The sequence below is a fragment of the Neomonachus schauinslandi genome, chromosome 4, assembly GCF_002201575.2.
Source record: "Neomonachus schauinslandi chromosome 4, ASM220157v2, whole genome shotgun sequence".
NCBI lineage: Eukaryota > Metazoa > Chordata > Mammalia > Carnivora > Phocidae > Neomonachus > Neomonachus schauinslandi.
In genome coordinates this window covers 111,184,571-111,328,749 of record NC_058406.1, presented here as the reverse complement: position 1 = coordinate 111,328,749, position 144,179 = coordinate 111,184,571, and the positions used below count along the sequence as shown (strand labels likewise).

At 36.7% G+C, this 144,179-nt stretch overlaps 1 protein-coding gene across 4 annotated transcripts; it reads left to right on the top strand.

The window, feature by feature from the left end:
* The first annotated feature begins 34,782 nt into the window (after positions 1-34,782).
* On the top strand, positions 34,783-129,158 carry RB1CC1 (RB1 inducible coiled-coil 1). Of its 4 annotated transcripts, none has more exons than XM_021688576.2 (24): positions 34,783-34,980; positions 59,335-59,449; positions 60,786-60,907; positions 62,172-62,298; positions 62,471-62,641; positions 68,196-68,398; positions 69,745-70,171; positions 75,560-75,730; positions 85,028-85,212; positions 85,385-85,571; positions 85,656-85,737; positions 86,000-86,061; positions 87,687-87,790; positions 89,833-89,959; positions 90,043-91,943; positions 106,532-106,697; positions 109,292-109,400; positions 109,497-109,737; positions 116,722-116,776; positions 117,768-117,815; positions 120,723-120,781; positions 122,906-123,033; positions 126,255-126,325; positions 127,116-129,158. In XM_021688576.2, the coding sequence occupies exons 3-24, from the start codon at positions 60,837-60,839 to the stop codon at positions 127,191-127,193; spliced, it is 4,773 nt and encodes a 1,590-aa protein (XP_021544251.1). In that variant the 5' UTR covers positions 34,783-34,980; positions 59,335-59,449; positions 60,786-60,836; the 3' UTR covers positions 127,194-129,158. The 4 variants fall into 4 exon arrangements, with proteins under 4 accessions (XP_021544251.1, XP_021544249.1, XP_044770564.1 ...); XM_021688574.1 differs by having other exon boundaries at positions 122,906-123,042; XM_044914629.1 differs by lacking the exon at positions 34,783-34,980 and adding an exon at positions 35,305-35,512 and having other exon boundaries at positions 109,322-109,400.
* The last annotated feature ends 15,021 nt before the right edge of the window (positions 129,159-144,179 follow it).

The following is a 144,179-nucleotide window of genomic DNA, read 5'->3' as shown; positions in this document are numbered from 1 at the left end:
TCCTGGAGGGTTTAGTAAAGAGGACAGACTGAATTTTCTGCTCTGGGCCAGAGGTTTGGCTGTGGCCATTTTTGCTCTGATCCTCTGAAGAGGCGCAGAAAGCCCCCAGGAAAAAGAAGCCACGTAGAGGACCAGTTTTCACTGAGCCCTTCCCCATAACAGGGGGTGGGGCAACTCCACACAGGCAAGGTTGCCTGAGAAAAAGTGGGGCAGGCCCCTCCCCTAGAAGACAGGCTGGAAGAACAGGTGTACAACAATCCTATGGATCCCATAAGACTGTAAAATCCTAACACCAGGGGAAAATAGTATATTGAGCTCCAGGTGTGACGTCGTGACTTGTTTATTTTTCAGATAAAATTCTCCTTTTCTTTTTTTTTTCTGTTTTTTTTTTCTTTTCACCTTCTCCTTATTTCAACTAGATGTTTATTATGTCAACTTATATTTCACAGTCACTTTTTAACTTGTATTTTTTCACACCTATATTTTTTATAGATATATGCTGTATTTTAGTCCCTTTTCACTCTATTCAATTTTACCTTTATATATACATAAGCTTTACTTTTTTTGTAATTTGGGGATATAGTGTCCTCTAACACACAGACCAAAATACACCCAGGAACAATTAAAACACCCTGCTTTGTCCACACTGAGAGATGTCAGCCCTCCTCCCCCCTTTTTATTAATTTTTACATTTTTAAATTTTATTCTTGTGTTTCACTTTGGCTTTGTTTTTTGATGGTGGCTTCTGATCACTCCAGATTTTGCTAGCATGCATCTTGCTTGGGTCATGGTTGATATTTTGCACTCTGCTCATTCATTCAACCATCCCTTGACAAAATGACTAGGGGGAGGAACTCTCAACAAAGAAAAACAGAGACAATGTCCTCTGTCACAGAAATAATGGATATGGATATAAGCAAGATGTCACAGATAGAATTCAGGATAGCAATCTTAAAGTCAATAGCTAGGCTTGAACAAAGCATTAGTGACTATAGAATCTCTAAGCAGAAATGAGATCTAATCAGGCCAAACCAAAAAAATGCTATGAATGAGATGCAGTCTAAACTGGATATTCTAACAGCCAGGGTAAATGAGGAAGAAGAGAGAATCAGTGATCTAGAAGATAAGCTGATGGAAAGGAAATTGAGGAAAACAGAGATAGGTTGCTAGTAGTACATGAAAAAAGGATTGGAGAAATTAATGATGCCATGAAACATTCTAATGTCAGAATTATTGGGATCCCTGAGGGCGTGGAGGGAGGGGCTAGAAGGTATATTTGAGCAAATCATAGCTGAGAACTTCCCTAATCTGGGGAAGGAAACAAGCACTCAAATCTGAGAGGCTGAGAGGACACCTCCCAAAATCAATAAAAATAGATCAATACCCCATCCTATAATAGTGAAGCTTGCAAATTTTACAGCCAAAGAAACTATCTTGAGAATAGCCAAGGAGAAGAGGTTCCTTAATTATGGAGGAGGAACATCAGAATAAAATCAGACCTGCCCACAGAAACCTACCAAGTCAGAAAGGGCTGGCAAGATATATTCAGGGTACTAAATGAAAAGAACATGCAGCCAAGAATACTTTATCCAGCAAGGTTGTCATTCAGAATGGATGGAGAGTTAAAGAGCTTTCAGGATGGGCAGAAACTGAAAGAATATGTGACCACAAAGCCAGCCCTGCAAGAAATATTAAGGGGAATTCTGTAAGCAAGGAGAGACCCCAAGAGTCACATAGACTGGAAAGAAACAGAGAAAATCTACAAAAACAGGGACTTTACAGGTAATACAATGGCACTAAATTCATCTTTCAATAGTTACTCTGAATGTAATGGGCTGAATGCTCCCATGGAAAGATTGAATTTCAGATTAGATAAAAAAGCAGGATCCATCCATATGCTGTCGACAAGAGACTCATTTTGAACATAAAGATACCTCCAGATTGAAAGTGAGGTGATGGAGAACCATTTCCCATGCTAGTGGACCTCAAAAGAAAGCTGGCGTAACAATCCTCATATCAAGACAAATTATATATATATATATATTTTTTAACAATTCCGCTTCTAGGAATTTTCTTTCTTTTTTTTTTAAGATTTTATTTATTTATTTGACAGAGAGAGACACAGCAAGAGAGGGAACACAAGGAGGGGGAGTGGGAGAGGGAGAAGCAGGCTTCCTGCCAAGCAGGGAGCCCCATGAGGGGCTCGATCCCAGGACCCTGGGATCATGACCTGAGCTGAAGGCAGACGCTTAATGACTGAGCCACCCAGGCGCCCCAAGACAAATTATATTTTAAACCAAAATCATAGTAAGAGATGTAGAGGGACAGTACATACTTAAAGGGTCTATCCAACAAGAAGATCTAACAATTGTAGATATACCCCCAACATGGGAGCAACCAATTAATAATCAAAATAAAGAAACATTGATGATAATACACTAATAGTAGGAGACCTCAACACTCCACTCACAGCAATGGACAGAGCATCTAAGCAGAAGATCAACAAAGAAACAAGAGCTTTGAATGACACATTGGACCAGATGGACTTTGTAGATATATACAGAACATCCCACCCTAAAACAACAGAATACTCATTCTTCTTGAGTGCACATGGAACTTTCTCCAGAATAGACCGCATACTGGGTCACAAATCAGGTCTCAGCTGATACCAAAAGATTGAGATTATTCCCTGCCTATTTTCAGACCACAATGCTTTGAAACTGGAATTCAACCACAAGAGAAATTTGGAAGGAACTCAAACACTTGGAAGTTAAAGAGCATCCTGCTAAAGAATGATTGGTCAACCAGGAAATTAAAGAAGAACTTACACTTAAAAATTCATTGAAACAAATGAGAATGAAAACACATTGTTCCAAAACCTATGGGATACTGCAAAAGCCATCCTAAGAGGGAAATACATAGCCATCCAAGCCTCTCTCAAAAAATTAGAAAAATCCCAACTGCACAAGCTAATCTTACACCTAAAAGACCTGGAGAAAGAACAGCAAATAAAGCCTAAACCAAGCAGAAGAGAAATAATGAAGATTAGAGCAGAAATTAATGAAATAGAAACCAAAAGAACAGTTGAACATATCAACAAAACTAGGAGCTGGTTCTTTGAAAGAATTAATAAGATCAATAAACCTCTGGCCAGACTTACCAAAAGGAAAGGGAAAGGACCCAGATCAATAAAATCATGAATGAAAGAGGAGAGATCACAACCAACAACAAAGAAATACAAACATTTATAAGAACATATTATGAGCAAATATATGCCAACAATTTAGGCAATCTGGAAGAAATGGATGCATTCCTAAAGACATATAAACTATTAAAACTGAAACAGGAAGCAATAAAAAACCTGAACAGACCCATAACCAACAAGGAAATTGAAGCAGTAATCAAAGATCTCCCAACAAACAAGAGTCCAGGGCTGGAGGGCTTCCCAAGGGAATTCTACCAAACATTTAAAGAAGAAATAATACCTATTATACTGAAGCTGTTTCAAAAAAATTGAAATGGAAGGAAAATTTCCAAACTTGTTCTATGAGGCCAGCATTACCCTGATCCCAAAATCAGACAAAGACCTCATCAAAAAGGAGAATTAAAGACCAATATTCCTGATGAACATGGATTCCAAAAAACTCAACAAGATTCTAGTCAATAGGATCCAACAGTACATTAAAATGATTATTCACCATAACCAGGTGGGATTTATTCCTGGGATGCAAGGGTGGTTCAACATTTGCAAATCAACCAACATGATAGGTCACATTAACAGAAGAGATAAGAACCATATGATTCTCTCAATGGATGCAGAAAAAGCATTTGATAAAATACAGCATCCATTCCTGATTAAAACTCTTCAAAGTATAAGGATAGAGGGAATATACCTCAATATCATAAAAGCCATCTATGAAAAGCCCACAGCAAATATCATTCTCAATGGGGAAAAACTAAGAGCTCTTCCCTTAAGGTCAGGATCACAACAGGGATGTCCACTCTCACCACTTTTGTTCAACATAGTACTAGAAATCCTAGCTTCAGCAATCAGACAACAAAAATAAATAAAAGGTATTCAAATTGGCAAAGAAGAAGTCAAACTCTCTCTCTTCGCAGATGACATGATACTTTATGTGGAAAACCTAAAAGAATCCACCCCCAAATTACCAGAACTCCTACAGCAATTCAGCAACATGGCAGGATATAAAATCAATGCACAGAAATCAGTTGTTTTTCTATACACTAACAATATAATTGTAGAAAGGGAATTAGGGACTCTATTCCATTTACAATAGCACCAAAAACCATTAGATTCTTAGGAATAAACCTAACCAAAGAGGTAAAGGATCTATACTCTAGAAACTACGGAACACTATGAAAGAAACTGAGGAAGACACAAAGAGATGGATAAACATTCTATGCTCATGGATTGGAAGAATAAACATTGTTAAAATGTCTATGCTGCCCAGAGCAATCTACCCTTTCAATGCAATTCCTATCAAAATACCATCAACATTTTTCACAGAGCTGGAACAAACCTAAAAGTTGAATGGTACCCAAAAAGACCTTGAATCACCAGGGGAATGTTGACAAAGAAAACCAAAGCTGGGGGCATCACAATGTCTAACTTCAAGCTATACTACAAAGCTCTGATCACCAAGACAGCATGGTATTGGCACAAAAACAGACACATAGATCAATGCAACAGAATAGAAACCCCAGAAATGGGCCCTCAACTCTATGGTCAACTAATCTAAGACAAAGCAGGAAAGAATATCCAATGGAAAAAAAGACACTCTCTTCAGTAAACGGTGCTGGGAAAATTGGACAGCCACACACTGGAATGAAACTGGACCATTCTCTTACACCATACACAAAGATAAACTCAAAATGGATGAAAGACCTCAATGTGAGACAGGAATCCATCAAAGTCCTAGAGGATAACATAGGCAGCAACCTCTTTGACATCAGCCACAACAACTTCTTTCAAGACACATCTCTAAAGGCAAGTGAACAAAAGCAAAAATGAGCTTTTGGCATTTCATCAAGATAAAAAGCTTTTTCACAGCAAAGGAAACAGTCAACAAAACTAAGGGACAACTCATGGAATGTGAGAAGATATTTGCAAATGACATTACAGATAAAGGGCTGGTATCCAAGTTCTATAAAGAACTTCTCAAACTCAACACCCAAAAAACAAATAATCCAGTCAAGAAATGGGCAGAAGGCATGAACAGACACTTCTCCAAAGAAGACATACAAATGCTAATAGACACATGAAAAAATGTTCAACATCACTAGCCATCAGGGAAATACAAATCAAACCATAATGAGATACCACCTCACATAGTTAGAATGGCAAAAATTAACAAGACAGAAAACAATAGATGTTGGTGAGGATGTGGAGAAAGAGGAACCCTCCTACACTGTTGGCGGGAATGCAAGCTGGTGCAGCCACTCTGGAAAACAGTATAGAGGTTCCTCAAGATGTTAAAAATAGAGCTACCCTATGACCCAGCAATTGCACTACTAGGTATTTACCCCAAAGATACAGATATAGTGAAAAGAAGGGGCACATGCACCCCAGTGTTCATAGCAGCAATGTCTACAATAGCCAAACTGTTGAAGGAGTCAAGATGCCCTTCAACAGATGAATGAGTAAAGAAGATGTGGTTCATATACAACGGAATATTACTCAGCCATTAGAAAGGATGAATACCTGGGCACCTGGGTGGCTCAGATGGTTAAGCGTCTGCCTTTGGCTCAGGTCACGATCCCAGAGTCCTGGGATAGAGTCCCACATTGGGATCCCTGCCCCTTGGGGAGCCTGCTTCTCCCTCACCATGTTTCACTCATATGTGGAACATAAGGAATAGCGTGGAGGACCACAGGTGAAGGGAGGGAAAATTGAATGGGAAGAAATCAGTAAGGGAGACAAACGATGAGAGACTCTGGACTCTGGGAACCAAACTGAGGGTTACAGAATGGAACAGGGTGGTGGGATGGGGTAATTGGGTGATGGGCCTTAAGGAGGGCACATGTTGTGATGAGCACTTTCACATTAGTTGTGCTATACACAACTAATGAATCATTGAACACTACATCAAAAACTAATGATGCACTATATGTTGGCTAACTGGACATAAGAAAAAAAAACTAAAATAAATAAATAAATAGAGACAGAGATATGTTTGAACATATGATCTGAAGGAAAACATTAGAGCCAGGCTATGTGGAGATTTGGCTCCTTTCAAGGAAAGGTTTTATGTTGTCCTCGTTGGTCATGAATCCTACAACTGTCTCTTTATTGGATTTAAATCTCTAAAATAGCCCTAGGTCTAGTTCAGTTTTCTCCAAGCCTATTCCTAAGCAAAATGACCCTCTGTGAACATGAGGAAAGTTCTGTGACCTTCTGAATAGTATTAGAATACTGAAAACAATAGATGTTCAAGTTTAATTGTGTCATCACAAAGCTACCAGCTGGATAGGATTTTAGAAATCCTCTAACATAGTCTCTTCCTACCAAATGGAAATTTAGACAAAAATATGCTACATGCATCAAATTTAAGAATTCATCTTTCTTGATTTTAAATCTGGCTTTATCTACTGAACTATGTTATCATACCTAATTTTGATGGAAGAAAAGGAATTCCCAACTTTCTTGGAAGTATAATAGTTATTACTGATCTGATTGTGGCAGTGCTTCTAAGGAAGAGGTTTTTTTTTTCAGTTGAATGAAAATTGGACAATTTTTTTTTAAGGTATATTGTTATAATTGTTCTAATTTTTTCTTTTTTTTCTTTTTATTCTTATGTTAATCCCCATACATTACATCATTAGTTTTACATGTAGTGTTCCATGATTCATTGTTTGTGCATAACACCCAGTGCTCCATGAAGAATGTGCCCTCCTCAATACCCACGACCAGGCTAACCCATTCTCCCACCCCCCTCCCCTCTAGAACCCTCAGTTTTTCAGAGTCCATCGTCTCTCATGGTTCGTCTACCCCTCCGATTTCCCCCCCTTCACTCTTCCCCTCCTGCTACCTTCTTCTTCTTCTTTTTTCTTTCTTAACATATATTGCATTATTAGTTTCAGAGGTACAGATCTGAGATTCAACAGTCTTGCACAATTCACAGCACTTACCAGAGCACATACCCTCCCCAGTGTCTATCACCCAGTCACCCCATCCCTCCCACCCCACCCCCCACTCCAGCAACCCTCAGTTTGTTTCCTGCAATTAAGAATTCCTCATATCAGTGAGATCATATGATACATGTCTTTCTCTGTTTGACTTATTTCGCTCAACATAATACCCTCCAGTTCCATCCATGTCGTTGCAAATGGCAAGATCTCATTCCTTTTGATGGCTGCATAATATTCCATTGTGTATATATACCACTTCTTCTTTATCCATTCATATGTCGATGGACATCTTGGCTCTTTCCACAGTTTGGCTATTGTGGACATTGCTGCTATAAACATCGGGGTGCACGTACCCTTTCGGATCCCTACTTTTGTATCTTTGGGGTAGATACCGAGTAGTGCAATTGCTGGATCATACGGTAGCTCTATTTTCAACTTTTTGAGGAACCTCCATACAGTTTTCCAGAGTGGCTGCACCAGCTTGCATTCCCACCAACAGTGTAGGAGGGTTCCCCTTTCTCCGCATCCCCACCAATATCTGTTGTTTCCTGACTTGTTAATTTTAGCCATTCTGACTGGTGTGAGGTGGTATCTCATTGAGGTTTTGATTTGGATTTCCCTGATGCCGAGCGATGTTGAGCACTTTTTCATGTGTCTGTTGGCCATTTGGATGTCTTCTTTGGAAAAATATCTGTTCATGTCTTCTGCCCATTTCTTGATTGGATTCTTTGTTCTTTGGGTGCTGAGTTTGATGAGTTCTTTCTAGATTTTGGATACTAGCCCTTTATCTGACTTGTCATTTGCAAATATCTTCACCCATTCTGTCGGTTGTCTTTTGGTTTTGTTGACTGTTTCCTTTGCTTTGCAAAAGCTTTTTAACTTGATGAAGTCCCAATAGTTCATTTTTGCCCTTGCTTCCCTTGCCTTTGGTGATGTTTCTAGGAAGAAGTTGCTGCGGCTGAGGTCAAAGAGGTTGCTGCCTGTGTTCTCCTTTAGGATTTTGATGGACTCCTGTCTCACATTTAGGTCTTTCAACCATTTGGAGTCTATTTTTGTGTGTGGTGTAAGGAAATGATCCAGTTTCATTCTTCTGCATGTGGCTATCCAATTTTCCCGACACCATTTGTTGTAGAGACTGTCTTTTTTCCATTGGACATTCTTTCCTGCTTTGTCAAAGATGAGTTGACCGTAGAGTTGAGGGTCCATTTCTGGGCTCTCTATTCTGTTCCATTGATCTATGTGTCTGTTTTTGTGCCAGTAACATGCTGTCTTGATGATGACAGCTTTGTAATAGAGCTGGAAGTCCGGAATTGTGATGCCACCAGCTTTGCTTTTCTTTTTCAACATTCCTCTGGCTATTTGGTGTCTTTTCTGGTTCCATACAAATTTTAGGATTATTTGTTCCATTTCTTTGAAAAAAGTGGATGGTATTTTGATGGGGATTGAACTGATTGTGTAGATCGCTCTAGGTAGCATTGACATCTTCACAATATTTGTGCTTCCAATCCATGAGCATGGAATGTTTTTCCATTTCTTTGTGTCTTCCTCATTTTCTTTCATGAGTATTTTATAGTTTTCTGAGTACAGATCCTTTGTCTCCTTGGTTAGATTTATTCCTAGGTATCTTATGGTTTTCGATGCAATTGTAAATGGGATCAACTCCTTAATTTCTCTTTCTTCTGTCTTGTTGTTGGTGTATAGGAATGCCACTGACTTCTGTGCATTGATTTTATATCCTGCCATGTTACTGAATTCCTGTATGAGTTCTAGCAGTTTTGGGGTGGAGTCTTTTGGGTTTTCCACATAAAGTATCATATCATCTGCAAAGAGTGAGAGTTTGACTTCTTTGCCGATTTGGATGCCTTTGATTTCTTTTTGTTGTCTGATTGCTGTGGCTAGGACTTCCAATACTATGTTGAATAGCAGTGGTGATAGCGGACATCCCTGCCACGTTCCTGACCTTAGGGGGAAAGCTCTCAGTTTTTCCCCATTGAAAATGATATTCGCTGTAGGTTTTTCATAGATGGCTTTTATGATATTGAGGTATGTACCCTCTATGCCTATACTCTGAAGACTTTTGATCAAGAAAGGATGCTGTACTTTGTCAAAAGCTTTTTCTGCATCTATTGAGAAGATCATATGATTCTTGTTCTTTCTTTTGTTAATGTATTGTATCACATTGATTGATTTGCGGATGTTGAACCAACCTTGCAGCCCAGGGATAAATCCCACTTGGTCGTGGTGAATAATCCTTTTAATGTACTGTTGGATCCTATTGGCTAGTATTTTGGTGAGAATTTTTGCATCCATGTTCATCAGGGATATTGGTCTGTAATTCTCCTGTTTGATGGGGTCTTTGTCTGGTTTTGGGATCAAGGTAATGCTGGCCTCATAAAATGAGTTTGGAAGTTTTCCTTTCATTTCTATTTTTTGGAACAGTTTCAGAAGAATAGGTATTAATTCCTCTTGAAATGTTTGGTAGAATTCCCCTGCGAAGCCATCTGGCCCTGGGTTTTTGTTTTTTGGGAGATTTTTGATGACTCCTTCAATTTCCTTAGTGGTTATAGGTCTGTTCAGGTTTTCTATTTCTTCCTGGTTCAGTTTTGGTAGTTGATACATCTCTAGGAATGCATCCATTTCTTCCAGGTTATCTAATTTGCTGGCATAGAGTTGCTCATAGTATGTTGTATAATTGTTTGTATTTCTTTGGTGTTGGTTGTGATCTCTCCTCTTTCATTCATGATTTTGTTGATTTGGGTCATTTCTCTTCTTTTGGATAAGTCTGGCCAGGGGTTTATCAATCTTGTTAATTCTTTCAAAGAACCAGCTCCTACTTTCGTTGATCTGTTCTACTGTTCTTTTAGTTTCTATTTCATTGATTTCTGCTCTGATCTTTATTATTTCTCTTCTCCTGCTGGGTTTAGGCTTTATTTGCTGTTCTTTCTCCAGCTCCTTTAGTTGGAGGGTTAGGTTGTGTACTTGACACCTTCCTTGTTTCTTGAGAAAGGCTTGTATTGCTATATACTTTCCTCTTAGAACTGCCTTTGCTGCATCCCAAAGATTTAGAATAGTTGTGTTTTCATTTTCATTGGTTTCCATGTATTTTTTTAATTCTTCTTTAATTTCCTGGTTGACCCATTCATTCTTCAGTAGGATGCTCTTTAGCCTCCATGTATTTGAGTTCTTTCTGACTTTCCTCTTGTGATTGAGTTCTAGTTTCAAAGCATTATGGTCTGAAAATAGGCAGGGAATGATCCCAATCTTTTGGTACCGGTTGAGACCTGATTTATGACCTAGGATGTGATCTATTCTGGAGAATGTTCCATGGGCACTAGAGAAGAATGTGTATTCCGTTGCTTTGGGATGGAATGTTCTGAATATGTCTGTGAAGTCCATTTGGTCCAGTGTGTCATTTAAAGTCTTTATTTCCTTGTTGATCTTTTGCTTAGACGATCTGTCCATTTCAGTGAGGGGGGTGTAAAGTCCCCCACTATTATTGTATTGTTATCGATGTGTTTCTTTGCTTTTGTTATTAATTGCCTTATATAATTGGCTGCTCCCATGTTAGGGGCATAGATATTTACAATTGTTAGATCTTCTTGTTGGATAGACCCTTTAAGTAGGATATAATGTCCTTCCTCATCTCTTATTACAGTCTTTGGCTTAAAATCTAATTTGTCTGATATAAGGATTGCCACCCCAGCTTTCTTTTGGTGTCCATTAGCATGGTAAATGGTTTTCCACACCTCAATTTCAATCTGGGGGTGTCTTTGGTTCTAAAATGAGTCTCTTGCAGACAGCATATCGATGGGTCTTGTTTTTTAATCCAGTCTGATAGCCTGTGTCTTTTGATGGGGGCATTTAGCCCATTTACATTCAGGGTAACTATTGAAAGATAAGAATTTAGTGCCATTGTATTGCCTGTAAGGTGACTGTTACTGTATATTGTCTGTGTTCCTTTCTGGTCTATGTTGCTTTTAGGCTCTCTCTTGGCTTAGAGGACCCCTTACAATATCTCTTGTAGGGCTGGTTTTGTGTTTGCAAATTCCTTTAGTTTTTGTTTGTCCTGGAAGCTTTTTATCTCTCCTTCAATTTTCAATGACAGCCTAGCTGGATAGAGTATTCTTGGCTGCATATTTTTCTCATTTAGTGCTCTGAATATATCCTGCCAGTCCTTTCTGGCCTGCCAGGTCTCTGTGGATAGGTCTGTTGCCAATCTAATGTTTCTACCATTGTAGGTTACAGATCTCTTCTCCCGAGCTGCTTTCAGGATTTTCTCTTTGTCTATGAGACTCGTAAGTTTTACTATTAGATGTCGGGGTGTTGACCTATTTTTATTGATTTTGACAGGGGTTTTCTGTGCTTCCTGGATTTTCATGCCTGTTTCCTTCCCCAAATTAGGGAAGTTCTCTGCTATAATTTGCTCCATTATACCTTCTGCCCCTCTCTTTCTTCTTCTTCTGGGATCCCAATTATTCTAATGTTGTTTCGTCTTATGGTATCGCTTATCTCTCGAATTCTGCCCTCGTGATCCAGTAGTTGTTTATCTCTCTTTTTCTCAGCTTCTTTATTTTCCATCATTTGGTCTTCTATATTACTGATTCTCTCTTCTGACTCATTTATCCTAGCAGTTAGCGCCCCCATTTTTGATTGCACCTCATTAATAGCCTCTTTGATTTCTACTTGGTTAGATTTTAGTTCTTTTACTTCTCCAGAAAGGGTTTCTCTAATAACTTCCATATTTTTCAAGCCCAGCTAGTATCTTTAAAGTGATGATTCTGAACTCTAGATCTGACATCGTGCTAATGTCCATATTGAGTAGGTCCCTGGCAGTCGGTACTACCTCTTGTTCTTTTTGTTGAGGTGATTTTTTCTGTCTTGTCATTTTGTGCAGAGGAGAATAGATTAATGAGAGAACAAAATGCTAGCAGAGTAACCACGTCCCCAGAAAATATACTCTAAAGCAATCAGAAAAGACCTGAAACAGTGGAAAAAGAACCAGAAAGAGAGAGAAAAGAAAAAGAAAAAAAGAAAAAGAAAAAGATAAAGATAAAAACAAACAAAAACAAACAAAACAAAACAACAACAAAAAAAAACAGAATGTGATCAAATATGGCCAGGCTGGTAATAGATCAGTGCCACACACTAGATTTGGGGTGTATTTTGGTCTTTTAGAAGAAAGTGCTTCCCAAAATTTTAAAGAAAGAAAAACTTATATATGTACAAAAATAAGGGTTGATATGATGAAGGGATGGAATATGATTGTAAAGATGGAAATTATACAAAATTTTATAAAAGGAATTGATTAGAAGTTCTTTGAGAAAAGAAAGAAGAGGATTTAAAAAAAGAAAAAAGAAAAAAAAAGGGAGAGAATGTGATCAGGCAGGGGAGTAGAAAAAACCATATACTAGAGATTTAGGGTATATTTTAATCTGTTAGAAGAAACTATCTCAAAATTTTAAAGAGAGAACAACTTATATATATATGCCAAAAATATAGGTAACTACTATGAAGGGAGAGAATATGACTCTAAAAATGAAAAATAAAAATGTTTTTTAAAAAAAGGGATTGATAAGATGTTGGTTGAAAAAAGGAAAAAGAAAAATTCAAAAAAAAAAAGAAAAAAGAAAAAAAGACAGTTAAAAAAAATTAACTTTGAAAGAGTAAAGAATCATGGTAAAAAAGCCATGAATTCTATGTGCAGTATTCCCCTAGCGCTGGAGTTCTGCCGTTCTCATTGATCGTTAAACTTGGTCTTGGCTGGCTGTTCTCGCTGATCTTCTGGGGGAGGGGCCTGTTGCCGTGGTTTCCAAATGCCTTTGCCAGAGGCGGAATTGCCCCGCCCTTGCCCCCTCCCGGCTAAGTAATCTGCTCGGGTTTGCTCTCCGGGGCTTTTGTTCCCTGCGAGCTTTCCGTACAGCTTTGGAGGTGGAGAGTGAAAATGGCGGCCTCCCAATCTCTGCCCCAGAGGAGCCGAGAACTCGGGGCCCCGCTCCTCAGTGAGCCCCCAGAGAAAAGCCGTCAGTCACTCCCGTCTCCCCGGTCTCCGGCCGCACTCCGTGCTCACCCGGCCTGTGACCATGCGTTTCTATCTCTGGCACCCGACTCCGGGTGGAGTCTCCAAACCCAGCAGATCCCTGCAGTGCACACCTGCGCCGCTCCTCCTGGGGGAGGAAGGGGAGTCTCCCTGGATCTGCCGCTAGTTGGGTCCCTGCTGGAGGAGCAGGGGCCCAGCTGTGCCGCGGATCACGGCTTATGGCCACCCCGAGCTGGGAGCCCACGCCTTGGCTCCGTCTCTGCAGCCGGCTTCCCTGCTCCGTTACCTGGGAGCTCTGCCACAGTCAGGCACCCCTGGTCTTTCTGTGACCACGTGGGTCCTGAGATCACACTGTCCCGGAGGGTTCCACCCCCCGCTTAGCCACCAGAGTGACGTCCCTCAGCGGAGCAGACTTTTAAAAGTTCCGATTTTGTGCTCTGCGGCTCTATCACTTGCCAGAAGTGGCCGACGGAGGCCCCTCCCCTGCCGTCTATCCTCCCGAATATCGCCTCGGATTCACTTCTCCGCACGTCCTACCTTCCAGAAAGTGGTTGCTTTTCTGATGAGAGAGTTGTTGCTCTTCTTTTCTTCGATCTCCTGTTGAGTTTGTAGGTGTTCAGAATGGTTTGATCCCTATCCAGCTGAATTCCTGAGAGGAGATGAAATCCAGGTCTCCTACTCCTCCATCTTGCTCCGCTCCTTAAAATTGGACAATTAAAGATAATTCAAGGTAATATGGGCTGTTATGAAACCAGGGATTAACAACGAGCTCATCAATAAGCAAGTATTCAGATAAAAATCCTGTGATTAACATTAACTCAACAGGTCTAGATGTGTTTGACGGTTTCTAGCCTATAGTGACCCCTGGTGTTATTTTGAAAAACATGCAGTATGCTATTCATGTCTCTCATCTTTAAGACCATGTATTAAAATAGTTCCTACTGTGCCTGGGTCTCAGCAGTTAAGTGCCTGACTCTTGATTTCATCCCAGGTCATGATCTCAGGGTTGTGAGGTTAAGCCCACATCAGTGTCTGCACTGGGCATGGAGCCTGCTTAAGAGTCTATCTCTACCCCTACCCCCCCCCACCAAAAAAAGAAATAGTTCCTGCCAAGAGCGGGCAAACTCTATGAAACAGTTCATTCCCAATAGTCCATGAGGTAAAGAGCAAATTTCTCCAAGAAATTAGATTCTGTGCACTAAAAATACAAAAAAATAACATTAGGTAATACCTATACATGTTAATTTAAAAATTTACAATAAAACCACTTGGGAACTAAATTCATCTTATCAAATCTCAACCATTAAAGCAATTGGAAAAAGAAAAGTAATCATTGGAATTCAAACTTACCTATCCCCTAATTTAATAGAAGTCATTATTCAAAAAGATGCATATAAAGGATATCTTCCAAGTGTCTTAAAATCCATAATAATTCAGAATTATGTGTTCTCCCAAGAATAGCAAGTTTAAAAGATTTGTTGTCTAAATAATAATATGAGAGACAAAAACCTAGGTAACTCATTCTTTACATGGGAACATTTAATTCTGAACATGCTATTTTAATGAGAACGAAGTTTTCACCTCACATCCTTCATGGAACATGGTGTGATGAAAAAAGAGAGAACAAAGAGAGGGGGGAAAAATAAGAAGAAAGCAGGGAAGGAGAAAGAGAGAAGAAAGGAGGTAAGAAGGAAGAAGAGAGAAAACAGTATATATTAAATGGACTATTGCCTCCTGAGAGTTTGTGCTTAATGACCACTGAGTCCACTGGGCCTACTGTAATGCCTAACATACATTAGGTTGAAGAGGTGAAAGGTGTTGAAAGAAAAAAAATTATTCAGTGACACTTGTTAGAGGATGGTAAATCAGACTTTATTCAGGGGGACTGCTGTGATAGGTATAGGGATTACTATGGTGAGGTTTGCAATAGGGTAGAGAGTTTGGCCTCAACTCTGAATGCCACAAGGAAAAGTGGAAATGGATAGCAAATGAGTGGGGTGAGGGTCAGCATGTAGAAAATTACTAAGAAGAATCCTCAAGGATAAGGGGGGGTGCCTCTGGGTAAACTGATCTAGTGGCGTTCTTGCTGAAGCCAGGCCAGGATGGTCAGATATCATTTGAGGCATGCTAGAAAATGAGGAACCCAATCAGATATGGAGAGTGGTCAGGTATCAAGGATGGGCAATACTGGCTAAAATGACTCAGTAGGATTCCTGCTAAAATGGGACAATGCAGAGACAAACACAGAAGCCCAAAAGTTGAGGCCTAGTTGGGAAGACGATTCAGAGGAGTCTGACTAAAGTTTGGTCGAGGAGAGACTCTTTGTCAAAGTGTTGTCAAATATTGGCAATTTCGTTAACCTATCTAAAGTTGACTGATTAAAACTATGCAGAATATATATAAGTTAACATGTATATGTTCTGGCCCATATGTTTAGAATAGAGTGGGTGGGTGTAGTGCTCCTAGCAGGAATCTCTTTTAATTTGGCTTAACCATCAACTAGCCCTGAATGAGACCGTATATGTGGGAATCGTAAAGCTGTGTATTACCACAAAGTATTAGGCCACTATGCAGGTAGCACAGAGTCCCTGGAGAGACTAACTACACAGCTGATGGGAGCTGTGTGGTTAAGCTGATGTGTAAAGCTTATGGCCCAGCAATAAGGCAAAACATGCAAATAGGTCTGTGTTTTAAAATTGGAATCATAAGAACACTCCACAGCCCAAAAGCTTTTTACTAGTTACTCAGATGATTCCTAAAAATCTGTATTAGAACACAGGGTTTTTACTAAAAGTAAAAGAGAATGATATAAAATGCACATATTTTTACTAAAGTCTATGATTACACTTTTCTTAAGAGCCTGAAATTGAAGGATGGGGAAGAGGAACGAGAAGGTTAAGAAAAAGAAAAAAATAAAAACAAAAGCTGGGGGCAATAACAACTTTGTTACACATATTTCCTAAAATCTAGGCCTATGAAAAACACTACACAAGAAAGAAGCAAGAAAAAGGAGAGAACTAGTGCTGAGTTAGAGGGACCAAAAAGGCAAGTAAAAGGAGACCAAATGTGGCCAAACACCAACATACCCAAAGGCGAAAGAGCATAAAAAAGCACTCATGTGTTCTAGATAGTATTTCAGATGGTGGTTCCTCAGAGATAGAAATAATAGCAATGTTTTTTCACTACCTAAGACCTTTGGCTATATGGAACAACCTTGATTGTTCATAGGAGTTTATTCATGGCAATGTGGAGTAAAGGGAAGGAAAGAAAAAAATATTTTTTTTTTCACATAATAGTATGATTGTAAACTGTAGGAGCAAATGGATATAGAAACATTCCATATGATGGAATACTACAAATCATGTGCAGTATTTTCACCATAAGCATCTTTGAGGCAAGCATTTCCTCCGCAAACATTTGCACCACATAGCTGGCCATAAGGCAATTTTGCTGTAAGAGATAAAATCACACACACAAAAATAAAAGGACATTAAAAAGGACATATAAAATATGAAAAATGAACAAAATTAAAAAGATATCACAAAATACAAAATATTTGAATACACTTAAAATGTGTGTAGATTCATGGCAAAATTGCAAATAACTGATTTTATGGATTGTACCTAAGCACTTGTCTTCAAAGTCTTTTGTTCATAGTACTGTCAACCTAAAATTGTCAGGAAGCAATAATTAAGCAATAACATTTGTTTGGAGCGAAAGTCAAGGGTTTTTAAAAGAAAAAGGGAACACATATATGTTGCTTACAAAAGAATTTTTTGATTGGTGTTGGTGGCAGAAAGATAATCTTGATTGAATATAACTGGTGGCTAAGGCTGTCACAAAGCAAAATCTCTTACTGTAGCAAGTTGCAGGTGTCCAGGCTGAATCCTTGGAATATTTGCAGAGTGGTCCAGTTCAAAAGTTCATGGTCCCACTTCTAGGGACATGCATAAGGCCCATTTCCTTAATGTCCTCCTAGATCCATTTTAAAACTCCTTGTCACAAGTTAGCCCATTTTATTTCACCTCTCACAGTATTACACATTTTTTTTGCTTCTTGATTCATCTCCTTGTTCAGCATTACACTCTGTTCTCTTTTCACTAAAATTTCTTCCTTCATTGAGAGGTATCCATTTCCAAATACTAGGATGTGTATTTGTAACTGAGCTTAGTATTGCATTGTGAAAGGCTTCTACACTGTTTGTTATTGGCATATTGTCCCATGTCTATTGATAGATGTTCCCAAGTTCCATGGGAAATGTGGGTTCCAAACTCTGCACCACTGTGTAGATCATTATGAGGGCTGACACTTATATAAAAATGGGAACACTGCATCAATGGAGAAATGAAACCAAACTGTCATACCTGTTATTTTTTATCTTTTATAGCAAAATTGCCTTGCAGCCAATTTTATGCAGTGAAAATGTTCTTGGAAAAATGCTTGTGGCAAAGATGTCTATGGCAAAGATGCTTAGAGAAAGTACATAGAACCACTATAAAGGCATTAAAAGAAATTGAATAAAATCTGTCCAGTGATGTGTGTGTATGTGTGTGTGTGTGTGTAGATAGATAGATGATAGATAGATGATAGATGATAGATAGATAGATAGATAGATAGATAGATAGATAGATAGATAGATATAGAGAGATATGTATATAAAATGGGGAAGGAGACAAGTTCTCAGATAACTTCAGAAAGGCAGAGTAGAAGTTCCATAGAAGGTTTGTGGTTCCATGAAGGCTCAGAGAACAAAGAAATGACATGCAGTTGGGCAAGCCAGGAAAAAAGAATTTTGAAAAATTGATAGCCTATTGACAGGTGACCAGTGAAAATTCCGGGAAAAGTGATAGCCTGAGCAAGGCATAAAGCTGAAAGGGGGAAGACTGTATTTAGAGTGCATAATAACAGACCGTGTTCATTGAGTACTTATCACATGGTAGGTATTGTCTTTAACTCTTTACAAGTGTTATTTCACACTATGCTGACAAATACTGCTACGGTTTTCATTTTAGAGTTGAAGAAACAGAGTCACAGAGTAAGGTACTTTCTCCAGATCAGCCAGCCAGTAGGAAACACTGGCAGGATCCAAAGCCAGATTGAGTCCTTAGTATGTCCACAGTTCTCCCTCATGTAGGTCAGTATCTTCATTTGAAGGACATAAAAGGCCAACTAAGGACACTTTAAAAAAGAGTAGACAGTAAGGAATTACTTGGGCCAGATGAGAAATCATGAGATTAAAGTGGAAAGGCCACTACTGTCCAGCACTTTTAGGTAAAGTTCACCGAAAGTTCGGCACTGTGAGAAGTTACAATTCTTCATGTCTCTCCCCTCCAGAGAGGTGACCTGCCCCTCTAGGTGAGGTGAGGTGCTCTTCTCTTCCATCAGCTGTGTAGCCTGTTCAATAATATTCTTATTCCTCTTAATCTGGATTAAATAGCTAAAAGGAAGGAACCATTTCTTCCTCATTTTTATGATCCCTGGTAATGCCAACAAATATTTAATATGAATATATATGAAATGTTTTCATATGTCCTGGATATCTGATCACAACTTTCCCTTTAAAAATAGAAAATATTTCAAACAAACACAAAAGGATACTAACATAATGAACACCTAATCTATCCATTACCCACATTTAACACATCTTAACATATGACTATATGTATTTCAGATTTTTTTAAAGGTTTTATTATTTATTTGAGAGAGAGAGATAGAGTGAGAAGTAGCATGAGAGGGGAGAGGGTCAGAGGGAGAAGCTGGCTCCCCGCTGAGCCGGGAGCCCGATGCAGGACTTGATGATTCCGGGATAATGACCCGAGCCGAAGGCAGTCGCTCAACCAACTGAACATAACTGGTGGCACCCAGTATTTCAGAATATACCCAGGCACCCTGTATTTCAGATTTTTTGAGAAAAGAAACATTATATAACTGAAGCTCCCTGGGTCAGCCTCTCTTAGTCCAATTCTCTCCTCTCCTACCTCACCATCCTGATTGTGGTATATTTTCTTGCAATGTGTGTGTCTGTATTTTGATTATCTGTACATTATTTTCTATGTTTTAAGTTTTTTCCCCACTCAACATTATCTTTAAAAACATGCAATCATCTTTTCCTTTTATGATTAGATATGGTTCAAAATTCAAATGATTCAAAGGAGCATGCAGTGAAAAGATTCTTTCCCACAACGGTGCCCAAACACCCAGTTTCACTTCCCTGTTTCCTCTGTATTCTTTCAGACATGTTCTATGCATATTAAGCAAATACATAGATATTCCGGGGTTTGTTTGTTTTTTGGTGTTTTTGCTTGTTTGTTTTTTGTGGGTTTTTTTTGCTTAAAAGGTAGCATGCTGTTAACGCACCTATTTTTTCTTCATTCAACAATGCATCTTAGAGATAACTACATAAAATGTACAGAGATTCCTTATTCCTTTGTCCCAGGATGCATTGGGACGTCATTTATTTAACCTGTCCTCTATGAATGAATGACCCATCTTTTATTACAGCTAATAATATTGAAATAACTATTCTTCCTCAGATGTCAATTCCCATACATCAAGATATATCTATAGAATAAATTACAGTTGACACTCTTATGGTAATATTAATCATAATGGGTTGCTAATTGTCCTTCCTTGAGGTTGTAATATATGAAGTAAGTGCCCATTTTCTCACACCCTTTCCAATGCCACATATTATCAAATGTCTTTGTTTTTTACTTAAATATTATGTTTCTGAGACATCATAGTGGTACACCTAGCCATGGTTCATGCAGTTTTACTACTGGGTAGTATTCAGTTATATAAATTGAATATACTGCAAGTTACTTATCCACACACCCACTGATGGACAATTACATTTGTCTCATTGTCACTTTATCCTTGTTAGAGTGCTTGGTCCGTGATGTTTCTTTTTTTTTTTTTTTAAGACTTTTTATTTATTTGAGAGAAAGAGAATGAGAGAGAGAGAGAGCACATGAAGTGGGGGGGAGGGTAAGAGGGAGAAGCAGACTCCCTGCCAAGCAGGGAGCCCGACTCGGACTCGATCCTGGGACTTCAGGATCATGAGGACCTGAGCCGAAGACAGTCACTTAATCAACTGAGCCACTCATGTGCCCCGAAATGTTTCTTTCTTTTTTTTTTTTTGATTTTATTTATTTGAAAGAGAGAGCGAGAGTGCACTTGCATGAGAGAAAGCACGAAAGAGAGAGAGAGAAACAGAGGTGCAGAGGGAGAGGGAGAAGGGAGCAGGGAGCCCAATGTGGGGGGATCATGACCTGAGTGGAAGGCAGACGCTTAACTGACTGAGCCACTCAGGCATCTCCATGATAAATGTTTCTATAGTGAATGGATGAACTAATGAATCCATGAATAATAAGAAACTGATTGCAAGGCATGCTAAACATGCTGGAATGAACTGTGAGGGACTATAGTTGATATTTCCCACTATGAATAACAGTGTCCAAGGAAAGACATAGACAAGTAGTTGAAAACCCAGGGAAATCCAACCCCATCCTGTCATCATTTTAAGACCTTAGAGGTAAATGGGAGGGGTTCGGGAAGAATAGCCTTTTATTGCTTTTAAACCCTGGATTTTTTCAGTTTTCATGATTTGCGTTAATAGCCTCAATCACCACTTAGTCAAGGAAACAGTACACATCAAGGATAATTTTTTTTTTCTAGTTTTAAATGTAAACAGTACTTCATTAGTCATCTTTTGAATTGCAGAGATACACCCAGCTGGCTAAGGTCCACCACACCCTGTCTATATTTACTGAGTCAAGAATAAATCTGGCTAGGTTGCTTTGTTGTTAAAAGGACAAACCAATTATTTAAAGCTCAAGTTCAAGTTCATATATTCTGATGCCCCAGTTGATTTTCATATCATATCAAGGGCAGCTTCTATATAAGAACTTTATAACACTGACTAACCACCAATGGCAAGTTTTGGCATAGGACATTATTTAATATTTGGATACGTTGCATTTTATGGCTGGGGCAAAGAAGCATTTAATGTGATTAATTTTACTGAGGCCACGCTAAGAAATTTGTGATTCCCAAGGCAAAATGCCACACATACGTCCTCTTGATATTTAGCTTTCTGCCCTAGAAATATAATTCACTTAAAAGACGCCAATCTTGCTTCTTTCCCATCCTAACATTTAGATTAGGACTTTATCTTAATGATTCTACCTCGTATTATTATAACCTGTCTTTCAAATTAAAATTGTGTACTAAGCCTTTGCTAATAGAAACATTTTGAACAATTTTTTTTTTTTTTGAGCTGACTTCATGTTGACTAGGCAAGCCACAAACTTAATCCCTTATTCATTCAACAAGGGTTAATTAAATGCACACCAGCCTAGGCATCTACCAGAGATGCAAGTACTGAAGTCTAAAAAGGTTCCTTTTAAAATATGTGTATATTATAATAGTTCTACAATTTAAGACAATTGTCTTGCTGCAAAGTACACCAATGTCCTGGAAAGGAATTCTTACTAAATTAAGAACTAATAAAAGTGCACAAGTTTAAAATTACTAATTATATTACAATAGTCATGATATGGAAACCACCTAAGTGTCCACCAATGGATGAATGGTTAAAGAAAATGCAGTATATGGACACAATGGAATATTACTCTGCCATTTTTTAGGAATGAAATTTTGCCATTTGCAACAACATAGATGGACCCTGGGGGCATTATGCTAAATGAAACAAGTCAGACAGAGACAAGATATGTGATCTCACTTATATGTGGAATCTAAAAAACAAAAATAGTACACAAAATGCAAAAACAAAAAAAAATGAGTTCATAGCTAGAGGACAGATTGGTGGTTGCCAGAAGTGGTGGGTGGGAGAAATGGGTGAAGGGGGTCAAAAAGAACAAACTTCCAGTTATAAGTCATTGGAATGTAAGGTACAGCATGGTGACTAAGTTAATAATGGGTTTTGCATATCTGAAAGTTGCTAAGAGAGTAGATATTAAAAGTTCTCATCACAGAAAAGATTTCTGTGTGATCATGTAAGGTGACCGGTGTTAACTAGACTTATTGTGGTGATCATTTTGCAATGCACACAAATATCATTATGTTGTATGCCTGAAACTAATACAATGTTATATATCAGATATACCTGTTTTTAAGTTACTAATTGTATTATAAAAATAGTGTATCATTATATTATTTGGTTTTGAGAGAGCAATAACCAGCCCAAGACTGAGACAGTAAAAATTCTGCCAATATAAATTATTCATGCTATTTAGACTTTTAAATAAAATTTGAGGAAAAACTTAAACTTGAGCTTGTTTCCTCATATGTAAATGGCAGTTTGTTGTGTTAGATTAAATAAGGTATAAAGCACCTAGCATGATACCTCACATATGCTCAGTCAATTTTGTTAGCTACTTTCTCTTTCTCTGAAATCAGTGGTGTATCTAGCACATTTAACACTTGGTATACATCATTCTTAACACCTTCCTCTGAATGAGAAAGTTTTTATTAATCTTGAAATGAAATGAAATAATATGAGCCAGATAGAAATGTAAACATTGAAAAATATGCCATTAAAATTAACGAAGGGATGCCTGAGTGGCTCAGTCGGTAAAGCGTCTGCCTTCGGCTCAGGTCATGATCCCAGGACCCCGGGATCGTGACCTGAGCCGAAGGCAGACACTTAATGACTGAGCCACCCAGGCGCCCTGATTAAAAAAAATTTTAATGAAAAGTTGAAAAAATTATGATACAAAAGAGGAAAAAACAGAGTAATACTTTTCATTATAAATTTTTCTAAAAAAGGAAAAAGATAAAGGGTTTTTAAGGTTTAGAGAATAATCTGCACATAGAATGATAGAATTTACTCCATTTCTGTTTAGGTATTTTTACAATCATGGTACTATCATTGTATTTTTTGAGTCTACTTTTTAAAGGTAGGGCTTATAGCGTACCACAGGAGTTGGAGACATGAATTAACTTCCCCATAGAATACAACGTTTATTAAAAGATATTAAAAATTACTTATTTTTGAGGCTTACATATATGTTATTAAAATTTAATCAAAACCACAGCATTTAGTTAGAATTTACATCAGTGGTTCTCTGCCTTGGTGATTTTGCCTCTTGGGACATTTGTCAATATCTGGAGGCACTTTGGGTTTTTACAACTGTAAGTAAGACAGTGCTACTGAAATCAAGTGGGTAGGAGCCAGGGATGCAGCCAAACATGCCAAAGTGCACAGGACAGCCTCCCACAACAAAAAACTATCTGGCCTTAAATGACAAGATTGATAAACCCTACTTGGACTAACAAAAGATTTTTTAGGGAGCATTTTTTCATTGGCGTTAAGATTAATGGCACCTGGTGATAATAAAAGCAGACTGATGATAGTTCATTATTTATTGTTAAACAATTACGTAGACAAGCACTATCTTATTATGCCTGCACCCAGGGCTAACTATGACATTTTCATTAGATTCTCCTTTTAAAGGACTGCCACCTGAGGGTTAAATCAGACTTCTAAACACTTCAGTGATGGCTAAATGAACCAAGGTGATTTATGGGGCTATTTGTTCTCTGCTACTTATCTCATTAAATTTTTTAAAAATATAATTTTAAAATGTTAAGTTTTACTGAAATATAATTCACATACCAGATTGACCACTTCGAAGTGTACAGTGTGGTGGCTTTTCAGATATTCATAAGACTGTAAAATCACCACTATCTGATTTCAGAACATTTTCAACATTCCCAAAAGAAACTTCATGCCCATCAGCAGTCATATCCCATTGATCCCTTTTCCCCAGCTCCTGACAACCACTAATGTACTTTCTGTCTAGGAATTTGCCTATTCTGAACATTTTATATAAGCAGAATCATAGAGTATGTGGCTTTTTCTGATTAGATTCCTTTACTTAGCATATTTCCATGGTTCATCCATGCTGTGTCATGATTCAGCCCTCTTTCCTTTTTATTGCCAGATAATATTGGGTTGTATGTACAGGACACATTTGGTTTATCCATTCATCATTTGACATTTGGCATGCTTCCATGTTTTTTGGCTACTAAGAATGCCGCTATGAATATTTGTGACATTTTTCTGTGAACACAGGTTTTATTTATTTATTTATTTATTTTTAAAGGTTTAATTTATTTGACAGAGACACAGCAAGAGAGGGAACACAAGCAGGGGGAGTGGGAGAGGGAGAAGCAGGCTTCCCGCTGAGCAGGGAGCCCAATGCGGGGCTCAATCCCAGGACCCTGGGATCATGATCTGAGCCGAAGGCAGACGCTTAATGACTGAGCCACCCAGGCACTCCTGAACACAGGTTTTAGTGGAAATGCTGGGTCATATGGTAATTCTGCTTACTCTAAGGGATGGACATTTTTGCAGCATATATATTCTATTGCATGGATATGCCACATTTTGGTTATCCATTGATCAGTTGATGAACGTTAGGATTGTTTCCTTTAGCTGTTATGAATAATACAGTTTGAACATTTATGTATAAGTTTCTGTAGAGACATATGTTTTTATTTCTCTAGGAGTGGAATTGCTGGGCTGAGGTAACTGTTAACTCTTTTGAGGGACTGCCAATCTGGTTTCCAAAGGGACTGCACCGTTTTACAACTTCACCAGCAATATAGCAGAGTTCCAGTTTCTCCACATCCTTGTTATTATCTATCTTTGATTTTAGCCATCCTGAGGATGTGGAGTGGTATCTCATTGCGATTTTGATTTGCATTTCCATGGTGACTGAGATTGAGCATCTTTCCATGTGCTTATTGGCTTTTTTATATCTTTAGAGATGTCTGTTCAAATCTTAAGCCCAATTTAAAAAATGGGTTGTCTTTTTATTATTTTTAGAGTTCATTATATATTCTGAATACTCGATCTTTATGTGATAGGTAATTCACACTTTCTCACACTCTGTATTGTCTTTTCTGGGTGGTGTCTTTTGAAGCACAAAAACTTTTTTAATTTTGATTTTATCTATTGTGTGTGTGTGTGTGTTGCCTGTGTTTTCAGTGTCATATCTAAGAAACCATTGCCAAATCCAAGGTTACATTTACTCCTATGCTTTCTGTTTTTAGTTTTAGCTATTACATTTAGGTTTTCAATCCAGTTTAATTTTTGTATATGGTATGAGGTAGGAGCCCCCTCTTTTTTTCCTGTGGATATCCACTTGTCCCAATACCATTTCTTGAGGTTATTCCTCCATTGAAATGTCTTGGTACCCTTTTTTTTTAACTTCTTTATATTTATTTATTTGAGAGAGAGAGGGAGAGAGAGCATGAGCAGGGGGCAGCAGAGGGAAAGAGAGAAGGAAGCTCCCCGCTGAGCAGGGAGCCCAATGCGGGGCTCGATCCCAGGACCCTGAGATCATGACCTGAGCCGAAGGCAGACGCTTAAGTGACTGAGCCACCCAGGCGCCCTCTTGGTACCCTTTTTGAAAATCAATTAACTTTAAATTTATAGCATTGTATTTCTTGTGTTGAATCTGTGTTATCAATTTGGAAAGTATCGCCATCTCAATAAGTCTTTTGATTCACGAACATGGGATGTTTTCTTTAATTTCTTTCAACAATGTTTTGCAATTTTCAGTGTACACGTCTTGCTTTTCTTTGGTTAAATTTATTCCTATTATATTCTTTTAAAATGGATGCTATATAAATGAAATTTTCTCAGTTTCATTTGTTGAATTATTGCCAGTATACAGAAATAGTATAAAAATGTTTTTGTGTAGAAACTGAGTTTCATGAAACAGAAAAAAGAATATATTTCTTTAATCACTTAATATAGATTTTTGTTTCTTTTGAATCTGTACTATCCACTGTGTCGAAGACATACAAACTATGACTTCTTTTCAAAGGCTGGATGAACTTCCTTTCAGGAAACCTGTGATTCTCAGCTTATTTCTTGGTGATGTTGGATATTTTCAAAGACAACCTTCTTGAAACAGGAATGTAAAATGTTCTTGGGAGCCTTAAATATAGAAAGGAAAAGACGAGCATTTGCCACAACCATCTCTTTGATGTTTCCAGAACTTCAAAGGTATAAAGGAATGAAGGAGAGAAGGAAAGCAGGCAAAAAACTCATAATATGAATGTAAATAACAAGAAAGATATAAAATTAAGTAATTCTTTTATGTTTTAAATGTAACTAGATGTTTGTACTAAAATACATACAAACACTTTATTAATTTTAAGAACTGATGGAGTTGCATTTTTCAAGAAGTATGAGGAGCCATTGTTATTATTTGGGGACCATACAAAATGTTCAAAGTGCAGTATATTTTACATGCAATTTTCATTCTAACCTATAGAGTAATGTGAGAAAGCTAAAATAGGTATTGCGAACACCATTATAAAAGGAGGAAATTGAAATCATACATATTAAGTGATTTTCTAAATCCAAATAAGATCTCAGGTTTTCCAATTCCTATATGCAAACCTTATGATTTAGTTGTACAGAAACAATGTGCACAATTCCAAAAGAATTAAGGCACAATTGAGAATGACAAATTCAAAGTAATTGTTTGATAACAGTACAAAGACACAGAAAGTGCTGAGTAGATTAGGATTTATCTGTTGATTTCATTGAGAGAAGGTGGCAGCTATGGATTTAAAGGAGAAGGAGGACTTAGTAGGATTAAAAGGATCTTTATAGATTTAGTCTTTTGTTTTCCAAGGCCAAGTATGCATTAGAATTCCCTCTAAAGCTTATCTAAAAAGTGAGTCCTGGGCCTTGTCACTGTATAGTGTATTTGAATTCGGAGTGGAGAATTTTTTTAACACTCCACTCTTTTATACAATAAAATTAGTTTCAGTAACAATCATGAAACTAACAATAACAATGGCCAGAAGAGACAGTGAAATTTTTTTTAAATTTTATATGAATTCTATACCTGAAACTAATATTACTCTGTACACTAACTAGCTGGAATTTAAGTAAAAACTTGGGGAAAGAAAAGAGATTTCATGTGATCAAGGCAGTCAAAAATTAAAAGTTAAAAAAATAACAATATTACAGAAACAAAGGGGAAAAGAAAAACACTTTTCAATAGCTTTTATATCTTCCTAAGAGTTTTAACTTTGATCTTGTTAACAGATCAATACGGCATTTTATGTAAATAATTGTCTAGTAACTAAGAAGTTAGTGTTAATAAAACTGGCACATCAAAAGGTATCTTAGGTAACTACGAAATCACATTGCTGATATATTTCTTGATTTTTAAAAAAAATTTAAATGGAACAATGAGCAATTAAGGATAAATCCAATTTTAAAGATATTCTTTAAATTCTACAAAATATTTCACATGAACTAAATTTTGCATGTACCAAGTAGTTCCACAAAATGACACAATGAGATGACGGAATGGAGTTAAAAGCCCATGAACATCTTCCATTGAAGGGACAGAACAGTGACTGGAGGGGAGACTAAGTAGGTGCAGATGGGTTTGCAGACTTTATGGCAGAAGCGTGAACAAGTTTTTTCTCATAGCTTCTATTTCCTCAGTAATGTATGAGGTGAGATTATTTACCGAGAATGAGAGAATTGTAAAGGGGTATGGGTTAGGGATTTAAGAACAGTGCAAACAGTTTGACAGAGTAGAAGGCTGATCACTAGGGAAACAGCTCAGAGGCTGAGGCAGGATTGGACGCGAGGTTTCCAGTTGTCCAGTTCAGTGTTCCTCTTAATAAACCACATTGAATAGAAATGTAATGGGACAGATGATAGCTATACTTGTGGCAAACATAGCATAATATATGTACTTGCCAAATCACTAAGTTGTACACCTGAAACTAATCTAACACTGTGTGTCAATTATGTTCAAAATAAAAAAAAATAAATGAATACACCACACTGAAAAAGAATGCCTACCAGGAAAAGTGCTTTTGCATGTATGGACAGCAGGTAGGGTTAACTAAAAAGGATGATCTGAGGAAGTAATAGCCAAAAACAATGCTATAAATAAAATAAATGGACTTCAGCAAATTAGAAATCTTGAATTTTGTGTAATAAACAATATAGAACCACTTTAAGTTGAAAGAGTAAGGATACATTTTTAAGGACCTTGCAGTTTGGAAAATGCAGAAATATGTACACACAGAAAGGATACATCACCTATTATTTTTAGTTATTTAAAAAGCTTTGTTAGATTTTACTAACTTGTTTTTTTATCATTGATCTTGTGCATACATAAAAAGGAAAATATAAGTAAATATTATACAAGCAATATAACTAAATAAAATACATTGGTTTTTCCATACAATTCATCCTTTTCACCAGTAAAAGCATTGGCAACAGGTATTCCCTCTGAATCCATAATGAAGCAAGTCATGGTGCCAGACTCCTGTACTGGCTTTGCAATTCTTTGGATAGAGCATGCTTTGGACTGCCTTTCATTATGCTTGTCCAACATGTCTGATTCATCATCTTTCCCACCCTTCTCCACAAACTTTTGTGAAACTGACTCTTTGAAAAAAGTCAAATTATGTGAAAACTTGGGTTCAAAAGAATGCTCCACCATTGTTTTTAGGGTGGGTTTTTTTTTTTTCTAAGCTAGTTTTTTTTGATACCTTGAATAAACAGGAAATGAATGGCAGTTGGTTAACAAGACTGTAGGACGCTATCCATTGTTAAATGCACCCAGATTTCAGAAATGTTCAAATATGAAAAAAAAATAGTGCACCTTAAAAAGAGTATAGTTCTGTATATTTAACTTAGAATATTTTGTCATTAAATATTTTTCTAAAATACAATTTTAAAGACTACAATGCATTTTTTTTTTTAAAGATTTTATTTATTTATTTGAGAGAGAGAGAGTGAGAGAGAGAGTGCCAAGAGGGGGTAGGGTTAGAGGGAGAAGCAGACTCCCTGCCGAGCAGGGAGCCCGATGTGGGACTCGATCCCGGGACTCCGGGATCATGACCTGAGCCGAAGGCAGTCGCTTAACCAACTGAGCCACCCAGGCGCCCAATGCATTTCATTATATAGATGTACCAGGCTTTAGCCTGTGGTTCTGGGAAGGGAGTGACTTTGTCCCTTTGGGAACACTATAACATGTCTAGAGACATTTTTGGTTGTCATCCCTGGGGATGCCACCAGCATCTAGTGGGTAGAAGTTAGGAATGTTGTTAAACATCCTAAAATATAGAAGACAGCCCCCCATAACAAATTACCTGGCCCAAAATGCTAATAGTGCTGAGACTCTGTAGCCTACTGCTGGACTTAAAATTTTTTAATTCTCCCCCCTTCAGGAGTCCACCAAATTAAGGGACAGCATAGTATAGTGCTTAAGAATATAGTCTGTTGAATTGGCTGGGCTCATATATTAGCCATAACAGTTATTGGCTGAAGAACATTACCTAGAAGGAATTAGTAACTTAACTTCTCATTTCCTCATCTGTAAATATGGAGAAAATTAATAGAAACTGGATAGAGCTACAAAGACAAATAAAAAGGTTTATAAACTTAAAGCCCATGTCTGCATGTTTGTCATCTAAGATACACTCACTAGTATTGCACTGGCTTCAGTTAGGTTATTTTTTTTAATAAACATAATCACAAACTTGACTACAGACAGATATAGTCTAACTAGGAAGAACTGATGGAAAAATCAGAAGCAAAGAATCTCAAGGCTTGGGGCCTATGTCACTGAATCTAAGATCTTTAAAGCCACTGGAGTGTAGTAAAATCAATTTAGTGGGTCAAGACTAGCACTGGAACAAAAATAGAAAACATCAGAGTGAAAAAAAAAATATCCGAGTGCATCACAAGTATTTGTTTTCATAAAACATGGTTTCATTGATAGAGGCCTGTATGTACACACCAGGTCACAATGTTAAAACGTATATTTTAATGTGGGTCACAATAAAAGACCTTTGAAAGACACTGCCTCAAGTCCAACTACCATCTGATGTTTCAGTCTAATCTGTATCTGCAGAACTGATAAGGTTTTGTTTTAAGACAGTCCAGCTGCGGGCGCCTGGGTGGCTCAGTTGGTTAAGCGACTGCCTTCAGCTCAGGTCATGATCCTGGAGTCCCGGGATCGAGTCCCGCATCGGGCTCCCTGCTCGGCAGGGAGTCTGCTTCTCCCTCTGACCCTCCTCCCTCTCATGTTCTCTGTCTCTCATTCTCTCTGTCTCAAATAAATAAATTAAATCTTAAAAAAAAAAAAAAAAAAAAGACAGTCCAGCTGAGGAGAGCCTGGGTGGCTGTCGGTGGAGTGTTTGGTTTTGGCTCAGGTCATGATCTTGCGGTTGTGGGATGGAGCCCTGAGTCGGGCTCTGTGCGCCGTGCAGAGTCTATTTCAGATTCTCTCTCCCTTTCTTACTCACTCCCCCTTTTTCAAACAAATAAGTAAAATACTTAAAAAAAAAGGCAGTCCAGCTGTATCTTTGGACATTTTGTTAAAAAGCTCTTCAAGGTAACAAGAGACAAGAACTTCATGTGAAAAATGACTAAAAATATTTTGTCTCAATCTATTGCTTTAAATCTGTTTAAAAATTAAGCATGCTAGAAGTATTGTATGTCTTACAGCATTAGAAACAGTGTTGCTCACTAGCTCATCAAGCTCATCACTAGCTTTGAAGATAAACACTCATAAGTTTACTATCATCATTATCATTAATATGTGAGTACCAACAGACCAAGTAAGGCAGCTTTAACGTCTGTAAATAGTACTAAAAACATTAACTTCATAATCATAGTGCCAGAAGTCTCTAAGTAGTGCATGACCATGTTTTATACATCATTAGCTATGATCTTAAAAACAAAATCCAAAACTTTTTAAAAGGAGTTAACCTTTAAAAATGGCTAACTGATTCATTCTTTGAAAAAAGTCAAATTATGTTAATCGCAGTTGCTTGCTGTTTGAACATAACCTAAAAGAAAATGAGGGAATTGACACTAAGCTGAGAAATATCTAATGCATGCAGAATAAAATCCCAAATCAGGCAGGATTAACAAAATTGTGATTAAGCTGTAAACTGTGACCTCCCCAATATCTTGATGTATTCTGGATAAGGAATTAATGTCATTTAAACTTGTCACTACAGTGATTTTTGAATGGCCCCCTGTACAAGCCTTTGAGATATTTCAGAGCAGGAATTTTCCATAGTAACTTCCTAGTCAATCTTCAATATAAATATTTTAATTGCTAATTATGTGCCAAGCTCTCTAGAAAGTTCTAGGAACTTGAAAATTCATAATTCATAGTTCCTAAACCTAAGAGCTTCATAGACTTAGAGGAGAGACAAAAACTTATAGTTGTGTGGTGTGGAGCAGAGGTAGAAGGATGTGTGGATCACTATACTGCCCAGAAGTTAGAAGCTGGCTGATGTCCAAGCTGTTTTAAAAAATGACTTTGAAAAATGAACAAGGTGGAATGAACATTCCTGGAGGAGGAAACTCACATGTGTAAAGGGCAAAAGTGCCAGGAGATATAGCTGGAGAGATGGGTTGCTACATAATGGAGCGATTCTTAAGTTATGTTAAAAAATTTAAATTGTATCCAATATACAAAACAAAACCAATGAAGATGGTTAGGGAAGAGACATGATCAGATTGGTCTTGGATGGTGTAAATGATGGAGACTAGTTGAGGTGAGTCTAAGTATAAATTGAAGGCCTGAAAAAAAGTGTAGGGCATTGTCAACAAATGTTTGTATGCACATCACTGTACATCACATATTAGGAAAACGGTTCCTCTGTTAAAAAAGGACTTATATTTCAGCATGTTAGACAAATAGTAAAAGATATAATAATCTAGAGGAACTACAGGCATGTTAGGGAAGGACTCCCTGAGAAAGTGACACTGAGGGATGCCTGGGTGGCTCAGTTGGTTATGTGTCTGCCTTCGGCTCAGGTCATGATCTCAGGATCCTGGGATGGAGTCCCATCGGGCTCCTTGCTCAGGGAGGAGCCTGCTTCTTCCTCTGCCTGCTGTTCCCCCTCCTTGTGTGCTCTCTCTCTGATAGATGATAGATAGATAAGATAAAAGAAGGTGACACTAAAATGGAGACCTGAAGGAAAAATAGGATTTTAAAGATCTGAACTGAGTTGAAGTACCTCCGGTGTTTCTCTGTAGATTCTGTGTAATCCCTAAGTACTCCTAAAGAGAACCAGCTTCTTTTGCCCTAACTATAAATCTATTAAAAGACCTAAATGTTTATTAAATTAAAAAATAATCATGTAATGAGGACAAGATTAAGTCTCTCATGTCTTCTCCCATAGAGAATATTTGCATCATTTACGTTGTATTATAATTACTTGAGAATCTGGAAGAGAACCAAATGAAAGGACAGAGATTTAAGAGCAAAGAGGGAGATGCTGCAAACAGAAGGGAATTAAAGATTGAATAATTTAAAATATAAAATGCTTTAGAAAGTTCAAATAAAGTATCAGCACAGTCCATTTAGCACAATATTTTGGAGGTCCCTATTAACTTGTTTGCAATTTCAGTGAGAAAAGAACAGTAGGCGGAAATGAGGCTGCAGACTGTGGACTTCCTATCAAGAAGCTTAGTAGAGAAGTAATGCTGCATGAGGGATTTTTGTTGGTTTAATTTACTAAGGAAGGGAGAATACATTGGGTTTTCAAAATCCTCTGTAGGAAAGAAAACGCAACTTGTTGAAACTTATTACTATAGACATAAGCAGTATCAGTAACTTGTAATAGTATTTACTCCCGATACCTGCATATATATAACAAAGCTAATGTTAACATATTTATACTTACCACTAAGAAACAACACTGAATGCATATAAACTCTTGATCTCTGGAGAAGATGTAAACTTTTAAGGTATGAACCAATCACTTCTGATCATTACTTCCAACCTATGACTAAGAGAAGATGAGGACTGAAACTTTTTTTTCCAAAGAAAGAGGTCAGAGAGACAAATAACATTTAAAACATTTTATTATTTAATAGATTACCACCCACATAGTTCAGTGATGTTTTCACATTCTAATTGTATTTGTAATGATAAATGTAACTAAAGAGAAGTTTAAACAGCCCTATATTCTTTACAGGCCTAACAGTTTGTTTTGCTTACCAATTTTCTGGCAAAATCTCTCCACCACCTATTTTCTGTGTGCTGGTTACTATGCTGTGACTAATAAAATCAGCATCCTTCTTCTTCAGTCTTGCCTGTTCATACCTCCCCCCAAGGCATAAGAACAAGTTAGTCTCTTAATTTTCACTTCTCTGCTCTATCTTGCTGGGAGTATAAAACTGGAGCCTAAAAAAAAAAACTAAACAAGTGAAATGACTTGCCAAAGACAAGATTCTCTCTGGGATATGCAAGAGTGTAAAATTAAAAAGAAAGTGGTAAAAATAAGGTCTTCTCAAACATAACTTTCAGAAACAGGTGTGAAGGAAACTGAAAATCCCTAATGCTTACCAGTCGTTCAATGTTTTAAGTCAGTTTCCACGTGACAAATGAGGGATTGGAAATTTTGCTTCCTAATAGTATTTATTCTATTTTGGTGCTCTTGAAAACGGTAACAATACTCATTTTTTATGCAAACCCAACTCAAGAGCCCTCTGACATTGGTAGCACCTCTAAACTTTGACTCGTACCATATGTCTGGATATAAAAGGAATTTAAAGAGTATTATATAATTATTCTACGTGTAACTTCTGCTAACCACATTTTAATATTCAAAGCCTTGTGGCTTCAAGTCATCGCTTCTGAGCGTTCATCTTCAGAAATTCAGGATTCCACCGAAATTGTTTCCCGCCCATTAGAGTACTCATGCTAACCCACTCGAGAACAAACTCAGCATTTACAGGGCTGAAAATTGGTGGTCTTGCCGCTTACACCTTCATTCCAATCGACCAAACCTTAACTCTCTTGTCTCTCGGGCGTTTTCTTTGCCTTACCTGGTCTGCGGAAAAATTGTGCCGCCCCACACTTAACAGAGTTACCCGAGACACTTATCAGCCGCTCGCAGTCCCAGCGGTGGGGGTATGGTGGTGGTGGCAGTCTAGCCTGCCCCGCCGCACGGCCAGGTACGTCATCCTCTTACAGACCTTGGCCCAGTGTGCGGGCAGGCGACGAGGACACGGAACCTCAGTGGGCCCCGCTCCTCCGCGACAGGTTGAAAGAGGTAAGTTGTTTAACCTGGTGCTAATCCAAAATTCGGCGGGGTCGGCCCAACCCAGGCCAACTCGCTGTAGCAAGGAAGGTCAAGATCACCTTGGGGCAGTGAGCGCCCGGACTACAGCTTGCACAGCAACAGGCCGCCCCAGCGCTCTCCCCGGGTCACAAGAGGACAACCAACTCACAGGCCTGCCGACGGCGACTGTGGGCGGAGTCACCCCCCTGACCGGCTGCCTGCCGACTTCCGGACCTGCGCGCGCCTCTCCGCACCGCCCGGGCCACCGGGTGCACCCCTCCCCCCGCCCACCGTTTCCCGGCATGCTCCGCGTTGGAAGGGACGGAGTCGACAATAACAAACCCAACCGCGGCCGTGTCCGCGGCCCTGCCGAGCCCTCGGCGCTGCCTTGGGGTCCTCGAGTCGCTCCGGCCCCTCGGCTCTGACTGGCCGCGGCCCCCTGACCCCCGGCCCCCGACCCAGAGCCGAGGGGCCTGACAGCGACCCCGCTCCGCCCTGACCCCTCCCTCCCGCCTGGAGTTTGGGGCCGCGACCGGCACCTGGGACGCCGGCGGTTGTGTCGGTTGGCGGTGCCCGATGGGCGGTTGGTAGCCGCCGCCGAGGACAAGGCGGCGGCGGAAGATGGTACCAGGGGCTGCCAGCTCTGCTGCTGCCGCCGGCGAAGGAGGAGGTGCTGCCAGGTAAGTGCCGTCGCTGCCCGTGGCCCCTTCCCCCATCTGGCACCGGGGCCGCTCGGGGAGCCTGGGCACAGGGGGCCGGGGACGCCTGGGTCCCCACCGGGCGGAGCGCCGCCCGCTTGCAGGTGTGTGTGCCGGCGGGTCCGGCGCATCCGGCGCGGCAGGTGTTGCCCTGCGGCCGCCTCCCTGGCGCGACAGCCCCTGAGGAGACACGCGGTTTGAGTCGAAGCCCCACTGGGCTGCGGGAGGTGTGGGGCGGGCTCGCCCGGTGCAGGCCTACCTGCGGCTTCCTCGGCCGGGGCCGCCACGGTCCCTCCCTGTACGCGCCCCCGGCAGCCCCGGGTCGAATTTCGGGAGTGGCCGAGGGCGAGGGACGCCGAACCCACCGGGACGTGTCCTCCCTTGTCGTCACCGCTGCCAGGCTTAGCCTTAATGCTGTCTTTGACTTGAGAAACCGGGGAGTGGAATTGGGCCGAGGCCGAACGAAGCGCACAGCGGGAGGATCGGAGAGATGCCTTTGTCCCGATCCCGGTGTGCGAGGATCGGTATAAAGTTACTCCTAGGAATGACTCAGCCTCCGCCAGCCCCACCGATAGATTTGGGATGGGGTGTGTTTGCGGATTTCACAACTTCCTTAGTAGAAGCAGGACAACAACAGGAGAAATGGCAGCTTTTGAGGGGAATAGTTTCTTCCACCGCCTGGTGGATGTAGTATGTTTATTGTTTATGATTTCGTAATCTAGTCTTTTCCATCATGACTCTTTAAAGTGTGGTCATACCACGAAGTGGTGTGTGCCTGGATGCCGAGAAGACTAATGTGCTCACTGTTGGTAGAGTCTCATTACTACACAAGTCATTAAGCTAGATAACAATGTTTGCCTCAAGTTTACTATACATAGAGCAATGATTTGGGCCTTATGAAAATGTACTTGTCATTTTATTGTATAGTTTCTAGGTTTTTGTGTGTTGATGCTGATTGTTGGAGTTATCCGAAGGGTTGGAAAGTTAGCAATTTAGGAGGAGACGACTTTTAATATAGACAATTCTGGGTTTAATCAAGAATCACATTATTGTATTTCGATATTTGATACAAAGAGGGTCTTTCCCATTTTGATAAGATATTACTGTGGGAAGCGAAAGTACCATAAGGATTTTATTTTGGGGGTTATTTGGTTTGTAAGCTAGGGGTGAGAAGATGTGTTTGCTTTCTGTATTTAATGTTGTAATAGAATGTGGCCTAAATGAACACATTTTCTCAGTAACATTCCTGTTATGGTTTTTTTTAATTTTAGTGTTGTTTAAAGCCTAAATAGTTTTATAAAAGAGATGTTTTATGTTGGTGTTTTTGTTGATAAATATCTGTTGATGGAAATTAGATATGGATTCAGTCCACTTTTTAAAAGTAATTTTATTTAGTCGACTTTGAATCTTTTATGTTAGTCAAATTTAGGATTAATTACTGGCCTAGTTCTTCTGCTGTTGTTGGATGACAGGGAAGACGGTGAAGCAGTACTCTTGTCTCAGAAAAATTTTCTGGCCCTTGCTAACAAATACAAGTTCAGAATGGGTGGCAGATTGACTTTTAGCAAATCAAATTCATAAGGTCCAAAAGGGCAGAGGACACAAGACCTTTGTTTTTGAAAAGCCACACTTCTGAACCTAAGTTTTTATTATGTAAGCTTGAGAAGAGCTTTTATTTGGTTTCTGATTTTGAGACTGTCTTTTTTTTTTTTTTTGTAAAGATTTTTTATTTATTTATTTGACAGAGAGAGAGACACAGCGAGAGGGAACACAAGCAGGGGGAGTGGGAGAGGGAGAAGCAGGCTTCCCACGGAGCAGGGAGCCCGATGCGGGGCTCGATCCCAGGACCTGGAATCATGACCTGAGCCGAAGGCAGACACTTAACGACTGAGCCACCCAGGCGCCCCTGATTTTGAGACTGTCTTTAAATTTTCATGCATTCAGCAAATGTTTGAGCACCTGCTATATGCTTTAGTTTGCAGTTGTATGTAACTACAATTTTTTTTTTTAAACAGGAATATCTAGTAAAATGTTCTTGTTTGGATAATGCTATTTTCTAACCCATGTAAGCCTTTCGTTTGTAGTATAGATAATAGTGGCTGAAGAAACTCAAGTGAAAGGGGCACCTGGGTGGCTCAGTCGTTAAGCATCTGCCTTCAGCTCAGGTCATGATCCCAGGGTCGAGCCCTGCATCAGGCTCCCTGCTCAGCGGGAAGCTGCTTCTCCCTCTCCCACTCCTCCTGCTTGTGTTTCCTCTCTCGCTATCTCTCTCTCTCAAATAAATAAATAAAATGTTAAAAAAAAAAAAAAAAGAAACTCAAGTGAAAATCTAGCAGTCCCTTTCTACACACATTCATTCATACAGTTATTACTTACTTACAACAGACAAGTGAACCAGTTATTACAAGGAAGATAAGAATGTGTAAGAAATTGTTTTTGCTTTATAGGAAATTGGAGTCCTGTATAAATATAATTACACTATTGCATTATTACAACTTTGAAAGAAAGTTACGAAAGGGGATTTGGGTTTTTATGGAGTGTAGGGGGATATTTTTAGAAGCATGATCTGACATGGATAAGTCATTTCACTTTTAAGAGGATGGCCTAGTCACCTCAACAAATTTGGCTTGGGATTTATCATGTACCTACTTGCCCCTACTATGTGCCAGGCACTGGTCAAGAAATGCTGGGAATTTGGCAGTGAACATTCAAGAAAAATATGGAGTAAGAGATATATGCTAGGAAGGGGAAAAAAAAAAAAAACAGAAGGGAGGAGATGAGTATCAGGATTGGGGGGTTTAGATAAAGTGTCAAGGAAGTCCTCACTGGTAACTTTGGAATAAAGACCCAGGAGAAGTGAGGAGGCTAGCTGTGTGACTGGGACAAGAACATTCTTGACAGCACGAATAGTAAATGGGAAGGCTCTTGAGATAATTGGCATATACAAGAAAAAGTGAAAAGGTTACTGAGGGTGGACTAATAGAAATGAGCGGGCACTGAGAATGGTGATAGTGAGGGCTCTACAGAGACTCTGGGTTTTGTGGGTAAATAGTAAGGAGTCATGTACTGTAACCCTGCATGTGCAAAGGCACAGAGGTTTGTTCCAAGAAACCCAGCAAGGCTAGAAGGCAGCTTGTACCTACATTCATTTATGTTTTCAAGAAATGTTAAACCCCTACAACACACAGTTTTAGCTCCTGCAACATGAATAATGAATAAGAACTTTGTATGTCAGCTTTGTATATAAGATTGTAGGAAATTTTGAACTATGGGAAATTTTAAAGAAGATAAATTGTAATGCTGGCTGCTTTCAGACACTGTAATAGATATAATGCTAGAGAAGCAGATTGTAGATAGAGTGCTAGGTGGAAGATGTGTACTTACTGTTGTAGATAAAAGTATGTAAATTTTAATTACCACATTTCTGATTTGTTTATTATTGTGGGCCTAATAAACCTAATTGCCTGTAAGTAAACTTCTGTTGTGTGGTCCCTGAGAGAATGGCATTTCTTTCCATCCCTCAGTAAAGTTGAGGTCTTTTTAAATTACTTTTTCCTAGTATGTGAGTGCTTTCATGCACCCCTTCATTGGTTTGTTTCTTTCACAGCTGTTTAGTGAGTACCCTGAGGATTATGGAGTGACACCCCACCCTCCTTCCCTCTCCCATGATTTTGCTGTCTTTTGAATTCTCGAATTTTATTGGCTTGTAATTATGTTAAGGGATGAAAATAATTGTGACCCATTTCCATTTCTTTGTTACTGGTTTGGGACTATGCGCATTATTTTTTTCCCTCATATTCTACACATAATAATTGATCAGCAAGTATCCAAAAAAATCTGTTGAAATTTTAGTCAGATCAGTACCATACTTTTAATATACCCATGGTTGCTTTAGCCGTTATTCTGCAAATTCCAGTTGTGCACATCCTTTTTTTGATATTGCTGTATGTTTACATATAGTTTAATAGAATGAAGCTAATTCAGTATTTACTATATATAATTTTGATTTCATTTTTAAACTAGGTGACTATTATAAAATGAAGCATAGAACTATAACACTTTTGCTATAGACATAATTAGGTGAATCTTAACAGTTTAGAAAACCTGTGTTCACATTTAAAGGGAGTGCCATACCTATCAGATAAAGGGCTAGTATCCAAAATCTATAAAGAACTTATCAAACGCAACACCCAAAGAACAAATAATCAGTCAAGAAGTGGGCAGAAGACATGAACATTTTTCCAAAGAAGACATCCAAATGGCCAACAGACACATGAAAAAGTGCTCAACATTGCTTGGCATTAGGGAAATCCAAATCAAAACCTCAGTGAGATACCACATCACACCAGTCAGAATGGCTAAAATTAACAAGTCAGGAAATGACAGATGTTGGCAAGGATGTGGAGAAAGGGGAACCCTCCTACACTGTTGGTGGGAATGCAAGCTGGTGCAGCCACTCTGGAAAACAGTATGGAGGTTCCTCAAAAAGTTGAAAATAGAGCTACCATACGACCCAGCAATTGCACTACTGGGTATTTACCCCAAAGATACAAATGTAGGGATCTGAAAGGGTACATGCACCCCAATGTTTATAGCAGCAATGTCCACAATAGCCAAACTATGGAAAGAGCCCAGATGTCCATCAACAGATGAACGGATAAAGAAGATGTGGTGTACACACACACACACACACACACACACACACAGGAATATTATACAGCCATCAAAAAAAATATTCCCATTTGCAATGACGTGGCTGGAACTAGAGGGTATTATGCTAAGCGAAGTAAGTCAATCAGGGAAAGACATGTATCATATGATCTCACTGATACGAGGAATTCTTAATCTCAGGAAACAAACTGAGGGTTGCTGGAGTGGTGGAGTGTGGGAGGGATGGGGTGGCTGGGTGATAGACATTGGGGAGGGTATGTGCTATGGTGAGCCCTGTGAACTGTGTAAGAATGATGAATCACAGACCTGTACCTCTGAAACAAATAATACATTATATGTTAAAAAAAAAAAGATAGTAGGAAGGGAAAAATGAAGGGGGGGAAATCGGAGGGGGAGATGAACCATGAGAGGCTATGGACTCTGAGAAACAAACTGAGGGTTTTAGAGGGGAGGGGGGGTGAGGGGGGATGGGTTACCCAGGTGATGGGTATTAAAGAGGGCATGTTCTGCATGGAGCACTGGGTGTTATATGCAAACAGTGAATCATGGAATACTACATCAAAAACTAATGATGTATGGTGATTACATAACATAATAAAATAAAAAACAAAAACAAAGGGAGTGTCACAACTTGATCTTGCCATCCCTTAAAAATTATACCATGCACAGCCCTGGATATTATATTTCAAATGGATGTGGCTTCCATACTTGGTATAATTTGGAGGCAGGAGAGCCGTTTTCTAGCAGACTTGACTTAAATTCGTCTTAATGGCTTTTTTGAATTTCTGTTAAGCAGAAGTTATCAAATGACATAGCATATATGAGAAAACATGTTTAAATGCAATAATACTTACAAAGTGAATTAAATTTTTACGAATGAAACTAATTCAGAATGACAAATCTAATGATATTCTGTATTGGGACTTCTGTTTTTTAGATTGTTACTAATATTCCAAATTCAAGTTATCTGTAAGTCATGCATTTTACATAATTTTTATGAATGGCAGGACAGCAAAATGTGTAATACATCTATATGTATTGATGGAAGGATTCCCACATTATGTTATTCAGTTATAACAAGGTGTATAGCAATATGCATGATGCTTTCTCATTTTTGTAAAACCAAACTGTCCGTATATACACATACATTTTTTCTGTATAAACAGGGAAAAAACCTGAAGCCAAACTACTAAAAGTATTCCTGTTGTCTACATTCTTTGGGTGCTGTCTTATATGAAGTTGCTTGTCTAGTTGTAGCTTCATTTTGGAAGCTCTGAACTTTTATGGAAAAAGTTCTCTTCAGGGGAATGTTAGGAAAATGACTGACCTACTCTTCTTTTTCTCTTTTTCTTTTCCTCTTGGCAGAGAAAAAGGGTAAGATCAGATGGAAATAATCTGATTTGGAGGGTTTGAAGTCCAGTTTTTAGTCCCCTGGGTAACCTAGACGTTCTGTTTGTGGTAAACATTTTCATTGATGCAGCACACAGTGACCCCTCATTGAGGTCAAATTGCAATTTGCAGAATTACAAATCAGACAAAATTATTCCTAATTCTTGTTCTTTCTCTACAAAACTTTTGGTCCAACATATCTAGTTCATCCAAATTTTGTGAATTCTGCTAGACCTGAAAGCAACTTGTGGGGACTTGTAATCCCAGCACCTGGTCCAGTTTCTGGCTTATGTTGGATATTTAACAAATAGAGAATGAATAATGACTGAATGTGTTCAGTTTGGGAAGTCAGAAATTGAGGTTTTTCCCTTTGTTTTCCCCATAAGGAAGCTAGTTCTAAATTTTGAATAGTTGACAATAAACTGGAATAGCTGACCTAATCATTATGGTGGCAGTCTCTCAAAGAGGAAATTGTAAATTAATCTCCAATTGATAAATTGGATAGACAGTGTTTTTCACAGGTATGGGAGATAGGTTTATATCTCCTTCTCCCCCTCATTTATAGCTGATTGTATCCAAAGAGGATCCAGGTGGAACAAATGTCCTTTTATGATGTGAGATTTTTTTTTTGTATGATAATTCCTACTACCTTATATAGCTAGTAAGAGCTCTGTAAATGCAGAGGAATAAGAGTACTGTGGGCCACCTGTGGTTAGGGAAAACTTCCCAGAAGTGCTAATAGAACCATGTCTTTGGACCGTAGTTGGATGAGTAAAATTCATATTAGCAGAAATTGGAATTGAATTCGGCAGGGGTATATAAAGTGAGAGAATATAAGTTTCATGTACAGGAATACAGATATTTCTAGAAAGGTAAACTAGGGTGTAATTATGAAGTCCATGAATGTTGGAGTTTAAAGTTATAATCGCCACCATTTTTAGAGCTTTTATTGTAGTCCTTGCACAAAAGGAGTCTGAAATACACTGTGTAAAAGGTGTCATTTCAGTCTATGGATGGCAAACTGATGTGTACAGGTTATCTGAGCCTCATTGGGAGAGATGGGATTCATTCATATAGAGGTAAATCTTGCTTCAAAGTCTGCCCTTTTAATATTAATGTAGCTTTAAGCCAGAGTTGGCAAATTCACATTCTTAAAGGAGCAGATAGATAATGAAATTCAGTGAAACTGTGAGGTACTCTACTGAGGTGGCAGGAGAGATAGCTGCAAAGAAAAAAGCTACAGAGCATGGTAAGCCATTGATTTGTGTCCTCCTGTAGGCAACTGTGAGGCTCTAGGGAAGATTCTTGAGGGATGCAGCCTGATGACAGTGGTTGTAACTGATGCGAATGCTCAGGAAGACTTGGAGCAAGATGGAGACTTAAAGGCAGCGAGAATAGTTTCCAGGCTCTAAAATAAGGGTTATGTCACTGGAAAATAAAGTGTTGGATTCTAGAGGAAAAATGGATAGACTTTAGAAAAAACTAAAGTTCTGAAAAACAGGAGAATGATAGCTTTTTTGACAAAAGAAGTTAGGGAATAGTTTTAAAGGAAAAGCACTGAATTGAAGTGTGGATGTTTCAGGTTTGTGGTAACAACATGATTGCTAATGGGAGATATTTAGCATCAGCTGAGTGCTAGTCCTGTGCCTGGGGGCAGAGATCTGAGTTAAACAACAGTAACTGATGTTTGTATTGCCCTTCAGTTTGCATAGTTCATAGGTTTGTTACATTTTCACAACAACACTGTGAGATAGGGAGTTTCTTTTTGTAGTCAAAATAATTTTAAGTTTAGGAGTACCTATCTGGCTCAGTCTGTGGAGCGTGTGACTCCTGATCTTGGCGTGAGTTTGAGCCCCACGTTGGGTGTAGAGCTTACTTAAAAATAAAAAATCTTATAAAAAATAAAGTAAGTTTGATGAGGTTAGTCAGGGTCACACAGTCAATAGTGGGGATAGGACTTAAATATAGCTCTTCTGATTCCAAATCTCATGTTCTTTTAACAGTTCTGTTTTCCCTCTTACATGTATGTAAAGATAACAGTTGGAGAACTAAATATGAATGACCATGTAGGGAAGATGGTAGAGTCAGAAGGTATATCTACACTGTGATGGCAGAGTCGAGGCTAGAATGGGGGCAGCAGATGGGGGTCATTGTCTTGTTCTTTTAGTTGGACCAACTCTTCTAGGGCATTGTATTTCAGGTTCTTTATTTCTTTGTGATGCATAAAGTGTTGTGTTTTTTTCTTTTTCAAAATGGAAATAAGTATCTTTACCTCTGATTATAAATGTTATTTTTAAGGAGACCAGAGAAAAGTGAAAGTCCTGCATCCAGAAATAGCCATTGCAAAAAGATTGATGTTATATTCTTAATTGCAGTTAGTTAACGTAGTGTTATTAGTTTCAGGTGTACAATATAGTGATTCAGCAATTCCATATACCATGCAGTGCTCATCACGATAAGTGTATTCATTAATCCCCATCACCTATTTAACCCATCTCCCCAACTCCCACCCCTCTGGTAACTATCAGTTCTCTAGTTAAGTCATTTCTTGGTTCCCCCCCTTTTTTTCCCCCCTCTATCTTCATTTGTTTTGTTTCTTAAATTCCACATATGAGTGAAATCATATGGTATTTGTCCTTCTCTGACTTATTTCACTTAGCATTATACTCTCTGGCTCCATCCATGCCATTGCAAATGGGAAGATTTCATTCTTTTTCATGGCTGAATAATGTTCTTGCATGTGATGTGTGTGTGTGTGTGTGCGCGCGCGTGCGTGCACACCACATCTTTATCCTTTCATCAGTTGATGGACATGTGGGCTGCTTCCCTAATTTGGCTTTTGTAATAATGCTCCTGTAAACTTGGGGTGCATGCATCCCTTTGAATAACTTTTTATATTTTGGGGGTAAATACCCAGTAGTTCAATTGCTGAATCGTAGTTCTATTTTTAAATTTTGAGGAACTTCCATGCTGTTTTCCATAGTGGTTGCTCCAGTTTGCATTCCCACCAAACGTGCAGGAGTGTTCTTTTGTCTCCACATCCTCTTCAACACTTGTTTCTTGTGCTTTGGATTTTAGCCATTCTGACAGGTGGGAGGTATTATCTCATAGTGGTTTTGATTTGCATTTCTCTGATGGTAAGTGATGGTGAACATCTTTTCATGTGTCTCTTGGCCATCTGTGTGTCTTCTTTGGAGAAATGTCTGTTCATGTCTTCTGCCCATTTTTTATTTTATTTGTTTTTTGGGAGTTGAGTTTTATAAGTTCTTTATATATTTTGGATATTAACCCTTTATCATATATGTCATTTGCAAATATCTTCCATTCCATAAGTTGCCTTTTAGTTTTGTTGATTGTCTCCTTCACTGTGCAGAAGCTTTTTATTTTGATATAGTCCCAATAGTTTACTTTGCTTTTGTTTCCTTTGCTTCAGGAGACATATCTAGAAAAAGTTGCAATGGTCCAGACTTTTTTAATGCTTGAGTATACATGTACTCCCTCACCATTAGTTTTAATAAAATAACAGTAAAATCCACAAACAGAATCACATATACTGTAACTTGTTTTTCTTATTGAACAGTAAATATGTCACTAATCAGTATGTATAGAACTAACATTTTTAAATGTCTAAATAATGTCATATAGCTGCACCATAATTTATTTGACTGATCACGATTGATAGCTTTCTAATTTTTCATTGTTAAAAATAAAAAGTCATTGGATATATACCTTTGTACACTTGTCTGTTTATTTGCTTCCAGTATATTTTCAAAGGTAGAATTGCTGGTTTGTTCATTTTAATTTGCACAATTTAAATTTTGATACATATTGCCAATTAAATCTCATTGTAAGTTGTACCGATTTCTAGTCTTGTCAGCACTGTTCATTTCAGTCATTAGAAGTAACCTAAAGGGTAAAAGCTGATGGCATTTCTGATAAAGGTTTTTTCTGCATGCTATGGATTGCCATATGTTATAGTACTATTGCTTGAACAATTTATCCTTTCCCCCAATTTGAAATTCTGTTATTATTATTTATCTGCATTTGTGTATATGAAGATATATTTGTATCTGTTTCGTTCCATAAGTTATCTATTAATGGGCCAGAATCCCAGTTTTAATAACTGTTAGACTATATTTGACATGTTTTGATAAATGCTCTCTCTTTACAGGATCTCTGTCTCTCTCCCCATATATAGTTGCTTATGTATATACATACATAAGTATTTATAATGGTCACTTAATAGTTATTGTCTCAATGGATAGAAACTAAAGACATTGTTTAGGTAAAGAACCACATAATAATTTTAAGAAAATCTTATGTCATTATTGAGTTACTGACCTGTTGCTTTTAATTTTAAATTGGGTTAGCTTGCGTCATACTAAGTATGATTTCATTTCATAAAAAGTAATTTTATATAGAAAATGAACATTATGGCAAATTTTAGAAAATCTTGACTATTTGGTGAAAAGTAATACTGTGTTATGTACTAAGGCTGAAATTTTATGTCATAATGTTAATTTCTAATTCTTTCAGCAGCAGTTCACTTATATGGTGGCACTTCACCATTGCGTGTAAGAACTTTAGTTCTAGATCATTTAGATGCAATACACTTAGAAATTTGATAGATTTTATGTAAGTTAAGGGAAAATGTGCTTAATTAGAAATCCCAACTTTGTAAGTTGATAAAAAGGGTTAGCTCTTTTTAATGATTGATTTTTTTTCTAGGAAATTAGTGATTTGCTAAGCTCATTCTCTTAAATTTTAGCAAATGTGATCGAGGAGGGTAAATCATTGGTATCTAGCAGGAACTCAATTTTACATATCCTTTTTTGGGTATTTTTTGGAATGACACCTTTTTGTGAACTCTTGCCCATTCCTTCTCTATACAACTTTTGCATACCTCTGTAATATTATATGTATTGCATTGTAGTGTCATGTTCATTTTATGTGATTAAGCTCCTTGAAAGAAGATAGCATATACTTTCTTCTTTTTTTTAATCTTCAGAAACTCAGACATTAAATAAGTTAGAACTGAGTTTATTGTAAATCGATCTGCATTTTATAAAAATTTGGAGGAATTAGCCAGTATACCCTTTTTAATTTTTAGGTAAGGAAATGAGATTTGGTGAAATTAGAAGTAAAGATATGAATCTAGGACTAAAACCCAGATCTATTTGACTTCTGTTCCAGTATTTTTTCAGGATGAATTCTGTTCATTTTCAGGATGACCAAAGATGTGCTTGGTTACTAATGCCCCTTTTTGCTTTATGTTTTAACAGTTACATACCAAGGAGTGAATTCAGCTGTCTTGGACCATCTTATTTTGGTAGCAAGCATATAGGATATGTAAATTGTACATTCTTATGAAGTATTCCTGTGGATTCTCTTTGAGCCATTTTGTATTTCTGATTTCACAGTTGTGGTTCTTGCTCTAGTCCTTCTCCATAGCCTCGGCCTCATTTATTGACTGTCTAATGTCTTGGTAGTAGGTGTACAAGACACTGTGGTATCTTGAAGAGAGGTGTAAGGCATGGCCAAGTTTTCTGTAGCTATTTACAATACAGTTTGAGGAATGTAAGGCATTTGGCAGGTGGGGAAAAAATGTAGAGCAAGACATTTATTTATGTTCTGGATACAAACACTATTATTTTATTAGAAATTTGAAGTTGTGGGCTTGAAGTGTTTAAGGAAGATTGTTGGCAGCCAGTAGATTGGTGAAGATTTTACAACAGGATGTTGGTGACATCATGGTTACAAAATGGAGGCAATGAAATGACATGAGTAAAGGCACTAAAGACCAAGGCTTATTCATCTCTCATCAGGAGGTCATTTTAAATGGTATGGAGCCTCATGTAATGAAGCACAGAAAGGCAGTATTGGATTGTTTACTCCAAGGATTTAGACAAGTAGATGTATGAAGCATTTTTAGTTGGGGAGAAGTAAAGTGACATTAAAATAAGACCTCAGATTTTTTAGTTGGTAGTGTCTTCTAGGACTGATTTGAGTTGAAATCCACTGGGTAGAAGAAGGAGCTCAGTTAGGTTATTGTCAGAGCGTGGGTATGCAATAGTAAGCCCTGAATTAGATAGCTTAATTGGGAATAAGTGGGAAAGAGGAGTACACAGACCAAGGAGTCCTTATTCACATATGACATGTTAAACAAAGTTGATTACCATTGGTGAACCCAAAAAGGTCAGTAGGAGAAACACTTTGGAGATGTTTAAGGCAGAGATGATTATTATTATTTTTGTTTTTCTATTTTTTTTAAAGATTTTATTTATTTATTTTGACAGAGAGAGAGAGACAGCGAGAGAGGGAACACAAGCAGGGGGAGTGGGAGAGGGAGAAGCAGGCTTCCTGCCGAGCAGGGAGCCTGATGCGGGGCTCGATCCCAGGACCGTGGGATCATGACCTGAGCTGAAGGCAGACACTTAACGACTGAGCCACCCAGGCGTCCCTCTATTTTTTAATTAAAGAGTCTTGAAATACCTTGGCTCTAAGGAAACTACCAAAAGTTAGCTAGTTGGATGAGATCTCTCTCAATTAACTATTTGAACTCTGTTTTATTATTTATTTACGCAAGTAGTATTCTAAGAGTACTTTTGCTTGTGAGAGCCTATTCACTCAGTAGATGCTCTTGAATAGTTTCTGTTATGTTGCAAGAGTTACTGCCTATTCCTAGGTTAATATTTTGCAGTTTGTAATGTGCAGTTGGCATTGTGCTAAATATTAAGCTCTTGGCATAGATATTTTTAGTTGTTTTTCAAAATGCTTTATGAGACAGGTATTGTTAACATTCCCATTTTACACATTAGCAAATGAAATCTAGATGTGTAGTGATGAGAAGGTTTTTTAAACTCTACAAGTTTTTAGTTGATAATAAAGCCATGTGGTTCATGGATTGTCTAGAGAACATGTAATTCAATAAAATTTTATAACATTTAGATTATACAAAATTAGTCTTTATAGAAGTTTTATATTTCTTTTAATAAGAGAATTTAAAATATGAATATGTTTATTACCCATTTAGAGTATTTAATGATTTTTATAAACCATACTTTTCAGGTAGAATCTGAATCAGAACTTTTACTTACACAAAAATTCGTTTCTGTCACCCTATGTGCCCAGTATGTGAAATATGGAAAAAAATTAAATGTAGAATTAAAATCTTTCTTGAACCAAACAAATCTTGCTGTGAAACTATGATGTGATCACTTAAAAATCAGCAATCCAGGGTCGAAGTAACAGCTAAAGACAGAAGTAGATTTTTTAGAAAAGACTCCAGTGATTTAGGAGCTAAGGTACAGAAGAAAGAATTTAAGGTCAGGCAGGATCATGAGGAGATTTAGGTGATGGAAAAATGGTGATCTATGTGATATCCCTTTGTATCGAACAGGACAGAGTGCTCATGTAAGACTAATGGAACTCCAGGACATTTACTATTTATTTCACATCTGGCTTTTTGTTAACCTCATAAGATTGTACAGCCCTTCAAGACAGAGATTGAATTTTGTCTGTTTCCTTAAATAGATGGCTTGAGCCCTGTACATAAACTTTATCTTATAGAATCTTGAATAGGCAGGTATTTTCGGTATTCTCAAGGTCAGATTTCTTCTCCTTGCCGTGATAGTCCAGGAAAACTCTTAACTTGAAAGTAAATTTTATTTTTCATGTCTGTGGTCATTTTTGCTGAAAAATTAAAGGCTACGGTGTAGTTTGAGAAAAAGCTCTGCATATCCTTTATATTGTATATTGATTAGGTACTGGTATAAAATGCAAGTTTGATTTGTATATTTCTGTACATATGTGCTTACTTTTAGGAAGTTGTGATTTTCATTGTATTTGCAGTTGTTCACAAAGCCCCTATATATTACACATTATTTGTATATTCTCTTGTTCATGGGCTGGCTGCAAATATGATATGCTGAGATTTGATATATGCTGGGTCCAGACTTATTTAACAAGTTCACAGTTCTCTTTGAGAAATTATGAAAAATAAATTTTCTCAGCACTGTCTTACCAGAGTGAAAAGCTGCTTTCAGAAAGTGTTTCAATAACTTGCTGTTAACATGAGGAAATATGACCACTAGGTATGGGGGGAAATTAAAAAATTTTTGTCCAGTATGAATGATAGGAAGTGTGGGACACATAATTTCTAACATGCCTGTCACCCTTATATAGGCATTGTCAGGAGTTAGGTTTCAGAACAGACAGGGTTCTTTACAGCAGCCTTTTATAGAATGGACTTGCTTTTGTGAATAACTCCTAGCATTGCTCAAAAATGCAAAAACAAAAGCATATCCAAAATACAGAAGAACCAGGTTATTGAGCTAAGCTTTTAGCTATACTATTTTTCTTCTCTTGTAGGGGTGAGGAACCTCTGGAAGTGCTCTGTAAGTTTTATTTTGTTGTATTTTTATATTTACTTATTATGGAAGTTAACACAAAAAGGCAATGGAATATTGAGCCACATGTCCTGGGATGGAGCCCTGCATCAGGCTCCCTGCTCAGCGGGGAGTTTGCTTGTCCCTCCCCCCTCCCCGTTCTTGCTTGCTCACATGCACCCTCTCTCTCTCTTTCTCAAAAATAAATAAATAAATCTAAAAAAAAAAAGAAAAAGAAAAAGAATTTAAACCAGGGCCATTAAGCTCCTCCTATATAAAAGTCAGTTGTTTTTCCCTCACTTTAGGTCAGATTATAACCAGGAAGGTGATGTATTCTGGCAGCAGCTAATTGTTTTACTAAATTATTACTAATTCCATTACTAGAGGTACTTATTTTTACTGTTTCAGTGTATTTCTTTCTCATCTTTTTTCCTCTATTCTTTTTAAACATCTGTAATCATTGCATTATTGTTTTCACTCAACACTGTAAGCTTTGTTAAAAATTATTATATATCCTATTTTACTGTATAAGTAGATGAATGAGTGGCCAAGTATTTTTAACACTACTCACAAGTAGTAAAGTATTCTGTATATACTTCAACTATAAATTTTTTCTATAAGAAAATTTTTATGGTACAATTATTAGGTTAAGAGAAATGTATGTTTATGGAACATTTACTTATCTACCCATGAGCACCAATTGCTTTCCCAAGAAGGTCATAATTATTTATAGTAGATCCCCACCTATAATATATGAGTGTTGAATATGATTTGCAAAATACTTATGATAATTTTTGTACTATTTTGTGGAAATTTGCAAACATATACGAAAGTAGAGAGAATATATTTTTAAAAATTTTTATTTAATTCCAGTTAGTTGACATACAGTCTTAGTTTCAGGTGTACAGTATAGTGATTCAGTACTTCCATACATCACCTGGAGCTCATCAGGACAGGTGGTGCACTCCTTAATCCCTATCACCTATTTAACCCATCCCTCCACCCCCCCAACCATCCATTTTAGTAGCGAGAATAATGTGCTGAATCTAATCTGTCCATGCTATGTGCTTTAATAGTCACCAGTATTTTGCTGATTTTACCTGTCCTTCTGCCGTACTTACCTTCCCCCCCCCTTCCCCTTCTGCCTTCGTTTTTGCTAGACTGTTCTAAAACATCTCAAATATCATTTTACACATTAATTTTTCAGAATTCATTATTTCATAACTAAAATGCTATTATCATGCCCCAAAAGGAATAGTAATTCTAATACCTAATCCATCTTTAGATTTCCACACTTACTTCAAAAGTATGTTTTGTAGTAGTTTGATTCAGAATCCAAACATTACATTTGATTATTATGTCTCTTATATCTTCTTTAATAGGTAGAATTCTTCCTCTCTTTTTGAGGCCATTTGTTAAGCTAGGTCATTGTCCTATAGAATGTTTATTTCTGAATTTACCTGATTGTTTTTTTTTTCTCTACACCCGTATTACTTATAAACTGGTAACTGTAGGTAGATGTAGAAGTTTTATTAAATTTGGGTTTGTGTTTTTTTGGGGGGAGGTGGGCAAGAATATTTTATAGATAAGCTGCATACTTTCAGTTGAAACACAGAGACATGAGTTGGTAGCAGTGTGACAAGTGATCAGCATGTTCATGTTTGTCAACAAGCTTAATCTGTCACATTTCTTTTAATTATTTTAATGTCTGTTGATGTCTAGATCCATTATTTCATTGCGAAGTTGTCATCTTCCATATTCTGTCTGTAGTAATAGGTGGAGCTTTTCTGTAAAAAGTTATTTCTTCATTATATTGTTTATCCTGAAATATAATTCATGTAGGAAAGAGGATAAGTCCTTAAATCCTTTCCTTTTTTAGTTTCATAATAGGTTGCTACTCTAACTCACTGAGGGTTTGTTTCTTCCTTTTTTGATTGTTATGAACATAAATATTTACAGATTTTATACTATTTAAGTATTTGTAAGTATTCTTTCAATGCTCAGACTGCCCCATGTTAGTCATGAAAGCTCATTCAAGTTGAGTTTTTGCCCTTTTGACATGGTCTTATTAATTAGTCTTTGATAGCTTCTTTGCTTAATGGCACATCTTAATGTTCCAGGCTTATGTGATTGGTACATTTTTCTACTTAAGACCTTTGGAATCAGCCACTTCTCCAAAGGTTCCTTTTAGAAACCATAACGTGGGTGTACAGTGATTTTTAGAGTTAGATGTACAAAGATTCTAGAGTTAGATGGAACAATCTCCATAAGACAACTCTCACTTTGGATACCAGCCACCTGTTGGTGATGCCCAGGACCACCCTCACTTCAGATCCACTGACTACAAATTTGGGGTTCCTACAACCACCTTCAGGTTCGAGGATTCACTAGAATGGCTTACAGACCATGGGGGAAATGCTATACTTAATTATGATTTTTTTTTTATAGTGAAAGGTTACAAATTAAAATTAAAAGCAGACAAAGGAAGATATGCATAGAGTCTGGAAGGTTTTGAAATGCAGAGTTTCTGGTTGCCTTCTCCCATGGACTCATGGATAGGATTACTTCCTCTTAGCCAGAGTGTGTGACAGTACATAGAGTAATGCTAACTAGGGAAGCTTACCTGAGTCTTTGGTGTCTGGAGTTTTTATTGAGGTCCTATAATCTTTACATGGTAGCTGACCTTTAGTCTCTAGTTCTTTTTAGAGGTCCAACTAATGTCTTCAGTCTCCATTTCTTCTGGAGATGGAAACTGATACTGTGTGTCCTAAAGCCCCCATCATAAATCACATTGTTAGACTGTTCTAAAACCCCCAAACAAAGACACTCCTATCAAGCAGGACATTCCAGAGACCTCAGGTTCCCCTCCGCATAGCCAAGGGTAAAGTCCAGACCTCTCTTTGGATAAGGTTAATTCTTTCCTATACAAGGGAGATGGGTACTTAACTGTTCTAGGGTTGTCACTGCCTTTAATTCAGTGGGGCTGTGAAATACGTGTTTTAGGCAAAGAGAAAAATTTTTGTTCAAACTAACATCTCTAAAGTACTTTTTCTTTTTTTTTTACACTTTATCTCTTTTCTCTTAGATTGAAAGTCTAGGAATCTTAGACTGGAACTCTTGCTCATTTAAAAATAATGTCTTTTTCAGATTTGTATTTCTTTGATTACTGAAAAGGTTTCTTGTACTTTCCTCATTGGTTAACTATTTGGAATACTTTCTCATGCACTATGTATTGTGGATTTTTGTGATTTTCTTACTAATTCATAGGAACTCTTTTTTTTTTTTTTTTTTAAAGCTGTTTACCCTTAATCACTTGTTGTAACACTGTCCCACTTAACAGTTTTGAGGAGAAAGTCAGATCCTGTCTTTTGATATTTGGATTAAATGATGAAACAGGTAATGGAAAGATTCATCCTTTTTTGGATTTCTCCCTTTTCCCCTCCCCCATAAGTCAGAAAATGAGTAAATCCTGTGACCTATCCAGAACCCTGTCATCTGTTAGAAAGCTGGGAAATTGGGCCTGTCTCCTGGAGGGCTCGCCGTCTGCTGTTATCGTTTCCATGCAGTGTTACAGTTGCAGGCAGCACGTGCTCACCATTAGGCTTCCGTTCTTGACTGTTAGGTGCCTGGTGATAACCCAGGTATGTGCACGCTCACACTGAACTGGCTAGAGCTGCTCAAGCCTTAGAGCAGAAGCTGACAAACTTTCTGTAAAGGACCAGATAAGTATTTAGGCTTTGCTGGTTAAGAGGCAAGATCATGGCTATTAGGTAGGTGTTTACATAATAAGAGAAAAAACTTTTACCTTGCCCTGTCCCAAGTGTCCAGAATGGGCCATCCAGGGGGGTTGGCATGCTTTATGCTCAGTTGACATCAATTGGAGATTTTTTTTCTGGACACACAGGGACCACCTAAGGGATATGGGCCTGGCAGGCTGGGGAGAGAAGCCAACACAGTAAGTTTTACTTTCTGCCCAGAGACTCCAGATCCTGAGTTGTCTTTTCTTTCTGAAATTGTGGCTGGAGGCAGGTGACCTTCTGGGTTTCCCATTCCAAGACTGGTTTATTCCTTGCTGCCTGCAGAAGCTGTGGCATCCCTGACATGTCAGTGGCCCCCAGCGTGTACCCTGAGTAGCAGAATGCTGCCCTGGGAGCAGAGTGGGCCTCTGCAACTCCACTTGTCCCTTAGAACAGTACCTACACAGCCCAGGGGCTGCAGAGCAAAGGAGGCCACTTTCAGTATTTCACTCAGCCATATTTTTCTTTGCTACTATACGTAAGTTCTTCTGTATACATTTCTTTAGCTTGTGAAGTTTTCAGAGAATCCCCATGCAAAGATGACCCACAGTATGGAAGAATTTCCAGTCTTTGCCATGTGCAAGGAACCATGTTATCTACGTACCCAAGGGAATCTTGTTCTCCCATAACCTAGGACCACATCAGTTCTTGGAGGGCAACTAATTTTTCATTTGAACACCTTACCATGTCAAATTTTGAAGTGTTCTGCCATCCCACCCCCCTTACTTAATCTTAGAATTTTTTTTATATTGCATTTAAGAAAATGAAGACTTAAAAGTGGTAGAATTGGTGGGAGAAACAAGTACTGGGATTTCTAAAGGAACAGTAAAATGGCAAGTCATGGGATGTACTTACTACATGTGTTTAGTAGTACATTCATGTTCTTCCTTCCTTCCTGACCCAGCCATAGATTTGAACTCTGGTTGTTTTTGCTATATGGCTTTGAGAAATGATTGAACTTTTTTAGATCCACAGGTTTGTCACTTGATTGATGGAGATAATAGTAGCCTTTCTCACAGTAGAAATTGTGAGGATATGTAGCTGGTATGGCTTTTACTTCATGTTAACAATCAGTGGTTATTGTTAAGTCAACAATATCCGTATCTTTAAAGAATAAAACATAGAAAAGTGCAAGCATATATTTGGGAATTACTTTTAATTATAAATAATTGCATTTTTGTAGCTATTCTTTTTGGAAGTAGATAATCATGGAGTTTGTGTATAGGTTGCCCAGTAAGATGTACGCTTCATGAGAATAGGGAATTTTATCATATTATTTGTTCTTTTATGTCTGAAACTAAAAAAAAAAAAATGCTTAGGGCATACTAGATTCTCAGGTGAAATTTTTATTGAATAAATGTTGTAAACTGAGATGGGTTCGAACTTAACCTTTAGGCAAGTTGAGTAATCTCTGAATCTTTTCCCTAAACTCCAAGAAGAAACAGTAATAATATGGTTATCTTACATGTTATGAAAAATAAAGGAACTATTGCATATAATACTACTGAGCATAGTGACTGACATATAATGAATCACTCAGTGGTACTGATGATTATTCTTTGTGTCATATACTTGGGACAGGTGAAATAAATATGAGCATTTTGTGGCCATGGAAGCCATTAGCCTGTGTTTCTTTGTGTGTTTTTGTTTTGTTTTGTTTTTGCTATTCCCTTTTATTTTTTACTTTATGTTTCTGGTTTTGTTTTTCAATTTCAATTTCAGTATACTTAACATAGTGTTACTAGTTTCAGGTATTTAATACTCAGCAATTCAACGCATTACTCAGTGCTCATCATGATAAGTATACTCTTTAATCCCCTTCAGCTATTTCACCCATCTCCCCATGCACCTCACCTCTGGTAACCATCAGTTTGTTCTCTGTAATTAGGAGTCTGTTTTTTGGTTTGTCTCTTTTTTTTGTTCACTTGTTTTGTTTCTTACAGTCCACATATGAGTGAGATCATATGGTATTTGTCTTTCTCTGACTGACTTATTTCCCTTAACTTTATACTCTCTAGATCTATCCATGTTGTTGCAAATGGTAAGATTTCATTCTTTTTTATGGCTGAGTAATAGTCCATGTGTGTGTGTGTGTGTGTGTGTGTGTGTGTGTGTGTATGTGTGTACCCCACATCTTCTTTATCCCTTCATCTGTCGATGGACACTTGGGTTGCTTCCATATCTTGGCTATTGTAAAGAATGCTGCAATAAACATAGGGGTGCATATATCTTTTTGAATTATCATATTTTCATATTCTTTTGGTAAGTACCCAGTAGTGGAATTACTGGATCATATGGTAGTTTTTATTTTTAATTTTTTGCGGAACCTCCATGCTGTTTTCCATAATGGCTTCACTAGTTTGCATTCCCACTAACTGTGCATAGGAATTCCTTTTTCTTCACATCTTTGCCAACACTTATTGTTTCTTGTGTTCTTTTTGTATTTTGGATAGTAATCACTTATCAGATCTATCATTTGCATATATCTTCTCCCGTTCAGTAGGTTGTCTTTTAGTTTTGTTGATTGCTTCCTTCACTGTGCAGAAGCTTATTTTGATGTAGTCCCTATAGTTTACTTTTGCTTTTGTTTGCCTTGTCTCAGGAGACATACCCTGAAAAAAAGTTGCTACAGCCGATGTCAGAGAAACTGCTGCCTGTGCTCTCTTCTAGGATTTTTAGGGTTTCGTGTTTCACATTTATGTCTTAATCCATCTGAGTTTATTTGTGTATAATGTAAGAAAGTGGTCCAGTTTCATTCTTTTCTTTGGAGCTGTCCAGTTTTCCCAACAGCATTTGTTGAAGAGACTTTTTCCCATTGCATATTCTTGCCCCTTTCATTGAAGATTAATTGATCATATAATCATGGGTTTATTTATGAACTCTCTATTCTTTTCTACTGATCTGTGTGTCTGTTTTTGTGCCAGTACCATACTATTTTGATTACTACAGCTTTGTAGTATATCTTGAAATCTGGGATTATGATACCTCCAGTTTTGTTCTTTTTCAACATTACTTTGGCTATTCGGGGTCTCTTGTGGTTCCATACAAATTTTAGGATTACCATTAGGCTGACATTGAGCACCAGGGCTAGTGAGACCCATGGGGCAATGATGACTCATTTTACTAGTTAGATTTTTCTCTTAACACTATTCTAGCATAGGCCCTGGGGGGTATATGACAATAAATGAGGACACAGAGAGTAAAGATTCAGAAGGAGACTTTTGGTTAAAGTTGCCAATGCGATGGCTTCACACAGTAGATAATGGATGAAAACGTGGGATGTTACGTCAGGGTAGGTCAGGAGGTGCTTCTCTAAATGATGCTGTCATTAACATCACTTGGGAACTGTTAGAAATGAGCTAAGTTAAAAAAAAAAAAAAAAGAAAGAAATGAGCTAAATGACAGATAGTATCAAGTGTGTGTGCCTGTATAGTGGAGTCAGACTATAACCTAAGTTCTAGAGCCACAGCAGTCAAAACTGTCCTTGAGATTGTTTTACATTATTCATGAATTATCCATACAGACCAATTTTCAAATAAGCTTTGTTCATGCAGCTGTTTTTGTAAGCATTGTTAATGATTGTTGTTTTTAGGTTGAGCTGTTTCTTAGGGTGAACGCCAGGTGAAGAGATTTCTGTTTGTTTAAAGGCACGTAGTAGCCGCTACATTTATCAGAGTTTCCCTCATTTACTGTAAGTATTATGGAACAGGGGAATGGCACTGAGTCCATCTTTATAATAATTTCTGAAGCCTCTGATGGATTGAGAACAGTATTGTACCTAGATCATGAAAAGAAAAAGATCGATGAAGTTTTAGATTGAAGGAAATTAAATAGATATTACAATTTAAACACAATATATTATCCTGAATTGGATCCTAGATTGAGGGGGGAAAACCGTAAAGGGCAATAATTTGAGTACAGATTGTGGATTAGATGATAATATGGATCTCCGTTAAATTTCATGATTAGATAAATGTCATGTATGAGAAAAATCCTTTCTGTTAGGATACTCACATTCTGGAATATTTATGGATAATGAGACAGTCTGTCTGCAGATTACTCTCAGATAGTTCAGGAAAAATGTATTTGTGTGTGTGGTGTACATGTATATAGAGAGAGAAGGAGAAAGGAGCAGGCATGGAGCCTTAAATGGCCCAATTGATAAAGCAAATGGAGCACAGTGTACATAGTTGGTAACACTAGGTAAAGGGTACAAGGGGGTTTTTGTACTATTTTTGTAACTTTTTTCTAAGTGTGAAGTTAAAACAGAAAAGGTAAATAATATTTAGGAGGAAAGAAAAGTAGAAACTTAGAATAAAGTTGTGATTATTTATAAGGTTTTTTTTTTTTTTTTTTTTTTTTTTTTTTTTTTTTAAAGATTTTATTTATTTATTTGAGAGAGAGAATGAGATAGAGAGAGAGAGCATGAGATGGGGGACGGTCAGAGGGAGAAGCAGACTCCCCGCTGAGCAGGGAGCCGGATGCGGAGCTTGATCCTGGGACTCCAGGATCATGACCTGAGCCGAAGGCAGTCGCTTAACCAACTGAGCCACCCAGGCGCCCCTATTTATAAGGTTTTATATTTAGGCTCACAAATGTTGTATCTTCTTGTACTGCTTTACCCCACCTTTACAGAACAGGCTTATTCTCATTTGTGTGACCCTGTTTAAATGTAACCCACATAGAGGCCTACTTTGATCACCCAAATCTAAAGTAGGTTCTTCTCGCTACCCCACTCCTCTTACATTGCATTTATTACAACTTATATCATCTTTGTTTTCTTTTTGTTTAATTTTTTTTTCTACTTCAAGACTGTGATCTCCATCAGAGCAAAGATCATGTCTATTTTGTTCACAAAATACAGTCCTGACACATAAGCTCAATAAGTGTTTGTTCTATTTGGATGAATGAATGAATTAATGAATCATCTCTGCTACCAATATTCCTTCCATTTTAGTCACCATACTTTTAGCTACCTAATCCTTCAGAAAACAAAAGAACTCCTTTTAACTTGTAAGATAAAGTGTTCTCTTGAATTTGGGCCTAGTGGTGAGGTCCCACCCAAACACTGGAGAGTTGGCAGAGGAAAAAGAGCCCAAGAAGGGGTGCTAGGGTTGTTTATTGAATTCTTACTGCAGATCATGAGCCTAGTACATTAAAATTTTTTTCATACTTTTTCTCCCTTAATTCTCATAATATCCCTGCAATGTGGAGTACTGTATTAATTATCTTTTGCTGAGTAAGAAATGTTTTAGTTCACATTTTCTGGGCGAAGGTTGGCTGGGTCATCTGCATCAAGGTCTCTCAGAAGATTGCAGTGACGGTGTTTGCTGGGACTGGCGTCTTGTCTGAGGCTCAACCAAGGAGTGATCTGCTTCCAAGCTCAGTGATGGTTGTCAGTTCCTTGCAGCTTGTCAGACTGAGACTCTCAGCTTCTTGCGGAGGCTGACTTCAATTTCTTGCCACATGGGCCTCTCCATGGCAGCTTGTTACTTCATCAAAGCTGGCAAGGGAGGGAGTCAACTGGCATGGTGGAAGTTCTAATCTTGAGTAGCAATCATGTGACATTTCATTAACCTCACCATATTTCATTGGTTAGAAAAAGATCACGGGCTCTGCCCACACCCAGTAGGGGTGGGGATTTCACTGGAGTATGGATACTCAGAGGTGGAGGGGCTATTTTAGAGGCTGCCTGCTACAGGTACCATTTTTATTCATTTTACAAAACAAGAAATCAAGACCATTAAGTAAGTTGCCCAAGATCATATATGAGTAATGGGGCCAGGATTAAACCCAGAGGCAGTCAGACTCCACAGCCAGATTCTTTTTATACCATTATATTTTAAGAACTAAGAAATGGCTGTAGAATTTGGCAGTTTTGGAGAGTTTTTTTAGAGACTTTTGTGTCTTTTAATGGAGTGGTATGGATCAAAGTTATACTCTTGTGGTTTCAGTGAATGTGCATGTAGGAAGAGAGATTGAGTAGAAATCACTCTTTCAGAAGGGAATTTTTAAAGAAAGGACAATAACCATACATTGTCACATACTGAATTATGTCTCTCTGTGATAATCCAGAAATTTTTCTTTTCCAGTTCACTGAGTTTAACCAGTAATGCCATTCAGTTGCCAATATCAAGCAAAGCAAACATAAGCCAGTTTTAATCTGCTTTTTAAGAAAAGTGGTAGTCCTTTTCACAGTGCCTGACGGTAAGTCACAGTTCTAAATTCGTAAGTTTTTCATCTAATGTATTTAAAAAACTGATTTTGGAAACATTAATTTTAAAATCTTACTTATTTTTTCTTTCTTCCCTGATAATTTTACTCTAAAGCTCATTGGAAAGAGCATAAGGAAAGATATATTCTAGTATCTTAATTTATGGTCTTTCATTAATTTGGGGGATTTTTACCTCTAATTGTAAAAAATAAAATGCTAGATTTGAAATCTGTCCCTTGTAGATGAGGAAGTTTATGTTATTTTATTTTTTAAAGATTTATTTATTTGAGAGAGAGGGAGAGGGAGCATGGGCATGGGAGGGGTAGGGAGGGGGCAGAGGGAGAGAGGGGGAGAGAGAGAATCTCAAGCAGATTCCCTGATGAGGGTGGAGCCCATCACGGGCCTTGATTTCACTACCCTGAGATCATGACCCCAGCCCAAACCATGAGTCAGACTCTCAAGCGACTGAACCACCCAGGCTCCCTGAAGAAGTTTATTTTATATATGAGGTTTTGACTTGGTCAGCTAGTTAATGGCAGTTGTTTCAAATATTCTGATTTCTAGACCTGTGCACTTTGTACTGTTCAACAAGATGATATAACTGGTAGGGTCACAGTTTCTTATGGAGCATTTCTGACTCAGTGTGGAGGTGGAATTTAGATTAAGAGACAGCTGGTGGAAGGAATTGGAATTAACTCATTTCCCCTAATTTGCAAGTAGTGGCCACTCTTATTTGCTATTAGTAAGTTTAACCTCCAGACAATATTTTATTGCTCTAAGGAAGCAGTCAGGGAAGAACTTCTTGAGTTAGGAAGATCTTTGATGAAATTTTTCATTTTAATTCTTTTTTAAAAAATTTTTTATTGTTATGTTAATCACCATACATTACATCATTAGTTTTTGATGTAGTATTCCATGATTCATTGTTTGTGTATAACACCCAGTGCTCCATGCAGAACGTGCCCTATTTAATACCCATCCCAGGCGAACCCATCCTCCCACCCCCCTCCTCTGTATTTAATTTTAATTCTTAATGTAGAAGGGTACATGAGGACAGTGTGAAGTATACACATGATTTTTGTTCTAATTGCTGGCCTCTTCCTTAAAACAAATTTTTTTAATGAAGAATAGTTAATGCTTTTCACTAGTCTCATTACTGTTTATTTTTTAAGCAACAAGTTTACCAAATTGTCCAGTTAGCCATCTTAGACACCAAAAACTATTTTTTTGTTGTTGGCATAGTTGTACTATATAAATAACATGTCTTATGTGAGGGTATTCGTAGTTGTGTTTATATAACTGATCATTTTTCTTGTCTGTTTCTTTTAGTAATCAGGTCAGAGTGTGAGGTATAAGCTCACAGAATCCAGAGAAATCATCATGAAGTTATATGTATTTCTGGTTAACACTGGAACTACCCTGACATTTGACACTGAACTTACAGTGCAAACGTAAGTTGTATTTCATTCAATCTCATCACTTTTGCATTTTGTGTAGGCAAAAATTAAACTCTTTGATTTGGAGAAAACTATTCCTTTGTTAAATAAGAAAATAATAGTAGCAATATCTTAAATCTTTTATCTTAGCATATTACGTATATAGTTGTCATCTTTCACTAAAACGCTAACGTTAGGTTCATAAAATTGTGCTTTGTTCTGTTTATGTGAATATATTATTCACATTAAACAAACCTACCTGCAAACAAACTGATTTCAAATTAAAACTATCAAATAGAAGAAGTTTTCATAGCTGATTGCTCTTCTCAGTTTACTAGGACATTGCTAAGAAAATTATTGCTAGCTATATAAAGTAACATGTATCAGTCCTATGTATTTTGGTGATTTGTTTTTATTCCCTTGTATGAATAAAGTCAGTAGTACTTGTTTTGTTTGTTGATGCAAGAATACAATCAATTTAAAATTTTTAACCAAGTTTGTAGGACTCATAATATCTAATAATTCTCCAGCTTTGCAAGGGATTCCAATATTTGACTAATGAATGCCCTTATATTTGTGAAATTTGGGGAGAAGTGTCAGGGCGAGGGAGGACATATTTTGAGGCCAGACAGCAAGGAAGGAAATAGTAACAACTGTACATGCTTGTGTTTTGGTAGTGGACCTAGGAGCAAAGACTTGATAGCAATACAGAATAAACCTGACACTGAAAATATTACAAATAATTTGTGGAATTAATAATCTTAGTTTTAAAAATGAAATTTGAAATTGTATTCTTTTTTTGAAGTTCTGGTTTTTATAAAATACAATTTTACCTGTAAAGGAATGATTTTCTGAAAGATAGGGAAAGGAAGCAATTTTATGGTTTATACTTAATGTAGTTTGTGTAATGTGATGGGAGGATTTTAACAGACATCTGTGTTCTGAGGACTTTAACAGACTGATGCTAATTTGAGCATATTCTTTTGCTGTGTTATATAAAGAGCACAGAAATAAATATGTCTACTGCCTGTATTTTATAGACTCACTTGTAGATGTGCCAAATGGGTTATTTGTTCACCTAAGATCAGCCAGTTGATTGTGGAATCTGATTCCAGAAACAAGAAGTTTGTATTTTATACTCTTGTTTTGGGGAAATTTTTTTAGAGTGAAATTAATATCTATCAGATATTTTTACACAGTGCTACTTTGATAATAAAAAAGTTTGTCATTGGGAAGTTATGTAGAACTAATTTTTTGCTCCACCCCACCCCTTTTAAAGTGTGGCAGACCTCAAGCATGCCATTCATAGCAAATACAAGATTGCTATTCAGCATCAGGTGCTGGTGGTCAATGGAGGAGAATGCATGGCTGCAGATCGAAGAGTGTGCACCTACAGTGCTGGGACGGTATGTGTCCGTGAGCCTTTTCGTACAAACATGCCCCAGTTTCACATCACATAGGGAATTGGGAACTCAACTGCAAAAGTAAGGTTTATCTGCTTCATATATTGAGGGCAGTGTGCATGTTCAATATTTATAACATTTTACTTCAGTTTCTTTTGCTTTTTTATTTCTGTAGGACACAAATCCAATTTTTCTTTTTAACAAAGAAATGATCTTATGTGATCGTCCACCTGCTATTCCAAAAACTACTTTTTCAACAGAAAATGACATGGAAATAAAAGTTGAAGAGTCTCTTATGATGCCTGCAGTTTTTCACACTGTTGCTTCAAGGACACAACTTGCAGTGGTAAGATAAAAATAATTGTTTTTTGAGATTATTATACTTATTTTACATCTAGTACAATTTAAAATTAAAAATTGGTTGGGGCGCCTGAGTGGCTCAGTCGTTAAGTGTCTGCCTTCGGCTCAGGTCATGATCCCAGGGTCCTGGGATCGAGTCCCACATTGGGCTCCGTGCTCCGCGGGAAGCCTGCTTCTCCCTCTCCCACTCCCCCTGCTTGTATTCCTGCTCTTTCTATGTCTCTCTCTGTCAAATAAATAAAATCTTTAAAAAAAAAAAAAATTGGTTGCTTAACAAAATGATGTCTTATTCATATACTTGGTAATATTTTCATGAAGTATTAGCCTATTTTAGGCATCAGTGAATGTTATAACAAATTGATAGTTCCTAAAAGCATTCAAATCTAAATAGCACAGAGAACTCACGGGTGGTTGCCAGAGGGGCCGGAAGTTGGGGGATGAGTGAAGGAGAGTGGGAGATACAGTCTTCCAGTTAAGGAATGAGTAAATGGGAATAAAAGGTACAGCAAAAAGAATATAGTCAGTGATACTGTAATAGCATTGAATGGTGACAGATGGTTAGCTACACTTGTGGTGCACATAGCCTAAGTATAGAGTTGTTGGATCACAATGTTGTACACCTGAAACTAACGTAACATTGTATGTCAACTATACTCAAATAAATAAATAGCTAGCAAAGTGGTCTGAATTACAGAGGAAGCATGAAAAAAAAAATAAAAATAAAAGTTTTGGGAGAAACATTTTGCTGGTTAATATGTCTGGTTTTTAAATTTTCAGACTCATAAGTTGTTAGTCATTCTGCATTTGCAAAGAGTTATAAGATCTTAGAATGGAAAAGCAGTTTTAAACATGATTTGTTCAACTTCTTTCCTAAATGATGGTATGCGGTTAATGACTTCTGAACATTGCTATAATCAATAAAGTTACCTATGTTAGAGTAGACAGAAACAAAAGACTTAAATAACTCTTAAAAATGTGATTCTTTCTTCCATATCCATATTTAGGTCCTGGAGGAGAACAAAGTTTCTTTCCAATATGTACAAAAAATTTTAAATGGCAGTATTCATACTTGACAAAGTGGATGTTAAAGCATTAAACAGAACAAAGTGAAATTTATAATAAAAGATTTAACTTGTGAGAAAGAGAAGTCAGATCTCTATTTTCCTATCAACACAGGCTAAATGATAATAATTGCAGGAGAACTTAATAAAGCATAATGATGTACACCAGTATTCATACCAGAATTATTTCCTGTAGTCAAATGATAGAAACACCCCATATGTCCATCGGTAGATGAATAGATCAACAGAATGTGGTATATACATACAATTGGATATTATTTAACCTTGTCAGGAAGAAAATTATGATAACTACAATATGGATGAACCTTGAAGATAAATATGCTAAGCGAAATAAGCCAAACATAAAAGGACAAATACTGTGCAATGTCAATTACATGAGGTACCTAAAAGAGTCAGATTCATAGAGACAGAAAATAGAAGAATAGTTACCCAAGGTTGAGGAGTGAGGGGAAGGTTGAGTTAATTATGTATTAGATATAGTTTCACTTTGGGATGATGAAAAAGTTCTGGAGAAGGATAGTGGTAATGGTTGCACGGCAATGTGAAAAACTTCAGGCTTCTGAGTCATACACTTAAAAAATGGGTTAAAACAGTAAGTTTCATGTTTATTATTCATAATTTAAAAATGGGAGATTTTAATATGTCTCTTTCATAATCAGAAAGCTCTTATGGGCTATATTTAATATTTTGTATCCTGAAAATACAGAATATACTCATTTTTTCTTACAGATAAAACCAGAAGAGTATCAAAAGAGTAATATATTAATAGCAAAGAGGATATGTTATGGGAATGCAAGGGTGGTTCAATATTTGGAAATGAATTAACATAATTAATTACCTCAATCGTTAGTACTTTATAGAAGAAAACAGAGTCATATCAATATTGTCCAGAAGAAGCATATGTTAAAATTTAGCAGCTATTCTTAACAAGTAAAATAGCTCTAGGAGGAAACAAAATAAAATTTAGAATTGACCAAATATGGAAGATAATCAGCTTTCAAATCAACGAAATGTTAGAGCCATTTTTGCATAAATCAGAATCAGTCTATTCAGTATTTTTTTGGAACTTCTGAGAAATATACCAAAATAAGAAAATGAAGTAAGTGGTAAAATTAATGGAAAAGAAGTGAAAAACATCCATTTTAGATGAGATATGGTTGTATATTTGGAATATCAAGAGAATTTAATAAAAATCTGTCAAAAAGACTTTTGGTAAGGTGGCTGGATATGTGATAAATATATAAACATTCACATTTCTTGGTACTGGGCCCTGTTTTGGAATGGAAATGGAAAATGTATTACAATCTAAGTAGTAACAAAAAATATATAAAATTCTGTTCAAGAACATAAATTATAGGGCTGCCTGGGTAGCTCAGTCGGTTAAGCATCTGCCTTCGGCTCAGGTCATGATCCCAGGGTCCTGGGATCAAGCCATGTATCCAGCTAAGCAGGAAACCTGCCTCTCCCTCTCCCTCTGCCACTGCCCCTCCTGGTGCTCTCTCGCTCTCTGTCTGTTAAATAGATAAGTAAAATCTTTAAGATATATATATAAGTTATAAGCCAATGAAAAGACATATTTTTAAACTCTGGAAAACAGTTTTGAGGTTCCTCAAAAAGTTAAAAATAGAGCTACCCTACAACCCAGCAATTGCACCACTAGGTATTTATCCAGAGGATACAAATATGGTGATTCAAAGGGGCACACGCACCTGATGTTTATAACAACATTATCAACAATAGTCAAATTATGGAAAGAGCCCAAGTGTCCATCGACAGATGAATGGATAAAGAAGATGTGGTCTATATATACAATGGAATATTGCCTGGCCTTCAAAAAGAATGAAATCTTGCCATTTGTAACTACATGGATGGAACTAGACAGTATTATGCTAAGTGAAATAAGTCAGAGAAAGAAATATTATTTCACTCATATGTGGAATTTAAGAAACAAAACAGGAGCATAGAGGAAAGGAGGGAAAAATAAAACAGTACATAATCAGGGAGGGAGACAAACCATAAGAGACTCTTAACTCGGAATCAAACTGAGAGTTACTGGAGGGGAGGTTGCGGGGGAGGGATAATTGGGCAAATGGCATTAAAGAGGGCATTTGAAGTAATGTGCACTGGATGTTATATGCAACTGATGGATCACTAAATTCTATCTCTGAAATAAAAGACATTCTTAATATCATTTTTAATATTCATAGTCATAATCTTGATATATTCATGAGCTTAATGAATTACATTTAAAGTTGCCATGAAAAGCATTGGTGTGGGGGAAAAAAGGCATTTTTGCTTTGGAGAGTGAGGAGGAACTTTTGATTTTTTTGTTTGTTTAGTTTGGTTTTAGATAAAATGGACTTTAAGTTTACAGGGAAGGATCAGTGTCCAGGAATAGTTAAGAAAGTTAAGAGAAAGAAGAATGGAAGGTGGAGGGAATAATACATGTTCCTCAGATTTTAAAAAGTACTCAGAAGCTATAGTAACCAAAACAGTGAATATGTCAGACAGTGCATTTTATAAGGAATTAGAGGCCCTATAACAGTGGCAGGAGTGTGGTCTTCTAGAGTCACATCGGCAGAGTTTAAATTTGGTCACCCCAATTGTGGTGTGACCTTGGATTCAGATACCTTCATTAGTGAAATTAATAATAGATTTTTGTTTAGTGAGATATATACATATTAGAAAATGTACAAATATTTGTGGTACATTTTCACAAAGTGAAATTTTAAAATATGGTATCATCCCCGAAGCCTTACTTCATGCTTACTCCCAGTTGGTACCCATCATCCCTCTTCCATAAAATCATCCAATATCCTGACTTTAAAACCATGAATGACTTTGCCTCTTTTAGAACTTTAAATAGATGGAATCATTGTTTTTGTGTGTGTGTGTCTGGCCTCTTTTATTTAACATTATGTTCCTGAGATTCATTCATGTAATTGCATGAATTAATGCTTTGTATTCATTGCTGCATAGTATTCCATTGTATGAACATGCTACAGTTCATTTAACTATTGATAGATATTCTTTCCAGTTAAAAACTATTGTGACTAGGGCGCCTGGGTGGCTCAGTTGGTTAAACGACTGCCTTCGCCTCAGGTCATGGTCCTGGAGTTCCAGGACCGAGTCCCGCATGGGGCTCCTTGCTCAGCAGGGAGTCTGCTTCTTCCTCTGACCTTACCCCCTCTTGTGCGTGCTCTCTCTCAAATAAATAAAATAAAAATCTTTAAAAAAAAAAAAAAAAAACAACTATTGTGACTAAAGCTGCTGTGAATATCTTTGCATGTTGTTTGGTGCACCTTTTGCCTTCTCTTGGGTGTGCCTCTTTTTAACTTTACATGTGCTGTTTGAAGTGGTTGTATCCATTTATACTCCCATCATCAGTGTATGATTGTTCTACTTGCTCAACAAACTCACCGATACTTGGTTTTCTTGGTGCTTTTAATTTTAGTCATTCTGATGGGTGTGTAGTGGTAGGCCATTGTAATTTTATTTATATTTGTTAATAAGGATGAACAGGTTTCCATTTATTTATGAGACTTTGCATATCCTTTTTGTGAAGTTATTCTAGTTTCTTAATTACTCTTTATTGAGTTGCTCATCTTTTTGTACTTGATTTTAGTTGCCTTTATATAATCTTTATATAAGCTGTCTAAATGTTGAAAATATCTTCTGCCATCCTGTCGCTTGCCTTTTCATTTCACTAATGGTGTCTTGTGATGAATTAAAATTCTTAGTTTAATGTCCAGTTTATCAATAGTCTTGCTCTTGGATCTTATTTAAGAAACATATGCTTATCTCAAAGATACGAAGGGAACAGCTAGTGTGGAGCTGCTAGTGTATATCTGCTATGCTATCTTCCAGAATCCCCCCTCCACCTACCCTTTTTTTTTAAAAAAATCTTACATTTAGATCTGTAGGTCACCTACAGATTTAGGTAAACTGATTTTTCAGTAGTAAACACAGAAAATTCACTTTATGAATCCAGCCTACCTTTTAAATTTACTGTGTATTGGTCTTATATATTTATGAATATATATATTATTTGATGCTAGATAAATTCCATTGTATAGATGCACATAATTTCTTGATAGACAGCGAGGTGGGTTCCATTTCATTTTATAGTTGAAATAAAGAACCTTTTAGTATTTTTTGTTCATTTGTTTAAGCGTTTATTTCTACAAGGTGGATCATTCTGCCAAACAATAGATGCCATTTTACTTTTGACAGTTATTGCTGAATTGACCTCTGTAGGTGCTCCACCAGTAGCAACGAGTTAGGAGTTTTTCTTCTTTCTCAGTATCACAACAACAAACACTAAGGTAGACTAAAACATTCCCTTGTCAGTGCTTTGTTTAAAATATATTTAGACTACATTCATGCATACAGGTAAATATACATATGCAAACGTGCACACAAACATTACCTTCTTTTGCTGTGTTTCTTCGTTTTCAGGAAATGTATGAAGTTGCCAAGAAACTTTGCTCTTTCTGTGAAGGTCTGGTCCATGATGAACATCTTCAACACCAAGGCTGGGCTGCAATCATGGCCAATTTGGAGGACTGTTCAAATTCTTACCAAAAGCTACTTTTCAAGTTTGAAAGTATTTATTCAAATTATCTGCAATCCATAGAAGACATCAAGTTAAAACTTACTCAGTATGTTTGCCATTAAAATGGATAATAAGATGTTTGTTTAAAATACCTTTGCAGTTTTATCAGTTGTTTCAGTAAATGTGATTTCATTTCTAATAATTGTTTATTATAATTGTTCATTTTTTGAGACTTTTATGATGACTTCTATAGGCTCTAAAATTTTAAAATTGTGGTCAGTTTTATTCACCTATTTTATGGATCACCCACATTTCTTTTTCTTACCTTGTTTTCTTTATGCAAAGTGCTCAAAATACTTTTAAATCATTTACAAACCCAAGAATCTTTGTCTCCTTCTTGCCCTGCTGCCAATTTAAAGTAAAGGCAAAATATAAACATAACACATCTAACAGAAATGGAAAAGTTTTCAAACATTGAGCAATCAAGGAAATTTTTATTTTCCTTTTTAAATATTGCCAGATGATGTAGACTTGCTGAGATTGAAAGAAGCCATTTAAATGGTTTTCTGGCTCTTTACATGTAAGCACATCTGATAGCCAGTGGTTGTTTTTGAAAAGGGCTATAATGAATGTAAAAATATAGCAGTAATTCAGCATGAGTATAGCCCTTTGTTGTCTGTGTGTATGCTTTATGCTTTCAATTTTTTTAGTTTGTTTTTGCGTTTTTTGTTACTTTGAATTGAATTGGAGGGAAGTAACATCTTTCTTTTTAATTAAAATGAACCTCATTAATTCACATTTTTCTGTTTTGTGGTGTGAATTAGAAGATTTTGGCCTTGCCAGTGGGACTGATCTTGGGAAGGAAGGGAATGATTACTTAAGACTAGAAAGAGTTTATATAACAACCTTTTCAAGTAACTGTTGTTTGGGAAGTTCTTTTAGATATGTTAATTTCTCGTAGGAGCCTGAGTCATTTCACAAATGTTCTACAGAAATCAAATCATCGATAGTTCATCTTCCCCATGCCTTTTGACAACATACATCTACTTGTCTATAGGGTATAATGAATGTGAGAGTTACCTTAATCTTTATTGGGATTATTAATTTTATCCTGTGCTTTCAACTTATCAAAAAATACTTGATTGACTTAAAGTCATACTTTAAGGGACTGCTGTGGTAAATCTTTTTTTTTTATTTCAAATTTTTTATATCTTAAGGTTTGATGAAAACCACATGTACACTTGTTTAGTACAAGCTGGCTCCCTTTACTTGAGAGTGGTATTTTAATGTGTTAATGATACCATTCTCTAGCTAGGTTTCTTTTAAAGAACATAGACTGTATATGCATAATGTAATAGAGAGGTCGTAATATTTGTGTGTATAATAATTAAATGCTATTTCTCTAACTAGAGTGGTTCCATAATTTTACTGACAGCTCTTTTGTATTTTAAGTTTAGGAACTGCGGTTTCAGTAATGGCCAAGATTCCACTGTTGGAGTGCCTAACCAGACATAGTTACAGGGAATGTTTGGGAAGACTGGATTCTTTACCTGAACATGAAGGCTCAGAAAAGGCTGAAATGAAAACCTCCACTGAACTGGTGCTCTCTCCTGATATGCCTAGAACAACTAACCATTCCTTATTAACCTCATTTCACAAGTCAGTGGAACATATAGCCCCAGATGCCACAGATGCTGAAAATGGAAAAGAAATTAGGGAATCTTGCCAAAGTACTGTCCAGCAGGATGAAACTTCAGTAGATGCTAAAGACGGTGATCTGCCTTTTTTTAATGTTTCTTTGTTAGACTGGATAAATGTTCAAGATAGACCTAATGATGTGGAATCGTTGGTCAGGAAATGCTTTGATTCCATGAGCAGAGTAAGTCATGTTTGATATTTCTTGGGTCATTTCAACTACTCAAAATTATATTATTTATACCAAATGTTTTATATAATGGGAGAATGGTAACACGTTATAGTGGAAATAGTGAGCCTTGATGTGAGACTTCATAACCAAGGTTTCAACCTTGGACAAATCAAATCTTTTCACTTGTAACCTAATTTATGAATTGTTAGTAAATTTGTGAGGACTATTAAAGGTCATATACATAAAATTTCTGCAATGCAGAGCGTTGAAGTGTCTATTCAAATGCTATAGATTTTGGTGGTAGCACTTTGAAATATATTTTTCTCTGACCTTGTAATATTACTTAGATGTTTTAATATCTCCTGTCCTTTCATTTGTTCCTGCAGTTAGGCGCTTTCATCTGCTAGGTAAAACTTGAGCGGTCTTAATGTTTTCATTCTTGTGCTGTAAGTATGGAGCACTCTCTGAAAATAGGTAAATGGTAATATTTGGCCACCTCTAGCCTACCATATTTTTAAGTTAATAATGGATCAGATGTTCATATTTATAAATGCTATAGAACTTTCAAGGTCTTTTGGAAAATATTAAAGATAAAATTTTGGTTTTTTTAGTTAAATTTTTTTGGTGAGAACGATTCACATTCAGTGAAATATACAGGTTCTTGAGTGGTTAGGTCACAGAGTAACCACCACCCAAAAGAAGATTCTGAACATTTTCATCTCTCTGAAAATCCTGTGTGCATCTTTCTAATCGCCATCCACCTAGAGGGAACTTCTTTCTGACTTATAAAAGAAGTTTTAAATACTATATCTGCCTGAGATATTTTCAATTTCAAAATTCCGACATTGTGTTCTTGGTTGTATTTTGTAATTATAGTTAGCTTGTATTTTGGATTAAGTTCTTCTCTAAATATACTTCCAAAAACTTTTAGACCTTGGAAATAAATATCTCTTAAAATATGATCCATGGGCACCTGGGTGGCTCAGTCAGTTAAGCGGCCAACTCTTGATTTCGGCTCAGGTCACAATCTCAGGGTCCTGGGATTGAGCCCTATGTCAGACTTCACACTCAGCGGGGAATCTGCTTGGTATTCTCCCTCCCCTCTCCCCTTTCCCTGACTCATGCACGTTCTTTCTCTCTTTCTCTCTCTCTAAAATAAATAAATCTTTAAAATATAAATGATCCATAAGCTGATAGAAAATCTTTGAATTCAGAAAGGGAGTTGATGGGCACATGTTTCAGTTATACAGTAAAAACAAAATAGTATTTTGAAGGCTGCTGTTGTCTAAAGATAATTGCCACGATAGTTAACCTTTTTTAAAATGGCACTTAATTGGAAAAGAGACTTGTTCTTTGAGTATTGAGAAAGGCAGTGCATTGTCTGGAATGCATGGAAAATAGCACATACCTTTTCCAAATGAAAAACTTAAATAAATTCTAGGTTTCTTCTTAATTCTTTAAATTTCCACTTCCTTGATGACATCCTTTAAAGGAGGCATTTCTTTTTGGCCATTTATTATTTGTCGTCAAAGAAAGCTTCAATTAAGATATTTGCCAGGGCATGGAAGTATGTAATATATTATGCAAAGATTACTGCCTAAAAGGAATGAAAACTAGTATTCCTGTTTAAAATGTTGACATTTTAGTAGCCTAAGAATTCTAATTCATGATTTTGGAAAGTCAGGTACATGATTGTAATTAGGGTGATTGAAGTATATATATAATTCTGCATGAGTCAGAATAGGGGTTATAGACTCTGAGGAGAATCCCCTTTTAAAAGGACTTGAAATTGGCTTTGCATTTGCATGTTTAAATGAAATCCAGCACAGCCATATCATTTTTATTCACTTTACATGACAAGAGAGAAGAAACAATGATCCTTTTCTGGCTTAATGAAAATTCATCAGAATTTATATCTACAGAAAACAGAAGTTAGCTCTAGTATTATTACTAGGGTGTCACATTACTGACCTAAGTTAATATTTACTTTCATAGTACATACCAAGAGTATCTGAAGTCTTTGTGATAGATTACATGGCCATTATATTATGAAAGCAAAATATAAATTTTTATTTGGTTATAGTCACTTGTTATAAAATGAGTTAGCATAGCTTAAAATATTGTCTATATATAATAAAGCATTCTTTTCAGTTGTGCATGCCCATTAGATTAAAAAATTTTTGTTCAAAAGCAATGAAAACACATTTTGAAGAATTTTATATATTTATTTATATATTTCTGCCTGTATTTTACAGTGTGGAATATTGTATTCATGGGATATACTGTGTAATAAATAACATTGTCATAGTTTTTTATTAGATTAATATTTTCCTCCTCTTGGTAGTTTATTCTTTGCCACTGATGGCATTTCTAAAGATAGATTAAACTGAGTATAGGACTTCTCTCTCATCAGAGATGCCTTCCTTTTATCTCACATTTATTATATAATTACCCATAACAACTAACCTACTTGATTATCTGATAGTAGTAGTGCTATTTGCCAGTGAATTTTAAAATGTGCCAAGGTTTGATGTTCTTCTTATAAAAGCAAATTCTGTTTAAAGGCATCATTTTTACATACTAATCCCAGTTTCAGCGGTATTTGTAATGTGTATTTCCAACTGCCTAAATCAAAGATCTTTTTCAAGAAACTAGTCAAGACATAGGCATTATGGAACTTGCCTAAGATTGGGCATCATAAGGGCTCGAATCCTGGCACCTCCATTCATTTATTACTCGTGTCATCCCTACATCATTTGAATCCTCTGTTTTATAATACTTGGATGGATTAATAGATGGCATTTTCATGACCTGTTTAGTTTTCTCCCTCGTATACCAAGTAAAATTTAGAATTGTTGCTGCATTTTTGTGTACTCACATATTTTCTTAGGTTGTAGTGTGTTCGTATTAGAATGAATCTTGGATATTCTAGTTCAGGTTATACTGTAAAAGGCAAACATTTGTATATCTGATGATTAATAGTTGGAAATATACACATTTAGCTCATTTCTAAGCTGTTCAGATTAATACCAGCATAATTTATGGAATCTTGTTGTAGTATTTCATTCAGGATTTTTGTGTTGTTATTGAAATATTATTGTTTGCTCTGTGCAGTGGGCGTGGATTTAGAGGTGGGATGGGAAGAATGAAGAGGGTAAGAAAATTTTTAGTTTCTTCTCTTCTAAGACAACAGTATTAATCTTTCTAGATATCAATGGAAAAGCCCAAGAGTAAAATATTAGTGTAGCACTGTGTTCAATTATTGAAAATTTCCTATATAATTATTAATAGAATTTTGTGGTTTAAAATAAGTATTTTTAAAAATTTCTCCAGAGGGACTCCTGAGTGGCTTGGTCGGTTGAGCGTCTGCCTTTGGCTCGGGTCATGATCCCAGGGTCTTGGGATCGAGTCCCCACATCGGGCTCCTTGCTCAGCAGGGAGCCTGCTTTTCCCTCTGCCCGCCGCGCCCCCTGCTTGTGCGCATGCACGCTTGCTCTCTCTCTGACAAATAAATAAATAAAATAAAAAATTTCTCCAGAGACTCCATTTAGAAATTTTAATTTTTATTACCTGTGGACAAATGAAATAAAATATTAAGTAGAATAAGATTTTAGGAAATCAAGTTATGTAACTGCTACTCAAGTGATTTACAAAACACTCTTCCATCTTAATCAGTGTAGTTGTATTACACTCTCAATGAATTATGAAATACAGAATTATAATCAGGAGCCCTGGTTTGGGGTTTGTTTTTTCTTCTTTAAATCATTGCTATGTGAAGCCCATGTGTAGTTGTAATTTTGCACAAGCTAAAAATGTGAATCTATTTAAATCTTTTTTAGCCCTTTATCACCTTAATGATTTATAGCTAATCTTTGGTTTGTACAATACTTTGGATCAGAAATGTGTGCAGATTGGAATCAGTTACGGTGAAATTAAGAAAAGTGAGAAAATGTTAACGTATGTAAGGTCTTCATTTATATTGGGCAACTGCTGTCTATATATAAGTAGTGGCTCTGTTAACTTTTTTGTAGTGTTGCAAATGCAGCCTCTTATTAATTACACTGGATTATTGATAATAACAATAAAATAGTTCAGTTTTAACTGCCTTTGTATGTTCTCTGTGTACCAAACACTACATTAAATATTTTATGGTCCTTTGATTGTAGAGATCAGGGAAGGCATCATGAAGGAGGCAGTATTTGACTAGGATCCTTATGTAGAGGCAAAGATGGGCTTTCAAACAGCTAGACAGGATGATCAGTATGAAGAAAAATCAGAACTAGAGAAACACAGGGCTTGTCTGGATGTAATTGGTAATTCAGTTTGAAAAGAGGATAGGCCTTGGAAAGATTTAGTGGTATCCAATCACTGAAGCCTTTACTATGCTATATTTTTTGGATGTCATTGTAGGCAAAAGGAAGCCATTTAGGGATTTCAACAGAAGACAACTATAATGAGTTAATAATAATAGATAACATGGTTGATACTCACATGGAGATATTAGTAAGTGGTCAGAAACACAAGCTGAAAATCTGTGAGAAGAATCAGGGATTACAAAAGGGGAGCTCCATAGAAATTTATGCTTAATGCTGAAATCATATAAGAAATAGTAAAAATGGGCTGAGCGCAAAGTCCTTCTGGATTATCTGTATTTATGGATTAGACAGGAAAAAGAGCCAGGGAAGGGTACTGTGGAGGAACCAGTGAGGTAATACCCCAAAGCTTCCAGAGTTTGTCAAAGATTGTTTTCAGTGTGTAAGAGCCTCAAGTGAAAGGAGGTCATTGGTGATCTTTGGCAGAATGGTTTTAATGGAGACTACACATAAAAACACAGTGTATTCTTTCAAGGGAAGGGGAACAGTGTTGAGAGAAATTACGTTCCATGAATTCCAGAAAATTTGTAGAAATAAAACCAGGAAACAGGAGAGATTGAAGAGTAAAAAGAAAAGTGGAGTTGATCAAGCAAATTCCTTTAGGAGATAGAGACTGATAGTAAAGATACCTCCAGGAGGGAAGTCACTTTGAAGATATTGATATGTTTTGAGGGAAATTAGAGTTTTAAAGACAATGAACAAAGAATGTGTTTTAACTCTGCTTTACTTTGTAAGACCTTGAAAATAACATTTTCTGTGTGATACTGAGGATTGATTAAATTGTGGCATTGATTGGAAGGTTATAATTCCTGGCACTATATTCCTAATTATTCTAATATAATCAGTAATTTTTTATTAACATAATTATCCTGCTCTCAATTTTGTGAAAGTATAACTTAGGTTCTCCATGCTTTTACTTCTCTATATTTTTCAACTTTTTTCCTCTGAAGCCGTGTGTCAAAATAGTGAGAAATATATTTTAAACTATTTGCTGAAAACTTCATTCATATGTTCTGTTGTCATTTAGCTTGATCCAAGGATTATTCGACCATTTATAGCAGAATGCCGTCAAACTATTGCCAAACTTGATAATCAGAACATGAAAGCCATTAAAGGACTTGAAGACCGGCTCTATGCCCTGGACCAGATGATCGCTAGCTGCAGCCGACTGGTGAATGAACAGAAGGAACTCGCTCAGGTACTCATTTCAGACTTCTCTCAGGAGAAGCAATTCGTAGTTTCTCTGTACCAGTATTTTATGTGTAATATCAACTTGTTATACACCATCATTTTTACCTCATCCTTGATTAGTGTTAATGAATAGTATTGTTTCCGTGTAATAAGGAAGAAGACACGTTCTTAATGTTCAGGTTTGATAAAATGAGCTGAGGCCACTTTAGGTAGTGGCTGAAAGATAAACCATGAAAATGCTGTCAGCAGCTGGGGAAAAAAACGTGTGGAAAGAACATGATAAAGCAGTCATTGTACTAAACATCTGAGTACTTCCTGCTCCCCCCCCCCCCAAAAAAACTAAAGAAGAATACATGAGATTTGTAAAGGACAGGAGGAAAATATAAAATCTTAGAGATTACTAATACTTAGGTTTTTAGGTCTAATTTAATGCAGTGTTCCAAGAACTCTGTTCTCAGACTTATAACCAAAACAAAGTGATGGAATTGCAAAGAGCGGTTAGCCTAGACATTTTCTGCCACACTAATGACTTGGTCCTCCATCCATTCTGGCAAAACAGCAAAAGAGTTGACTTGCATAATCTTGATTCTCACACACACTTTTCTAGTTTAATGTTCCTCTGCCAGTATTTTTCCTCCAATTGTAGAACATATAAATGGGTATAAATGTTTTATTTTACTTGCATAGCATTATACACAGTGTGTTGCAGGTAGATAAAACGTGTATATCCTTTATTCTTCTAAAATAAATTTTAAAATATTTATTGCATTTTTATAGTTTCCTAATTGAATTCATCTGTCATTCCCAGACTCTCTTTTTTCTCCTGATTTTGGATCCAGCCACCTTATTGTGAACTGAACCCCTTTATCTTGTGCTTTTGACTGATTTAGAATCCCCTAGTACCATTGCTGAGTAGAATGTGATAGTGGGTGTGCTTGTTTAATTCCTGATCTATAGAAAGTGGTATTTCACAATTATAATGTTTCTAGTAGTTAGTTTTTTCTCTTTGTGTTAATAGAAACCCTTTATCAGATTAAGAAAGTTATAGTCTACTTCTAATCTTGAACCATCCTTAGATTCTTGAAATAAACTCAACATGGTCATAATATATTGTCTTTTTTATGTATTTCTGAATTGAGTGTAACATTTTGGCAAACTGAATTATATTGTGTGTATGTATTATTCATTTGGTATGTATTTGTCAGGTTTGGGCACCGAGTTTATGATGGCCTCAAAGTAAGTTGAGAAATTTTTTGATTAGAATATTAGAATATTTAATGCATTTATTTAATATAATTACTATTTGTTTTTAAGTCAACTATTTCTAATTTTTTATTTCTAATTTTTCTTCCAATTCTATCCCTTTCTGCTTTTGCCCTTCGGATTATTTTATCATTTAAATTTAAAGTTTAAAAACTTGGGGGACACTTGGGTGGCTCAGTCAGTTAAACATCTGACCCTTGATTTTGGCTCAGGTCATGATCTCAGGGTTGTGAGATTGAGCCCCATGTGGGGCTCCATGCTGGACATGGAGCCTGCTTAAAATTCTCTCCTCTCTCTGCCCCCGCCACCCCTAGTCACTTGCTCTCTCTTAAAAAAAAAAAAAATATATATATATATATAATTTAAAAATTTATCATTAAAAATTATTTATTATTCTATCTTCCATATTAACTTTTTTCCTTTTAAGTAACATATGCATCCTTGTAAGTTTGATATGCATTAGAATATCCTATAGTAGGGCACCTGGGTGGCTCAGTTGTTAGGCATCTGCCTTCTGCTCAGGTCATGATCCCAGGGTCCTGGGATCAAGCCCCACATCGGGCTCCCAGCTTCTCCCTCTCCTCCCTGCTCGTGCTCTTCCTCTCACTATCTCTGTCTCTCTCTCTCTCAAATAAATAAATAAAATCTTTAAAAAAAAAAAAGTATCCTATAGTATCCTTCAGTGGCAAATTTAGTCTTTGTCATTTAAAAATCTCTTTAAATCATGTTTGTTTCTGAAGGATGTTTTCTCTGGATATAGAATCTAGGCTGTCAGTGATTTACTTTTAACACATTGCCTTTGGTTTGTTTTTTAACAGTTTTACTATAATATGACAAGATGTGGCTTTCTTTGTATTTCTCCTGCATTGGGCTTGTAGTACTACTGGAAGCTGTGGCTTAATGGCATATCTTTTGGGAAAATTCCCAGTTTCTCTTCAAATTTTGCCTTTACCTTACTCTTTCCCTTCTCATTCATTGATTCCAGTCACACATGTATTAGACCTTTCATCTCATTCTTTCCATTTACCCTTGTTTCCTGTATTTCCCATCATTATATCTATCTGTGCTTTATTCCAAATATTTTGTATTGACCCAGATTAATTTTTTCTAGCTGTGAATGACTGTTATTAAACCCACTTATTGATTTATAATTTTTGTTTATTTTTTAACTCCACAGTTTCAGTTTGGTTCTTTTGTTTATATAGTTTCAAATTATCTAACAAGATACTCAGACCCATTCATCATCTCTTTGATTACATTAACCATATTGTAATTTAAAAGTCTATATCTAGTAACTCCATTACTTGTGCCTGTGTGTCTGTGGATATTTTCTGTTGTTTCCTATAGTTTAAATTCATGTGGTTTTGCCTTTTCATGTGCCTAATTATTTTTAATAAGAAAAACCCAGGGGATGCCTGGGTGGCTCAGTTGGTTAAGCATCTGCCTTCTGCTCAGGTTGGGAGTCCTACATCAGGCTCCTTGCTCAGCGGGGAGCCTGCTTCTGCCTCTGCCTACTGTTCCCCCTGTTCATGCTCTCCCTCTCTCTCTCTCTGACAAATAAATCTTAAAAAAATAAAAACAGGAAATATGAAGCTTAAGATAACACTTCTAGAGAGAATTTGTTTACATGTGGTAGGGGTTATCACAATCTTATATCATCTTAATCCAGCCTCAGGGATTTAGGTGATGGGAAGTTGGTCTTCCAGTCCTTGTGATGGACAGTCTGCTTTTGTAGACTCTTATCCATAGGATATAGTTTTTCCGGGTACTAATAATACAAAGTGTTTTCCATCTTCACTTCCTTTGGCTGGCACTGATCTCCAGTTTTTTATTTCATAGCTCCTTGAGAATGTCAGAAGGATTGCTTTTTTTAATTCTTAGCTTTGGACACCTCTTCAGGAATCAGCACTTGTCTCTAGGGCAAAGCATTTCTAGTTGCTTAACTGGCCTCCCTAGGTTTCCTCCTCCTCCTAGATCCTGGCCCTTCTCCTTCACTGCTTTTTTACATCTCTAGTAACTAATGCCACAGGAAGCTTGGTCTGCATTACCATTAAATTATAGTTTACCATCACTTGAGACAGCTCTGAATTTCTGATTTTTTTGTTGTTTTTCCAATATCATTCTTTTTTAACCCTCAGTAGAATGAGTCAAACATAATTTATTTAAGCAAACTCCTTTTGATGGTCATTTAGGTTGCTTCCAGTTTTTCTTGTTACAAACATTGTTTTACTATCCCAGTACATGTCTGCCATTATGTGCATGTTCTAGTATTTTCTTTAGGGACAATCTTCAGTAATGGAATTGCTATACTCTAGAGTGTTTGTGCATTTTAAATATTAATTAGTAATGTTATAATATACCATCCATAAAGGAAAAATCAGTCCACACTCCCAGTAATTAATGAGAAGAGCAGTTTCCCTTATATCAGTATTTGCCATCTGTTTCCTCTGAATTTTCATTTGCCAATTTTTTATCCTAATGTTTCTGTAAGAATTTATTTTATATATAATCTGGATCATCCTTTGTCTGTTGTAAATAATACAGATGCTGTCTCTTTGTTGATAGTGTTATAAAGATTGTTACACAGAAATTTTAAATTTTGACGTAGTCAGATGTATTAGTCATTTTTTTGTTTTTAATTTTATGAACTCATCATTCCTTTAAAATCTCCAGATTTTAGGGACGCCTGGGTGGCTCAGTTGTTAAGCGTCTGCCTTCGGCTCAGGTCATGATCCCAGGGTCCTGGGATCGAGCCCCGCATCGGGCTCCCTGCTCTGCGGGAAGCCTGCTTCTCCCTCTCCCACTCCCCCTGCTTGTGTTCCCTCTCTCACTGTGTCTCTCTCTGTCAAAAAAAAAAAAAAGAAAAAAAGAAAATCTCCAGATTTTATAACTGTTTCTCTGATTGAATAAACCAGGACTTCCTGTTTTCTTATTTAGATAATCTATTTTCTCTCTTTCTTTACTCTCAAATCTCTTGGAGGAGGGGTATGTGTGTAATATCTCTACTACAATCAGGCAGCTATAATGAATGGTTTTGCATTTGGTTGTATTAAAAAAAAATCTGATGCTGATGTTATCCTCATCTGCATTGGATTAGGCAAATGGAGTTGTGTAATACAAGGATAAGTAATTTTTCTGGAAGTGTAGTTGCTTGATGAAGGAGCTAATAGTACTTTTTTATTTTATTTAAAAAATAGAAGAAGCATTTCTTGATCCTTTTTTGTTTGTTCCTATATTTTTGTTTGCTTTCCAGGGCTGACCCTTCCAGGGTTTCTTGAACCCAAACTGAAAAAAATTTAGTAGACAAGTCCTATACTGTTCCTTTGAAAATTTGAAAACTAATTTTTGGCATCCTGTGATCATAGAAGTACCTTGTCTAACCATCTTCTTTCCCCCTAATTTATTCCCAGCTTTTGCTAATGTTTTCAGCTATCATAGCTCTTAGAATTTAACTTTTAAAGTATAATACTCTTACTTTTAAAAAATATATTTTTCTGGGGGCGCCTGGGTGGCTCAGTCGTTAAGCGTCTGCCTTCGGCTCAGGTCATGATCCCAGGGTCCTGGGATCGAGCCCCACGTCGGGCTCCCTGCTCTGCGGGAAGCCTGCTTCTCCCTCTCCCACTCCCCCTGCTTGTGTTCCTGCTCTCACTATGTCTCTCTCTGTCAGATAAATAAATAAAATTTAAAAAAAAAAAAAAATATATATATATTTTTCTGGACCACCTGGGTGGCTCAGTCGGTTAAGCGTCTGCCTTTGGCTCAGGTCGTGATCTCAAGGTCCTGGGATTGAGCCCCGCATCAGGCTCCCCGCTCAGCAGGTAGTCTGCTTCTCCCTCTCCCTTTGCCCCTCCCCCCAGCTCGTTCTCTCTCTTTCTCTCTCTCTCAAATAAAATAAAAATCTTTAAAAAATATGTTTTTCTTTGATATTGATACCTGAAGTACTATAGTCCTTTTTGACATTGAGAGGCAAATTCTCATTTAATTATTCCTCAGTGAATATTTTTTGATGTTCCTACATACATTTTAATATAAGTGTATTACATATTCAGAACAAAACTGTAGAACAGATGCAAATCAAGGCCCTAAGAGCCATGGATGTCAGCTAGGCTTGCCTGAGTGAATGGCTTTGAGAGAAACTGGCTATAATAAGATAATTTTAAATGTGCTCATGAGAGACAAGGGATAACCTGTTGAAGTTAGGTGATATGTGGCTGTTGGAGCAACTTTTCACTCCTATATTTTTATGTGTTTGGCTGCCAAGGGATGTATAGAGGCAAGGGTTTTAACTGAGACATCACTTCCACAAACAAGTTTTCTCTGATTTTACAGTCTTGATCAGATCAGATTTATTTTCTCTTAGCATGTTGTACTTAGCCTATGTCATAATTTAAGTGATTATGTGGGGTTCTTTTAAATGATATTTCTTTTTTAAGAATATAAGCTCCAGGGCACCTGACTGGCTCAGTTGGAAGAGCATGTGACTCTTGATCTTGTGGCCATTGAGTTTGAGCCCCACATTGGGTGTAGAAATTAAGAAAGAAAGGGGGTGGGGGGATGGGTTAGCCTGGTGTTGGGTATTAAAGAGGGCACGTTCTGCAAGGAGCACTGGGTGTTATGCACAAACAATGAATCATGGAACACTACATCTAAAACAATGTATTGTATGGTGATTAACATAACAATAAAAAAATTTTTGAAAAAGAAACAGAGAAAAATATAAGCTCTAAGAAAGCAGGATTCTAGTCTCTCTTCCTCACTGCCTTATTCACAATGCCTTACAGGTTCCTGACCTGTAGTAAGTACACAGTCAGTACTTACAGAATGAGGTGCGCCTGGCTAGCTTAGTCTGTTATGGTCTGACTCTTGATTTTGGCTCAGGTCATGAGATTGAGCCCCATGTTGGGCTCCAAGCTGGGCATGGAGACTGCTTCAGATTCTCTCTCTCTTCCACCCCCGCCAAAAATAGAGAGAGAGAGAGAGAGCGCAAGAATTTGGGTTCATGTAGCCTTGTTGGTGACATGTTAGACTTCTCTTTTTTTTTTCTTTTTTTTAAAGATTTTTATTTATTTATCAGAGAGAGAGAGAGAGAACAAGCAGGGGGAGCAGCAGAGGGAGAGCGAGAAGCAGGCTCCTCACTGAGCAAGAAGCCCAATGTGGGACTCGATCCCAGGACCCTGGGATCATGACCTGAGCCGAAGGCAGACGCTTAACGACTGAGCCATCCAGGCGTCCCTAGACTTCTCTTTAATCTGGTCTGGAATCTTTCACATTTCATAATTTACAGATCTCTCATCTGTTAGTTTTGTTACAGCTAATATTTTTTTTTCCATTGCAGATATTTTCTTTTCTTTTAATCAGTATTTCCTTCAGAATGCGGTCAGTGAAAGTAGATAAATTCAGATCAATCGATTTGAGGAGTTGAGTTTAGATTTTATATAAACACAATTTTGTGTAGTTCGTTCTAGCTACATAGCAATTAAATCTTCTAACCACTTTTAAAGGAAAGGGAAAGGGGCACTTGGGTGCCTCAGTTGAATGTACGACTCTTGATTTCAGCTCAGGTGATGATCTCAGGGTTGTGAGAACGAGCCCTTATGTCAGCTCTGCACTGAGCGTGGATCTTGCTTAAGATTCTGTCTCTCCTTCTGTCCCTCTGTTCCTCTCCCCTCACTTGCTCTCAGTGCAAGAGAGCGAGAAGGGAAAAGACAATGGAAGGAGACTTATTAAATATCTTATATGATAAAGACCAGTTCAGGAAGCTTTAGGAGAGTAATTTTTTTAAAACCACAACACTTCTGAGGAGGTTTATAGACCCTTCTACCTTACCTGACAGAGAAACTTAACCAGATCTCTGAAGCTGTGTTAACACTGGAGCCCTGAAAACTTATTCAATGTGTATTATTCCTCTGATAATCTTTTTATCTTTAAAGATGGTCAACAAAGTAAGAAAATAACAGGGAATCTGCTTCCTAAACCAAAAGTTCACAGAACACATCTTGAGGGGAGTTATAAGTACTGTAGTAACTAACAACTAGTTAGATTTCTTTTGAATGTTGTCATGATTATTTAATTCTTATCAGATAACCTACTGAAATTCAGAATTAGGATATGGTATAGTTTAAGTTCTGCCTTCCATCTTCACTCAGTCAGCTGTGTAATTTTCTTTTAAACTTATACACCATGTAGTTATCAATCCTTAGTTACACACAAAAATATTAATACTAAATGATATCAGGGATTTTTCTACTTTTTTAAACTTTTTTTTATTGAAGTATAGTTGACATACAATGTTACATTAGTTTTAGGTCTACAGCATAGTGACTGGACAGTTCTATACATTACTTATTGTTCACCATGATAAGTGGAATCACCATCTGTCACCATTAAACATTATTACAGTATGTTGACTATATTCCCTATGCTGTACTTTTCATTCCGATGACTTATTTTAAGAAGCTTGTACTTCTTAGAGATTTTTCTACTTAGTCTAAATAGTATACTAAGGATGGTTTAACAAATACAGAATTTATCTTGTTGAAAACAGATTCACGGGCGCCTGGGTGGCTCAGTTGGTTAAGCGACTGCCTTCGGCTCAGGTCATGATCCTGGAGTCCCAGATCGAGTCCCACATCGGGCTCCCTGCTCAGCAGGGAGTCTGCTTCTCCCTCTGACCCTCCCCCCTCTCATGTGCTCTCTGTCTCTCTCATTCTCTCTGTCTCAAATAAATAAATAAAATCTTTAAAAAAAAAAAAAAACAGATGCACATTTTTGCTTTTGGCAGCATTTGCATGTCTGTGCTTTTGGTGTCAGGAAATTCCTTATTAGTGGTTTAGAATTTAATTTGGGGGATTGATTATGTGTTTTTCTTGGATTCATTAAAAAGTAGTGGAAACCTATTAAGATTTTAACACAATTGATAAAAGCAATAAGTTATTTTTAAATTCAGAAAAAATATAGCCACAGTGGAACATATAGCGTATTGAAAAGGAAGTAAAGCATAAAATTTGTATTGAAATTGTCTTATTTTCAGATATTAAATGATTTTAACTTTAATACATGTCATTTAAATTTAAATATTTTCTTGAAATTTAGGAAGACATGAAACAGAAACAGAGGGAGAGCTACCCAAAAGTTAAAAGACACGCTATTGCCGGCCATATTGTTAAGTTCCTAGAAAGATAATTATTTACAGTAGCAAGTATGGCAGTCAGATAGACTTGCAAATTGTAAAACTATAACACAATAACTGTTTAGTAAGCAGAGTAGGAAAAAGAACCTATAAATACAATAAAAATACTTAGTAATAACTTCATCAAGATGTCTTTGGACCTTTTTTTAAGTGTTTGCTGTTGGTTTGTTTTTTTTTAATGTTTTCTGCACACGACTACCTTATTTTAAATATGGCACATCTGTCTAAATTAATTTATAGCCTAAACACAATTCCTACTTAGCAGAATGATGCAAAGTTCACCTACACCAAATAATAAAATGTATTGTAAAATTGTATTGTAAACATTTAATTTATTCTAATATGAGCACTGATACATATATATAGTGGAACATAATATAGTCCAGAAATACTGGAGAGAGTAATGACTTCTTAATAAAAAGTACAGTCAATTGTTATTCATTTGGGGAAGGGTACAAAATACTATTGAATATCATTGATTAGATTAAGTCAGTTATTTCATGGCTTAAAATCAGTGACCATATTTTATTTAATGTCATGCTCTGACTGACCCATGGTGTGGTAGGAGTCTAGACACTTAGGTTCTAATTCTAATTTAACTATTAAGTGTGTCCTTGGATAAATTACTCTATCTTCCCAGTGGGTTTCTTTTTTTTTCCTAGCATGAAAATGAAACAACTAGATGAGCAGAAATGATCTTTTTTTATGAACATATCTACATTCAGGATAGTGGATTTTAAAATCTTCTTTAAAAGTAGAGCAGTCATATTTAACAAAGATTTTCTTCTTAAATGAATGTTGGTATCTTTCATGAAACCAAGTTAACGTCCTTTAAAATATTTTCTCTCAAAGGGATTTTTAGCTAATCAGATGAGAGCTGAAAACTTGAAGGATGCATCTGTATTACCTGATTTGTGCCTGAGTCATGCAAATCAGTTGATGATTATGTTGCAGAATCATAGAAAACTGTTGGATATTAAACAGAAGTGTACCACTGCCAAACAGGAACTAGCAAATAACCTACATGTCAGACTGAAGTAAGTGATTCTCTTACATCTAATTTTGGATGTTTTGAAGTGATTTTTTTAAATTTCTGCCAAGTAATGGAGTAATTTTTCTCTTGGCATTATATTGAAATACTTGATTGGTTGATTAATTTGGGATTAGATTATTCTTATAGAGTTTGTGTGTCTCAATTTCATTCTGTAGGTGGTGTTGCTTTGTAATGCTTCATGCTGATCAAGATGGAGAGAAATTGCAAGCTTTGCTCCGCCTCGTAATAGAACTGTTAGAGAGAGTCAAAATTGTTGAAGCTCTTAGTACAGTTCCTCAGATGTACTGCATAGCTGTTGTTGAGGTTGTAAGGAGAAAAATGTTCATAAAACACTACAGGGAGGTATGCAAGTTGAATTCTCTTTTCATTGTGTATGAGCCTTAATGAATTGGTGTGTGATATTAATGTAAGCTTTCCTCCTCTTAGTGGGTTGGTGCTTTAGTCAAAGATGGAAAGCGATTATATGAAGCTGAAAAGTCAAAAAGGGAATCCTTTGGGAAATTATTTAGTAAGTGTTCTTTACTAATTTATTTTTAATGAAAAATGCTGTTTTTATTTGTAGATAAGAATGTGTTACTATATAGCATGTATGTGATAGTAGTTACCATTGAAATCTGGAGAAACATTCCTTTTAAGGTCTGTAGAGTTGAATCCATTGTTAAAATTTAAATATGAAGAATTGTTCATTTGTTTTTCAAAAACCAGAGATTTTTTTTTCCCCCTGAAATATAAAGTTACAAAATAACCATATTGTTAATTTCTTTACACAGGAAAGTCCTTTTTAAGAAATCGTCTGTTTAGGGGATTGGACTCCTGGCCCCCATCCTTTTGTGTATGTATTAATTTTCTAACCATGACTAAATTTTGTATGTGTTCAAACCTCATTTCAGAAGTAGAGATATTTTCAGAAACATATAGAATTTCTTTTTATCAACATAAAAATGTTTTTGGTTTTAAAAGCGAGTTGTCATGAAACTTTATTAAAGAATATTCATAGTTTTTGATCAGGAGTTTTCATAACGCAGGAGGATAAGCCATATTACACTGTTAAGCTGTTGATTGGTAGGAGTAGATTTTCTTATTATTTTATCTTCGTCCTTCACCCTCCTCTCATTCTCTTTATCTTTCTCCTCCCTCATTTTCTCCCCCTCCCTGTCCTTTCTTTTCCTTCTGTCCTCTCCCCTTTTCATTTTCTTCACCACCACCACCACCACCACCACCCTCATTTTATTCATGTGTTTACAAATCAGAATAGGGTGACTCTTCAGGTGGCCTTCATTGAAACCCTGAAAAATAAGTGTGTGTTTTTAAATCAGGATTACTGGGCGCCTGGGTGGCTCAGTTGGTTAAGCGACTGCCTTTGGCTCGGGTCATGATCCTGGAGTCCCGGGATCGAGTCCCGCATCGGGCTCCCTGCTCAGCGGGGAGTCTGCTTCTCCCTCTGACCCTCCCCCCTCTCATGTGCTCTCTCTCATTCTCTCTGTCTCAAATAAATAAATAAAATCTTTAAAATAAATAAATAAATAAATAAATAAATAAATAAATAAATAAATAAATCAGGATTACTGGGGACCATTCATTTTATTTTGTGAAAAAAATGATTCCACAGGTCAGAGAAGTTTCGGAAATGCTGCAGGTTTTGTTTGTTTTCTCTTCAGATGCACTGTTTAGCTATTAAACATTTTTTTGTACTGCAGGATTTCTTAGGCCTTAAATGTATGTATTTTTTAATATCTAAGAATGAGTAATGTAATAGGGTTTCCCACACTCATTTATCTAGGACCTCTGTTTAATGAAGAGCATCTTTGACATCTCTAAATCTGCTTAGGTAATGATTGAAACAACCGGAGTTACTTTAAAAGTTGTATTTCTTGGCAATATTATAAAGAAATGGTAGGACTTACCAGGTAATTTTTTTTAAGAAGCTGAAATTGACTAAGTTATTTTGAAAAGAATGGAAAGATCAAGTGAAAGGCAAGGAAGGACATGTTACATAGGAAAAAACCTTTTACCATATTAAAACAACAAGGCATTCTAATAAATGATAGGAATAGACATAGAGCTAAGGCTAGAGAGATCTTCATGGTCATGTTATAAGTAAAACAAAAATTTGGGAATAGCTTATGTGCTGGTGAAACAAATGGGTTCCTTTAATGTTGACAGGATACTACCCCAGTTTTAAAAAGATGATGAGAAAGGGAGGAACAGCCACATCAGTTGATCACCAACAGCTATGGTTCTCAGTCATTTACGACTCAGAAAAATAGTATAACATGTTGGTCATTGAGTAGTTCTTCATTTTTATTTTATTCTATTTCTTAAATGTCAGTAGGTGATTTGTAGCATTTTTGCTTCTTTGTTGTATTGAAGTTAATCATAGTGAAAAATTACAAATTTGTACCCTATGTTTTTTGGTAATTTTTTTATCTTTTTATTTTATTTTTGGGGGGGGTACAGACACAGAAGCCTCGAAAGTTTGACTGTGAACTTCCAGATATTTCATTAAAAGATTTACAGTTTCTTCAGTCATTTTGTCCTTCAGAAGTTCAGCCACTCCTCAGGTAAATATCATTAGTATTTTTAACTTTAGTTATCATCTTAAAATGTTTTCATTATTTTGGAGCTATAGAAAGTAGCACCGATAGTCTCAGGAGATGCCAGCATATAGAAATATTTTATGATAGACTGACTTTCCTATGCTGCTTTAGGAAATTTCTAGGGAATATGCAATGATCAGAAAATGAAGATAAAGGAAATTAGTGCCTTACATGTAATTAATTTTTTTCTAGTAATTACTCTATACTTTTTGTATACTGTGGGAGAGTTTTTTTTTTTTCCAGTGCAAAAATTATTATACTCAACATAAACAGCATTTTTAGAAAAATATGAGATACAATCAATATCTAATCATTAGACATCTATGTTAAATTTTCATGCAATAATTTTAAAATACTATACAGGATGAATTAAAATCAAAACTTAGAAATTTTGAGTGTATTGCATCTGTTAATGAAAACTAATCATATATTTTCAACAAAGGGAAAAATAATGTCTGTGGAAAAAGAATTATTAAAATATTAAAAATACTTATTAAATAACTTCAAATAATGTAGTCTGAACTCAAAACCAAAACAAAACAAATCTGGTTTTCTAAATTTGTGTTGTAAATTAGACAATATTTAAAATTTTGTTACCAATATTGTTTGAAATATTGAAATGTTATGCATATTTGCTGAATAATCACAAAGATGCTTTCCTCAACTCAAAATTACATGTGTATATACTTGTATATTCTTCTAACATGTTTATATTGCCTTATCACACTTTAACACTCATTGCTATCTTGAGTTTATTTTGTGGTAATGACTAACATGGGCTGATGTTCCCTGCACCATTTTAATTTTTTTACTGATATAAAATCGAACTGCCATGAGATACAAAATTTGGATAATTTTAAATATGCTATTTTGCTATTAATATATATCATTATTCCACACAATTCATTACTCCTTCATATGCATTATTGGAACTTTAAAAAATAATTTTATAAGTTGAATTTTAAATAATTTTTTTGCATCTTTTTTATTGTTATGTTAATCCCCATACATGACATCATTATTTTTAGATGTAGTGTTCCATGATTCATTGTTTGTGCATAACACCCTGTGCTCCATGCAGAACGTGCCCTTCTCAATACCCATCACCAGGCTAACCCATCCTCCCACCCCCCTCCCCTCTAGAACCCTCAGTTTGTTTTTCAGAGTCCATCATCTCTCATGGTTCGTCTACCCCTCCGATTTCCCCCCCTTCATTCTTCCCTTCCTGCTATCTTCTTCTTCTTTTTTTTTTTTCTTAACATACATTGCATTATTTTTTTCAGAGGTACAGATCTGAGATTCAACAGTCTTGCACAATTCACAGTGCTTACCAGAGCACATACCCTCCCCAGCGTCTATCACCCAGTCACCCCATCCCTCCCACCTCACCCCCCACTCCAGCAACCCTCAGTTTGTTTCTTGAGATTAAGAATTCCTCATATCAGTGAGGTCATATGATACATGTCTTTCTCTGTTTGACTTATTTCGCTCAGCATAATACCCCCCAGTTCCATCCACATCGTTGCAAATGGCAAGATCTCATTCCTTTTGATGGCTGCATAATATTCCATTGTATATATATACCACATCTTCTTTATCCATTCATCTGTCGATGGACATCTTGGCTCTTTCCACAGTTTGGCTATTGTGGACATTGCTGCTATAAACATCAGGGTGCATGTACCCTTTTGGATCCCTACTTTTGTATCTTTGGGGTAAATACCCAGTAGTGCAATTGCTGGATCATATGGTAGCTCTATTTTCAACTTTTTGAGGAACCTCCATACTGTTTTCCAGAGTGGCTGCACCAGCTTGCATTCTGTGGGAGAGTTTTAATTCATTACTTTAATGATTATGTCTTAGGACTCTTAAGCTATTTCTGGTGTTGTTTGAAAGGGGATGATAGTACTGTCTGGTTTTTTTGATGTAGATCGAAATATTTGGTTGTAGGTATCCATTTTCTCATTATGAAATTACAAATCTAATTTGATTGCATTCTGTTTCAGGGTCCCCTTACTTTGTGATTTTGAACCTCTACACCAGCATGTACTTGCTCTACATAATTTGGTAAAAGCAGCACAAAGTTTGGATGAAATGTCACAGACCATTACAGATCTACTGAGTGAACAAAAGGCAAATTAAGTTCTTTCAAGTGGTTTGTTTCATTAGTGTAAAATGTTGCTGCAGCTCTGTAAGCCTATCCCTCTTTTTTCCAGGCATCCATGAGTCAGACTTCGCCACCGTCGGCTTCCTCACCACGGATAGAAAGTGCAACAGGAATTGCAACTACTACCTCACCGAGAACTCCTCCTTCACTCACTGTTCAGGATCCCTTATGTCCTGCAGTATGTCCCTTAGAAGAGTTATCTCCAGATAGCATCGATGCACATACATTTGATTTTGAAACTATCCCCCATCCAAACATAGAACAGACTATTCACCAAGTTTCATTAGACTTGGATTCATTAGCAGAAAGTCCTGAATCAGATTTTATGTCTGCTGTAAATGAGTTTGTAATAGAAGAAAATTTGTCATCTCCTAATCCTATAAGTGATCCACAGAGTCCAGAAATGATGGTGGAATCACTTTATTCATCTGTTATCAATGCAATAGACAGTAGACGGATGCAGGATACAAATGTATGCGGTAAAGAGGATTTAGGAGATCATGCTTCTCTGAATGTCCAATTGGAAAAATGTCGAGTTGTTGCCCAAGACTCGCACTTCAGCATACAAACCATCAAGGAAGACCTTTGCCACTTCAGAACATTTGTACAGAAAGAACAGTGTGACTTCTCAAATTCTTTAAAATGTACAGCATTAGAAATAAGAAACATTATTGAAAAAGTAAAACATTCTCTGGAAATAACACTAAATGAGAAACATCAAAAAGAACTGCAGTCTTTAAAAAGTGAATATGAAGGCAAACTTGATGCACTAATAAAGGAAAGTGAAGAAAATGAAAACAAAATTAAAAAGCTGAAAGGAGACTTGGTATGCCTTGAGGAGGTTTTACAAAATAAAGATAATGAATTTGCTTTGGTTAAACATGAAAAAGAAGCTGTCATCTGCTTACAAAATGAAAAGGATCAGAAGTTGTTAGAAATGGAAAATATAATGCACACTCAAAATTGTGAAATTAATGAACTGAAACAATCACGAGAGATAGTGTTAGAAGACTTAAAGAAGCTCCATGTTGAAAATGATGAGAAGATGCAGTTGCTGCGGACAGAACTTCATTGCTTAGAGCAAAGTCATCTAAAGGAGCTAGAGGATGCTCTGCATGTCAGGCACACACAGGAGTTTGAGAAAGTTATGACAGACCATAAAGTGTCTTTGGAGAAACTAAAAAAGGAAAATCAACAACGAATCGATCAGATACAAGAGTTTCATGCCACAGTTATCCAGGAAAAAGAACAACAGCTACAGGAATTAAAACTCAAGTTTTCAGATTTGTCAGACATGAGATGTAAGTTAGAGGTTGAACTTGCATTGAAGGAAGCAGAAACTGATGAAATAAAACTTTTGCTGGAAGAAAGCAGAGCCCAGCAGAAGGAAACCTTAAAATCTCTCCTTGAACAAGAGACAGAAAATTTGAGAGTAGAGATAAGTAAACTAAACCAAAAGATTCAGGATAATAATGAAAACTATCAGGTGGGCTTGGCAGAGCTAAGAACTTTAATGACAATTGAAAAAGATCAGTGCATTTCAGAGTTAATTAGTAGACATGAAGAAGAATCTGATATGCTTAAAGCTGAATTAAACAAAGTAATGTCATTGCATCACCAAGCATTTGAAATAGAAAGAAAGCTGAAAGGAGAAATAGCTGAACTGCAGAGTAAATTGGATGCAGAATTGAGTGCTCTTGAAAAACAAAAAGATGAAAAACTCACCCAACAGGAAGAGAAGTACGAAGCTATTATCCAGAAACTTGAGAAAGACAAAGAGAAACTTGTCATGAGCCAGGAACAAGACAGAGAACAGTTAATTCAGAAGCTTAATTGTGAAAAAGAGGAAGCTATTCAGACTGCCCTAACAGAGTTTAAATTGGAGAGAGAAGCTGTTGAGAAAGAGTTACTAGAAAAAGTTAAACATCTTGAGAATCAAATAGCAAAAAGGTAAGAATTACTTTAAAATTTAAAATTAAAATATTGGTGATTCAAATTTTAATTGTTTATGTAATCACAGTACCTTGATTTACTTATCTTAGGCCAATATAGTAATTGAGATATTTTTATAAAGTAAAGTCTTTTACTTTATTTATAGTCAGTGTTTCTTTCAAACATTTAAAAAAATAACAGACTACATAAGCTCATTAGTGGCTTTTAAAAATGGATGAATATCTTGGATTTCCAAGAAATGATTTTTTGAAAATTTCAAATGTTTTCCAGGGCTTCTTCCTTTTTTAATTCATTAAGTTCCTTCTTTTGGTTTATTTGAATTTTTTACCTAATTTCTTCTGTTGAAAATTACTTTTTACCATTCTTTTTAAATTGCATATGTATGAAAGATAACAGTTTCATCTGTGCTCACTTATTAAAGAGTAAATTCTAAATTGGGGCTAAATGTTTCATCACTGTTATTTCCTTGATGTTACAGTTTCAGTTATTCCCTCTGTGGTTCAAAAGATAATGTCTTTAAATTCCAGGTTTTATACAGTGGTGGGGTTTTTTTTCTTTTTTTGTATTTTTAATATTTTGACTGTCTGATGTTACTACCTTTTGATCAGTATTTCTGCTCTTTAAACTTCATTCAGGTGTTTTATGGCCTAATGAACAACTTCTAGAACATTATCAGTTAGTTCTGTCATTAGTTCTTCTGAGTGAATATATTTATAGTTTGTATACCTTATATATTTTAACCTATTTCCTGCCTTTATCACTTTTACAATCTCTTGTGATAGACTTTCTGCTGGTGATATTCATATATTGGTATTCAGGTAAACCTCCTGCTCTGTTTTGAAAACAGGAACTCTTTATGTATTCTGAGGGGATTGGAGGGTTTAATACAGGAATTAGGGCCTGCACAAATGTTTACAGAGCTGGGGGAGCTAAGGTCAAGGGAATGACTGCTAAAACTCCGGAAAACTCTGGGTGAAAGATCAGGAAAATAGATGCTGAGGTAACCACAGAAGCTGAGAGTTATTCATGGCTCCCTGGAAAATTGCTGTAGCAATCAAGAATCTCTTCAAAGCCCCAGTAATGTGGCTCAGTCTGCAACACAAAATGGGTAGTTCTCAGTTACTTGACAGGAAGCTCCTGTGAAATTTCATCTGGATGCACCTAGCTTTGGAGAGTAAGTCTGGACTGCTTTTCTGCTTTCCAGATCTTGTGCATATTCTTTTTATTGGCAAACTTGCAGTTGAAGGGGATTCTGGGAAATACACATCTCTGCAGTATAGTGCAGATGAGATTCTAGAAGAGGGATGAAAGCGATGGCTGGATGATGACAGTCCAGCACTGTATACACTCCATTTCCGACTCGGGTCCTTTGTGTCTCTTTTACCCATATTGAACTCCCAAATAAAGACACTTAAAATGTCATGTTTCTGTTGGACATGATTCAGCTTCTGTCTCATATCTTCTCAGATAGGCTCACCCGCTTCCAAAGGTGAGACTCAAACTTATGTCATTGTAGCCATCCTAGAATTCTGTTCGTTTATCTTTCTGTACATACACAATCTCTCTTTGATATTTTGTAGGCTAAATACTGAAATACAGGGTTAATTACAATTGTCACAACGCTTATTACATACTAAGATACCGAGAGAAGGGGATAAAGATAAAAAATTCATCCATATGTATAGGCTTAATTGTGGTAGTCTTTATTTCTATAACTAGTCTCATAACCCTAGTAGGTATTTACGGCTTCCTTCTATTTTTTACCTTAGACATTACCTCAGCTGATTTTACTTGACCTGAAGAGACTGCCAATAATGATTCCTCCTGTAATACAGTTGCTGTAGTTTCTCATTTGACTGTTTATCAGTGGACATGGCAGTGCCAAGAGACACCCTAGAAAAGCTTCTGACTTCCAGGCATATTCCTCTGCTTTACTGTGTAGGAACAACTGTTTCTCATTGATAAGTTATATCAGTACATACTGCAGCTTCCTTCTTTGTGTGTTGATTCAGTGCTGTGATGAGCCCTAGGTATCCCTGTGGTAGCTTAAGCTTCCAGGTGAGTGGGACCCTCGTTGTATCTCCTGGTAAAGGAATTCTTTTGGGGGGGTACCAAACTGGCACAGCCTAAAGTTGTAAGGATGAGAAGCAAAATTTTTGCTGTTGGCACATTGAAATAATAGTTATTCCAATTTTGTTTTCCAAATTTTTATTTAAATTCTAGTTAACATATGTGTTACTCCAATTTTTATCATTGGTTCTCCAACCTATATAGTCCAACTGTGGGAGAATTAGTTTCACATAGTAGTATTTGGTTCAGGACATGTACTGCATTCTTTACCCTAGCCATTCAGAATGACAGGGTGCCTGAGTGGCTCAGTCGGTTAAGTGTCCAACTCTTGATCTCAGCTCAGGTCTTGATCTTAGGATCTTGAGTTCAAGCGCCATATTGGGCTCCACACTGGTCATGGAACCCATCTGGTACTGTAATGAGTTTTTAGTACATTGATCCACGGTTTTATCAAACTAGCTGTTTAATGATTGGCATATGTGGTAAAATATGTGATTTCCATGGGCACGAGGCTATGGCTACATATCTTTCACTGTACAATGAAATTCCATGTTCAGAAGCAATTATAGTAGAATATAGCAGTGAATAAGCCTTTTTATATGTTCAGAAATGGTGGTTTTTGCAGAAATACTGTGGGCATGGAAAGTAATTCTATATGGAGAATAATAGACTGTTCTTGTGAAGATAGATTACTGTTCTTTTTATGACAGAAGCGGTCCAGTGTAATCAGCATGCCACCAAGTAGCTGGCATGGTCTCCCAAAGGAGCACTGCAATATCAGGGGGGCTCACTGCTAGTTACTAAATGTATAGAAATCCATATTGCTGAGCCCATATGTAACCTCACTTCCTGCCTGTATAGACTGTTGTTCATCAGCCTTTTGAATAGGACTGATTGATACAGAATGTTCAGGTTGCCCATCTGATTATTAAGAGGTTCCTCACAGTCAGACATAATATACTTAGAGAACTGACATGTCCTCATACTTAATATCCTGCACATTTTAAGAGGCTGGTCCTTATTTCTTTTCCAGAAATCTTCCCACCAGATTTCAGTCTAGTTTCTTCGAAGTCCCTCACTATCCAGCCAAGCCCTTGGCTGGCCAGTTGCTGTGAATCACTGTAAATCTTTGCCCCTGACCATTTCTCCTACTCGGTAACTTCAGGTACACTGCTTAACATATTGCCACTGGGAAGATTTCCCTTCACTGTTGTTCTTTAGAGCCACTCCTCAGTGGGGCTCTAATACCTCAACCGTACTTTTGAATAGTGTCAGTATATTTTGCAGAATCATGATGAAACCAGGCCTCCCACTTTTTTTCATTCATAGTCAATGTCAGAGTCCTGATGGAGAGAAAGGAGGCAATGTAGCAGGAGAAAGCACCTTGGGAACCTGAATCTCTTGATCTGTTTGTACCATACTTGTGCCATATTTTCTTGGATCTCGTGTATGCCACATCTAACTTGTGATGGAATATTGCTGTGTATACCCAACTTTATGGTTTCATGACTTAGACAACATTCACTTTATGATGGGCAGCTCAGGACACACAGTAACTTGGGGGACCATGGTCAGTCTTTCAATCGCTACAGACCCAGTAGCAAGCCATAACTACTTTACAACAGAAAAATAGTTATGCACTTCAGAATTCCAAGGTTCTCAACTGTGATTCTCCTATAGGACTTGTCAGAAGTTCTGTACAGTATTCATTTCTGCTACAGACACTTCAGGCATCTTCTTGGAAGTGTGGCTCAAGGGGCAGAGCAACTTGCATGTTGCTCTGGAACTTACACAGAACAGAGAGTTAGTTCGTAAATGAGTCAGAGCAGCAATCCCAAATGTACTATATATATTGCCTCCAAAATTCAGAGATGCTCACCTATAAGCAGCTTGTCCCTTGACATCTCATATGACTGGACCACTGGATACTTAGAAATTTCACTGTGCTGACAAGCTCCTGAATTTTCATGGTCTTTATTGCTCATCCTCTGGCATTCCTATGTCTTGCCCTGGTAGCTGAGGTAGTTGCTGCTTCCTATTTACTTGGCCTAAGGAGCATAAATGCCATAAATATATTGGGTTAATATGATATCTTTTTCCCCTTTTCCCCACCCCTCTCATGGATTAGTATTGATATCTTGAGGAATAGCAAGAAGACCAGTTTTTAACAGAACTAGAGAACTGGTATAATCCAGATATAAGACATTGGAAGTGTGTTGCTGTTGTTGTAGGTAAAATCTAACTGCTGCTTGTGGTCTGTACTAGAGGTTGACAAACTGGCCTCTGGGAATCCAGCTTCCCACTTGTTTTTGTAAATACAGCTCTATTGGAATACACAGATGCCCTTTCCTTTACCTATTTGTTGCCTGTGGTTGCTTTTGGAAGAAATGAGTAGGTATGACAGATCATCTCACTAACATGTTTACTCTTTTTCCCTTTACAAAAGGTTTGTCAGCCTCTAGTATATATTATGAAGAGGGAAGAAATCACTAAGTCACTAGCTCCATGTCAGGCAGTAGTGGCCTTGTTGATTTACTCCAGCAAAGAGGTCCTATGTGAAATAACAGTTTTCTTGGAGTCACTACCTGATTAAATTTATGAGAATCCATTATTTTTGTATGTTTTCTACAGGACACATACTTAAGTTGAATAAGAATGTTACAAAAATCGCCCTTACATCATATGAAATGAGAGACTGTTTTAGAGATTTTGCTTGGCTTTTTTTTACCATAATAGTTCCTCATTCCATGAGTAAGGGAACCAACAAGGAGTCGCTAACAGTTGCTTTTATGTGTATTCCACTAGAGATTCTGGATGTAAGGATGGACCCAAACTCCATTTATCACTTGGCTATTAGTAATCTCCTAGTGGACCACAGTGGCATTAGAGCCCCCCTCAGAGCCAGTATTCATTTGTCCCCCAAAGGTTGGTTAATTACTTTCCCAGAATACATACTAAACCTGAGAAGTGGACACAGGTCTCTATGCTAAAGACTATAAAGGAGACAAGATTATAAAATTCAGCATTGTAGTTGGTGACTGACTCAGATCTTGGGATTAGGTGAGGGGTGGTGATTCTCCTTATTTAAATTAGCTTTCTGAGCACTAAATATTGAGTTTTTAAAAAACAATTTAAAAAAGTTTTAATAATCCTTTATCATCCTGTTCTGTTATGGCCCTGTGGACAGCCAGTGCCAAAGATTTATCTGGGTCAGACCTGATTGCTGCTCTGGCTCTGCTCCCTGTAATAATACCACATCATGTCGCTGGTTAAGTGCCACTAATTGGCCTCTACCACTCCAGAATCCTGTCATTCCCATTAAATTCATTGAATTTCAGTGATTTCATCTCTCTGCTATCCCTGTTTTGCACAGTACCATTACAGAGCTTTTTTTTTAATTAACATATAATGTATTATTTGTTTCAGGGGTGCAGGTCTGAGATTCATCAGTCTTACACAATACACAGCTCTCACCACAACACATACCCTCCCCAGTGTCTGTCACCCAGCCACCCCATCCCTCCCACCCACCACCACTATAGCAACCCTCAGTTTGTTTGCTGAGATTAAGAGTCTCTTATGGTTATAACTCCCTCTCTGGTTTCGTCTTGTTTCGTTTTTTTCCTCTTCCCCTATGATCCTCTGCCTTGTTTCTCAAATTCCACATATCAGTGAGATCATATGATAATTGTCTTTCTCTGATTGACTTACTTAGTTTACCATAATACCCTCTAGTTCCATCCACGTCATTGCAAATGGCAAGATTTCTTTTTTTTTTTTGATGGCTGCATAATATTCCATTGTGTATATATATCTACCACATCTTCTTTATCCATTCATCTGTTGATGGACATTTGGGCTCTTTCCATAGTTTGGCTATTGTGGACATTGCTGGTATAAACATCGGGATGTAGGTGCCCCTTCGGATTACTACATTTGTTTTTTGGGGGTTTTTTTTTTTGGTTTTTTTAAAGATTATTTATTTATTTATTTGACAGAGACACAGTGAGAGGGGGAACACAAGCAGGGAGAGTGGGAGAGGGAGAAGCAGGCCTCCCATGGAGTAGGGAGCCCGATGAAGGGCTCGATCCCAGGACCCTGGGACCATGACCTGAGTCAAAGGCAGACGCTTAACGACTAAGCCACCCAGGCGACCCGGATTACTACATTTGTATCTTTGGGGTAAATAACCCAGTAGTGCAGTTGCTGGGTCATAGGGTAGCTCTATTTTCAATTATTTGAGGAACCTCCATATTGTTTCCAGAGTGGCTGCACCAGCTTGCATTCCCACCAACAGTGTAGGAGGGTTCCCCTTTCTCCACATCCTCGCCAACATCTGTCGTTTCATGACTTGTTAATTTTAGCCATTCTGACTGGTGTGAAGTGGTTTTGATTTATATTTCCCCGATGCCAAGTAATGTGGAGCACTTTTTCATGTGTCTGTTGGCCATTTGGATATCTTTGCAGAAATGTCTGTTCATGTCTTCTGCCCATTTCTTGATTGGATCATTTGTTCTTTGGGTGTTGAGTTTGATAATTTATAGATTTTTGGATACTAGCCCTTTATCTGATATGTCATTTGTGAATATCTTCTCCCATTCTGTCAGTTGTCTTTTGGTTTTGTTGACTGTTTCGTTTTCCACGCAAAAGCTTTTTATCTTGATGAAGTCCCAATAGTTCATTTTTGCCCTTGCTTCCCTCGCCTTTGGCGACGTGTCTAGGAAGAAATTGCTGCAGCTGTGGTTGAAGAGGTTGCTGCCTGTGTTCTCAAGGATTTTGATGGATTTCTGTCTCACATTTAGGTCTTTCATCCATTTGGGGTCTGTTTTTGTGTATGGTCTAAGGAAATGGTTGTTTTCATTCTTGTGCATGTGGCTGTCCAGTTTTCCCAACACCATTTGTTTAAGAGACTTTTTTCCGTTGGATGTTCTTTCCTGCTTTGTTGAAGATTAGTTGACCTTAGAGTTGAGGGTCCATTTCTGAGTTCTCTATTCTGTTCCATTGATCTATGTGTCTGTTTTTGTGCCAGTACCATGCTGTCTTGATGATGACACTTTGTAATAGAGCTTGAAGTCCGGAATTGTGATGCCACCAGCTTTGGTTTTCTTTTTCAACGTTCCTCTGGCTATTCGGGATCTTTTCTGGTTCCATACAAATTTTAGGATTATTTGCTCCATTTCTTTGAAAAAAGTGGATGGTATTTTGATGGGGATTGCATTGAATGTATAGATTGCTCTAGGTAGTATAGACATTTTCACAGTATTTGTTCTTCCAGTCCATGAGCATGGAACGTTTTTCCATTTCTTTGTGTCTCCCTCAATTTCATTCATGAGTATTCTATAATTTTCTGAGTACAGATTCTTTGCCTCTTTGGTTAGATTTATTCCTAGGTATCTTATGGTTTTTGGTGCAATTGTAAATGGGATTGACTCCTTAATTTCTCTTTCTTCTGTATTGTTGGTGTATAGAAATGCAGCTGATTTCTGTGCATTGATTTTATATCCTGCCACGTTACTGAATTCCTGTATGAGTTCTAGGAATTTTGGGGTGGACTCTTTTGGGTTTTCCACATAAAGTATTATATTATCTGCAAAGAGTAAGAATTTGACTTCATTAAATTCATTGAATTTCAGTGATTTCATCTCCCTCTGCTATCCCTTTCCTGCAGAGTACCACTATAGAGCTTTTTGAAGTTGAATTTCTTAAAGCCTTGTTGAAGGGCAATATCTCTGGACCCTCCCAGGATATAAATAGTAAATCTCTTCCACTATGCCTATCACCATTATTCTTTGGATGCATTCCTCAAGACCAAGGATCAGTAAATGTGTTCTTTAAGAACTATTTTCTAAAATGAAAATAAGTGAGAAGAGTGCCATTTGTTTTATATATTTGCATATCTCTTTAATGTTTGGCTTAATGGATTCTCATATCTGCTTCTACATCAAATCTATTGCAGTATCTTTTGATTAATGTATGATAAAAATACAGTCTTTAACTTACGTGTAATTGGAAAAGAGGAGTATTTCAATAACCTTTTCAGATACTTGTGGACATTTCCTTGATACTAAATCAAAATCCAACGAATTATAATTTCTTAAACATTAGTTTCAGGATAGAATATGAAGCTATCAAATGGATTTTTTTCATGCTGTTTATGCTAATATCTATTGAACTGCCTTGCACTTTGAGTGGCTATTTTACTCATGCATAATTTTGTAGCACAATGAATTGTCCATATGAAAAACACTGGTTCACTGAGTTATGCAGATCTTGTAAATACTGATTTATTTTATTGAAAAAAAAATCAGTTGTGTTAGTATACCTACCAATTTTATGAGAAAGATCTTAAGTACTGGAAGGCTCTCAAGTTCATAGTGGCAGGTACAAGATTTTTTTTTCTCTTTGGTTTTTTGGTTTTTGTTTTTAAATAATTTCTGTGCCCAAAGTGGGGCTCGAACTCATGACCCTGAAATCAAGAATCACATGCTCTACCGACTGTGTCAGCCAGGCGCCTCAAGGTTTCTAAAATTTTAATTTATTTTTAGAGAATCACATTTTACCATTGGTAACAAATTCTGTCAGTTGTTAATTGAAGTAACAAGCTCACATTGGTCATTTTTGAGAAAATGTCTGTTGAAAACCCAAATCTAAATAACCAGAGATTGTCGTTTTTCAAATAGAAATAGTAGAGCATGAAAAATGTAGCTAATTCAGCACACAACAAAGCAATTATACAAGTAGTTTTCCGAGAGACAGACATAGTTCTGTAAGTGGCTGAAGTGCTTTATATGTACTCATTTCATCACACTGAATACTAAAAAGGTGCATACTCAGTGGTCAGGATTCAGTAATAATAATTCTTACTATATCATGGATATTGCAAAATCTGCCTTTTTCTTTTCCACTTTGAGTGCGTTGGTATAAAGAAACAATGACTAAAAGTACGGTTTGGCACTATCGTCTTTAATTTGTTAAGGTGTCAGCGATTTTATCATATGTGCAAATGTCAACAAGGTATAAGAGACAAATATCATCTTATGAAAATAGTTTTGATATTACTGATCCCTTGAAAGTGTTTCTAGTCAAAGTTCTGTGGATCACACTTTGAGAATCATTGATACAGAGATTGGTTGGCAAACTTTGTGTAAAGGGCCACATTGTAAATATATTAGGCTTTGAGGGTGATATGGTTTCTATCCATGTTACTCAACTAGCCAGAGAGAAGTGAGACAGTATAAATGAATGGGTGTGGCTGTGTTGCAGTAAAACTTTACACAAACAGATAAAGGCTGGATCTGGCCTGCAGGCCATTGTTTGCCTGCGTGTGGTCTAGAATATCTCATCTTTGCATCTTATTTTCTTTTGACATTGGCCATTAGATCCAGGTTTCAGGCAATAAATCTAGCAAACTGTTAACATTGAATCTAGAGTCTCTGATTATTGTATCCATACAGATAATACTGGCCCAAGTTACCATTATGTTTGCCTTTTCTAACTCCTATTGGATCTATCCCCATACGTATTTCCTATATTGCTACCAAAACAAATGGAAAATTTTGCAGTTGCAACTCCTTCTTGGTTAGATTTTCATCTCCCCTGGGATCTGGGGATTTGAAAGTAGAGATGAGTCTGGAATTAAATAGTATGGGAGCCAGTTGAGAAGGATCAACTTGTTGAGATGGGAACCTCAGTCAAGGTGACACTAATCTTTTCAGATGAGGGAGTAAAGGCTGCTGCTGCTGGCAAGGAAGGCTTGGTGGGATTGGTAGGGACAGCTGTGGCATTTCTAAAACCTTGCCACCTTTAGTCACCTGATGCACATACTATAGGTATCAGCTGTTCTGCCATAGAATGCCCTAATCTGCCAGAGTTCCATTTTACACTGACAGGTCATCACTGCCTTCAGATCGAAACAGATCAGAGAATCAATTCCAGATTCCTGTCTTTATGCTTTTTTTCCCCAAGGATCATATTTGTATCTGTCAGTATTGAATTTAGAAAACAGAATCTCTTTTAAATCTTTCAGGATTAAAGGGTTTAATATTAGAATTAGAACTTATATGAATTTGGGGAGACCTAAGGGAGGGACGTGGTAAACGAGTTGCTGCCCAAGACCTGGAAATCTGTAGGTTCAAAGCCATCTGAAGCACCAAAAGTGTGTGGCTAGTCAAAATTGCTACAGTTTCTTGGAGACGTCTACCAATTGTCTGCTGTGGCACCAGTGCAGGTAGTTCACTTGGAAACCCCTCATGAACTTAACAGCCCACATAGCTGGTCGTAGCCACTTCTACAGAATGACAAACTCTCTTTCTCTTAGCCTTCCAGATCTTGTGTGGGTATCTTTCATTGGCAAACTTGAACTCAGAACTTATTGGGAAGGGGGTTCTGGGCAACATAGTTCTAGGCTTCTCTGTCATGCAGAAGAAACAGTTGAAAAAGAATGAGGAAATCTTTGAGAAGAAATGATGCTGAGGTGATGACATGGTCCAGCACACCTCCCTGCTTTCCACTGCTTGCTTGGCTGCGCATATGCCAGAAGCAGCATGGAGAGACCAACTACATGGGAGAAGCATCAGCGAGATATAAATAAGAGTATTAATTGTATCTGTAATGTTAAAGAACTCCCACAAGTCAGTGAGGAAAAGGCAGGGTATTCATTAGAAAAACGGACAGAGGATATGAACAGCCAGATCAATGAAGAAGTACAAATAGCCAGTATGTGAATAGCTTTTCAGTCTATCTAGGATTAAGGAAATGCAAAATTAAAGTAAAATACATTTTTTTCCTATATATCTGGGAAAATTTTAATCAGTAATATACGTTACTTTTAGTAGGGGAAGGGGCTTTCTCATACTCCTGTGTACAAAGAAAATGAGTGCAGAGAATGTGTGTGTGTGTGTGTGTGTGTGTGTGTGTCTGTGTCTGTGTCTGTGTTGTTTGCAAATGTACCTACTACACTGTTCATAGCTGTGCCTCCAGGGAGTAGTTGATGTAGATCTGGGTGAGTACAGGAGAAGCATTTCAGTTTTATAATTTTAATCTCAAAAACATTTAAAAAACCCACAATAAACAATATATTGTTTACTAGGCCCAAATCTAATATAGTTAATGATAAGAGATAGTTCAAGCATCATGACAGTCTAGTTTGTATCCAGCGCAGATTTTCTAGTTCCTAGAAATGTTGGGTATAATAGAATCTTTGGCTAGCATACACTAATTTATTAATGGTGGGGTAGCCTATCAACCAGAAATGATTTATTTCAGGTTCTGTGTAAGAGTATAGAAATTTCCAACTGACAACAAATGTGTTTGCTTCCTTCAGTTCTAATTTCCAGGCCGTTTTAGGGTATTAATAATATAAGACAGGATTATGTAAGTTTAGATTGGGGGGAGCAACCTGTATTGATAAATTTCTTAGGTTTCTATGCCAGCATTGCTAGATCAAATAGTATTCTTTTTTTTTTTTTTATTTATTTGAGACAGAGAGAACGAGAGAGAGAGCGCACATGAGAAGGGGGAGGGTCAGAGGCAGAAGCAGGCTCCCTGCCGAGCAGGGAGCCCGATGCGGGACTCGATCCCGGGACTCCAGGATCATGACCTGAGCCGAAGGCAGTTGCTTAACCAACTGAGCCACCCAGGCGCCCTCAAATAGTATTCTTAATTATGAAATACTGTAACCTTTTCCTCATGCCTTCCCTCCCACTCAGCACACACCTATCTCCTTAGTCCCCAAAGAAAGTGTGGCCATGGTGCTATAAGAAACAAAACTTACTCTAGCTGTTACTATTTCATTGCTAGGGTTAATTCCCCCTGATGACAGAGTCATTTGAGGTCATAGAGTAGTATAAAATACAACAGAATGATGTGGCTAACAGTTCCCTGGAACCTTTTCTAATGGGATCCTCAAACAGTGTGACATAGCATATATAACCACAAGAAACCCCTGTCCCCAACACAGTATGATTGATTGTTCTTTGTGTCTTAAGCTCTCCTTTATTTGCTTTTGCCACCAAAAGTCTTTTACCCTATGAGTCAGCATATACCTAATCACTTAATGTGCTCATTCTGGGTATTTGGTTCAATGTTTTTTTGTTTGTTTTTTTAAGATTTTACTTATTTGAGAGAGAGCACATGAGAGGAGGGAGGGTTAGAGAGAGAAGCAGACTCCCTGCTGAGCAGGGAACCCGATGCGGGACTTGATGCCGGGACCCCAGGATCATGACCTGAGCCGAAGGCAGTTACTTAATATTCTGGGTATTTGGAATGATAGTGTATTTACAAAGAGGCAATGATGTCTGCACATTCTTGTGTGCCTAGAACTATCTTCTCCCCTACCTGCCTCATCCTAGCACAGCACTGACACTTGAAGTAAAAGTAACACTTCCCCAGGGTGCACCAGGCAACCCAAAGTTACAAGACACCTAGAAATTATAAATACTACCCATTGTTGTGCATAACACACACACACAAAAACAGGATTCTTAGCATCGTTTCTCATGCTGAAACCTTCTCTCCTTCTTACTTTGTTACTGTGCTCCATTATTCTTACCAACATCCTCACAGCAGTCTTTTACAAACCTAAATTTGTATTCTGTCATTCTCTCTAGACAAAGTTCTTTAATGACTTTATGCTGTACTGCTAATAAAATCCAAAATGTTTTCTGTTCATGAAATGACTCCCCCCCCCCCCCCGCCCCCTTCTCTAACTTCATTCCTCACTGTGGTCACCTTGCTTACTTGCCTGAAACCTGGCTTTTTGTTTTTCCCGTAACAGTTCACCTATCCTGTAACTGTAGGGATAATTCTTCAAAGTATATCTCTTACTTGCCAAAGGTAGACATTAGCCAAATAGTATTGAAGAAAACCTAATACCTAAACCCTGCCTATACCAATTTTAATCCTTAACACTTTGTTAGTATGTTGAGTCCATATTTATATTCTAGTTCCTGAGTAACACTTTGATTTATGTAGCTTGTCAGGTTTCCATCTGTGCTATAATTTTTACCTTCTATACTCCTCTCCTCTAGCCCTACAGGAAAAACTTTGAAAACAGATCTTTTACCTTATACTTTCTACTGCATAAGGGATTAGGAGCTTCCCCAGTTGAAATCTTTCTGTAAACTAAGAAGTCTCAGACTTTGGTAGAGGTAATATGTCTCTAACTTCATATTTCATGTTTGGCCATTTAAAACCATCCCTTAGAAGAAAATGGGCAGCAAATTGATAAGAATTACTAGATTTTATCAGTAAATTTGGAAGACTGAATAAAAGAATCACAGTAATTCTTTGTATGATTATCAATTGCTATAATATTAATAGTATGATAATTTTATAGATTATGAAATTACATCAGGAATAAAATCCACATTGACTAGAAAATGCCTCTTTGATTCCAAGGGGCACCTGGGTGGCTCAGGGGGTCGAGTGTCTGGTTGAGCATCGGACTCCTGATTTCAGCTCAGGTCATAATGTCAGGCTCGTGGGATGCAGCCCTGCATCAGGCTCCACCCTCAGCGCAGAGTCTGCTTGTCCGTCTCCCTGTGCTCCTTCCCCCACTTTAAAATTTACTTTAAAATAAGTAAATTTTAAAAATCTTCAGTATGCCTCCTGATTTCAAAAACATTAAAGTGTGATTTAAAATTGTGTAAATGTACATTTAAAGCAGTCAGTTGACTTAATCACTAAAACAGTTTGGGAATATTTGCTAACATGGCAACCTCATTCCCGTGGTTTAACATATTTATAACTCCTTTAGTGGAATTAATTATCTAATTCATGGGCAAACTTTTTTGATGTAAAAGGTTATTAGGTTGAAAGCAGATAAAATTAACTTCTATATCAGAAATTACAATACTTATTACTTGTGTTTTTGCTATTTCTCCTTGCCTTGTCCTCTTCTCTTACCTCTGGTGCTTTGTCAGCAACCCCTTAGGGGGTAGCTAGTTTTGAGGGAGGTGAATATGAATTATAAATATGTAGATTTGCTGTGTGAACATTTAAGTTCCTTTTTAGTTTTGTGTTACTTGTGCATTAGTTAACAAAATGAACCAAAACCTATTTAAAAAATTAAGAAGGACTTTTCAATATATGTGATCCTCACGTATGTGTTTCTTTTTTTCTTTCTCTGTCATGTACATTACAGTTCTGGGATTAGCAGAACCGACATTTGAAGCTGAACTCTTGAGAGGCATATTGATTTTTTATATTGAAAACATTCCCAATGCTGGTAGAAGCAGGTTATCCTGAATTTATCAAATATAATCATTATAGTCATTCACCATGTTGGTATCACACGTATATAATCTCTGTTAAACTTTTCCCTTTTACTTGCTTCCCTTTCCTTGGTAGATAAAAAGGGTGGTGGGTTACATAGAAATATCTCTAACAGCAATTAATTACTGTTAGGTTTAAGGAAGATACATAGCCTTTCTGATGTCAACTAATTGTGATATTTGGTATATTTGTGATTATATGTTATTTAAAAAAAAAATTTAATACTGTATGTAATTTCCAAGTCTTGCCACTGAATCTACCAGAGAAGATTCTTCAAGCCTAGTTGCTGAACTTCAAGAAAAGCTTCAGGAAGAAAAGGCAAAGTTTCTAGAACAACTTGAAGAGCAAGAGAAAAGAAAGAATGAAGAAATGCAAAATGTTCGAACATCTCTGATTGCTGAACAACAGGTATGGTCCCCCACCCTTGTTTCATTTATTTCAGGTCTAAAGAAGACAAACATAAATTAACAAATATAATTTTTTTGTGTGTAACTGAGGGCATCTTACATCTTAGATGTGATTTTCCTACATTAACCCTGATTATATTTATTAAATATCTTCATGATAAAAGCATTTTTGATTCAGATTAGTTTTTTGTAAAATGAAAGTGCTTCTACTACACACGATATTTGAATTTTTTCCCCTAAGCACTCAAATTTTATTATAAATTACATGCTGATCAGTACAAATTTCTTTTACTTTCTATAATTTTTATCCATGTGACAGGCTGGTGGTACATAATCATGATCTACTGTTGAATTTTGCTGATTCACTTTATTAATAATATTGAGGAATGGGGAGAGGGTAAAGCTTGTGAGGGAAGCAGGGGCACAGACCACTAAGGACTAGGTTGCCTTGTTCGGGAGCTTGTGCTTCACCTCAGGCACCTGGAGAGAAAATAAAGGAATGCCACAGTTGGATTTATACTTAATCAGAATTGTCCACTGGGGTGGGGAGAAAGAATGGAGATTTGCCAAACATGGGCAACTGTGGGGACAGTGGGTGTCTGCTGTGACAGCTCAGGCCAGGGAGAGTAGTGACCTGCTTTTTTTACCCCAGGGAATGCTTTTCTGAAACAGGTAACATGTTACAGTTGATATACACATTTGTTTAACGTATGTGGTATTTTCCTTTTCTTGTAATGGTGTGATTACATTAATGTCTGTAGAATTCAAGAAAAGTATAGAAGTATAGTTCAAAACCTGTAGGAACTTTACATTTTAAGTTTTAAGGCCTGGGGAAAGAAAGAAGAGCCTGAAACGGGGAATGAGAAAGAGTAACGAGAAAAAGGAAAAGTGTGGCTTTATGGAAGCCAGCGAAATTAAGTGTTCAGGGAGGTGGAGTAGCAGCCAGTTCTAAGTAAGAATTACCAGTGAAGAGATCATTAATGATGTCTCTGTTTTTAAAAATCTGAGGTTGTACATTCCTTCGTATGATTCATTCTACATAAAATGTATCTTTCATTCATTTTCTTTCTCTGTGCTCTTTTGTGAGCTAATCCCCAATTTTTGATTTCCAAAATTAAGTAGGGGATGAATTAATTGGCTGAAATATGCTATTATAAATATTTGGGATGAATTAACTGACTAAAACACACTATTATAAATGCTTATTTTCTATACATACATAATACATAGAGAAATGGCTTAGCATCATAAATGTTCGAGGCATCTCCATGTATGCTTTCTGGCTAGAAATGATATTTAACTCAATCTTTAATGAATTAACTAATTTTGATCTAAAAATGCCATATTCTTATTAAGTCTCCCAGTTTTTAGCATTATTGGCATTATACATTGAAGGATCATAGATTATTAATTTTGGAATTGGAAATGCTGGGCAGATGGGAAGAGTCAATTTAGATCATTTACCATTCATCTGTTGCTTTTAAGTTTAAAGAAGATCTTAATGGAGATCTTATAAATGAAATTGTTAACAATTCGGTCATCTTTATAAAAGAAACTGCAGTTAGAATTGCCAAATGGGCTTATGCAATCAGTAGGCACTTTGATACATGAGCTTCACAGTAGGAAGGTATTTATAAAAAATTAAAGAGTAATAAGTCCAGTAATTATTAACCAGATGTGCAGTGTCTATTGCAAATATCCAGAAAGGAGAAGATGATGGGATAAAGTCATCTCTATAAAATATACTGTGGTAATCAAGACTTAGCTAAAGACAAAAGGAAGATTCCAGAAGCAGGAAGGGTATTAAAGAAAAAATGAAGTGTATAACAGCACTTGTTTTCTTTCTTTCTTCCCAATTTTAAAATCCTCTGTTAGGGACACCTGGGTGGCTCAGTCTGTTAAGTGTCTGCCTTCGGCTCAGGTCATGATCCCAGGGTCCTGGGATTGAGTCCCGCATTGGGCTCCTTGCTCAGTGGGGAGTCTGCTTCTCCCTCTCCCTATACCTGCTGCTCCCCCTGCATGTGCTCTCTGTCTGTGGCAAATAAATAAAATCTTTAAAAAAAAAATGCATCTCAGGTCACCGGTGACCTGCCTAAAAAAAAAATAAAATTATCTGTTAGTGCTTTTCCTTTGACAATAAATATGTAGACAATAATGAGAAAATAGAATTCGGGGTGCCTGGGTGGCTCAGTCATTAAGCGTCTGCCTTTGGCTCAGGTCAGGATCCCGGGGTCCTGGGATTAAGCTCCGCATCGGGCTCCCTGCTCTGCGGGAAGCCTGCTTCTCCCTCTCCCACTCCCCCTGCTTGTGTTCCCTCTCTCTGTCAAATAAATAAAATCGTTAAAAAAAAAGAAAATAGCATTCATTTTCAAGGTATTAAATTGGAGCATATCTTAATATGGAACCTCAGGACAGCACAGTCACATTGTATTTACCACAGTAGAGTATTCTTATTAAAAAATGAACATCATTTGTGAATTGCACTTTATCTTCTCCACATACAGATGCACCATACAAAAATATTTGCTAGTTTCTTTAGTCCTAGATGCTGTGTACATGCAGGTAATTTAAGTAGTTGTCATTCTCTTGTTCCAGACCAATTTTAACACTGTTTTAACAAGAGAGAAAATGAGAAAAGAAAATATAATCAATGATCTTAGCGATAAGTTGAAAAGTACAATGCAACAGCAAGAGCGAGATAAAGGTTAGTAATGTTTCACAATATATTTTTAACTCCATTTTAAAATTAAAAAATCACATGAAATGTTTTATAATGTTATTTCAACTTGGGGGCCTTCAGATTTGATAGAGTCACTATCTGAAGATCGAGCTCGTTTGCTTGAGGAAAAGAAAAAACTTGAAGAAGAAGTCAGTAAGTTGCGTAGTAGCAGTTTTGTTCCTTCAGCGTATGTAGCTGCAGCCCCAGAACTTTATGGAGCTTGTGCACCTGAACTCCCAGGTGAAACAGAGAGATCAGCCATGGAAACACAAGATGAAGGAAAAGTGGATTCAGCAATGGAGACAAGCATGATGTCTGTACAGTAAGTACATTATGTCTTCAACTTCCTTAAGTAATACAGGCTTTTAAACCACTAGTGTGCACTTTTCTAAGCTGAAAGCTCTAAAGATAGGAAATATGGTAGCACTACTGGTTGCCCACAGCCCATATATCTGAAAATTGTGCCATTTAAATTCCTTTAATCTGTAAATATGAGAAATATCTTAATACTGCTGCTTGTGTATATATATGAATCACTTTGGCATGTTTTCGTACTTTATGTGCACCAAACTCTTCATAGGCTGCCAAGATAAGGATCACTGGAGTAGTGTCAAGCTATTTTATTTATAGGAAGTGTTTAAATTTTGAAGTCCATTACCTAGGAGGAAAAGGCATTACTATAGTAATAAATATATTTATTTTGATGAGTGTATTGGGTGGGGGAAGGCAAAGGAGTTTTTTAAAAAGTAAAAATGTATTCAGCTTTCTGTTTGGTTTAAAAGAAAGGAGTAGAAACTGGTTAACTTGAGTTTGGGGAAGATACAAGGTTTTAAGAATGTAAGTGAAAAACGGAGCAAATAAACTAATTCAAAAAGGCAAGGCACAAACCTCTGAAGAGCCCATGGTAATTAGAAAACATAAATGACAAAAATAAGTCAAAACATGTGATGAAAAGCTAACTGACCTACCACAACAAAACCTCTCAAAAAAAAAAAAGCATCCAGTTGAACTCTACATATGAGAAGCACGTAAAGAAAAATGATAAGGGAAAAAAATATATAAGCCATTCAAAGCAAAAGTTTTTTATAAGTTTAAGAAAAAGTTTCACATGTAGAGAGGGCACAATTTTACCGTAAGCAATTGGTTGTTAACTTGTAGATGCTTGAAAATGTGACTTTGATCAATTGTGTATGAATGAAAAATGGATTAAAACTAGAATGAGAATTTTTCAGAGCCACAGTAACAGTAGACCTTCCTCTCAGGACACAGTGAAGTAAAAAATAAAGCAATAGAGAAACAGTTAAGAAAATTCACTATATACCAAATCACAAAGGAAGTCTCAAAGTTCGAAATATTGATATAATTCCAGCCACTAAACATAAGCAATTGAAAACCTGTAACAAAAATAGAAGTTTATACATTTGGAAATTTGAATACCTATACAATACAGGTATTGATAAGAAAATGGAAATTTAGTTACTTAAATCTGAACAAAAGTATCAAAAAAATGAGATATAATGAAGGTGGTAACACTGGAAGAATTATATAATCTCAAGTATATGTATTAGAAAATGAAATTGATAAAAGTATATGAGCCATGATAAATGAAATATCAAGCAAAATGAAGGTATAAGTAAATATGTGGAATGAATAGAACCATAACCACAGGTATGGTTTTAAAAATTATACAGAAGAAGATAAAGATTAATCTCATTTTTGTTATTATAGGTGTAAAAAATCCAAAAGACAATTTCAGCATTTCAAATACAATGGAGTATTAAGATGATCATCATGACTCAATGGAATATTTCAGGAATATAATAATAATTAAACCTCAGAATATCTCAGTGTAACCAAATTCACTGATCACATGGAAAGGATTATGTGATCATCTAGATACAGAAATAACAACTGATAAAAAGTCTGTGTCCATTAAAAATATTTTTTTAGGGACGCCTGGGTGGCTCAGTTGATTGGGCAGCTCTGCCTTTGGCTCAGGTCATTATCCCGGGCTCCTGGGATCGAGTCCCGCATTGGGCTCCCTGCTCAGTGGGGAGCCTGCTTCTCCCTCCGCCTTCCACTCCCCCTGCTTGTGCTCTCTCTCTCTCTCTCTCACAAATAAATCAATCTTCAAAAAAAAAAAAAATCTTAGCAATCTAGGAATAGAGGGGAACTTTGTTAGTTTCAGAGAGTATACATGAGACACTTATATCAAACATTATATTTAATGTTGAAACATTTAGAAGCATTTTCCATAATTTTAGGAAGAATGCCAGAATGCCAGCTGTCACCATGACCATTCTGCAAGACAATAAACAGTAAAAATTGGCAAGTAAAGTCTTAACTGTCACGATTTCATGATAATTTCCTTTTCAAACCACATAGACCTAACAAACTATTAAAAGTAATAAGACTACATCAGAGTGTATGTCATAAATATATCAAAATAGAGCAGTTTGCATATATTTACCAGCAAAAGCTGATTTGAATATATATATTTGTATGTGTGTATATATACATATATGTATTTGTATATGTATACGTGTATGTGTGTGTATGAGATCCCAATGAAAATTTAAGGAAATAATTTGTTAGTAATGAATTTAACAAAAAAATGTGCAAGACCCTTGTGGAGAAAGCTGTAGAACTTTATGAAAGGTATTTAAAGGCTTAGAAGTTAAAGATGGATGGAAGTACAGTGTTGCAAAGATACTGTTTTCTCATCAGACTTATTCAGTTATTTATACCCAACTAAAATTTCAACAGGATAAGTAGGTAAAATTTGATGTTGGATGTTAAAATTCATATAGAAAAATAAATGTGCAAAAAAACAGTTGATAACATTTTCAAGAAATATCAGTGAGTAGGAATTTATCCTGCTGGATGTTAAGATATAGTCTTAAGCTGTAGACGATAATTAATTCTGTATATTGTTGATAAAGTCACGGGTAAATAGATTACTAGAATTGGTTGTCTTGAAAAAACCCATGGATGTATGGAAATTGATGGCATTTTAAATCAGTTTGGAAAAAGACGTGAGATATTGGAGTAACTGGTTACCTGTTGGTGGAGGGTAACCTATATTTTATATTATATACCAAAAAATATTACAGATGTATTAAAGACTAAAGATTTCTTAACATATAGTATTTATTAAAGTAGACTACTTTGAATGTGGAGTAGGGAAGCACAAGGAAAAGACTACTAAGTGTTACATCAAAATTTCTCTCCCCTTTTTCTCTGTCACTCTCTCTTACACACACACACACAGAAATTTTTTTAATTTGATGGATATATCTAGTTCCTTGGTTGTGGTGGTGGTATCATGGGTATATGCATGTGTCTAGACTCATCAAGATGTGTACATGAAATGTGTGCAGATATTTGCATATCAATTATTAAACCTCAGTGAAACTAAGAAAAAGAAAATTGAAGCTAGGTCTAGTAATGCCAGCTTGGTCCTTTTCTAATTGGCTTGTTAAATGTGCTGGGTTTCTACTTATTTCAGCCTACTTTAGAAGTTCCCCCTTAATTTTCTATTTTTGTTTCTATTTGTGTGACTTTAGAAAGTCTAAATAATTAACTGTTTATTTTATAAAAATTAAAAACAGTAGTTTAGGGCGCCTGGGTGGCTCAGTTGGTTAAGCGACTGCCTTTGGCTCAGGTCATGATCCTGGAGTCCCTGGATCGAGTCCCGCATCGGGCTCCCTGCTCAGCGGGGAGTCTGCTTCTCCCTCTGACCCTCTTCCCTCTCATGCTCTCTCTCATTCTCTCTCTCAAATAAATAAATAAAATCTTAAAAAAAAAAAAATAGTTTAGCAGTCATTCTTCAAGTTCCTTCTCTAAATAAGCAATATCAGAACTGGCATTAAACTCCTTAGGAGTTAAAATCTTAGAACCCTTCCAAGTCCTACTGAGTGAGAAATCCACATCAAATTCAGCTCTAATACTCTAAGAAAATATAACTATAAACTCAGATATTCTCAACAAAATACTAATAGACCAAATCCAGCAATACATAAAAGGGATTCTTACTGGGTTTATCCCAGGAATGCAATATTGGCTGAATATTTAAAAATTAGTTTATGTAATATATCATATCAATATCAATAAAGAGAAAGCATTTAAACACTCAGTATTGAAGTGTTGAAGAGAACTTCCTCAACTTAGTAAAAGGCATCTAAGAAAGCCCACAAATAAGATCATATTCAGTGATGAAAGAAGAAGGCTTTTCCCCTAAAAATCAAGAAGAAAAAGATCAGTTGAGGTTCTCCTATAAAGGGCACTCAGGCAAGGAAAAGAAATTATAGGCATCCATTCCATATTGGAAAGGAAGAAATAAAACTGTCTCTATTGGTATCTATAACAGGATCTTGTATATTGACACACCCAAGAATTTCACTAGAAATCTAAATACTTAAGAGTAAGTTTAACAAAAGAAGTTCAAGACTCATACAGTGTTTTGAAGGTTACAAAACATTGTTGAACAAAATTGAAGACCTAAAAAGACATCCCATGTTCATTGATTGGAAGATTTAATCTTGGAGCACCTGGCTGGCTCAGTCGGTAGAGCATACTACTCTTGATCTCGGGGTTGTGAGTTCAAGCCCCAAGTTGGGTGTAGAGATTACTTAAAAATGAAATCTTTAAAAAAAAAAAAGAAGACGACTTAATCTTGTTGAGGTAGCAATACTCTTGTGATCTGCAGATTCAACACAGTATTGCTGTTGAAATATGCCTTTTTTGCAGAAGTGGACAATGGATCCTAAAATTCATATGGAAGTGCAGTGAACTCTAACCAAAACAATATGCAAAAAAGAATGAAGTTGGAAACGCACATGTCCTTATTACAAAAATTAATGAAAAGCTAGGGCAATCAAGACAGTATGGTGGTAGCCTGATCTATATATGTGTGTGTATATATGTGAATGTATATGTTTATAGATCATTGAAATAGAATTGAGAGTCCAGAAATAAGCCCTTAATATTTATAGTCAATTGAACCTTTGCATTATGGTCCAAGGTGCCAAGACAATTCAATGGAGAAATAATAGCATTTTCAATAAATGGTGCTGGGACAGTTGGATATCCACGTGGAAAAGAATGAAATTAGATCTTCTATTTATCTTATAAGACAAATTAACAAAATGGATCACGGACTTAAATGTAAAAGCTAGAATTATGAGTCTTTGTGACTTTATGTTAGGCAAAGCCTCTTCCTACAAGAATTAACATTTAGAAGATAAAATTCCTGCCTCATTCAAGTTGCTTAAAATGTAATTGGGGAATTACACATGCAGAAGAATTTAAAACATTAAATTACAACACTACATTACCGCTAATACCAGACATACAAAGAATCATAAGAGATTACTATGTACAATTATTCCCAACAAACTGGACAATCTAGAATATATGGCTACATTCCTAGAAACATACAACCAAACAAGACTGAATCATGAAGAAATGGAAAATCTCAACAAGCCATTAATAGTAAGGAGATTGAATCTGTAATCAAAAACCTCCCAGCAAAGAAAAGTCAAGGACCAGACGGCTTCGTTGGTGAATTCTATCAAACATTTTTTTAAAGAAGAACTAATACCAAACTTCCTGAAACTCTTCTAAAACGTAGAAGAGGAAAGAACTCTATTGAAGTTATTATATGAAGCCAGCATTACCCTGATACCAAAACCTGACAAGGGAAGGACAAGAAAAATACAGAGCAATATCCCTAATGAACAGATGCAGAAATTCTCAGCAAAATATTAGTAAACTGAATTCAGCAGTACATTAAAAGGAGCATGCAGGGTGCCTGGGTGGCTCGGTCGATTAAGTGTCTGCCATCAGCTCAGGTCATGATCCCAGAGTCCCAGGATCAAGTCCCTCATCGGGCTCCCTGCTCACCTGGGAGTCTGCTTCTCCCTCTGCCCTTCATCCCACTCGTGCTCTCTCTCACTCTCTCTCTCAAATAAATAAATAAAATATTAAAAAATAAAAAGCATACACCATGATCAAGTGGGATTTATTCCAGGAATACAAGGGTAGCTCAATATCTGCAAATCAGTGTGATATATCACATTAACAAAATGAAGGATGACAATCATTTAATCATTGCAATATATGAAGAAAAAGCCCTTGACAAAATTTCCAATGTCCTTTCATGATAAAAACTCTTAACAGAAGTGGGTATAGAATGATTTTATTTTTATTTATTTGACAGAGAGACAGCCAGAGAGGGAACACAAGCGGGGGGGGGGGGGGGGAGAGGGGGAAGCAGGCTTCCCGCAGAGCAGGGAACCTGATGCGGGGCTCGATCCCAGGACTCTGGGATCATGACCTGAGCCGAAGGCAGACGCTTAACGATTGAGCCACCCAGGCGCCCCTGTAGAATCTTAAGTAAGAAGTCAAACTCATAGAGTAGAAAAGTAGTTGCCAAGAGCTGGGAGGTGGGAGAAAAAGGTTGCAAACTTCCACTTACAAGATGAATAAGACCTGAGGATTTATATAACATGTAAACAGTAAATGATAGCACTGTGTTGTATATTTGAAATTTGATAGGAGAGTAGAATTTCAGTGTTCTCCCTGCCTTGCAAAAAAGGTAAGTGATGGAGGTGTTAGTTAACTCAGTGGAGAGTCTGCTTTTACAATGTGTATGTATATCAAATCATCATATTTTATACTTTGAATGTCTCAATTTTATTTCCCATTAGTAGTAAAAATAAAAATATAAGGCTACACCCTGTTACATTTTTTTTCTTTTCTAATTTTTGAGTATTTTAGTGTGATGGGCAGATTCACACATGGCACAGTAACTAGCACATTTATAGCCATTTAGTAGTACTTTTGAAGTCTTTATTGATATTTGGTTTATTTTTTTGTAAAATAAAACTTCAAGTCCTTTAGCTTACTCAAGGACGTGTAGCATTTTGTTTTGTTTCTAGTTTTAATGGTAAAGCCACCCAAGAAGTACCACTTGATTGGTAACATGGATTAACCCCACACATAGGAAGAAGAGTGGTTTTTAATCCCTGGGGGGGAAAAAAATTTTAAATTCAGAAGACCTTATCTCTGGAAAAATGCATGCACAAAGTTTTGCTTATAATTTCAGTTTGTAGATCTAGGTTCAAGACCTGGTACAAAGAATATACACCATTGAAATGTGTCCTAATTTAAACAGTCTGCTTTTGAAAGTTTAGTACAAACCTTTAAGTGCTCTGTATTAATAGTTAAATTTCCAAATCTTACTGGAAAATGTAAAGTCCAGAATTTTAACCAGCTTAAACAAAAATAAATCCTTCTCTTTTAGAGAAAATAGTCATATGCTATCTGAAGAAAAACAGAGAATAATGCTGTTAGAACGAGTAAGTAAATTGCTTTCCTAAAATACAATGTTTGCTATGTTCACTCTGGGGATGCAGTTACATAAACCTTGTATTGAAAACATACCCAGTTGTGTTTATAAATTAGATCTTTTAATGGTTACTTTTGTGGTTAATGTTTTGAGAAATCCTGTCATTTTTTTAATCCAACTGGCTAAATGTTTGGCAGTAGTATTTCAGTCCTCTTATTTTCATTTCTTCCCAATAAATGAAGTCTCTATCAGTAAGAAAGATTGGTGGTCTTTATAAAATGAATATATGGAATAATGGTTTATTCAATAACAATTCAAATGCAGCAAAACATAAATACGAACTTCATGTATTTCAAAAGCAAGGTAAATATTTTCTAGAATTGGGTGAAAATAGAATATGAATAATGAAGAAAAGTTAAGCGTTTTTTTAGAGATTAATTGAACAAGAAAAAACTGACAATAAGGGGTTTCCTCCCAGTTGTACTACCAGGTTATATATAATTTTGATTCAAAGTTAACATATCTTTGTTCATAGACCACTTTTCATTCCTTAGGCTTTTAAGATTTTCTACATTTTCTTTATTAAAGGGTTGTGTGATCACCTTTATCAGAATCAGCTGTGGTGTGTATTACAACTACAGGATCCTCCTCTTAGGCCATACCTATTCCTATCCCTATCTCCTGTCTATCCCCTACAGAGTCTTTGGAGTTAGATCTCAGCTATTTACTGCATATTTACAAGTGCCATAAGTAATTCTAATGCATATTAAACTCTTGAGAACTCTAGGCTTAGGTAAATGTATCTAAAATTGTTCTAATTTTCTCTCTTAAGCCTGTAAATAATTAAAACAGTTGGAAAGGACCCATAAAAAAGAATATAGTCACTAATTTTTCATACTAGATCAGAACATTAATGTGAAGATTCAGGAAATTTTGACAGTTAAGTTTCAATTTGAGAAGGTACAGGGGATAAACCACAGGTCTCTTTTTTTCTCCTACAGACATTACAGTTGAAAGAAGAAGAAAACAAGCGGTTAAATCAAAGACTGGTAAGTTATTTTTCTTGCCCAATAGATGTTAACATTTCAAAATGTTTTGCATTATCTTTTATTATAAATACCATCAGAGGGGCGCCTGGGTGGCTCAGTTGGTTAAGCGACTGCCTTCGGCTCAGGTCATGATCCTGGAGTCCCGGGATCGAGTCCCGCATTGGGCTCCCTGCTCGGCGAGGAGCCTGCTTCTCTCTCTGACCCTCCCCCCTCTCATGTACTCTCTCTCATTCTCGCTCTCTCAAATAAATAAATAAAATCTTTAAAAATAAATAAATAAATAAATAAATAAATAAATAAATAAATACCATCAGAGATATGTATGGCTTGATTAATTTATTTCTGGTAGTTTCATTGGGCCATGTGGGTCATTAATGAATTGATTCTCAGAGTGATGACCTTGAGTCATAGTTACTATCTGTGGCCATAGAGCTGACCAAGTGGACTGCCTTACTAATATAATGTTAAAATCAGTCAATAAAATCAAGGCAGTGTTTCTGATTAAAAAGCTATGATCACTTAGGATTCCATAATTACATGTATTTATAACATCAAGTTAGGATTCTTAAGTCAGTAACAAAGTTGGAGGTATTCTTCATAGGCCTTTTGAAAATTAACATGTTCACATTTAAGTGTGCATAATTAATACATGGTATCCCTTCCCGTTTTTTCTTTTTTTTTTTTTAACTTAAACTGTTTGACCTTGACACCTTACATGAGACACTATATGGTCTTCTGAATTAATATTGGCTCTAATCTAACCTTTGAACTTAACCAATTACTTGAACAGTTATACAGTTGATCTTACATGCTTTAATAAAGCAATTACTTCATTTTTCAAGTTCTAATAATTGTAATTTACAAAAAAAATAGGAATAATCTAAGGCCTGTGTTCAATACTTTTGAAAAGTTTTAAGGTACTGATTAGAATTGAGCTTTTTAAAATTTGTGTCTTGTAGGGAAACATCTGCTTTCTTTCATATGCCTTTCTTCCCCAACTTGAACAGCATAAATTACATCTTAATTCTACAGTCATCAGTCATATAGTCAGTTAGTCTGTAGTCATTCCAGTCAATCATTAATTTATCACCAAGATAATCTTAAGGCTATTTGCTATTTTCATAAGTAGAGCAAACTTGTTCAAAAAGACTGAGAAGAGTTGCCTATCCCAGACATCATTCAGTATGCTATTTTATGCGGTATTTCCAATAGAATATAAGCTGTGTTTGGCAAGGATTATAGTCAGTTTTGTCTGTGTTCTTAGCACCTGGAATAGTAACTGGTACACGGTTGATGCTTGGGAAGTGTTTATGAATGAAAGATTTTTGCCCTTCAGATCCAAAGAGTACCCCACTCCCACCCAAAGAGGTGTCTCAATGTAAAGCATACTTTCATATCAATTTACAACTGTTTTCACACAGTGTTTTCTTAAATCTAAGCCCTTGTTTATAATAAATATCTGAAAAACTTAAGCTTTTTTAAAAATCAAAATAAAATTGAATATGGTCTGGAAAATGGATAGTCAAACTTGTCTTCACTGGCAGCATATAGACCATTTGGATGATTCTGATAATAAGTTGCTACACATCTAGGCCTTTCTATTCACTATTTGTTGTTGTTCATTTTACTTTGTTTCCAAATGCTAATAAGACCCTGCATCATTCCAGATAATGTTTAGAGGGCAATGGAACAAATTCTGAGCATCAGAATTAGAGCGCTGTGAATTGTGTAAGAATTGAATCACAGACCTGTACCTCTGAAACAAATAATACATTACATGTTAGAAAAAAAAAAAAAAAAGATAGTAAGAAGGGAGAAATGAAGGAGGGTGGAAATCGGTGGGGGAGACGAACCATGAGAGACTATGGACTCTGAGAAAAAAACTGAGGGTTCTAGAGGGGAGGAGGGTGGAGGGATGGGTTAGCCTGGTGATGGGTATTAAAGAGGGCACGTACTGAATGGAGCACTGAGTGTTATATGCAAACAGTGAATCATGGAACACTACATCAAAAGCTAATGATGTAATGTGTGGTGATTAACATAATAAAATTTTTTAAAAGAGACTTATTAAACAAAGAGAAATCCATTAACTGTCCTTGATTTGTACAACTGTGTAATGGACCCACTCTGCTTGGGAAGTATAGGCATCCTCACCCTCCTTTCTGGCCCCAAGACCATGGGACATAAGTCCCGTGTATCATGTGATGGTGTAAATAATGGATTAAAGCCTGTTGGAAGAGCAAGCAGTCCCAGCTGAGCTAAGGCAACACTACATCACCTAGCGTGTCCCATTCTATTGTGCTCATCAGGAGAGGAAATGGATGACAATCACACCTGTCATTATTTAGCACTTGCTGAGAATAGTGGGTTTTTAAACTGAAGTTCTCAGAAGTTGCCTTGGAGGTAAGTGAGGGACTTTACCAACTCTCAGAACTTTATTCTCCCACCCCCATTTTAACCAGAGGAGTATTGTATTTGTTTTTTGTAGTAGATATTGGACCTTGGAATAAGATTTTCCTGAAGAGTTTTTTGGTTTGTTCGTTTACCAAAAGGAAAGATTTGAAACTGATGTGTTAGAATTGGCAAACGCTTCCCCAAAACTTGTCAATCTCTACTCTGTGATATTTTTAATATTAACTGTGTAATTATAAATAAAATATCCTATATTTAAAGTTTTTAATGCAGGCAAATTTGATTAAGAAAATACCATAAGTAAAAATGTAGGTGAATTTGTCCACTGAAAATCATTGTTGAAGGAAAGCAGTTATATTAATAATGAACCTCATATTTGGATCCTTAAAAGCTGGGACACAGATGTGAATATGTGTGACATCAAAAATTTTTGCAGCAGGGACCTAATAAATAAATGTGGTGCTTTAATTATATAAGCTTTATTCATTTTTTTAGATGTCTCAGAGCATGTCTTCGGTATCCTCAAGGCATTCTGAAAAGATAGCTATTAGAGAGTAAGTATTATATTTATATTTTCTGTTTTCCAGTGAAATAAATTTATTGATTTGGATAGTACTGAATTGTTAATGAAAATATTTTTCAGTGGCTATATTCCTTCAGATTCAGGTGCATTGAGCTGAGTGTTTTGTAACCATTGGTCGTAAAAATTTTTTATTAAGCATAGTTTTTCTAAATTATTATTCTTGGAAACATTAGGATTATATTTGAAGTCATTATTACAGCTTCATTTATCATTTATACACAAATATTCCTTTTGACTCTACTTCACTTTTCACCTCTTTTAAATCCCATTTATTACCTTAGCCTTTTACATTTTAGATTGGAGAGTCAGGAGATTTTTTAAGTTGCAGTGTTTCCTCATTTTTATTTTTCAGACTTCATTTTATTGATATACTACCAATTCACAATACACTATTTATCAGTTGAATAATTTCATAGACAGTCTTCTAGAACCACATTAGCCATAGTAATATATTGGGTTTTGGCATGGACTGTTTGAAAGGAGGGTCTCTGTAATAAAGTTTTCAAAAAGTGTTGTCAGCAGCATATAAACACTGGTCAGTCTTCTATACCTATCAGGACAGATAAAAAAATCAGCAAACTAGATATTTTTACAAGACCCTTTATTTTTGTCTGTAATAGGTCTGTCAACTAAATTTTCGGTTGTCAGACATCTGTGGTTTCTGACCTTCAGCTTCTCATTAGAATTTTATCTTTTCTCAGTGATGTTAAAAAACTAGCTGGTATCTGCTTTTATATATCAGCTGTATGTCAGATCAAATCCAGTTTTTGGCATTTCAAAGATTAGAGTGAGATGAGCTTTTAAAAAAAAAAAAAAATTTTTTTTTTTTTTAACTGCCTAGAGAGAGGCCCTTACCTTTTTGAAGGTGTTCTGGTATTTAGCCAAAACAGTGCCTGCCACATCTTGTTAGGTAGGCATCAAGTATTTGTAGGATGAGCAATTAAGGAAAAAGCTGTTATCCTTTAATAGCTTTCCCAGTGATTTTGATGATTTATCAGGTGCAGGGCCTACTAAACTAAATGATCTTGACAACTAAGAAATCTGAGATTAACTTTCTTTTTTAAGTTTTTTTATTTTAATTTCAGTACAGTTAACATACAGTGTTACATTAGTTTAAGGTGTACAATATAGTGATTCTGCAGTTCCACGTGTTACTCAGTGCTCATTATGATAAATGTACTCCTAATCTCCATCACCTATTTCACCCATTCCCCCCACCCACCTCCCCTCTGGTAACCATCACTACTCTTACTCAACATAGTACTGGAAGTCCTAGCCACAGCAGTCAGACAGTAAGAAGAAATAAAAGGCATCCAAATCGGCAAGGAAGAAGTAAAACTTCCACTATTTGCAGATGACATGATACTATGTAGAAAACACCAAAGGTTCCATCAAAGAACTACTAGAACTGAAAAATTCAGTAAGGTCACAAGATTAACTTTCAAGGCCTATTCATATTTTGAACAACATTTCTAAAAATGATTCTGAAGGCACAGAACCAATTAAAGCATATATGGGCAGTTGTACCCACTTTTTTCTTTCCTTGATCCTTCTTTCGGGCCTTCGCCCTAAAGCAGTAATTTTCATTGACTTGTTTAAAACTAATTAAGTACGTGAACTGAGCACAATAGGTTTTTCTTTCAAATTGAAGAGCTCTATACCTGGAGACAGAAATAGTATGTAGTCTTTCTTTGCCACTGTGACTGCAAATAGTTCACTTGGAATTTGTTTCATGTTCTAAGATGGAAGATGAGGATGAATATCTTCTTCCTGTGATTGGTGACTATAATGGTGTTTTTCTCCCTCTCATCCAAGCATTTGTTTTGTTTCTTTTTTTTAAACAATAGATAGTATTGGAAATTTAAAAGTTTTGGTCTTTGACAGTCATGGGCATCATTCTTTGAACATCTGTGTATGACCAGCACTCTCACTGGGAGCAGGGTAGAGTAAAAGAAAAAAAGATCATGTTAATGTGAGTTTTAATAATGCATTGATATTTGAATATAGAGTTGAATATTGCAGAATATATACTTAAAGTTTTCAGAAGAGGGTGGCAGTAACCATTGAGGACAATAAATTATATTCCTTTATTCAGTTTTCAGGTGGGAGATTTGGTACTCATCATCCTAGATGAGCGCCATGACAATTACGTGTTATTTACTGTTAGTCCAACCTTGTATTTTCTGCATTCGGAGTCTCTGCCTGCCCTGGATCTCAAACCAGGTGAGGGTGGTAAGTGTCACATCCATAACTAAGATAAAAACCTGGAGTATAGAGAATATATCAAAGATTTTTCTACCCTCTTGACTAATTAGAATTAAATCACTAAGAAGGAACTCTGCTTAATATGTTTTTTGTTTGTTTTTTATAAAATCTGCATTATACAGATTATTTTCCTGGATTCTGTGGAAAGTTCAAAATTAGAGTGTATTTAATGCACCTGGCTCAAGTATCTCATACCCTAGCAAAAGTAGAATTATATTGTCAGAATTCCCATATAAATGCAGCCTATTTAAGCTTAGTTTATACTCATTTGTTTACAAAGGCAATAAAGACTGTTTTTAGAAAAAATATTCTCTCCAACTGTAAAATGTCTTTTCTGTCCTATTTATCATCTTATGTTCCTACCTTGTTTTTTAAGGCTTTTTAAAAAAAGTTTTGTTAAAATTTACTAAATTACAATGTCTATTATAATTACTTTGATCTTTAAAGAATAGAAACCTTGGGATACTTAGCTTAAATAGAATTATTAAAATACAAGAATATATGTCCAGGGGCACCTAGGTGGCTCAGATGGTTAAGCGTCTGCCTTCAGCTCAGGTCATGATCCCAGGGTCCTGGGATTGAGCCCCACATTGGGCTCCTGGCTCGGGGGAGCCTGCTTCTCCGTCTCCTTCTGCCTCTCCCGCTGCTCATGCTCTCTCTCTCTCTTTGTATCTCTGTGTTTCAAATGAATAAATAAAATGTTAAAAAAAAAAAAAAAAGGAATATATGTCCATTTACATTGATGTTTCTGTTTGGAATGACTTAACCAACATGGGCAAATACCAACTCTTGACGTAGGCCAATGTCACATAGTCACTCCATCATGACTGTTGGTGATGGGTTATACAGAATGTCCATAGACTTGTATAGTTTTCATATAACCTTGAAAAATGAGAAGATAAGCTTACAGCTTACTGGTTTTCTGTCTTGAAAACAATGAACTTGGTTATTTTTTCGATTTGCTGTAGGTTTCTTTTTTCTCATTTCTTTAAACTTTTTATTTGAAAATGATTTTTAAATTTACCAAAGAGTTGCATAGTAAGTACAGTGCAAAAAAAAAAAAAAGACCCATACACCTTTACTCAGATTCACCTATTGTTAACATTTTGCCCCATTTGCCTTATTCTACATGTGTATGTCTAAATGTATAAATACATAAATATACACAAATATGTGCTTGTTTTTGTTGCCGGAACCATATGAGTGCAAGTTATATCATGGATCTTTATTTTTAAATATTTCAATATGCATTTCCCAAGAATAGGAGAGTTAGTGTTTAAATCTAGGAAACACTTGGGGCGCCTCGGTGACTCAGTCAGTTGAATGTGCATCTGTTGGTTTCAGCTCAGGCCACGACTCCAAACTCAGAGGGAGTCTGCTTGAAGATTCTCTCCCTCCCCCCCCCTCCCTCCACATGCACCCACTCTCTCTCTGTCTCTCTCTCTCAAATAAATCTTTAAAAACTTAAATAAAAATAAATCTAGGAAACACTGTATACTCTTAGAGGTTTACAATGTACATTACCATTTTAAAGGTTCTCACAGGTCTTGGAGAAAAGAACTTATTTAACTTACTTTACCAAGGAACTCCACTCCAGCCTTCCCTCCCCTCCACCCTTTTTTTGAGAAATACAGAACTGAGGTTACCAATTGGGAATTATGCTTCCCTACCCCTGTGTCATTGCCCTGGGGATTATTAGGGTGTTTTTGTGCCCGTGACAGTGGGACTTACTACTCCTCAAACATAAAACTTAAGTGTTTAATTTTAGATCATTCTTTTCAGCAATCATGAATTGTCTGTGAAGTGCTGTATTACTCTTAAGAGTATTTTCCATATCCTGTGGTTTAGGGGCTTTTAATCTTTCTATCATGTGATATATCTACACATTTTTATTTCTGATAGTTCACTCATGATATCTTTTTTTTTATTATTTTTTTAAAGATTTTATTTATTGGGGCGCCTGGATGGTTCAGTCATTAAGCATCTGCCTTCGGCTCAGGTCATGATCCCGGGCTCCTGGGATCAAGCCCCACATTGGGCTCCCTGCTCAGCAGGAGGCCTGCTTCTCCCTCTCCCACTCCCCCTGCTTGTGTTCCCTCTCTCACTATGTCTCTGTCAAATAAATAAAATCTTTAAAAAAAAAAAAAAAAGATTTTATTTTTGCGAGAGAGGGTGAGAGAGAGAGCACGAGTGTGGGGAGGGGCAGAGGGAGAAGCAGACTCCCCGCTGAGCAGGAAGCCCGATGTGGAACTTGATCCCAGGACCCTGGGACCGTGACCTGAGCCGAAGGCAGACGCTTAACCAGCTGAGCCACCCAGGCGCCCCTCATGATATCTTTCATTTATATGTTGCCAAATTATGTTTAAGGAATAAAAATTAGTTTTGTCTTCTCTTAGGAATCTCTCAAAGGCTTTAGCCTAACCAGATAATTTACTGGCCAAATACTTTCGAAATTGACTCTTTTAAAAACTTATCTTCTGATGAATTTAAAAATAGAATGAGTACTTTTCCTTTTCTTAGTTTGTCACACTTTGGCTCTATGAGGACTAGTCTTTTCACCCTGTCTCCGCCCACATTTTCCATCTCCCCTTTACATAAGCGCTGCCTTTCCAGACTTTGGTTCTTAAGCCTTTAACTCTCGTTTTTTGTGCACTCACGATGTTAACACTGCCATTCCAGGCACTGTGGAGTACAGATGTGAGGCAGATGCAACTCCTGCCCTTGAGCACTGGTGTTAAAAGCACCCACCCCCCAACCAAAGAAAAGGGTAGTGCTTTGCTTTGAACCTGGAAAATAAATTTTGTCTGAATAACTGTCTGCTTTCAGAAATGGACATGGTCATCTTCATTAGCACTTTCAGTAGATGGCACTGTTGAGCTAATTTAGAATCCTAGATTTATTTGTTCATGATTTGTACTTAGATTATTTGTATTTCTTGAACTCTATTCTGTGATTTGATTTACCATCTATATTTAATGAGTAAAGCCAAAATTACTGGCTGAAAAGTAAAATGAGTTCATTTTTGGTTTATAAATCATTTTGTATTGTAGTGATTTGTTTTAAAAGTCTTTACCTTCTTTCACTTTTGAAAACTTTACTAGTTTTGATTCTGGCAGTTTTGTTTTCATGGGTGATTATACCTGTACTTTTAAAAAGAAATTAACAATTTCATTCAACAGCTTCAGGTGCATCTAGAAGACCCTGGGTACTTGGAAAAGTAATGGAAAAGGAATACTGTCAAGCCAAAAAGGTGAAAAACTACATCAAATGATATAAACCTAGGAACTATCAAGAAGATTCAGATTCACATACTACACATAGAAATTGTTACTAGGGCAGTCGTTTGTCCTTTAGCTCATTTAATTAATACCTTGAATTTAATGAGTATGAGTATGAACCACAAATTTTATAAGTATTTGTTATTTATCTTTAGAGAGTAGATGTAGGTAGATTACCAACAATTCATCAGCGTATACATGAAAATAACTGCAAGTTTCTGTTCTATAACTATCAAGTTACTAGTGTTTTCTTGTGCAAAAAAAGAACACACAGCATAACTGATGATTAAATTACTACTATTTGTAGTAGAGTTTTTTTCATATGCTACCCCCTTTGAAGAAAGATAATGCAAATAATTTGATGACTAAAAATGTACCTGACCATAATGTCAGCAGTGTCAATGCTAGAGAATCAATGGAATCTAATGAGCATTTTTCCTGACTCACTGTAATTTGGGGCCCCTCTGCTCCAAAACACTAATGAAACTTAAACTGTGTATTGAGGGTTCTTTGATACTTAAAATCATGACATATGTCTCCCTTTGTACTATATTCTTGAGCAATTATACTAGCTCTTTCTTCCATCAATATTAGTGGTTCAGTATACTCTCATGTGTAAGGGCTGGATTTTGTATAGTTTGATAAAGACTTCTCACCCATGCTTCTCGGCCCACAATACTCTAGCATTGAGTTGTGTGATAGGACAGTACCTTTGTGATTTGGTTTTAACCATTTAAGTGATTCTTTTTCTTCTCTTCTTAGGCACAAAACAGATTTAAAGTTCCTTTGGGGACAAAGTTTTACAGAGTGAAAGCTGTGTCGTGGAATAAGAAAGTATAACTTATGGAAGAAATTAAACATTCTGTGACATTTTTCTGATTTGTCCTACAGTGCTTATTCATCACTCCAAAAACAGCAGGCCATCTTTTTATACAAAAGTCACCGTGACAATATACTTCATTGGTGTATATCATTTACTTTTTAACTGGCTACGTTTTAGGAACAATAAATTCATCAAACTCTTGGCTGAATTAAAATGGTTTTGTTTTTGTTTTTTTACCCAAATAACTAGAAATGTGGACCAAACTAGTTAATTTTCTCAAAGGGCATACCCTGCATTGTGGCTTAAGGTTAGCCATATTAATTGCCTGTTACATATACATTAGCTTGGACTTAGATATTAAATGTTAGTTATTATTACCAGCATTTGTCCTTTTGTGAAGTCAATATCAGAAAACTTGCACTCTTAAACACATTCTTTATAAAATGTATAAATTCTTCAAAACTATTTAAAGAGGAGTGTTATTGCATGCAGATAATCATAACTTTGAGTTTGCCTCTGTAGACTACTAAAGCAAATTGTTCCATTTATTTTTTTAAATGCCCTTTGATGTTTCAAAACAAAAAGAAACTCTTAATTTGATTGGCTGATGTTAAGATCAGCCATAATCAGCAATCTTCAAAAGCACTTTCAACAGTGGTCACCTGGGTTCTAAAGGGAAGAGTCTGCTATTCACAGTTTCAAATGCAGCACTGAAACCTTCCCAGCCTCTTTATTACTTGGTTTAGAATAATCATATTGATGAAATCGTATTTCATGGTTTGATTTCAGAAAAAGCATATTCATTGTACCTTAACCATTTAGAGGTCATTTAAATAACAAAATATTGTATTGTAAAAGACATGTAGAATTTTAAAACAATAAAGATTTGAACCTGTAAATGTGTGTGCCTTTTAAAGAAGGATACATTTTTAATATATTTGAGTGATTGCTGGGAAGTGTGAAAAAACTTGTTCTGTATCATATCAAAAGAGAAACATGTTTATTACAAAAATGTTCTTTAACTATATACTATGTAACAGGGTAAAACAGTGTTATGTAGAATAGAATTGTGTAAACTAGATATGTAGACAAATTGCTGTGGAGCAAAGGTATTTAAATGAGTTAGTTGAGTTGGATGAGGCTTGTTTCAGGTTTGTTGCTAGAGAACAATAATAAAATGATTCTTTTTCAGAAAATATTTAATTTCTTCTTAAAATAAGTTAAATATTTTTTTAAATATGTATATCTAATAGTACAGAAAATGGAATAAACACCATAGTGTATAGAAAACTGAATTTGACAACATATTAATGAATAAATGAACAAATGATTTCACATGTTTCTATTCAATCCTTCCATGACATCTCAATGCAAAAAATACCAAAGCATTAAACTACTTTATATACAGAATGGTTTTGTGAAGCAGATTTAGTTGGGTCTAAATGAATCTGCCAGATGGACCATTTTGACTTACTTGGTGCCCTTCACACATATAAATATGTGGTCGTTGTGCTGTGGAATCACAGTGGCCTGACACATGAAAGCCATCATCTCATTAATGCTCCTCTTTAATGTTGGATTTTATTGCTTACAGTTTTTCTTCTTTTTTATATCCATCCTATCAGTGTTCACATATCCCTTTATAAAGCACATGTAAAGAAAATGCAGTTTTGTTAGTTAAAAATGAAACCTGGAAATCAAAACTCAATTGAGTTCTTAATCTTTGTATGGTTACGGTCAATGTACTGTGCTTTTGGGCAACTTGCATAAACTGAACCTGTTTTCTCATGTATAAAATGGTATAATAATAGGACCTACCTCCCAAGGTTATTTTGAAGGTTAAGTGATGAAAATTAATATAAAGTACTTTGAACAATTTCAAAAACAGATTAAATATTGAATAAAAGCTATTGTAAAGATTTTTTGCATAGTCAAAACCTGTTAAATTCACTACTCAAACTCTAATAGAAATGTATCTTTATTCCAGGGATGAATTTTAAATCACATTTTACTGCAAGTAAAATTTAAGCACACATGAAATATGTGGATAATTTCTTTTTGCAAAGGTATCTCTGCATATGCTAAGAACAGAATGAGCAAAAATTATCTAAACCTTCACTTTTATTTTTTAAAATTATCATGGCATAAGACATGTACATGCTTTCAAAAAAATTAATACATCCCTAAGTCCCTGTCCTATTTCCCAGTTGTACCACCTAGAAGTAAAATTTTACTTTTTAATTTTAGCCTTTTTTAGTCTATATGCCAAATCATAAGACTACACTGCAATCAACTTGATAATTTGTTATCAGTTTACTTTCTTATATGAAATTTTAGTTATTAGAACTTTTTCTGCTATCTTTCCAATAATTTACTATGTAACTTTTCAACTAGCATTTACAATATCTTGACTCTAAATACTGTTTGCTGAGCCATGTCCTTAACTATGATTACATGTCCTCCCTTGTACAGCCCATAGTCTATTTGAAGCTTTTCTGTTGTTTTTTCTTTTTGTGCTATTACTGTGTAATTGCCAGAGCCTTGATCTTTTTAAATGCTTCTTCATATTTGATCTCATCAAGTCACATTTCCCAGAAACATGCATTTTGGAACCATCTCTCCCCATGCCTCATTATACACAGCTAAAATGAATCAACTGTCACTTTGAACATTTCTTGGAAACTTTTTTAGCCAGAAGCACACATTTGTTAGTTTTGCCATTTGTTTGGCTACCTCAAAATATGTCATCATCTTTCCAGCTTTCAGTAGCAGTTTCTCTACTTTTCCAACTTTCACAGACAGTTCCTTCACTGTTCCGGCCTCTGATCAGGCAGTGCCAAACGTTAGGCTTTTGTTATGGCAGCACCTCAGTCTTGGTACCAATTTCTGTATCAAGTGTTTATTGTTGTGTAACTATTCATTCCAAAACACTTAGTTGCTCACATGGCTGCAGTCACCTGTTGACTCAACTTAGGCTGGATGATCATAATGCCTTCACTCAAGTGTCTAAAGGTTAGGGTTGTCCTCAGGGATACTTTGGTTCCTTATGTGGTCTCCATCATAATACCCTGGCTTTCTAAGTTACAATGTAGCATTCCTAAAAGAGAGGCAGCAAAAGTCTGAGGCTTGGAAGGCAAATTCTGTCGCTTGTCTTTTGGTCAAACTAACAGAACCAACTCAGATTCAAAGGAGTAGCAGGGTATAAAAATTGTCTTTTTAATACCATCACAAGGTGCAAAATAGCTATTGCCCTTTGATAGAAATAGTTACAGATATCCTTGAAATTTTTTTTAGAATAGCATGTGATTTAATGATGTCTAAAGCCACAAAATTTGTTTAAAATAATTTCCGTAAGTACGTATGTTACTTAGTAATAAAAACTGGGAGCAGTTAAAAATGTTATTGTCCACTAATTGATAGCTTTTATATTAGTCATAGTCTCAGAATATAAACAAGCCATCTTTGGCCAATTTTAAAAATGCTTTGTATAATTTATAATATTTGTGAGTAAGATGGAAATTCTTTCAAACACTTCTTAACATAGTGGTAATGAGACTCTACAGTCAGCTGTAAGCTATTTGGTTTACATACTTCTTAGGTGTCTCAGACTTGGAGGCCATTTCGTTTCACCTGTTTCATTCTTACCTTAAAATAAATAAGGCTTACCGGCAATATCAGTCCTCATGTTAAAGGAAACAAGTGGCAAGCCTCAGTGTTACAAAATGCAAGATTAGTTCTCCATGTGCTCTCATCAAAGCAATTGTATGCTTCACATAAGAATATACCTAGCGATGCCTCTTTAGTGTCTGTGCCCCCATTAAAATACTGTGCCATTCAGCCATTTTAATGGATGTCGCCCATTCTGTTTCCTTCAGAGCAGGTGATAGGCCTGCTAGAGGGAGGAATCCCTCCATTCTCACTGAACTAACAGTATAATATGGACAATTCAGGAAATTCCAGCACTCTCAGGGGTTATTTTTACAAATGTTACATGTTGCTTCTGAAAGATGTTTTGTGGACCCTAATAGCAAAAATGCTTCTGACAGTCTAATTCCCAGTTGATGTTGTAATACTCCTTTCTTAGACTGATTTAGAAATGCCACCCGTTAATTCCTCCACTAGTCAGTAATACTACTCTGTGAATAGCTCATGTAGGTGTCACTTGTAATCTCTTTGGAATTCTGCTGTAACAGTGGATGTCTGCTTAACCAGTTCAAGCTTCTAACATCAACGTCTAGTTTCTTAAAAGAATGAGTTCTTAACTCCTACAAGTGTAAAGCCTAAACTGCCAAGTACATACAACAAGTTTATCTCTTCATCCAACCTGCTTAGAAGTATGATTTCTGGACCTGTCACCATATGTGCAGGTATTAACTTTTAAAACAGGTTATACATGATCTAGTAGAAATGTATACTCTGCCCTTATGTTTTCATATCACGATAAACATAAGTAGATCCAGTAACACATTTTAGCCTGTAGCATTGAAGAGTGCAAGAAAACATGAGTGAGCAACGTTTATAACTGTGGCCTATTTTGCATCCTGGAAATATTACCGGCGGATTCTTAACAGCACTAAAAGCAATTGGGCATAATTTAAAATATTTTGAGTTGCCTTACAAATAATACTGTCATTATCTGATAAGAGCATTCAAAAATTCTACAAGAATTCTGTCATCACTCTGATCCTGATATCCGTAGGGATCTGGGATGCCGGACAACTCACCTTCCAACTTTGGTACCTGGTATTTCCCAAACTGCCTCCACATTGAACAATTGTGCACTCCATAAAACATCGGAGAGGCTTTTCAAAAAAGTTTTGATTTATTGAATAACTGCTATTTACCATTATCAATAGAGTATTCACAGTTAAGGTAATTGAAATCTCACACCACGAGCTAAGTGGTAATTCCTAGTTCATAACATTAAGAGGTGGGTGGGTACAGGCTTGTGGATGTAACTGGAATGTCAATAAATCACTTTCACAGCACATCAATGTTGTCTTTTTGGGATTTGAATGACTTACAACCTGACACGCATGCCCATGCTGCTCTGTATTGTAGATATCTTCACTCAAACTGTTTTCCCATAAATAAATGAATCAGTAGTACTAAATTTTCCATGTCCTTGTATGAAGGCAGGCCATGTCACTGGGGTGTGATTCCAGTATAAACCAAAACCATTGTCACTTGTGACAGTAATATGGTTGCCAAGGGAATATAGTATACTAACAGATGAATTCTGTCTCTTGTTGGAAGCGGAATAATCAAAATGTAGCCCAGCGAGCCAGAAATTGGAGCAAGCTTTGGTTGTCAGGTGGCCATAGCAGTTCAGCTGTGGGAGTCTAAGGTGGGGACTTGCCTTCTCAATGCTACTCACCCTTCTCCCCCAGCTGCATTTCCTAGCTTCCCTTTCCCATCCCCTACAGTTAATGCTGCCTTTTTCAGTTGTTCAGGTGTTAGCTTTTTTTAAAAGTGTAATTAAGTTCTAGTCATGTCTCCGTGAGACTATAACCAAATCCTTGTTGTCTTGATTGGACTAATTGTTTTAAAATCTCAGCCACACATCCACAGCTGCTAGGACTATTTCTCCAGATGCCCATTGAATTATTTATTTAAACTTTTCTCATTTTACACAAGTTCTAGGGGATACCTGATTTCCCTCTGCATATGTTCTTTGTGGCGTTTATTAGAATAAGCCAACCTGGAATTGTAAATTCCCAGATTTTCATATAAATCTTGAAAATTCCAACAATTTAGACATACTAAAATACCTCCTCAATGCTCACTACCATATTATTTCTAATTGTTGTAATTACAGAGTTTGTAATTAAAAGGTTACGATTAGAATGAAGTTCAGAAAATCTCCATTAAATAATGTGTGACATCAAGATGATTCTGTGTGGGCGCCTGGGTGGCTCAGTTGGTTAAGCGACTGCCTTCGGCTCAGGTCATGATCCTGGAGTCCCGGGATCGAGTCCCGCGTCGGGCTCCCTGCTCGGCAGGGGGTCTGCTTCGCCCTCTGCCCTCTTCCCTCTCGTGCTCTCTGTCTCTCATTCTCTCTCTCTCAAATAAATAAATAAAATCTTTAAAAAAAAAAAAAAAAAGATGATTCTGTGTATTCACATAGCAGTAAACTCCAAAAGTTTTACTTTGGTTAGAAGGGCCAAAGCAAAATGCCTCCTAATGCACTTGGGGCATTCCTTAAAAGGCGACAATTGTGAAATGGAAGACAACTAATATCAATGAATTCATTACCGTTACTTTGCACAGTATTTTCTCACAAGTTCTTTTCAAAGTTTTTGGGGAGCCCGTATACTCAAGGTTACTATAATAACAAAGTTGGGTGTTACTGAAAGTGATGAGCGGTTGCTGTGGCCCTTTCTTGGAGAAAGCTCTACAAATTAACGTAAGAGACAGCACAAGGATAAAGTTTGTTAGCCACAAGGAGTGTGTTGACTACCTTCTGCAGGAAGCCTCTTATAACAGTATGAACTGCTAGTCTACTACAGGAAGTAGTCCACATTTTCAAAGATAATGCTCAAGAAACCAAGAGTTCAAAAGGTTGACCTTTATCACTCTATCTGAATCTAGCCTTTGTACTTGAAAGAAATACACCTTTGCTCCAAGGAAAAATTCTGAACCTTATCCCGTCGGGTGAACCGGTAGGCCACAGGGATGCTGTGTCCTCTGAGGGCGCCATAAGCTGCCCGTATCAGGTGCTTGCAGTCAGCTACTTTCTGTCCATGTTGGAATTTCAGGACTACGCCTTACCCAAGTTTATCTCTAGCCCCATATCATCAATATCCACAGCTGAACCTCAAAAATACATGACTTGAACACAGCCATCCTTATTCATTCGATAAGTCTTTTAAATGTAAGCATCTAAAGAACTTGTTTCCTCTAGAAAATTCCAATGTTTCAAGCAGATCCTGCTGCTTAGAACTGTAGGTATGATACAATGTGACATTCTGACCAGGGGCAGAATGCTTCTAGTTGTTAAACCTAGGTTTGAATATGGACTCCAAAGTAAATTACTGGCTAACCTATGTAACTATTTTTTAGCCTCAATTTCCCTGTAGGAATTTCTGTTATCTGTAAGAAATAAACCTTACAGTTTGTTGTGATGATCACAATGAGAGAAAGTAAGTGAAAGTATTTTGCTTATTGAAAAGTACCATACAAATATTTATACATTCCTAGAAAGACTTTAAAAAGATTCTATGTGCTTTCAAAACACTAATTAGGGTTGCAGGGTGGTAGTCTTCCTAGGTTTCTACATCAATGCTATTATTGGGGCACCTGGGTGTCTCAGTCGGTTAAGTGTCTGCCTTCAGCTCGGGTCATGATCTCATGGTCCTGGGATCGAGCCCCGCATCGGGCTCTCTGCTCAGCAGGGAGTCTGCTTCTCCCTCTCCCTCTGTGCTAGCTCTCTCTCTCTTCCTCGCTTTCTCTCTCTCTCTCAAATAAATAAAATCTTTTTTTAAAAATGCTATTATTATTCAGTGTTAAAAAAAGAAAAAAAGGTGGGACGCCTGGGTGGCTCAGTCTGTTAAGTGTCTGCCTTCTGCTTGGGTCATGATCCCCGGGTCCTGGGATCTAGCCCCACATCGGGCTTCCTGCTCAGCGGAGAGCCTGCTTCTCCCTCTCCCTCTGCCTGCTGATCCCCCTGCTTGTGCTCTCTCTCTCTGTCAAATAAATAAACAAAATATTTTTTTTTTAAAAAGGGCATATAAGCCCACCCTAACCCCAGCCCACCACCAAAATCCCACAAAAGTTAAACCGTGGCACCTCAGACATGAGTAGCAGCAGCTGACATCTATGATGGATTTAGGGATACAAAGAGGCACTAAAAACTCTCTCTGCTCTCTTCCCTCTATCTTTTCTTGGGATAAAGACTTTAACACAAGAACTTACAAATAAAAATTTTAATTCCCCATCCAAACTTAGGTGTAGCAGCACTTGGGGAACCTGGCTGGCTCAGTCAGTAGAGCTTGCGACTCTTGATGTCAGGGTTGTGAGTTCGAGCCCCACACTGGGTGTAGAGATTACCTAAAAATAAAACCTTGAAAAAAAGGAAATAAAAGGTGTAGCAGTACTTAAAAATTACTTAATATCCATATTTTGTACATTAAAATAATTTTAGAATATATATTTCTAGAAAATTTTAGAAAACAACTTAAACATTTTGATCCCTAGTTTAGTTTGAATCATTCATTAGATACAGCCATTTTTGTTTTGACAATTCTGTTTTTCTCTAAATGAAGTATAATTTTCATGAAAAACATAACATATATGAAAAATTGTTTTTGACATAGGAATTAAAGATGTTAGAGAACTAATCATATTACACAATAAACGGATTAAAGTATAGGTCTAGATTTATTTTTTTCATTTCCAAACAAGAGAAGTTCATTAACCATCTTGAAATTTAAATGAGCCCTTCGGGACTGATAAAAAACTGCCTTTTAAATGTTTCTTACATAAGTTTACATGCTTCAAAATCATTGAACTGCTGAAGTGATAAGCTATATCACTTCTTTCACATACATATCCTCTAGCTCTATTTGGCTTATCTTCACAAACTAAGGTTTTGTAGAAGACCTCAGGCAACAAAGTGCTCCCTCTTTCAACTTTGCTTTGTGTATATTGTGAATGCAAACAAACTGCACATTGTTCACAGTGCAAATTAGCCAAAATTGGATTCCGTGGGACAACGACCACTAGTTCTAAGTTTATTCTCTTAACAGAAACTTCCTTGCCTGAATGACTCAGGTAGCTGTCATTTATCAACAAGCTTTGGTGACATATGGGACCTCAGAAAAGCTCACCTAATATTTTGAGGAAGCACAAGTGAATCTAGAGGGAGGAGAAAAGAGAAATCCACAATTTCAGAATTAAAGCTGCACATATTGCTGAAACTATTTTTAGGGGAGCCAGGTGCATTGTGAGATGGACTTAAGAAATTTTCATAAGATATTAAGTGTTCAGTGACCAAGGACTTACAGAGAATTGAATCTGGTATATTAGTTCCACTGGATGCATCAGAGAAACTGTGATCCATACTTACATCAGGAGATTTTTTTTTTTTTAGTTGTCAGTTTATGAAGAATATATGGAATTTCATTTCATAAAAATATGACGGCCAGAGTATATATAAATATTGCTTCTTGTACTTAATGTTTCCATTCACAAGCAAGAACTAAACATTTACCTTTCTAATTAAAAGATAATTTAAAATGTGCATTGCAATATGGAGATTGCATCAACATCTATACTCATTACTGTATTAAATGTCAACATTAAAGATAAACCGATGTAATATTTTCTTTACACATAATAGGAAAATTTAAAAATCTCAGATTATAGTTATTTCTCTGAGATCTCAAAACATTTGTAGACTATTTCTAGTAGGTGTTCATATATAGTCAGGAATATAGAAAATGAATTATGAATAATGCAAAATAAAGGCTCCTTAATATTCATACAATTTTACATTTTTTCTGAATATTGGGTTAAGGAACATAATTTTTTTTTCTATTAGAAAAAGTAGACATAATGAAATTTATAGTAAAAAATGTCTGGGGTCACCATTGTCAGTGCATGTCCTGGAGCTCACTGCCATCTTTGTCCTTATAAAGGGATGGAAAGTAAGTCAGGGAAAAGAATCAAAAGAACTCTATGAAGGCAAAAGCATTCATGTCTCAACCTAAAAATAGCATATTGGGAAATGACTATAGTCTCACAAATCCAGTCCTGGTTTCTGCTCACAGAATAAAATGGAAAAGAAAACAGAGTCCAGAAATAGATTCACATATATACAGTCACCTGATTTACCACAAAGGTACCACTGCAAATCAGTAGGAAAAGGATGGTCTTTTTAATAAAAGTTACCAGATGAAAATAAAGTGAACCTTGACCTTGCCTGCATACTATGCACAAAATGTATTTGAAGCACAGAAAGTATATTTGAAATGGATCATGAAATTAAATGTGGAAGATATAATAATAAAACTCTTTGAAGAAAACAGAAAGATACCCATTCTTCCCCTGGGGAAAACAAAAAATTCTTAAATCGGACCCAAGAAAAGCAATTTAAAGATTGAAACCTTACATTTCACTGAAACCTAAGAACTACGGTTCATCAAAGACCCCACTAATAGAGTAAAAAGGCAAGTCACAGACTGGAAGAAGATATTTGTGATACATACATCCAACAAAGTGTCACCAGCTAGGCCCCAAGACCTGACCTTTACTTCCTATATTCACTTTCCTGCTTATATTCACAACCTTTGTCTTACATTTTTCTTTAAGCTCTTCTTTATGGCTTACCTATTAACTCAGGCAAATGAAACTCAAAACCACCCCTCAGGTGATAGTAATTGCCCTGATGAGACCTCCAGCCGGCCCAGACCACCCGGACGGGTTCAGCCCTGACTCTGGCCTGCACCACTGGACCATGGATGACCCCTGGCCTGATCAACAATTACCTTTACCTCATTATAATACTAAAATCTGTACAAAGAGGAGCCTCAGCCATATTTACATACATTGTATGTATAGGCATGTTTCCTTAAGGCATATGTGTGATCTTATGCCGACCTCTGCATATGATGACAAGTCTTCCCTATCTAAACATTCATCCTCACCCGAAACAAAGGTACCCATTCACCATCTCTTGGAGAGTCATGGGTTTGGAAGTTATTCCCCATGATCTCCTTATTTGCTGCAAATAAAATTTACTTTGTGCAATAATTCCACCTGTGACTCATCAAGGAGGGAGAGCGAAGTCATGTTGGTTCAGTTACAAAAGGACTAGTATCTAGAATATATAAAGAACTACAAATCAATAGGAAAAAAGACAAAAACAAAAACAAAGAAACCAATTTTAAAAATGAGCAAAATACTTGAATGGATTCTTCATTAAAGAGGAAAACCAAATGACCAATAAACTATTAATAAAGTGCTGAATGATTCCATTTATATGTAGTTCAAGAATAGACAAAATGAATAATGATGATAGAAGTTAATTTTGTAGAAGGGGGCATTGGGTGCTAGAAATAGTCTATACTTTCATCAGGGTGGGGTTAAGTGGGTATATCTATAATACATGTTTGTTTTATCTCACTAATTTTTTAAATAACTACAATGGTTGATTTATATATTTCTTACTACTTTGTCATATGTTGCTGTATGTATTTTTAGACCATATGGTTAAATGGATCTGTGTTCATAATCGCTACATCTTGATGTATTTTCCCTTTAACTTCTATACAACATTCCTCTTTATTTTGTATCATTAAAAAACAAAATTCAATGGAGTAAATCCAAAGATCTAACTGGCTTTATCCAGTGATTCATGAATTGGGCAGTATCCCATCTAGCAAGTATAAAGGAGCTCAGAGGAGCTGTGCAAACTGGAAGACTTTTATGGGCAAAAACAGAGCAGGGCAAGGAAGTTACTAGCAAAAAAAAAAAGAAAGGATTGTTTCAGGCAAGGTCACCTTCCTTTGGGGGAAGGGTTGGGGCCTATCATGCAGGTTACCTCCCTAGTGCTGATCAGGAAATCCCAGATGGACTGGTTAAAGTTCACATTCCAGCAGTTAAGTCTTGGTTTGCTGTCCTGGGGACAAGTGACTCCATTTGGGGCCTTTTTATTTTATTTATTTTTAACAGTATGATGCTTATAGCTTTAAAAAATATTTTTGTCTTATATTTAATTGCTACCCTTGCATTCTTTTAATCCACATTTGTGTCACATGTCATTTTTCCATCTCTTCATTTTCATCCTTGCATCTTAAGTGTCTCTTGTAAAAAATATATTGATGGATTTATTTAAAAACATTAAAAATTTTTTATTTTAGGACTTAAATTCTCTTTTTTGATATCAGCAGTATTTTACCTTGCTTCCTTTTTATTTCTACTTATGTTAAATTTGTACATCTAGAAAAAGTCTTTCCGGTGATGATCTCTAATTTATTAAGACCCATATGTATGCTTCATTCCCCCATGTGTTGATAGCTTTATTTATTTATATTTACTTCTATTCGTCTTTTCCCTAGATAAAGCCTTTCCCCTGAATAAACTCTTAGCAAGCTCCTACATCCTTTTGTTCTCTTGACACTACCCATATATTTTTTTTTTTTTGACACTACCCATATTTTTTGTTCAGAGGTTTACTTCCACATTATTTGACAACCTATTTCCTAGAATTTCAAGGATTGAGTTGAGGCAAGAGAGCCAGTTTCATCATCTTTTCCAACCTGGAACTAAATCTCTAATTTTACATATAAGTGTAACCAAACTCATGGGGTTCATTGCTTGATGATGAGGGAGCAGAAGGCTAGCTTGAAGACAAAGCATAAGTTGACACCCTGCAACCTCCCCCAACCCCCATTCCTGGGTGGGACATGTGTGACATTCTTCCAGAATCTCCCCACTATCTTAATGTTAATGCCTTGCCAGAGGGAAAAACAACCTTAGCTTGATATAGCCAGGCCTCCAGTATCCTGAGGGTCTTCTTTAACATATGAAAACCCTTTGAAACCTCCCTTTTTCCTTACTTCCCCCAACTCCCCAGAATATAATCAGCCACTCCTGACACCCTGGGGGCAGCAGCTCTTTCTGCCAACAGGTCCTGGCCCCGTGCTTTAATAAACCACCATTTTGCACTCAAGATAGTTCAATTGCACATGCCCAGCACATCAATACACCAATACATCCATATCCTCAAACAATGCCTAAAAACTCCACCCATAGGAGGAGATCTTAATATTCCAATGAGCAAAAGGTAACTTCAAGACAACTCAGGGGGGCTTCTGCACAGGTCCTCAGCTCCAGCCTGGCTCAAACTGGCTCACATAAGGGGCTCTCAGGTGAAACACCCAGCAGGGCATCTCCTTGGCTGGAACTGTCAGTTCTGCAAAACAAACACATTCCTTCCCTGTTGTGTCCCTTCCCCCGCCTCCCCTCTGCTGCTGGTTTTTGGCCCTCTGATTGAGTAACATCTGCTGCACCCTAGCTAACATAAGGACACTGATGAGAGGTGGATGGACTAGCCCAGGATCAGGACCATGACTTCCATTTATTACCAATCCAACTATTGCAGACAGATGGAAATATTTTCGTCTCAAATTAACACCTATTCCTAGCTTTGCATGTTCCACCACAAGCAGTGTTGTTTCATTGATACCCTCACTCATTATCTACTATATGCAAGTCACTGTGGGCCAATGGGTAGGTGTGGAGAGGCTGTGCTCCCAGTCTTCCCTCTTTCCAGTCCCGTCTGACTGTTCTCATCTTCCCTCTGGTCTCTAAAATTCAAAAACTGTAAGCATCACATTGAACCAGTACCTTAAGATATTCAATATACATAGAAAATGTCTTTGAGACTATTAAACTTATCGTCTGTCTTTGTGTATCTTTTTTGGGGGGGGAGGGAGAGAGAGGGAGAGAGAGAGAGCATGGGGGGGGTTCAGAGGGAGCCTGCCCGATGCGGGGATCCCAGGACCCTGGGATCATGACCTGAGCCAAAGGCAGACACTTAACCGACTGAGCCACCCAGGCACCCCAAGTCTTTGTGTGTCTTTATCTTGCATTTATTATCCTGTTTTTCCGCCTGTCACTCTAGACTGTGAGTTCCAGAAAGGCAAGAATGGTGCCTGGCAGAGGTGCCCAAAACAAGTTTACTTCTTTTTTGTCATTTTGGAGTTCTTTATGTCTAGCCTAAATCCATCCTGATGCAAGTTTAGACAAGAGAACCCTTCGTTTATGTCTGCTCACAGGATAAAAATGGCAGAAAAGAGGAGTTTATTTTTTTTATTTTTTTATTTTTTAAAGATTTTATTTATTTATTTATTTGAGAGAGAGAATGAGAGAGAGCACATGAGAAGGAGGAAGGTCAGAGGGAGAAGCAGACTCCCTGCCGAGCAGGGAGCCCGATGCGGGACTCGATCCCGGGACTCCAGGATCATGACCTGAGCCGAAGGCAGTCGCTTAACCAACTGAGCCACCCAGGCGCCCCAGAAAAGAGGAGTTTAAACGAAGGAATGGGGGAAAGCCATGCTTTTATTATCTTACTTTAAAAGAGTGCATTGCTTCAATGCTTAACAACATCCTTAGAAAAGATTCAGCACTCAGAACAAATGATCTGCCCTTTTTTGAAATTCAAGTTAAATCAAATTACATGATGTAGCTTGTAGCCTAGGAGGTGTATGCATGAAAAGAAGGGTGGTTTCATATTTTTGATGATGGTAAAAGGTTAATAAGACTGGGGTGATTTATTCTGGGTCTTTAAACCAGCACCCCCATCCTTCTCCACAGTGCAGGGGTTTCCCCAGGCCACAGTCCAGGTGCCTGATAGCACTGGATGAAACCCCAAGTGTGCCTCAGTCTGCACCTCGTTCTTGGTCCCCAGACAAGCCCACCAGCCCTTCTCTCTACCCTCAGCCAAACCATCACTGAACCCACCACCTTAGAAGTGAAGAACCCGGGTCCATAGAATCCTTTCATAAAGCAGCGAAGAGGCCAGGTTAGCCAAATCAACACATCATAAATTAAGGCAGAGAAGACATCTGCCTTGCTTAAAAAAAAAAAAAAAAAAAACAAACTTAGTTTTTCACCCCAAATAACATCCAGTTGAGTTATAGAAACAGTAGACACCATTTAAAAACAAAAGCAGTGATAGAGTTAAACACTTGTCCCTACCCTGAAAGGAGAAAGACTTTGTAACCTTACAGAGAGAAGAAATTATGAAGAGAAAATGGTAGATTTGCCCCACGCTAATAAAAAATATCTTCGGTGAATGTAAGAACCAAAATAAAATGATCAACAGCTCACCAAGAAATGTTATTTCTACAAATAAGATAAAAGCTCACTATTTTATGCAACTAAAAATAAATATAGGCTAATAAGAAAGTTACTAAGATCAGTAAATGAATGGGTCAAATTACTTCAAAAGATGCCAGGAAATTCTCTAAACAAACTGGAACCTGTTTTATTTTTTTTAACTTTTGAGAAGGATGTATCAAAAAAGAAAGTTAAAGTTGTAAAATGTTGGTTCCTCAGGGCCTAAATCACAGACTATTTACTCTGATGGTTCACTTCCTAGTTTTAATTCCACTGACTTCTTAGTGGATTTCAATTTCTCTTCCAGGAGAAATTTAACTTCTCAGTAGGATCAAAATTGTTACATCAAAATGTTTAGTTTTATTCCTGTTTGTGACTTAAAAACCTTCAGTAATCATGATATATTACCTACAGATTCAAGCCCGCCCTTCACCTATCATTCTTTTTTTTTTCTTCTCCTAATCTATGCATTTCTGCTTCATGCTCCGTGTTTTCAAGCTACCAGCTTCATTAGCACAACAGCTACACAGTTACATCATGCACGACTGCTTCTGGGCAATCTCAGAGCTCTGAACCTTAATTTGGATAGCAAAAAATATAATTAGATGTCTTAAGAAATTCAACCATCTTTTGGCAATATCATCAACCTTGGATTAATCGGTGCTATACAAGTTGTTGGGTCATTGTCCTTGAAGGGTTTTGAGAAACTGCCTTTTGTCAAGAATCAAAACTGAGAGTACCAGCACTTAGCACCCCTTCAACTGAATTCCAGTGATTCACATTCCTGCGTGTCCAGCAGTGCACCCAGCAGACTTGTGAGCCAAACCCAGACTCCTCATTGCTTTCTATCTTTGGAAATTCAGTCCTAGACTTCCCTTCCAGACTAGTTTGTCTCGCTGAATTCACATTTGCAACTGACTGCCACCTCCCAGAGGAAAAGATCAAGAAAACAAAGGTGGTCTGCTCCAGCTCTCAGAAGCTGTGGGCAGTGGCCCAGAAAGGAGTGTCAGAAAGTCCAAGTTAGTCCTCACATTAAACATCAGCAAAGCTTATGTCTGTTCCTCCTGCATCGCTGAAGAGAGTTTTATATGAACATTCTACTAATGAGAGCACTGAATGAAACTACATGTCCTATACTGTTTATGAACAATTTTTTAAAAATTTTATTTTATTATGTTATGTTAATCACCATAAATTGCATCATTAGTTTTTGATGTAGTGTTCCATGATTCATTGTTTGCGTATAACACCCAGTGCTCCATGCAGAACGTGCCCTCTTTAGTACCCATCACCAGGCTAACTCATCCCCCCACCCCCTTCCCCTCTAAAACCCTCAGTTTGTTTCTCAGAGTCCATAGTCTCTCATGGTTCGTCTCCCCCTCTGATTCCCCCCCCTTCATTTTTCCCTTCCTACTATCTTCTATTTTTTTTAACATGTAATGTATTATTTGTTTCAGAGGTACAGGTCTGTGATTCATCAGTCTTACACTATTCACAGTGCTCACCATTTTTTTTATGAACAATTTTTAAATTAACATGTATTGAAGACTGAAATTTTGAAAAAGGACCTTAAATGAAGAAATCATGCCATAAGTAAATGTTACCTTATCAGCATCTTCAGGGCAGGAACAAATGTGATGGAAACTACTCACATAAACGCTTTAGCATCCAGTGTGATTGCCCATCAGCCTGGTGAACATGCTGGCTTTCAGTGGAAGGGGCTCCACGTGTCATAGTGGTGCAGTGGCTGTGCACAATGACCCTGAGTGCCTGCCTGCAGGATGTGGGGGAGGGCCCTTGTGGGTGAATACTGCTTCTTAGATGATCACTGGCCATTCAACATTTTGGCCCTTTTGTGGCTGTTGCATTCCAACAGATAACTCTGCTTATGGAAAAATAGGAGTTGTTTATTATCTTAGCAGTTATGTAAAAATGTTTGCAGCCAAGCCAAGGAACTAATTGCTAATTTTGCAGAGATGCAAATGTACTGTCTGTAGACAGGAAGGCCAAATTAATAACAATCTCTCAAGTACCATCCTAAAACACGTCAGGAAAAAGAAGCCTCCTGACATGCAAAACTGTTGAAATTTGATTTGGTTTGGATGATTATGTTCAGCAAATAAATTAATGTAGAATGAAGAAACTAATAGAGTATCATC

Bases quoted from the DNA above. Each gene is read 5' to 3' on its own strand.
- RB1CC1 (XM_021688574.1), top strand. From the start codon at position 60,837: ATGAAGTTATATGTATTTCTGGTTAACACTGGAACTACCCTGACATTT. The intron at 62,642-68,195 runs GTAAGATAAAAA...CTTCGTTTTCAG, and splicing joins CAAGGACACAACTTGCAGTG to GAAATGTATGAAGTTGCCAA. The intron at 85,738-85,999 runs GTAAGTGTTCTT...TTCTTTACACAG, and splicing joins ATCCTTTGGGAAATTATTTA to GAAAGTCCTTTTTAAGAAAT.